The sequence below is a fragment of the Macrotis lagotis genome, chromosome 2 (assembly GCF_037893015.1).
Source record: "Macrotis lagotis isolate mMagLag1 chromosome 2, bilby.v1.9.chrom.fasta, whole genome shotgun sequence".
Lineage (NCBI taxonomy): Eukaryota > Metazoa > Chordata > Mammalia > Peramelemorphia > Peramelidae > Macrotis > Macrotis lagotis.
Genome location: NC_133659.1, coordinates 274213400 through 274346605, shown reverse-complemented (window position 1 = coordinate 274346605; position 133206 = coordinate 274213400). Strand labels below are relative to the sequence as shown.

At 34.5% G+C, this 133206-nt stretch overlaps 2 protein-coding genes and 1 pseudogene across 4 annotated transcripts; all 3 read left to right on the top strand.

The window, feature by feature from the left end:
* Positions 1 to 15349: 15349 nt before the first annotated feature.
* On the top strand, positions 15350 to 85670 carry LOC141514973 (oxysterol-binding protein-related protein 8-like). 3 transcript variants are annotated; one of them, XM_074226186.1, is made up of 10 exons: positions 15350 to 19427; positions 56535 to 56605; positions 60928 to 61019; positions 62219 to 62421; positions 67045 to 67216; positions 67900 to 68006; positions 69929 to 70166; positions 74345 to 74426; positions 74736 to 74834; positions 77188 to 85670. In XM_074226186.1, exons 7-10 carry the CDS (start codon positions 70150 to 70152, stop codon positions 77230 to 77232), a joined length of 243 nt encoding a protein of 80 aa, XP_074082287.1. In that variant the 5' UTR covers positions 15350 to 19427; positions 56535 to 56605; positions 60928 to 61019; positions 62219 to 62421; positions 67045 to 67216; positions 67900 to 68006; positions 69929 to 70149; the 3' UTR covers positions 77233 to 85670. The 3 variants fall into 3 exon arrangements, 1 of the variants encoding a protein (XP_074082287.1); XR_012476171.1 differs by lacking the exon at positions 15350 to 19427 and adding exons at positions 39543 to 43573; positions 59262 to 59314 and having other exon boundaries at positions 74736 to 85670; XR_012476172.1 differs by lacking the exons at positions 74345 to 74426; positions 74736 to 74834; positions 77188 to 85670 and adding an exon at positions 70900 to 74337 and having other exon boundaries at positions 15355 to 19427.
* LOC141512227 (oxysterol-binding protein-related protein 8-like) lies at positions 85046 to 110170 on the top strand (annotated as a pseudogene).
* A 1079-nt stretch (positions 110171 to 111249) lies between these two features.
* On the top strand, positions 111250 to 132565 carry LOC141514972 (BBSome complex assembly protein BBS10-like). The gene is made up of 2 exons (XM_074226185.1): positions 111250 to 116314; positions 117238 to 132565. Exons 1-2 carry the CDS (start codon positions 116007 to 116009, stop codon positions 117806 to 117808), a joined length of 879 nt encoding a protein of 292 aa, XP_074082286.1. The 5' UTR covers positions 111250 to 116006; the 3' UTR covers positions 117809 to 132565.
* Positions 132566 to 133206: the final 641 nt, after the last annotated feature.

Here is a 133206-nt window from a genome sequence, read left to right as displayed (position 1 = left end):
CATTATATGCAATGGGGAAAGGCTAGAGGCATTTCCAATAAGATCAGGGGTGAAACAAGGATGCCCATTATCACCAATTCTATTCAATATCGTATTAAAAATATTAGCTTAACCAATAAGAGAAGAAAAAGAAATCAAAAGAATTAGAATTTGGAAGAGACAAAATTCTCACTCTTTTGCGGATGACATGATATACCTAAAGAATCCCAAAAATCATCTAAAAATCTACTAGAAATAATTTGCAACTTTAGCAAGGTCACAGGATATAAAATAACACTCATAAATTCTCAACATTTCTCTATATGTCTAGTAAGATGCAGCATAAAAAGCTAGAAAGAGAAATCCCATCTAAAGTAACTTCAGACAATATAAAATACCTGGGAGCTACCTGTCAAGGCAGACTCAGAAACTTTTTGAAAACAATTACAAAGCAATTCGCACACAAATAAAATCAGATTTAAAAAACTGGACAAATATCAACTGCCCATGGATAGGCTGAGCAAATATAGTAAAAATGACAATTCTACCAAAATTGAACTAATTCTTTAGTACATTACCAATCAAAATTCAAAAAATTGCTTTAATGAGTTAGAAAAAATTGTAAATAAGTTCATATTGAGAAACAAAGTCAAGAATCTCCAGGGATTTAATGGAAAACAGTGCAAAAGAAGGTGGCTTAGGCCTACCAGATCTAAAATTATAAGTATCAGTCATCAAAACTGTCTGGTATTGGCTAGAGAGTAGTAGATAAGTTCAATAGACTAGGTACAAAACCTTGAATTGATTATAGTAATCTTCTTTTTGATAAACTAAAAGAGTCCAGCTATTGGAAGAAAAAAACCTCTTTCCTAAAAAATGTTGGGAAAATTGGAAGTTTAGTATGGCAGAAACTTGGATTAGACCAATACCTCACAACCTATACCAGGATAGTATCAAAATGGATACAGGATCTAGACATAAAAAAAACAATATTATAAGCAAGCTAGGAGATCAAGGAGAAATAAGTTCAGATCTATGGAAAGGGAAGCAGTTTATGACCAAGGAAGAGATGGAGAACACCATTAAAAATAAACTAAACTATTTTGAATACATTAAATTAAAAAGATTTTATGCAGACCAAACATTGTTTCCCAATTTACTACATTTCTTTTGATCTTGGTTAACAAATTTTAATGATTAATATTTCTGACAAAGGACTCATTTCTAAAATACATAGAACTGATTCCAATTTTTTTTAAAAGACAAACCATTACCTAATTGACAAATGGTCAAAGAATATGCAAAGGCAATTTACAGATGAGATCAAAGCAATCCATAGTCATATGAAATATTGCTCTAAATCACTATCAAATTAAAATTAATTAGCAAATTAAAATGTCTCTGAGATACCACCTCACACCTCTCAGACTGGCCAATATGAACAGAAAGGACAGTGATCAATGTTGGAAGGGATGTGGGAAATCTGGGACACTAACATCGTGTCATCCAACTCATCCAACCTTTCTGGAGAGCAGTTTGGATTTATACCCAAAAGGCAATAAAAATGTGCATGCCCTTTGATCCAGCAATACCGCTACTGGGACCATACCCTGAAGAGATCATGAAAAAGGGTAAAAACATCAACTGTACAAAAATGTTTGTAGCAGCTCTGTTTGTGGTGGCAAAGAAATGGGAACTGAGGGAATGCCCATCAATTAGGGAAAGGCTTAATAAACTTTGGTATATGTATGTGATGGAACACTACTGTTCAATTAGAAACCAGGAGGGATGGAAATTCAGGGAAAGCTGGAGGGATTTGCATGAACTGGTGCTGAACAAGATGAGCAGAACCAGAAAAACATTGTACACCCTAACAACAATAAGAGAGTGATGATCAACGTTGAAGGACTTGCTCAAACCACAAGGGCAACAATCAGGCACAATTTTGGGCTATCTATGACAGCAATGCCATCTGTATACTGAGAAAGCTTTGTGGAGTTTGAACAAAGACCAAAGACTATTACCTTTAATTTAAAAAAAAAATTATTATGTAATTTTGCTATATATCATACTTTGTTTCTGCCTTAAGGACATGGTTTCTCTCTCATCACATTCAACTTAGATCAGTGTATACCATGGAAACAATGTAAAGACTACCAGACTGGCTTCTGCGGGGTGGGGAGAGGGAAGCAAGATTAGGGGGAAAATTGTAAAATTCAAAATAAATAAACTCTTTCACCCCCCCCCCCAAAGAGTAGTTCAATTTGATAGGTTTGTAAGGAACATGGATGAGAGTAGATTAGATTCTCCTGAGCTGTCAATAGCATCAAAGATCCTGTCTCCAATTTTCTACAGTCTTGCTCACTGCTAATACTATCTGTAATCTGATTCTCAAAGAGTTCCGGTTCCAAAAATCAGAAGACACTGGATATTAAACAGTCAAGCATAAGTTATAGCATGTGGATGACTTTCCTTCACTTTGGCTTTACTATCCTCATTGAAAGTTCCTGTTTTTGCTCTAGGCAGTGCCTTCAGGACAACAGAACATTGGCATAAAAGGCTTCCACCTAAAATAACTTAACTGGCCTGTTTTAATCCTAGGCTCCAGCCTACCCATGTTCACCTGGCTTCAGCTTTCTTTGCTTTCATGTAGAGCCTACAATAAAGCTACTTCCTGAATGATTAAGACTGGGTTCTGTAGACTCCTAAGTCCTCTCACAGAGGCAACTAGATGGTCCATTGGATAGAGCACTGACGTTGGCTTCAGGAGGACTGAAGTTCGAATTTGACCTCAGATACTTGCCACTTCTGTTAGTGACCTTGGTCAAGTCACTTAACCCTAATTGCCTCATATCCAGGATCATCTCCAGTCAGTCTGATCCATATCTGGCCACTGGACCAAGATGGCTCTGAAAGAGAAAGTGAGGCTTAGTACAGCACCCCTCACTAAAATCCAGTTCATGTGTTTGTACAGGTAGCACTTCCCTGATGTCATGGTCTTCTTCAGGAAAAAAAATGAAGCATAAATATTATTTTAAGCCCTCTCATTAGTAAGGGTGGGGATTGGGAATAGAAAGCAAAAATGAAGCCAAGCAACAGGGAACTCTTCTTACTAGAAAAAACAAGTTGTGTTAGACTTGTTTATTGGACTGACAAACACCAGGATCCATGAGCCCCAGTGAGGTGAAGCCATAAACAGCCTGTCTGATGATTTTGCACAGGTCTTTGTCATCTCTGAGAGACCACTGCAGAAACCTACCTCTTATTAGCAGTCTGTTTTGGGGGAGCTGGGGTTGAATGAGATAGAAGAATCTCAGGGAGTCTTGAAAAAAATCTGTTGTTCCCCCCCACCTTTCACTGTATCTCTACTCTCAGCAAATTTATCTTGAACTGAGGAGAATTATGTCCCCCTCTAGGGAGCTACATAGCAGACACATGTTCTGGCTCTCAGATGCATCCAAGATCCTGAGGTTCTAGCTGCCCAAGTTCAGTTCTACAATACTATGTAATGTATTGTGACTCAGATAATACCCCAAGTCCATTTTTACTCTTTATTAGTCGAAAAACATTTATTAAACTCCTGCTATATGGTATGAAGTGCTGGGGATACAAACAGTGACAAAAGAGAACCTCTGCCCTCTTGGTGAAATAGGAGAAGATTGAGGTGGAGCCTCTCTTACTTTACCAACTGCTCACATTGAGTAAAAGTCCTTTTTGAATTTTGACTCTGCTTTGGGTAGAAGTGGTAGCCAAGTCCAGGATGTCTACAGAGAGAAGCATCTTGCCTATATAACGTCTGGGCTGTTGTTCCCTATCTTCTCTTCTACCCTTTCTCTTTTCTTCCCTCTCCCTCAAATCTCCATTTTCCTGCATCTGTAATAAGCCATTTCGGTGGGTTCTTTAGGACTTAAGGAGAGTGTTTTCGGAGTGTGACCTGAAGCAGGCCCTCAGAATCAATCTTGGTCTTGGACCAGAAAGGGTGGGGAGAGGGGGAACCTTTAATGACCAGAGAAATCCAGTAGCACTGGGACTCCTCTCAGAAGACAGAAGAATGTTTCCATTTCATTTGGAGTTGATTGATTGATTGTGAATGAACTTCCCCTTTGTATTCCCCCCAAACCCCACTTCTTCATTCCTTGCCTCTAGCAGCCATGAGGGAATGATAATTGTGGTAGAGAAAATGCTCAAGACTCAGTTCAGAGAAACCTGGCTCTGATGCTTACTAGCTCAATAACCCTAGGCCAGTCACCACTGAGTCTCTGTTTCTCCCTCCATGAAATAGGGATGCTTCTATTTCTATTTCTTCTGAGAATTAAGAGTATCATCCAGAGAGGTAAATATCCAGAGAGATCAGGAATGGGTCTGGTACCTTGCCTGCTGTGAGAGCACCTGACATTTTTGGGCACCAACCTTAGAGCCGCTTTTTCTTTGGAAGTAGCAATTTATTCAAGTTTATTCAAGCCCCATATCTTGAGATTTGTGGCATCCCTTCCCCTGACCCCCCCTACAGGTGGCACAGTTGATAGAGCACTGATTTTGAAGTCAGGCCAGGAGTTCAAATCCAGCTTTAGGTTCTTTACACTATGTGACCCTGGTCAAGTCACTTAACCCTGATGACCTTAAATCCAAGGTTATCTCCAATCATCCTGATTCATATCTAGCCACTGGACCTAGATGGCTCTGAAGGAGAAAGTGAGGTTGATGACTTTGCACAATACCTCCCTCACTCAAATCCAATTCATGTGCTAGTCATATCATCACTTTCCCTGATATCATGTTGTGAGAGGATACCTAAGTGGTGCATCCCAAGTTTCTCTGCACCTAGCATGCTGGTGCTGCTAGATGGGGTGGTGAAGAAAAAACTTCCAGGCAAGAAAGGGAATACTGGATGAGGTATAAGAGCATATGGCAAGTATTAGCCTTTTCTTTCTCTGATCATTTTTACAAGGGTCTCTCCTCCTCATGATGCCCCTTAACAAAAGTAACTTATTTCATTTGGTATGACCACTACCTTCCTTCTCTTTATCTTCTCCTCCTTCTATATATTTCCATAAGTCCCTGAAGCCATTCACAAGTGCCAAGGGGTTGGCATCACTGTTAGCATGGTGACAGAAGACATTATGAATACAGTCTGAGTTATTGCCATTGTATGGCATCCTGAGTCATAGTGATGAATACCTGTGTATAGAGGGTAAAGAGCTCAACCGAGTTATCCAAAATGAGAAGGATGAGGTGGGTGCTGGGATTCTAGAGCATCTGGGGCTTGAGGCTCAGTGTCAGAGTAATGCAGAAAATGAATGAACTTCTGCAGAATTAATCCACAGACTACAGAAGACAATCACCTCAATTCTACAATTGCTTTTGAAAGCCAGAGTATCCTGAATCAAAAGACTTGGATTTCTAATGTGTACTAATAGTCTTGGGTTCTGGCCAGGATTAGTTGGAATGCTCTGCAGTCAAGGGATTTGGAGGTGGAGGGAATCTCCTTCATTCTTGACCAACCTATTGGTTATGAGCTGCAGCAGCAAGTCAAACCTCTGTCTCATGCACCATTTGGGGTAGGGTCCCATGTTAAGGGAAGAATCAGCAAGAACAAGTCTCTGAGTCTTTGGGAAACTCCATACAGCTCAATACAGCTTAGGGAAGATTAATACAGAATGTCATGCTCCAGGATTTTTTGGAACTAAAAGATACCAAAGAAATGCTGATTAGAATATGGTCACAAAAAAGCCCAAGACCCATAGGAAAGAAAGAAAGAGAGAAGATGACCAAAAAGGAGGGTATCGGTTAGACTCCCAAACAAGACTGGGTGTAGGAACAAGAGCAAGAACATTTGTGACTATTGCACTTAGCACATGTGTATTACAGGCATCATTGAAAGCCCTGTGGGGGTGCAATGGCAGGTGGTGGCTGTTACTGGGGATGGTACCAACATTGGATCAATCTTGAAGCAACGAGATGTTGGCTTTGCCATTGTAGGTAACCAGTTTACTCTTTGGCTCAAATTTCATTCTCTAAACTAGAAGTCAAAACAAGTTTCTGGTGTCCTTGCCACTTCATGTCTTCATGTTTCCTCACTCCACCCTTTATGACCCTTCCCTTACTCTCTATTATATTCTGTGTCTTTTGAGGGGAGGGAATGAGGAATGGAGGAAACTGGAAAGCAATTCAGAAAGACTATAAAAAGCTCATAAAAATGTTCTGAATATAATCACTTAGTTGTATGCTTTCATTTTAATAATATGTTAATTTATTTCCATACACATAATACCACTGGCATGCATATATTTATTGTATTTCTCAGTTCATCCTTTTTATAGTTATTTGATGCATTCATGAATAAAGTCATATAAAATAAATTTTATAAAATGATTTACAATACCTTTCAATTTTGAATCCTGTTTTGTAAAAAAAGGAAAATTGTTTTAATAATCTCAATGACTTAAGTCAGTGTTTTAATTATTGATTATTATAAGAGAAAGAATGTACAGCAAAATGGAGATGGCTGACTTCTGCCTTTTGGTCTGGCCACACCTGCATATTGTCCTTCATTTTGGACACCACATATTGGGATCAGAACCCTCAGTAGTATGTCCCTCCTGGACCTTGAAATTCAAAAAGAACAAATCTGAACTTATCATTACCTTTCTTCCATTACCCTAGTCAAAGTCATTAGTCCTTTTCTGTTTCCTATCTACGTTAAAGTCAGGTCAAGTCTCAGTCATATAAATATATGACTTTGATACTTCTCTCTTATCCAAGACAGATATGTATCCAAAACTTGTCAAGTCACAATTTTGTTCTTTCTGCACAAGACCTGTCATCCTCTCCCTTTTCTTCAATTTCAAATGTATGATGCTATTCATGACATTTTTACTGGAGTTTCTGCAATACATTATTAACTGTTCTTATTTCTCATCTCTACTTTCTCTGGTTATTCCAATTCAAAGCTTTCACGAATTTTTGTTTTGGTTTTTGAAAAGACAGTGGAGGTTAAATGACTTGCTAGGGTCAGCTAAGTAATTATTACATCTCTGAGGTATGATTTGAACTCAAGTCTTCCTAGGTCCAGGGTCAGAGCTCTCTATCCACTGCACATTTAACTGCAGTAGTAATCTTAAAACATTCAAGTAGACCATCCTCTAGTTCTAAACAGAGGTGCTACTTTCTCAGTTCAGGGCTATCAGAGCTAGGAAACCTTCCTTCCACAAACACCTTTTTATATGTTTTCTTCCTTTGAATTATACTAGATATTTTTACCTTGACTCCTTTACTGAAAGACATTGGGATGGACATGTTTGTTTGGATGTTGTAACCCTTCACAATAACCTTCAGTAATTTTTGAAAACTAGTTTGATTTTTGCATGCTAGGAAAAAATGGTAGACACTCGATATACATGCAGTATATAATTGATGCTTAATAAATGTTAACATGAATTGAGAAAATATATACATTATTATATTTATGCAACTTCATGCCGAATAGCAAAACAAACAACAAATAGAAAAATGTAACTTGAAATACAGAATTAAAAAAAAACACAAAAATATATTGTTCTGTTATATTTTTTTTTAAAAATTCACTATTTCTCCTATTTGGAAAGAAGGGGACAAATGGAAAATATCTGCCATGTCATCTAAGCCATCTGAACCAAATTCTTCGTGAAAATTACAAAACAAAATGGAGAGGCAGGAAGACAAAAAGAAAATGATACTTTAAAACTTACAAGATTTGTTTCTTTAATTCTTTTTCTAATTATTGGTTTGGAATGAGTATTTCATTTCCAAAGGGGGTTACAAAGAGCTTTGAAAAAAATAATTAAATAAAAAGAAAGTAAAATACAATTTTTCACAAAGTTTTTATGTATTTCATGATTTATGCTGTTCTTATTCCTCTAGTATCATTTTAAAAATTTCAAGTTTTAATTACTATACCTTTGATTCCTATCCATGGCATTCACATTTGCTCCCTTCTTTAGGAAAAATTCTACTATACATTTTGTTTACAACTGTAAGAAAAAGTCATGGATAAACATCCTGTAAATCATTTAACATGATTGAAAATGTATAAACCCTATGAAATTACTTGCTTTCATGGGCAGGGTAAAAAAATGTGGAAAGGAATACTGATACTATCTTTACAAGTTATTAAAAAAAAACTAAAATTTAAATTTAAAAATGATACTAAAACTCATAGCTTAAAAAAAGAATTCTCTACCTTAAGACTAAATCATAGAGCAGGCATTGGTCTAAATCAACTTAAGGAGTTTCCTCATTAGGAATTCCAATGAGAATGAAATCTCCCATGTTCCCTGAAAATTCCAAAGACCAATGAACTTTGACTACAGATTTATTTTAACTTCTTATCAATAAAGAAATGCTTCCAAGAAAAGATGAATTCTAAAATGTGAATTGGAAGCTTATCTGATTACCCATTTTAGCTCATAAAACACATTTAATTCAGTTCAATGACATAAAAAATGAATAAACCCAGAAACACAGAGAAAATATTTAAAAATGCATAAGCACAATATCAGAAGACATTCCAAACGTTTCGCCTTCATATTTGTAAATTCAAACAAAAGGAAATGCATTCAAAGAGGTAAAAGAACTAGTTAGTGGCAGAGTCAGACTGCACTACAACACTGTTCAAATGGAGGATATTTTTACTTATTGGCATTTGTCAATCATTGTGCAAGATGACCATGAAATGACAAAATTAAAGTTACTGTAGCAGAAAAAAAGCAGAGTATCGATTTTCAGAGATCGGGGGAAAAGACATTTGGAATCCAGTATTATGGATAAATTGTGACTTTTCTACCATTAATTTGAATTGAAATAGCAAAATAATCAATAGAAATAACAAGGGAGGGATCAACCCAGAAACATAATAATTTGTCAAAGTGCAAGAAGATAACATTTTGGTTTTTTTAGCAAAATTGAGTTTATTCATAGTTACTGTGTACAAAAGAATGCAAAAAATAATGTCAAGAAAGAAAGATGATGGGGCTGCTAGGTGGCACAGTGGATAGACCACCGGACCTGGAGTCAGGAGTACCTGAGAGCAAATGCGACCTCAGACAATAATTACCTAGATGTGTGGCCTTGGGCCAATCTCTTAACCCCACTGAGTTGCAAAAACTAACAAAAACAAAAACGAAAAGTATATGTATGAATATATGTATATCCCAACAATATAGAATGAAGGGGAAATTCTCCAAAAATAGCAAGAAAGTGAGATGTTGTTTCAGGGAATTGAAAATGACAAAAATGGCCCAGGACCAGTGTTCCAGCATACTCACTGTTCATGATAAGGTTCTGGTTCCCTTTGACACTATGATTTATATGAAAATTCTCAAAAAAAAACTCAAGGGGAAAAATGATTCTTATTTTATAATTGCTCTAAACTTTTCCCCAAAACAATGAAGATTTGAGGCTTATGGAAACAGCTTACTCCTCAAGTTCGAAAAAACTGAGAGATCACCAGTTTTGAGCTCTAATAATGGGTTAGGTGATAACATTACTGAGACACTTTGATATCAATAAATTTTACCAATTTTTTGATGAATAGAAAATAATGTGTAACAAATAAATGTCTTATGGCATAAGATGAGTGTTTGAAGAAAAATATTTTAAAATAAGCAATAACGAATCTATTTTTTAAAATAAGAAATAATTATAATGAATTTTTGTCCGAATTGTTTTAATCATCTAAAAATTCTAACACTAATATATTTATGAATAACCTAGGATTTTGCCTTGAATAGAAAATGCTAATGTGGTTACTAAATTATTATTGTATTATCACTATATTACTATATCATATCAATGCCTACATTCTGATGTCTTCCTTGAACATATTTATGAATAGTTCAATTTAAATTGGATTCAGTGTTCTAGATTGAGAGCCTTGATAGATACTGCATCTGTAGTGAGATTCCATAATTGTTTTGGTAACACTATATCGAAGAATAGAACTTCAAAGGCTTTTTTGTCCATAAATGCTTGCAATCAATTTCATGTTATGTAGCTAGAGATATACTGTTTTATGAATGAATAAAATGAGGGAATGAGAGGTTTAGTTGTCACCCAACTGGCTATAGGAATTTAAAATATTTTAATGGAAAATGACATTTCTAGGCAGTAGTTAAGATATTCAATTTAATTACTGCTTTTCCTACCCTTGGGAGTTCTCATTTCTTCTATGGAAGGGGTCCAATAGCTCACCTCTTTCTGATATATAGTGTACTATACAGTAGTTAAAAGGCCATGTTAATTCAGACATTTTCACTGTTACTATGAGCAAGCCATCTAAGCTTTATGCTCCTCACTTTCACTTTTGGCTAAAGCAGATAATGGTAACACCAAATGTCTTGAGACAGTTTTTAGCACAATATTTCAAAACAATGAAATAACAAGACTAATTAACTAACCAAAATAAACTAAGTCCTATTCCTTTAAAATATAAAATGTAAAAAAATTATTATATAGGAATTTAAAGACTTTTCTATCCTGAATTTTTTTTAAATTGAGGGATTTCCTTGGAATTTTCTTTGGGATTGTCAATCCTACCTTCTTTGTTCATGGTGGGTCTAACCAAAGTAGATTCAGAGGCTATGTTTCATTGAATACATTTTGCCCATAGTTTATGAAATTCAACTAGGTGGCTATGACTATGTATAAAATAAAATAAGGCATAGTGAGATTAAAATAAAAATGATATGCAACAAAATTTTGTAATCTCAAACCTTAAATGATTACATTAACACATTTTTTTATTTGATAAAGTATGTAGGTTATAACTAATCATTCAATCTAGATGTAATACACTTGCATTCAGAGTCACACTATAGAATTGTAGCTTTAGAAGTGAAAAGGTCTATGAAATTATCAATTCCTATCTCTATATAGAGATTGTCTATATCTTCCTGTAACTCCTTCAACTTTTCTAAGAATTTGGATGATATACCATTGGGTGCATACATATTTATTATTGAAATTATTTTATTGTTTATGGTACCTTTTAGGGGGATGTAGTTTTCTTCCTTATCTCTTTTAATATCTATTTTTTGCAGCTGCTTTGTCTGAGATAATGATTGCTATTGCTGCTTTTTCACTTCAGCTGAAGCAAAATATATTTTGCTCCAACCTTTTACCTTTACTCTCTATGTATCTCTCTGCTTCAGATGAGTTTCTTGTAAGCAGCAAATTGTAAGATTCTGGTTTTTAACCCACTATGCTATCCACTTACATTTTTAGGGAGAGTTCATCCCATTCACATTCAAAGTTATAATTACTAACTCTTTATTGCCTTCCATATTATCTTCCCTCTAATTGCATTTTCCCCTGAAAGGTTTGCAAAATGCTTTGTATGCTTTATTGTTTGATCACTTACTAATAATTTCAAAATGTCTTTAGGATTTTCTCCTAATTTGTGGTGAAGTATAGTGGTAAATTTGGGTAAATATCTCAATATGATCAAATATCAGAATTTTACTAAAATAGTAGTATGAAAATCAATAATTACTTAATTGTTCACTTTATCTGTAGTTGTTAAATTATGAAATTATTTTCCTTCACTAAAATAATCAAGGTATAGAGCATCCTTCAACACAATGGTTTTCACCTATTTATTGGTGAAAATGAAACGAAAATCTTTGAATCCTCTCATAACCCAACTGATGACCCATTTTTAGAAAGTCCTCACCTTTATTTGTCATATTATCAAATTTAATATTTCCAGTGATTGCCTTGCAAACAAACTGCTGCTTTATATGATATTTGTCATTTTAAAATCAAAGACTTTGCAATAGCTTTTCAAAATATCTCTTCCTTTAAGGTGATATTTTATGATCTCTAGGCTTACAGGAGTAGAATATCAGAGGAATCTCAGAGGGTTTATGTTACCCAGGGAAAATGAACTCTAAAAGGTTTTCCAGCATTTGGTTTCTAAAAACACCACTTTTTTCTTTAACATCACTCAAAATTTTTCTCCATGTGTACACACACACACACACACACAAACACTCATATTGTGCATGTATATACATATACATATGTATATATACACACACACAAGCATACATATAGATATGCTAAAAATTATAGCAAAGAATTATGGCACATAGAAAATTGTGTATGCATATACATAAATATATACATATATACATGCATACATATAGATATACTATAAAATTTAGAGCAATGAATTATGGTACATAGAAAATTAAGTTGAAAAACTAACAAAATTTAAAAATTTCTATCATACTAGATAAGATTAAGCATGATAGAAAATAAATAAAAAAAGATACGTAAATGAAGAGAAAAGAATGAAAAATTTCATGAAAACAAAATCTAGCATTTGATATTTCTGGAATTAATTCAAAGTAATATGAATTGAAACTAGTCAGATTGATAAACATGTTCAAATAATTATGAAGAGTATAACTAGATAATATCCCACAGTTTGTCAATTCAACTCTTATAGTTGTTACATTGTTCCTATAATAATTTTCAAACATTAACATTTCAAACGATTTATTCCATTGCAGGGTTTATTTTACCTTGGGCATATTATTAGAATAATGTCAGAATGTTTACAATGTAAGTTAATTTCATATTCCTGCTGAAAATTCAAATTTATAACTTAATTGGGACAAAACTAATTTCAATTTCATTTCAAATAGTTAAATGTCTATCAAATATATTTAAACGTAATTCAAAACTTGTCTCTTTCTGCTTTCTCATTTCCATATTTATACATTTGAAATCTTAAGTCCTTTAATTCATTGATTCACTTTGGATTGCTCTCTTCAAACATAAAACTTTGTTTTTCGTCATTGGCATGAAATTTAGAGAGCAGATCCTTCAACCGTACAAGGACAAAAACTTTGTTTAATGATGCCTTGATTCCAGACGTCTTCAAGTTGTTGTTAAAGCAATCTTTTCATTCTGCATTTGGATTTATCTTTTCTGGATGGATGCACACTGCCTATATGAGAAAATCATAGATGAAACCAGTTGTTAAATCTTTAAATTGCTGTCTTCAACAAAGAAGAGGATAACTATATAATATCCCACAATATCTCATTGTCTATCTTCTTTCTTCCTTGTATTGAAGTTTTCCCCTAAGACCAGCTTTATATTTATCTAAAATAAGTAAGATATGGGCAGAAAGGTGGAGAGAACAAGGGTCCCTAAATCAGGAGGACCTGAGGTCAAAACTATTCTCACACTTAATAATTACCAACTTGTATGATCATGGACAGATTCCTTAACCCAATGCCTTTTAACAAGCCAAAAATGAATAAAAATCTATAAACACACTGTAATTAAACCTTTCTTATTTTTACATTCATGAATTCTTCCTCTTTTGTTGTGGGGCTAGAGGCAATGGGCTTATGTTTCTGACTTTTGATTTGAAGTCAGGTAGTCCTGAATACAGAGTTGGTGATCTAGACACTGAGCTACATAGCTATCCCATCTGCAAATGTTATTTCATCAACTCAGACCTGCTCCAGTTAAGCTTCTTCTCTGAGTACACCTAAATATATATTTGAAAATATTATTTTATCTATATGAAATGGCAGTGGATCATTGATGCATATCAAATCTTCAGTCTTAAAACTGTTGTTCAAAGTCAACTCAATATCTTAATCGTAGAAAATACTTGATGCTTCCTGTTTTACAACCTGTATTAAAACCTAAACCTCACTCTTTACATTCCTTTTGAATACCCTTACTTCCTTCAGCCTACCCTCTCTCCAGGAAGGATTTTCTTCCTCCTCCATGCCAACTAAACTTTCAACCTAACATTAAACTCTTTAATGAAGTCTTTTCTCATTCACCAGAGATTACTTGGTCATTTCCCTTTGTTTTCATCTCAGGTACTGAGTAAATCTCATGCAGGAATTTGCTAACTACTGGACATAAAATCATCTCATTGATCCCTAGGCCTATCCCATAGCTAAAAGGTAAACTACTCAGGCAGTATGGAAACAGGATGGATACTACATCTTTGTAGAAAGTCTTTTACTTTAATGGAACATATCTAAATACCTAGAAGATCAAATTGTATTTTGGTATTCATTGAATGATTGATTGAATGGATAAATGACATGTTGAATGAATTACATGTTGTATAGGGTGGGACATGCCTGGCAAGAGAATGAGAATATATAGATGCAATTCTCTTTTTCCATAGATTAATTACGAGTTCAGAAGCAAGTTGCCTAACTTCTCTGGGGATGAGTTTCTCATGTTTTAAATCAATAGTTGGAATAGATTGTTTTAAGGGCCCTTTCATCTCTAAAATTTTCCTTCTAATTCAACCTTGGCAACTACCATGACTAGTAAATAAATCACAAATGCAATTTTAAAAGCAGCAATGCATTTAATAGTTTGAAAAGAACAATAGAACATAACCAATTTCATAAGAGATGGTTTTTGAATCTTTTCCTCCTTCCAATCCACATGCTGATATCATAGAAATAAAATATAGGAAAAAAGATCATATTAACTGATGATAGGCTACTGAGAAGAGGAAAAATTGTACAAATATGCTGATTCATCACAGCTCCAGCAAAAATAACCCCCACAAAATTCCAGGAGACAAGAAGAGATTGAGAGGACCTTTTGGATTTAGGAATCATGGACAAATAAATATATTATGAAAGTGAGGGGCTAAGTGGCAATTTTATACAAGGCTATATAACAATTGTCTTATTATTGTATGCTTAACATTTTGGGAAAAGAGGAACAAAACTGTTTATATTCAACATACTTCATAAATGAGGTACCTGAAATATATACGTTTATCCTTAAACATGAAGGCGAGCATTACAATTCATACCTCACTGTTCATGACTGAAAGGTGATGGGATGGGAGTTTGGAGGGAATTAAGTAGTTTAAAAATTTGCATATATCTGTGGAAAAAGACTGAAAAATATTCATATCATGAAATTGGAAATATAAAATACCAATTGAAAAAATAATCTTAAGTGTCATTTTACAAAAAAGAAAATTCTGTAAGCAGCATCTTCAACTTGAGGGATTCCATGTCATAGATTTGGGATCAGTATAGCAATTTGCAAGTACTAATTCCAATATATTGGTAGTGGAAGACACTGAACTGCCTCAGGGTATTCAGTAAGAATAGAAACTGTAAAACAAGTGCCATTCTGAATCAATAGAAATTTCCCCATTCAGAATTATCTGCAATCATGACATCATGAGCCATGTCTAAATAATAACTTTCCCTGTCCAGTAGCACCCTGCTCAAATGGACTCTGAGAATGAGGCCCAATGGAACTGCTTGGAGCTGCATCACTTGGTGTGATTTCTCTAAGACCAATTTTAATTAAAACTTTTTTAGGTAGTGAGAGGCAGGGTGGCCAAGAAACCAGAGCCCTGGCAGTAGGATCAGCCAGTCTAGAATTGAACCCTTACCTGACCCCCAATTACCTCTTCCGTCATCTATTACAACTGTTTCCTCTCTGTTCTAGTGTACCTTTTACATATATATATGTATATACATATATATATATATGTATATACATATATATATGTATGTATCTGCCAAAATAATCTCCTTAATACTCCTGTCTTTAAAGACTATCAGTGGCTCCCTAGTACCTGAAAAAGGTAAGAGATAACAAACTTACATAATAAGAAAACAGGTCCCCCCCCCCAAATTGAAGGTAATAGTCTTTGGTCTTTGTTCATACTCCACAATTTTTTCTGTGGATATTGATGGTATTCTCCATTGCAGATACCCCCAAATTGTCCCTGGTTGTTGTACTGATGGAATGAACAAGTCCATCAAGGTTGATCATCATCTCCTCGTTGCTGTTAGGGTGTACAGTGTTTTTCTGGTTCTGCTCATCTCACTCAGCTTCAGTTCATGCAAATCCCTCCAGGCTTCTCTGAATTCCCATCCCTCCTGGTTTCTAATAGAACAGTAGTGTTCCATGACATACATATACCACAGTTTGTTAAAGCTGTTCCCCAATTGAAGGACATTCCCCAGTTGAATAGAGGAAAAAATTTTGTTTATTCTTATTTTGTACAAATGATGTTTTTATACATTACTAAAATATTCTTGTTTAAGATTAAACACATACCTCCCCCAAAATATAAACCCTCATGAGCAATAAAGGAAAGAGAAAAAAATTAAAATTAAAAAAAAAATAATAATAATAGGTGTAGCCAGGTGGCGCAGTGGATGGAGCACTGACCCTGGAGCCAGGAGCACCCAAGCCCAAATCCGGCCCCAGACACCCAGCAATCACCCAGCTATGTGACCCTGGTTAAGCCACCCCAGCCCCATTGTCCTGCCAAAACCAAAGGAAAAAAAAAGACCCAAAATAATAATAATAATAATAATAATAATAATAATAATAATAATAATAATAATAATAATAATAATAATGGTGGCCAGGTGGTAGACAGAGTACCAGCAGTGTGTGACCTGAGCACATTGTTTATTAAACTTTCTTTTTATTTATCTGTAAAATGAATGAATCACCTCCACGGTCCCTTTAGATCCTAAATTTCTCTTAGAAATGTGTGGATGAAACTTGAAAATTGCATTGTATTGTATTCATTTCCGAAATAATAATGATGAAGTATTCACATTTCTTATTTTAGTGAAAAGGATAGATTCAAAAATATATTAAATTCTTTGTATAAGTCATAAAGACAACTTGTGTAATTGATATAATGGATAGAGAGAGCTGGTGTAAAAGTCACTTCAAGTCCTACTCTGACACATGTATGTGTCTGGCTGTCTGACACTGGACAGGTCCCTTTACTTCAACATGTAGCCAGCAGACTGACTCACTTTCTAGTTGGGAAAGAGTTAACAAAATAAATTTAAAAAATAGAAAAAGGTTAATATGTGATTATCTCAAGTAACTGTGGCAACAGGAATCCTCATGAAACTTGATGGTTCAGTGGCCTCTGTTTCTATTTGACAGTTCTGTTTTAGACAGTTCTAGAGTCTAAATTGCAGAGAGGGTACTGCTCAGCATTGATAGAGAGAATTCCCTCATCAAGGAGTTTCTCTTAGGTCTAGTCACTCTCCTTGTTTTCTCTGCAAGGAACTGTACATTGAGGTTGATAGAAAGAGGAATAGTACCCATTCCTGACTTCACGGAATAATAATAGTAATGATGATGATGATAGCAAATAATTACCATTTATTTAATACTTCAAAGTTTGCAAAGTACATTATGTATATTATCTCATTTTAGCCTTGCAGAGACCTTGGGCAAAAGGTGTTAATCTTATACTCATTTATAGATGAGGAACTGAGACAACAGAGGCTTATTAACTCACCCAATATTGTTAAGGAGTATCTAAGGCTGGATTTGAACTCATCTTCCTGACAGATGCTCTACATACTGTATCACCTAACTGCCTAATATAACTGGGAAATAATTCATAGTATTAACAGTGTTTTATTAAAGGCAGAAGTGTAGTAGCACATATCACATATACTGTTCTGTTTAAAGTCTTTATCTTACTATATAAAAGGCCCTACTTTTGAATATAAAAGATTAAGATTTACTCTGTAGATCAGGGATTCTTAACCTGGAATCTGTGAATTTAAAAAAAAAATTGATAACTATATTTTTTAGGCTTCACACAGGCTGCCTCAGGGCTCCATGACACCAAAAAAAAGGTAAAAACCTTGTTCTAGGGACTATATATATCTGTAGTCAGTAGTGGTTAGTTATATTCTTATCTTAAGAATTACGATAGCCTATGAAAAACCATATAAAATCTTTTTTAATCTTAGATTCCACTTAAATTAAGGAGAGATACTATACTTAATCAAGATTTTAGGCTTGCTGTGGGCTTTCATTAGTCCTAATTGGCTCTAGTCTCAAAAAAATGGTACAAGATATAGTATATTCTACTCTATTTTAGATGAATGTAGAAATTTAGGGAATATTTAGTGGAGACCAGAAGAGGGCACTGTAGTGTCATACTTCAGTCCTTGAGTCACTTTGTATGTAGACCATACATACTCTGGCCTTCAGAGTCCTTTATTGCTCAGCCCCCTCCTGCCTCTCCAGTCTTCTAACACCTTACTCCCCGAGACCGACTTTGACTCCTCTCTCTGCTGGAGACCTTCTCTCTGGATGTCCCCCATTCCTGCAATGCTCTTCCTCCATGCCAGCTACTGACCTTGACTTCCTTTAAGTCCTACTTAAAATCTCATCTTCTATGAGCAGCCTTCCCTTTTAATTCCTCTGCAGAAAGTCTGCTTGGGATGTGTTGTTGACTATTTCTCTTTCCCAAGGCAGGAGCTGAATTCTGTCTCTTCCTATTTTCCCAGTTGTTAGCACAAGGCCCAGCCCATAGGAAGCACTACTTAATCAGTGTTTAATGATTGATTAACACTTTACTAGATTTCAGTTTAGGCACAAAGTGACAAAACTAAAAACACAGTAAATAATTTACACAATAAAATGATTGGTGTCTGCCTTCATTCTGTTTACTCTATAATTGCCTGGTTTATGTTCAGGACTGTTGTTTTAGTGCCTCTTTATTTTCTCCCTTATGACTGGGCAGCTTCTGGAAGGACTGAAGTGGAAGGAATGGAAGAGTAGGATTTCTAATCTTTTGAATAGCTTTCCCTTGCATTGCCACCTCTACTATATTTGACCCTCTTACTTCAGGGTCATCAGTAGGAGAAATATTCAGTAACATTCAGTCTCCCAGTGTGGTTAGAGAATGGGAGAGGCTGCATGACATGGATTTTTCAGTTAAATGAGGGTAAACACCTGTCTTAAGTAAAGTTATTTCAGGAGTTCTGCCTCTTAAACTCTAGAGATTAGAATGGTCAAATAGTAACACTGATTCATTTCTCCCTTTTATATTTTTAGAAATGTGATACTTTAACCTCATTTTTTCGAATTGCTGTCTACCAGACAAATGTCATATGATTTTTCTATGGAATGTTAAATATTTATCACTTAACAATGCTTTTGAAAATCTTTTATTCAGACTCTAGTAACACCAGTTCTTAATTCTGCTAAGGTGAGCTTTTGAATGTCTATTGGGCAACTAAAATAAATAGACAATTTCATTAATAATTGTTTATATACATTTTTTAATATCATTCATAGCATTCTAATGTTAATTCTTAACTAGTCAGATAGTTTACCATTTAGAGTATTTAACCCCATTGGCAATGTGAATCTTTAAGTTAAAAACAAATAAGCAAAAAATGGAGTGACCATCTACTATAGTAATTATAAAGTTATCTGGTTAATATTGATTTTCTTTTCTTTCTTTAGCTTTGATAACAAACAGTGATGATTCACACTTTCTGACCTCAGCAAAGATGAATCAGCGACAGGGAAAGAAGAAGCCTTCCTATCTCTGACCAAAGATATGCTTTAGCCATCACTAGGTCCTGGAAGTGGTCACAGCCAGGGTGAGAGATTTTATTTATTGTATAGTGATGTGTAGTTTTTGTGTTTTGGACCCTTCTTTACCTTATTTATTTTAATAGTACAGTGAAAGTGAACTCTATGAATTTTGTCTTTTAATTTTTGCTTTTCCCTCTTTCTCTTTCCTCACATAAATGACTTGTGTATCTTTTGGTCAGTTTTATAAGGCTGATATTCCTTTGACTCAGAAGCATTTAGCTTAATATGTTGAACTCTTGCACTGTGTTGAAAAGCAAATGCTCTTGCTCATGAAAGTTTTAAATAAGTAGAGATGGTATTTAGAATTTGTCCCATATCTAAATAATAGATAAATTTTGAACTCTAGTCATTTTGCTCATAGAGTCAACTCTTGATGATCTCTCAAAATTAGATTTCATTTTCGTTTATTTTCTTTTTAAAATGAAACTTGTGTTTTCTATTTCACTTAAATGAAAAATTAGTTCTTTACTTAGAATTTTATGCTGGAAGTAATTTTTAAATTAGTTTTATGGAGAAGAGATATGTGAAGTCTTTGTTACTCCATCGAATGATTACTGTATGATCTTATAGAAGAAGAATGATTTTAATAGATATTTGAAAAGTTAATTATTTGTAGAGGAAACATCATCTACTAGTACGTTCAAGGGCCTGTTTTGGAGACATTAAGACTTCACTTCAGTTTTAGCCAGTGATACATACTGGTTATGTCAGTCAAGCAAAATTTTCCTATGCCTCAACTCTAAGATTGTAAGTTCTAGAATGGTTGCTACTCTGCAATGGTAGAAGAAGTTTCCTCATCAAAATCATAATTCTGGACACAAAGATTCATAAATACTCCAATACAAGGCATAATAATGTCTGGGGAAAAAACGTGAAGATATAAATTCATATTTTTAGTCTTGTTTCTTGTCATTAGTGCCTCTCAGTGTATTTTTTTCTTTATTTGTGCTTCTTTAAAGCCAAAGGCACTTTAAAAAATTGATTATACATCGTTAATACCAGTGTTTTATGAAACTTCACATTTTACAATTTCTTATAGAAACAGGAACTCATACTCTATAAAAGGACATTCTTAAGTGTCCCTGAGAGTAGTCACAGATAGACTGTCACAAGGGCTTTGTTGCTGTGATCATTCTGCCATCAACAAGACCCTTGGAGAAAAAAGATGAGAAAGTAATCATTTCTTTTGTTAAGGGTCCTTTCAGATATCAGCACAAGGAGACGTAGTTCTGACCAGAATCCATCCTCCTAAAAGCCTGAGTCAGCCAGTCCATCTTGGGCCTGGACCCCCTTCCTCAGACCCATCCTTACTAGGTATCTGTGACCGATCCAAACTAACCAGTTCTTTTTGTGACCAAGATGTGTTACTGATGTTTATTCACAAGAGTGCTTTAGTATTCTTACATTCTACTCCCAGCTATGTCTGCTTTAGTCCAGTGACTTCTGTGACTTTTAGCCAGTGACTTCTGGCTGTTTCTTAACTCTAGACAGAAATGCTCTCCCTCCCCCACTCTGACTCTTGACTTCTAGGGCTCCTTTCAAGATGCCTCTCAACCTTCTTATTTCTCATGCCTTCCCTCTATTAGTCATTACTCTTGATCCTGTGTGTAACTTGTTTGTAGATTGGGAGCTCTTTGTGAGCCAGGACTTTGGCCTCCTTGTGTATGCCCAGCCTTTATTACAATATGTAGTACATGGTAGGTGTTTAACAAATATTTATTGACTGATTCAACAAGTCAGTCAGTAGGGACAAGTCTTTTAGACAGGGTCCTGGAAGTGGTTATAGCCAGGATGATAGATTTTATTTATTGTATAGTGTTGTGTAGTTTTTTATATTTTGGACTCTTCTTTACCTTATTTATTTTAATAGTACAGTGAAAGTGAACTCTGTGAATTTTGTCTTCTTTTAATTTTTGCTTTTCCTTCTTTCTCTTTCCTCACGTAAACGACTTGTGTGCCTTTTAGTCAGTTTTATAAGTCTGACAGAAAGCCCATCTTGGTCATAGACAAAGGCTTATTGTTTTGTCCTTCTTTCTCAAAGAAGACCATGACTTCAGGGAGGTGATACCATAGCATGCATTTGAATTAGATTTGAGTAAGGAGGTGAGAGCAAAATCACCAGCTTCACTTTTTTCTCCAGAGTCACTTAGGTCCAGATGTGGATCAGGATGATTAGAAAGAGCTGTGGTTGTGTGGCAGTCAGGGTTAAGTGACTTGCCTAGGGTCAAACAGCTAGTAAGTATCTGAGATTAAATTTGAACTCAGATCTTCCTTAATGTAGGCCAGCACTCTACCTACTCTGCTGCACTATCTAACTGCACATAAACAAAGTCTTACCTACTTGTAAGCTGGTCAGATGGGAGGCATTGCCTCTCATCAGTTATGAACAGTGAGAAAAGCATTTTCCTGTTCACCTATTTGAGTCTCCTGCAAGTCAAGACATCACCCTCCTATGTCACTGGTCTCTTTTAGAATGAAGGAAAAACAAGACAGGTGGATAGAGAGAGCATTTGAATGTATATTCCTTGGTTGGCATTGTTTGTTCTGAGAGCTGGAAATCCAAATACCTCCAGGAAAAGCAGCCCCTGCCTTCCAGTAGCTAGCATGCCGATGGAGGGAGGGCCAACTAAAAAGAGATGGGGCTCCTAAGTAACATGGTTTGTATAATCTCTTTTTTGGGGGGCAATGCAGAGTTTACAAGACAGTGGGGTAAAGTGACTTGCCTAAGGTTACACAGCTACGTATTAAGTGTCTTGAGGTCAAATTTGAACTCACATCCTCCTGACTCCAGGACTGGTCCTCTATCCACTGCAGCACCTAGCTCCCCCTTAATCTTTTAAAGTTTTAAGCATTTACTTTGAAAAATAGCAGTATCTTGCTTGCCTTTTTTTTTAAATAAAGTGATGATTTCCTTTGTGAGGGGTTATTCTTTGGTGTAGTGTAGACAATACAAAGTATTATATCACAAATAAGATCTAGTATGAAAAAGATTATGGACAAAAGATATGCTCTTTTTGAATGTTACTAAATGTAACCGTCATAGTTACAGTGTTAATTTGTTGTTCAGCCATTCACTGGCATATAACTCCTTTTGCACCCATTCGGGCACATGATACTGGGGTGGTTTGCCATGTCCTGCTCCAACTCATTTTCCACATGAGTAGACAGAGTTGGACAGGGTTAAGTGACTTGTCCTGGGTCACACAGATTTGAATTCACTTTATTCACTATCCCATTAACTTTATTACCTTGTTACAAATTGAATTGTTGGCTTAGATTTGGTAGGAGAGATTCTTGTTGGAAAATCCAGCCTTTGTGTTGCAATTCATAGTCTCATAATATAAGTCCTTGCTTCTAGCCTTACGTCTTTCACATTCAATCCTCCCTTGTAAAGAAGAGTTCTGATTGAAGGCCAAGATGGCAAAGTACAGGCTGCAACCCAGTTAAACTCTTTCCCTTAATAAGCAACTTGACAATAACCACATTAAATTTTGGAGTGTCAGAGCCAACAACAAATCAGAGTGAGATATTTTTCCAGACTAAGAAAACTTAGGCGATCTGGAAAAGAGATCCATGACTCCAAGGTGGAGACATACCTGAAATGTTTACAGATGTGCAGCATCAGCAGAAACTTTGGGAGCTCTTAGCTCAGAGATGGGAAGAGGGTTAGATCACTGGGGACATACTGCTGGCACTAGGTGCAACTCGCACTGATTGGCAACTCTGGTGCAGTTCAGGGCAGAGAGGAGTGCTGGGAGTTGACCATGAGAGAGCTGGGGCCTTGCTCACAGGGCTAAGCGAGTGCCAGTGCTTCCAGCAGCAGGGGGACACAGGCCTTCTTGTTTTGGTCCAGGGCCACAAGTGGCACTTAGGATTCCAGGGGTTCAAAAGCCCTTCCTAGTTAAAGGTCAGAGGACAAACTAGGAAAGGTGGGAATCATACTTCTGCCCAGATCATATTACCTTGGAAGATCTCAAAACTTGAATAGCTCCAGAGCTTTCTCTGAAAAGCATGAAAAGAATGAAAAAGTCTGAAACTTAATATGGTGCCTCCCTAACCCCAGGTGGGTAGAGATCAACTTTAACCCAAATGACTCTGAAAGAAAAATTGATAAGTGACTTAGCACAGTCCATCCTCCTTAAATGCAGTTCACTTGCCATGCCATGCATAATCTTGCTGATGTCATGTCTGTCTTGGAGAATGAAGGACACACCAACATGTTCAAAGTCAAAAAATAGACTGGAAAAATGATCAAAAAACAACAAAAAATCTTGACCACAAAAAAAAAGCATTAGAGTGTCAGGGTGTACAACACTTACTCAGAAGAAAACAATAAGTGAAAAGCAGTTTCAAGCAAAGCCACAAAGAAAATTTGTAATTGAACCCTAACTCAAGGAGAATACCTGGAAGAATTAAGGAAAGGGATGGGTAGTAGAGGAAAAATTGGGAAAATAAATGAGAGTGAGGCAAAAAAAATAAAAAAGAATTAACACGTTGGTAAAAGAGACACACATACAAAAACATGAAGAAAATAACACTTTAAAAAACATGATTTGCTTAATAGTAAAAGAAGCTTAAAAATTTGTCAAAGAAAAGAAATCCTTAAAAAAAACAGTTGTCCAAATTGAAAAAAGGGGTGCAAAAGTTCACTAAGGAAAATAATTCCTTAAAAAATTAGAATTGGGTAAGTGGAAGCTAATGAGTCCATGAGTCATCAAAAAACAATTTAAAAAATCAATGGAAAAAAATTTTAAAAATGTGAAATATCTCAAAGGAAAAATAACTGACCTGGAAAATTGATTGAGGAGAGAGAATTTAAGACTTGGACTTCTAGAAAACTATGCTCCAAAAAGAACTTGGATATCATATTTCAAAAACAGAAATGGGAATAATCTACCAATTACCTCCTGAAAGGAGATCCTCAAATGAAAACTCACAGAATTATGGTAGTCAAATTCCACAATTCCCAGTTCAAGGAGAAATTGTTGCAAGCAACCAGAAAGAAACAATTCAGATATCATGAAACCACAGTTAGGAACACACAAGATTTAACAGCTTTCACATTAAAGGACTGGAGAACTTGAAGTATGATATTTCGGAAGGTAAAAAGGATCCAGGATTACAATCAAGAAATAGCCTACAAAGTTGAATATAACTTTTGAAAGGGAATAAAAATTTTAAAAATAAATTTTGAAGGGAAAAATGAATAATTAATGAAATAATTTCAAGCATTCCTTATGACAATATTAACACTGAATAGAAAAAGTCTCCTTTTCAGATATAAGACTCAAGAGAAGTATAAAAAAAGGTAAACGTGAAAGAGAAATCATAAGGGATTCAATGATTGTTAAGCTGTTGACATTCCTATGTGGGAAGATAGTTCATATTAACTACTAAGGACTTTATCATTATTTGAGCAAATAAAAGAGGTTCACATAGAGGACATGCTTGTGACTTGATTGTGTTGGAATGATCTCCAAAGAGGTGTGCGCTGGAAGATGGGAGAACAGACATATAGAAAGGGAGAACTTTATTGTGTAAAAAAAAGGCTGGCATAAGGAAGAACCTGTACAATGGGGAAGGGAAAAAGAGGTTAGGAGACAATGCTTGAGATTTACTCTCATCAGAATTGGTTCAAACAGGATCAAGAATGTGTGTATGTACAAATCTATCCTACCCAATAGGAGGGGAAAGAGAGAGAGAGAGATAGAGAGGGAGAGGGAGAGGGAGAAGAAAGATGGATTAAGGGAGGTTGTGGTGAGAAACAAAATAGACCTTTGAGACACTGGATAAAAATAGAGAAGAATAAACAGAAGAAATGTAATGGAGAAAAATAGACAATAATCATAAATGGGAATGTGAATGGTATGAGCTCACCTTTGGGGGAATAGCAGAATGAAATAGAAACCAGGTTTCAACAATATGTTGTTTACAAGAAACTCATTTGAAACAGAAAGCTACATACAATATAAAACTAAAGGACTGTAGCAGAATTGAATATGCTTCAGCTGATATAAATAAGTCATGGGTAACAATCATGATCTCAGACTAAGGAAAAATAAAAACAGACCTTATTAATAGAGATAATCAGGGAAACAACATTTTGCTAAAACTTGCTGTAGGCAAATTATATAAAAAATTTTACAGCAAGTTTCTCAAATATATAAAGAATTGGGTCAAATTTATATAAGGAACAAAGGATAAGAACAGGCACGTTTCAGAAGAAGAAATCAAAGGTTATCTAATTGTCATTTGAAAAATGTGCTCTCATTATTGATTACAGAAATGCAACTATCTTACATTTATTGGAAATGACTAACTCTGGAAGAAGATGAAAGGAAATAGGTACACTAAAGAACTACTGGTAGAGTGATGAACAGGTCTAATGATTTTGAAAAACAATTTAGAACTGTTTCCAAAGGGCTATAAAACTCTGCATATTGTAAAGACTTACCATAGTGCCTAGCCCAGAGAAGGCACTCTAGAAATATTATTATTATTATTATTATTATTATTATTATTATTGCTATGGTATAGTCTAGGTTTATTTTCTCAAATAAATTTTGAGAACTATTGCATCTCCAGTGACCCATTAACATTGTTCTTTTAACATTCCACTAACAACACATTCGAGAGAAAAATCTCATTTGGTTAAAATACACAGCTTGTCCAGTACTTGAGCATCCTCTAGTGGCTCCTTCAGGACAGCCCTGCAGTCTATATGGAATTTTCAGTTATAGTGTTTTTTAAAAAGTAGTGTTTTTAGATGTTACCTAATTTTGAAACTGTTCATAAATTAAATAATTTTAAATGCAGTAGGTTTTTAACTACTTTAGCTTTTTAAAAGTTTAATAATACTTCTATTATTTATTAGATTTCAATTTTAGGTTAATTTTGATAAAGCACACTGATGTCAATTTTTTTGTCAGTTTTCTTGGATCTATAAAAAATTTAAATTTTTGAGGTGGCTAAGAATTGGAAATCAGGGGGATACTCATAATGTGAATTGATACAAAGAGAAGTGAGAAGAACTGAAAGATCATTTTGCACAGTAGCAGCAATGTGGTCATAATGATCAACTGTGAAAGACTTGGTTGCTTTGATCAATACGATGATCCAAGACAATTTCCGAGGACTCATGGTGAAGTACTTTTTTCCCTTAGGAATTCGAGTGATTCCTTTCATTTAAGAAATGCTTCTGTTTTGTTAATACAGTGATATGCTTTAGTAGTAGAAACTGAAGTGATTAGCAGGTGATGGAGTAACATTGGTAACTCCGGTTATAACTAATGAACATCTTGCAACTAAATAGAAAATTTTGTCTCATAATTTTAAAAATTTAAAAGTGTATTTTAAAATATTCTTTGGGGTTTTGAATTGTTGTTAGAAATTTGTGGCTTTAATCGAAAACTGTTTATCTCTTTTTTATTTTTATTTATTTTTGGTTTGTTTTTTTTTTTTTTTTGCAAATCAGTGAGGTTAAGTGACATGCCCCAGGTCACCCAGCCAGTAAGTATGTATAAGTTACTGATGATGGATTTAAACTCAGGTGAACCTGACTCTAGGGTGGGTATTCTATTCACTGTGCCACCTAGCTGCTCTTGTTTATCTCTTTAATATGTGAAAATGGTTGATAACTAAAAAAATTATAGTATTAAATTGCCTTCTGTTTAATTAACAAAATCATTCTATGTATTATTTTTAAATCTTTTTCTCATTAGAAACAGGAGTATGTCTAAGTACAAACAGAAGACTAGTCTATTAATAAGGTTAAGTTTTTATAACAGATGTAGGTATTAATTTAATAAATTGATTCATCCTCAGATAATTTGTTGGAACAGATATAAGCAGTAATCTTCATTACTGAAAGTTTTCTACGGCTTTTGTTGTTTCATTGTTTCAGTTGTGGTCTGACTCTTCATGACCCTATTTGGGATTTTCTTAGCAAAGATGGGGGAGTTATTTGCTATTTTCTTCTCCTTTTCTATAGATAACTTTTTTTTTTAGGTTTTTGCAAGGCAGATGGGGTTTAAGTGGCTTGCCCAAGGCCACACAGCTAGGTAATTATTAAGTGCCTGAGACCGGATTTGAACCCAGGTACTCCTCCTGACTCCAGGGCCGGTGCTTTATCCACTACACCATGTAGCTGCCCCTCCATTTACTTTCTCCTCTTCCTATTTGATTTTCAAATCATTTTCTCAAAGCTCCCCATATTGTTAATATACTAAGTTGAACATATCCCCATGTTGTTAATACACTGTTCCATTATTCTTTACCATAAATTCTTTTATTAAGACCACTCAAGCAAAATAATTTTAAGGACAATTTCAATTTTTTTTTTTTTTTAGATTTTTGCAAGGCAAATTGGGTTAAGTGGCTTGCCCAAGGCCACACAGCTAGGTAATTATTAAGTGTCTGGGGCCAGATTTGAGCCCAGGTACTCCTGACTCCCAAGGCCGGTGCTTTATCCACTACACCACCTAGCCGCTCCTCTATAGATAACTTTTGAAAAAAATGATAGCGTTTAGGTATAAATAAGGATGCCTAGAAAAATGCTAATGTATATTAACTTCCTGCCTCCCTGTTCATTCCATATTTTGCTTGCTCCTTTTCATTTTTTTTCATTGCTTACTTTTGAGTATTCTCAAATTCCAAACATTGATTCCCTGCCAGGCAATGGGGTTAAGTGACTTGCCCAAGGTCATACAATTAGGTAATTAAGTGTCCAAGGCTGGATTTGAACTCGGGTCTTCCTGACTCCAGGTGGTGCTCTATCCACCATACCACCTAGCTGCCTGCCCCCGTGGTGAATTAATACTCTGATATATACTTTGTGTTTTTTTTTTAAAGATTTTATTTATTTTGAATTTTGCAATTTTCCCCCTAGTCTTACCCTCCCAGAAGACAATTTACCAATTTTTTTTTTTTAGTTTTTTTTGCAAGGCAATGGGGTTAAGTGGCTTGCCCAAGGCCACACGGCTAGGTAATTATTAAGTGTCCGAGACTGGATTTGAACCCAGGTACTCATGACTCCAGGGCCAGTGCTTTATCCACTGCGCCACCTAGCTGCCCCAATTTGCCAATCTTTACATTGTTCCCATGGTATACATTGATCCACATTGAATGTGATGAGAGAGAAATCTGATATCCACTTTGATAGTCTGAGATCTACATTTTTAGACCTGACTTCTCTGCTACAAGTTGGCTTCCTAGCTTTCATTTGTCAAATCCTCATTCTAGCTTAAATTCAACTTGTTCAGAATTTGAATCTGCCATCCATCTTTCGACTAGTTCTCTAGCCTAGTCTTCCAGTATTTTATTTTCTCAGTCACTCAGTTATAAACCTTAAAACAATCTTTTTTAGTCCTGTTTTTCATCTGTTAAATTTAGTCAATCACCAGGATTTCTCTCTATAACCATTTTAAATTCTCTCACATTTATCATTTCATATACTCATCCAGTATCTTATTTTTCTATGCTTATATCGAATTGTTAACCTGTTTCCTAGATTTCAGTCCTTTCTGCTTTGTTGCTGTACTTTTCAAAAGCATCATGGAATCTTAATAGTTAAAAATCTCTTTTGGGACTGTCTAGTCGAAACCATATCTGAACATAAATTCCCTTTATATCATCTTTGACAAGTAGCAATCTGTGCTTGAAGATGCTTGAGGAACTCTCATTAGGATAGTCTATCATGAGCAGAGGTATAGCATTCCACTTTTTAATTGACAAGCTAGTTCCATTCCTAGTTCCTTCAAGCATTACTTATATTTTATGATCTCAAAACCCTTTGTTGTCCTGGTCACCTGCCTCTGGATGTTCTCCAGCATTCTTAAATATAAGGCGGAGAATTTACTCTAGATGTCTAACCAGGCAGAATACAGTGTGGTTTTTAATCTCTGTAACCTGAACATCATGATTTAAAAAAAAAAAAAGAACTTTAAGATTGAATTAGTGTTTTGGGCTACCCTCTATCACACTGTTGACCATTTGGTCCTCTCAGTAATTTATAACTTTCCCCTTAGCTATTACTCTAAAGCTACATCTTACTCATTTTGTACTTGTAAAGTTGATTTTTGTTCTTCTACATTCCCTAATTCAAGTTTATATTTACCTATTCGTTTTTTTTCTTATTAGACTAGCCAGCACTATTGACTTTCAAGATTTTTTGCTTTCTCCTAACATTCAAATTAGCTCTCCCTTCTAGGGTTTTGGCTTTTCTTTAATCTGTCATCTCTTAATTTAATAACACCCTATCAACATACTTATTGTTGTTACTCATAAATAGGACCAATTCTATTTTGTAATTTTCCTGCTCAGAATTTTCCAGTGGCTTTCCCTTGACAATGTAAATCCCAGTCCTCCTCTAAGTTTCATCATTGCTCTCCATTTCTTACTCATTTCCAGGGTTTTGCCTGTAATCATACTGTTAGCTCACCCCAGATTATGTTTCTGCCTTTTAAATACTATTCATTCCTACAATTAACTCTTTTGTTGTGAGACCACCTAAAAACCTCCAAAAACATCAAAACAGGAATTTGATGTTATTTCTAGTGTGATTTATGTTTAAGTGCTGTAACGCTGAATTATTTAAATGTAAGTTTCTTTAGAATTTGTGTTTAAATCTTTAGAATATGGGATCCTTCTTAATAAACTTGAGAAATTAGAATTTTTCTATTATTCAGCCTAGGCAAATTTATTCAGAACCATAAACCAAATTAGAATAAATCTTTATAGTTTTAAACTAAATTTCTGAAAACCTAAGATGTTCTTTCAATATAATAGGTATATTTTAGGTATGGCTGACTAGTAAGAAAGGAGAGAGAAAAGCCTAAGCATATTAAAAATGAAGTTTTAAAAATATACATTTTGAAGTATAAAATTATCTTTCTGCTTGTTTTCAGAACTAATTTGAAATAGGTAATTCTTGTTTCTAGCTTTCATATGGGAACTTGATTGGATTTTTCTAATCTGTAAATACTTTATTTGTTTTTTAAATAATTTTTGGGCAAGGTTTTGAGTTTTACATTTTTTCTTTCTCCCCCCCCCCACCCCAAGCAGAAAGCAATTTGATATAGGCTGAGAAAACATATCTAATAGTATAGAACCCAGGACAGATTTAGTGTTACACTAAAAGCCTCCTTCCCCTTTGACAGCTATCCAATCAGTTCTTGATACATGTATTATTGTCTAGTCCATATTTCTTTATCTTCTCTACAAAATAGTATAAAACATTTTGCCATAAAAGAAAAAGGTAAAGTAATATCTACAACATTTCTATTACCTACTAGTTTAGTAATCATGTCAAAATAAGGAAATGAACTTAGTATGGCAATGTTTGTTTCTGATAAAACTAGACAGATCATTGCTTCCTTTTAAAAAATATTTCGCAGTATTCCTTTAATGTTTGTGTTGAAAATTTTCCCAGGAAATCAGGTTAAGTTGACTGGTCTATGGTTTGAAGTTTCTATTCATTTCCCTTTTTTGAAAACTGAGACAACACTAGTCCTTCTTTAGTCTTATATTATTTTTCCCATTTCCTATGATATGGATTTTTTTCAAAGATAGATCTGTTCATACTTTCATGGTAATAGAGTAGGACATAATAGATAATGTATTGAATTTGAGGTACTGGGAAGATCTGGCTTTCTGATCATGACCAAGTCATTTGTACTCTCATAGTTATAATTTTCTAAAAAAAAAATGTGGCTAATAATAGCACTTACATCTCATGGTTCTTGTTGGGATCAAATAAGACAATGTTTTTAAGGTTCTGCACAAACTTCATATTGCTATATGTATCAGCTATTATTTTTATTATTATTTCCAAAAACAGTAATTCACTTTTTCTTTGGCAATTTTTGAAAAAAGAAATGGAGAGTTATAGTTTCCCATAATTTCAGTTTGGCTTATTAGACTCATAGGATTCAATGCTAGGTGAGGAGTTTGAAGGCTAAAGAAACGAAGTGATTGATATGAGTTCTCATGGTTAATAGGGAGCCAAGTCAGGATTTGAACTCAATTCCTTTCCAAATTCAGTGTTTCTTCCAACAAAGCAAACAGATTTGGTTTAGAGATTATAGATTTTGCACCTATTTGTCATTTGGAAGAATACCAACAGTAATAATTATTGTAACTCCAATTTGTATAATTGTATAATTCTTTTATTTTTCAGTACTTAAATTTTATATACACTCTCATATTTGATCCTCACAATAATGCTGGGAAATAGATTCTAGTGTGATGCCTGTTTTCTGAGTTTGTTGCTTACTCAGAGGTACATAGTTGATAGATATTTGAGACTGGATTTGAATCTAATCACTTTTTCTTGATTCTAGTTCTTATGCTCTGTTTATCACATGTGCTGCCTCTTAGAAGGATGCAATTAAGCAAATACTGCCATTCTCAAAATGAGAAAGTGTTTCTGATATAAACTGTCAGCTGTGGGTGATGTGCATTCTTACAAGTATGCCTTCCTTTCTACATAATAACAAAGTTGTAGATATTAATATTTTTCATACGACTGTAACAGACATAAATGTGATGATGGATTCATATTTTTGTACCCATAATTTCAACTAGTGGATGAACTTGGCCTGGTTGGATAGATAGCACTGATACTTTGACTTCCTTCCTCAGATATTAAGTACAGTGGTTTATCTATGGTTCAACAGAACTGGATGGTCCAATTAAAAATAAATAATAAATAATGACCTTAAATAATGTTTGACTAAATGGTGAATGAGAAAACATTGGATAAATCAGGAGCCCAGGGTAAGATCACTAAAGTGTTCTATGTGCACCCTGCCTCCTTTTACCCTTAGTTCCACTTCTGTATACCAAACCTCATGTCCTTTTTAAATGCAAATTATTGTAGCTATAGATAATAATATTTTTCTATTTTAGTTTGTGTATATTTTATTTCCAAATTAGAGGAAAACTCTCATTTCATATTCTAACCTGGCAGAGTGAAGAGTATTGTATATTCAGTCAAGACATCCTACATTCAAGTCCAGCTATGTGACCGTGGGCAAATTACCTGATTTCTGAGTCTCAGTTTGTTCATATGTAAAATGGGAATAATAGTACTTCCTTTCTACTATTGTATACTACCTTTCTACATTTGTGAAGTGATATAATGCATCTGAAGAGTTTTGCTAGCCTTAAGATCCTTTATAAATGGAAACTATCTTAACCTCTTTTGAATCAGCACATTTGTATTCATCTCTATATAAACTTCTGATGTCCAAAACTGTATCTTAACACAGAGTGACCACGTAATAAATGAGAGACAGGGAACCAACAGAAAAAATATATTATCTGAGTGTGACTGATGATGACTGAATCATGATGTTTCATGGAAGGAATTATAATATCAATTACTTTTTTTTGTAAACCATACATATGTTTTGTTAATACTTAGGAATTTTCATCGTTCCTGTGTTATGTCCTCCAGGTGGTCTTTCTGAACATTTTTTGATAATGGATTCCACATAACTGTTCATCCTTAAAAATTTTGTTTAATTTTACTCCAGAATATGATCTCCTTTTGCCATTCTTACCTTTTTTTAAGAGAGTATCAATCATATAATCTTATTGGATATATAAGATCAATGAAAAAGATTGAAGTGTAGGATTAGTCACTTATATACATATTTTGCTTTTACTGGATAGATTCCTATTTTTCATTCTTTAAGCTCTAAATATGGTTTAATATTTTCTTGACTATTATTACTATCTTAACTAAGATGTTATTCATTTTACCTCTTAGTTAGCTGAGTCTAGCATATTTTGAATGTTTTGCCAAGAGAAGACAAATAACTTGTTGACTTCTCCCTTCTTTCCCCACCCATCCTTGAAACAATACCTCTTAAGAAGTCTGTGGATAGATTTAGGAGATCATGGACATGGATGGGGGGGAAATATTTCTTTTCAAATATAATTGTTTTCCTTTCTGATCCAGTGCATTTTATACACTTAAAAGCATTATCTGAAAAAAGGCTAGATAGACTTGCCTAGACTACTTACAGGATTTGTTGCTACAAAAATAATTCAGAATCTTTGGATTAAATTACTGCTTAGCTCTTAGAGAGTGTTGAATACACATTATGTTTGTCATCATTGTCAAAATATTGTAGATAATACTTCTGCTGTCCTTTATTTTTCTTTTGATAGGAGAAAATTGTAGTGCATTGCTTTTATTTAGAATGTAAGTTTTTTTCCTAAGTACTGCTTTTTGGCTATGTGTGGGTTAAGATAGCACAAAATATTCTTTTTATCCAACTTTCACAACTCAGTAATATGATCCTTTAATTGTTTTTAAAATGAAGCTGAGCTATATTTTCATATATTATCCCTTGTGAATAATAATTAGATCTTATCTCAGGTAGTTGTACTTTTCTTCCTGTCTGCATAAAAACGATTATTTGTGTTTCTTGTCTTCATCATCCTCCTACCCCTCCCCCATTCATTGATATTCATTGACACTCTCGATGAAATTGTAAAAAGGATTGTTTGGGATCTGTTTGCAAAGTAGAAAAAAAATTTCAAAATTAAAGGTGAATATCATTGAAACAAAGCCTACAAGACTGAAGGTGTTATGCCAGATCCCTAGAGTGACGTTAAATGTTGTTCACAGAAGGTGAAACATACAGAGCACATTCATTAGCTTCAACATTAGACAAAACCAAAACAAGAAATCACTTTTGTCCATGAACCGAAGTAATTCTTTTGTCTTAGGTAAGATACACACAAAATCAATCAGACTGAATTTTTTAAAAATTAGTTGTGAATAATACTACTGGCATATAAATAAGTATTAAACTTTTATTCCTTAAAAATTTGCTTTTTTTGTGTATGATAAACTTAAATATGGCATTTATTTTTAAAGTTTTTTCTTTCATATGTATTAAAATAGATTTTAAAATGTTCCTTTTTAAAGTTTAAATTTTCAATACATTAATGTTTTTAAAATTACTTGTCACAATTATTTTAATTTTTAAATTGTTAATTCCTTTCATTAACTTTCAAAATTCTCATTGAACAGCAAAAGAAAATTACCTGATAAAACTTAAGAATCAATAATGAAACCAACAAACCATATTTAGTCTGTACTATAACTTGGTACCTTGGAGATTAGTAGTCTTGGTTGTAATGAGCATGAGAATTAATTGGTCAAGGTGTCATTTATGTATATAAGACATATGTATTAAAATATGTCTTATCTATTGTAAAGCTATAAACTTTATCTAACTTATGTTTTCTGTCATTTTATTTTAACCCTAAATTTTAAGTTTTACACTTTTTGCCTTAACTTATTAATAAAATAACAAAAAATACAGAGTAATATAAAAGCAGGTATATGATGGGGGTAAAGGAAAGATACAAATTTAGGAAAGCCCTTTTACTTAAGCGGGAGCAAAAGATAGTTCATACAGTGAAATACAGATATATAAACCAACCAAAGGGCTCCCATTGTTTGTTCATAAAAGGAGGTTATCTCCAAGACTTTTTGGGCAGGGAATTTCTAGTAGGTAATAGCTTGAATAAAATTTAGTTTTTTAAGCAATTGAAATTGAGATCCCTATCAAGTAAACATGAATGTTAATGGTAATTTGAAAAGGATCAGGACCCCAAGATGTTAGAATTAGAAATAGATCATGAAATTTATCAGTTCAGAAGCATGAGGTAGCTGGACTTCTTTACCTCCCCTGCTCCCCCCACTCTCATTTCCCTCTTGTTATTAGCAGTAAAAACAAAGTCCTTACACTGTATACTTCATAAACAGGGAAAACCTCTAGTTTAGAAGCATTCATACATTCTCAGGATCCATAGGATAAAAGTCACTCCTACCTTTATCTATCCTTATTTTCTAAGTTCTTTCTGTGCTCAAAGCATTTTGCTGGACACTTAGATACAGAAATAAGCAATAATCACCATGCTCAGAAAATATATTGTACTGGATACAAATTGTGATCACAATAACTAATTTAAAAATAATACTTAAGGAGAGAGTATGAATAATTCTAGGAAAGGGAAGACTGTCAAGAAAGACCTAGTTGTAGAAGGTGATAACTGAGTTCTGCTTTAAAGTAAGCTGAGAATTCTAAGTATGCGGAGAAGGAGGGAGTGCATTTCAGCTGTGAAAGAAAAAAAAAGGAGATAACCAGGGAACTGGAAGTTTGCTGATGATTGACAGAAATAGGAGGCCTTCCAGTTGCCAATAAATCCTTATAGTATTCTTTTCTCAAGAGTTCCTTATCTTTTTGCTTATCTTTTTCCTCAAAGTCTCTTATTCCATTCCTTACTTCCTAAATTTTCATTTCCCAGGACTTTAGAGTGGGATAGACTGGCCATGGTACTGAAAACTTGAACACATGCACTAATTTTAGCCATTAGAGTTTAAGCTTCCTCCTCAAGTAAATTTGAAAAGTTTAAAAATTTACATTCCTATGGAATCAGGAGACCAGTGTTTAAATCCCACCTTTAATAGCTCTGGGCTTAAGTTTGTTTTTTTTTTTTTTTTCTATTAATTGAAGGGGTTGGCTTTACGACCTTGAGGTCTCTTCCATTCCAGTTCTAGATTTATGATCTTGTTTTATTGGTTTTTGTAACATTTCCTACACATTTCCAAACATGTCATCCTTTCTTATTCAGCAAGCTATTTCTAATGAGAAAAAACAATAGAAAAAATATGTATATATGTAATATTACACCCTCATTGTAGTTCTCTTACAGAGAAGATGCATTTTTATTTTCCTTTAAAGGGTCAAGTTTATCATAATTATGAATCAACATTCATTCATTTTTTTTTGTTCGTTTCAGTTTACGCTATTGTAATTATTCTTCTTATATTGTTTTCTTGATTTTGCTATTTCAATTCTTCAATTCATAAAAGCCTTATTTATTTGTCTTTATTGACTCATGTGTGATTTTTCATTTTGTAAATTAAAACTTTGATTTATGGACAATTTCTGTCTATTTTATAGGACATTGTAGTCAGTTTCCAAATGGCTAATATGTCCTAATTTTTGTGTTTCTATCTTGCTAGAGAAGTCAAGTCAAAGCATCTACCACTAGTGACTAGGAAATAGTAGGAAAAGGGACTCTACCCCCTTGTCTGTATTGCCTTGGGAAATAATACCTAGCTAGGATTCTGAGTTAATTCTCTTTTGAGATGTTTAGATTGAATTTAATTCAATCTGACTTTGCTCTAAAATAGTCATCTGGATTTTGGTTATATTAGCTGTCAAAAAATTCTTGGATCTTGAAGTTAAATGTCAATAATGTTTGAAAATGCTTTACAAATTTTAAAAAGTGTTCTGTAAATGTAAAGTGTTCCACAAAGGTAACTTCTGGTATTGTGTTTTTGTTTGTGTGTGTATGTGTGTTGGGAGGGGACTTAAAATATAGAAGAATACTTAACTCTTTTCTTTAAATATTATTTAGTAAAATATTTTTTGATATGCTTGAAAATTGTTGACTTTTGTTTTTTGTTATGAAAAGCATTTATATTGATCACATTTAATGTTGGTAATGTGTAACTTATAACTCTAGGATAATAAGATTGTGTTTTACAACTATCATACTGTATTATCGTCAGTGAGACTTAAATAATACTTCAGCTTAAGCAGCTTCCATGCCTCTCCTCTTTTCAAAGGGATGGGAGTGGATGAAGAACCATTTTGTACAGATTTCTATTGTGGAGCAAAGGTCACTCTCTTCCTTCTTAATTTCTATGTTCTTTTATAAATTATTTAATAGACTTGTTTACTTAGCCTGCACTGCCAGAGATAGAGAATGGTTTTCTTATTTTATGAGCTATGTGCATTGTAAGGAGACTTGTTTTGTTGTTGCTGGGTCAATGTAATACCTCCCACCTCCTTTTAGTGAAGAATATTTTATAAAGAGGTATTTATCTTAAAGCCCTGTGCTTAGTCATTGCTGTATAAATACTTGATTATCAGTTTTGTGATTGATTTAATCATCTTTGTAGTTTGACTTTCTTCCTTCTCAAAATTGTATACTTAAATGATTTTTAACCTTTTTTTCAGTGCTAGATTGTATGTCTAGAATGTGGACTCTCTTATGTCTGCATCTCATTTAACACATTTGTTATGGAAGCTGCAGTGTTGTTAAGAGGACTGGCCAGAGTGTGTATTACTTTATAATCAATTCTGACTCTTTCAGTTGCTACATAAAAGCAAGAGTAATATGTTGGTGGAAGACACACCCACCCACACACAAGACCTTTCTTACCCTCAAGGAACTATCTGTAGTCTAAAATACTTATAATATCTAAAAATAATCTTAGTTTTTTAAAAAGGAACTCCTAATTTTATCAAATCAGTATGTGTATGTGTGTATGTTTCCATCTGTGAGTGTGCACATATGTACCTGAGAGTGTTTACTGTTTTGATTTCCAGTTTGATTTTTCTGAATATGTTAGTTCTGTTTTTTTGTTCTTTCTACCCCTTCCTCTATGTTTGTAAATCGCTTTTCTCCTGTGTCCTGCTTGTATCAAATAAGTTCCTCCCCTTCTGTCATATCTTTACTAATATATGCCTGTACCCCTTGCTTTTGTTTTCTTTTTTTAAAACCAACAAAACCAGAGCAAAGGAAGCCATACCTTGGCCGTCCTTGTGACTTGAAAGTAGGATCCCACCTGTTTTCGATTCCCCATTTAGTCTTCATTTTACTCCAAGCTTTACTCCTGACTCTCCAGATTTGCTTTCATAGGTGCTGAAAACTTTGGCCCCCTCCAAGCTCACATCATTTGAATTTCTCACCCTGGAAGGACCCTCTTCCCTGGTTGGCTGGTTCTGCCCAGAGCCAGTTAAAAGTTTTATAGTCTTATGACTAGATGGTGCAAGAAGATTAGACTGGCTGTGGTACTTGCAGTCTGGTTTAGAGGCAACTGGGCCTCATAGGAGTTTGTTCTTCTAGTACAGATGAAAGCTGATGAGGTCCTGAATTAGAGGACAAGTCCAGAGAACGGAAGCTCCTTGAGGTCTGAAGGACCTTGCTCAGTATCTGCAAGCAGGGACAGGATTTGGGAAATGCTCCCTGATTAAGAATGGTAATAAGAAGGCCCATGATGGTGGCAGGAGTGTTGATGGGATGAGGATAGTTAGCATTAAGATATTCTGTAAGATTTGTCAATCAATCAATCTATTGAACCTCAGAGAACACAAAAAAGGCAATAGACAGACCCTGCTCCTTAATGAGGGAGATAACATGGAAACCACTATGGAAAATGTAGATTAGCTAGAGGCACTGAAAATAAACGGGAAATGGGGAAAAACTTGTAAAGCACTTAACATTTAGTATCTAATTTGGTTCTTAAAATAGCCCTCTGAGGTAGGTGCTATTATAATGTCCATTTTATAGATGAAGAAACTGAGGCTGAAGAGGTTAAGTGATCTGTCCAGTGATCTGACACATCAAGTTTGTGTCTGAAGCTGGATTTGAACTCTTATCTTCCTGATAAAATACTCATACTAAAAGTAAGATATTAACTTCTGACAGTGGGTGAGTGACCTTGAGAAATTCACTAACCTTGGTTCTCATCTGTAAAAATGAGGGATTTGAATTGTATTCTAGGTTCTATATTCTATATTCTACTTCTAGCTCTATATTTCTGAAATATGGTGCTTTGACTTGACAGGCTGATACAGAAAGAAGCTTTGCTTACATACTACCTGCTTAGATTTGAAACAACATTAGTTGCCATGGTGTACTTACTATGCTACAGAAAAAAATTACATTGTGACTTTGTCATTTATGTATATTGTACAAAATTTTCTTTAATGTTGAAAATCTACCTCTTAGATTTGGGAAACGGTTTGGACTTAGGATCTTTATAAATATCTTACTTCCAAATATATCATATTTTGAGCATAACAGGAAATCAGAATCTTAATCTGGAAGCTTTTCCTAGAATTATAAAGGGATGTTCAAAAAATGTTTAAGTTCTACATTTAGGAAAGAAAATCTTAAGTTAGAAAAATTACCAGGTATGCTTTTTGAGTAAACTTTTTTGAGTAAGCTTTATGTATACATATATATATATATATATATATATATATATATATATATACATATTTGTCATTAAGTATTGCTCTGTGGCAAAATAGAACCTTGAAATTTCTTCATTCCCTTTGCTTTCTGAAAAGCCAGCAGCATTTTGAAGGGAACGTTTGTTTCCTCCTCATGTTAAGATATAAGCATTTAGGGGCGGCTAGGAGGCACAGTGGATAAAGCACCGGCCTTGGAGTCAGGAGTACCTGGGTTCAAATCCGGTCTCAGACACTTAATAATTACCTAGCTGTGTGGCCTTGGGCAAGCTACTTGACCCCATCTGCCTTGCAAAAAAAAAAAAAACCTAAAAAAAAGATATAAGCATTTGACCCATTCTTATGGCTCAGATTTTTTACATTTTTTTTTCTTGTCTCCTGAATTTGTATTGCAGTGATTCTACCCAACCTTTTCCTTTTCTTTGAGGATACTTGAAAGTTCTCTATTCTGTATAGATCCTTTTTATACCCTCTAGGATTACATTCAGTTTTGCAAAATGAATTATTTCTTCATTCTAAGCCTTCTTAAATCTGTATTTTGGAATATTTTAAGATTTTTTTGGTAACTTATGCTAATTGCAATGCAGTCTTGTGGTTCCTTGGAACTTGGATTGTTTCTTTCTGTTTCTTTGTCTTATTCTTTTTGTGACCTTGAAATTCTAGATTTCGTTTTTGATTTTTCTAGACTTTCTCTCAGGAAGTGACTGCTGGATTCTCAATTTCTACTTTATGATTTTTTTTCCTCTTTTAAAAAAATATTCAGTTTAAACTTAGATACAAAATGAGAAAAAAGTATTTCTATGTACATTACAGAACATAGAGGATTCAATATAAAATCATCAATTTATATTTCAGCCTATTAACTTTTTAAAAAATTATGCAATAATATTACCCATTTTTTGCAGTTATCAGCTTTTCTGTGCTTTTTTCTAAATTTTCTTTTGTTCTCTATTATATTCTTTTTAAATTTTATGCATCTTTCTCCATCTTGCCCCAGAGCTACAATTAAATAACAAATACATACACATGTACCTATATACACACATCTATACACATACACATATATATAGATGTGTGTATATAGATTGATGTGTATACACCTATACATAAAATATACATATATATATATATATACACACATATATGTGTGTGTGTGTGTGTGTGTGTGTGTGTGTGTGTTAAACTATTCTGGACATACTTTCAATTTATAAGTTCTTTCTCTGGAGGTGGGTAACATCTTCCTTCATCAGTACTGTTTTTCTTAAGCTCATCATTTCTTATAAGCAATAGTTTTCTATCACAGTCATATTTTACAATATGTTAAGTGAATTGCCAATTGAAGGACATCCAATATTTAACAAATCTGATATTTGTAAGATATCCCAAAACTATTTTACTTGACATTTGTCTTAACAACAATGATTTAGAGCAGGGCTCTCCAAAATGCGGCCCCATGTAGGTTTACTAAATACTTTAGAAAACAAAGCTTAGCTACTGCAGAGCTCTCACTAAAATGGCAAATCAAAATATATTGTCTATTTTTTCAATAAAAACTTTTAAAAGTAAAGTTGAACAGCCCTGATTTAGAGCATTTTTTAATGTAACTATATAGGTGGGTTTTTTTTTGCAAGGCAATAGGGTTAAGTGACTTGCCCAGTGTCACACAGCTAGGTAATTATTAAGTGTCTGAGGTTTGATTTGAACTCAGGTCCTCCTGACTCCAGGGCTGGTGCTCTTATCCACTGTGCCACCTAGCTGCCCCTATACATTTTTGATTTCATCATTGAAAAATTACCTGCATATCCTTTGACCATTTGTCATTTGAGGAATGACATATTCTAATGAATTTGACAAAAATCTTTATATATTTGAGAAATGAGTCCTTTATCTGAGACTGTCTATGAAAATCTCAGTTTTATACTTCTTTTCTGATCTTGGCTTACTTTGGTTTTATTTGTATAAGAACTTTTTAATGTAATATAATCACAACATCCATTTTATACCTCACATACCCTCTAGTTTTAATAGATTTGGGGTAGTTTTCTATCTATCCATAACCTGTTTTCTAAGTTAGTTCTTTTGATGGTAGAGACTTTGTGTCTTATTCTATTTTTTGCCAACCTCTTGACTTTACTATTCACTGTCTCATGGAGTTACTGACATATAATTCCTCCATTCTGTTTTTTTAGTGTATCTCTCATTGGCCTTATATTTTCTGCCCATTATGCTTTAAACCATTGTGAAATTATCATTGTTTTGTAGTAGGTATTGTTTTTGTCTGCTGTTAGGTAGAAGACTGTCTGACTTCTCTCCTTATGCAGGGCCAGAAATAAGTTATGATATCAACCCCCCAAGGTACCAACTAAAGAAGCTGTTTAGAATTTTTTATCTTTATTATCTTCCTGCTTTTTGTAAGTCAGAAGTTATTAGATTTCTATAGTAAGAGTGAATTCCATCTTTCTCCCAGTCTTCCTCCTATCCCTCTCATCTCTATCCCACTCCCTTCAATGTATAGCATTTTGGCTGTCATTAATGCTTTGTTTCAGCAGTTCTTGACTTAATATTTTGTCAAGTGTATTTCAATATTGCTTTCTTTTGCAGTCCTATACATTTTATATTAAAAATATAAAAACATTGTTTTGAGGAGCTTCATAGACTTCACCAAACTGCCAAAGGGGACCATAGTGCTAAAAAGTTTTATGGGAATTCTGTTGTCTTTTAAGAAAAATGAGATAGCAGTAAAGTTTATGCACAGCAGGGAAGGACTCTTCATTTCAAGGGAGGACTAGAAAAATCTTGACAAGTGATAGCTGCTGAATGCTGCTGTCCAGCTCTCTGGGTGCTAATTATCAGGTGGGAGGACTTGTAATCAGATCCAACAAAAGAGTGTAAATAGGTGCAGAATATTTGTCTAAAACTAAGGTTAGCTAAGGTATAATTATCAGATTTTGGATAGGTAGTTTCTTTGACAGTTAAAGTTATTTGGGAAGCTGTCAAAATAGGTTTTGCCTTAGATTGCTAGTAAACATCAATTTTCTATTTGCTTTACTAGCAGAATAAATGATAAGGCATCCCATTAACTGGTTCAAAATATAATATAATTTTGTAGTTTTATTAGGAAAGCAGCTCTAAAAAAGCAAATATAGAGAGAGTTTTAAATAAAAAGGCAGTGGTAGTTGATTTTATGCTAAATGTTTTGATACATTGAAGAATTATAGTTTATATCTCAGTAAAATCTGTTTCTAGGGAGCCTTTCTTATGAAGTGCAAGCTTATAGTAAGGTCATTTTAATCTCTAATTGATTCATTAGTATTAACATTTGATGGTGTCTTTGGAACATGGTACTTGAGAGAATAGCTTTCCTTATGAATTTTTAATTATGGTTGAAACAAAAGGTGGACTAGATATACCTCTAAAAGTATCTGTTAAAATACAATGTTCTGTTTTAATATTTGCTTTAGAAGTGTACAAAGCTTCATAGGGAAAGAATAGGGAGATGTGGGTAAAAGTGGAGGGATTTAAAACATAATGGCTGTGAAGTAAGCCTTCAGTTCTTCAAATGAGAAGAGAAATTGATTTCATTACTGTATTCTGAATCCCCAAGTAATGACTGCTGTTTTGTGTTTCTAAGGCAGCAAGCAGCAATTCAATTGAAAGTGTGATCAAATGTGAAATAGAAGGGAGAAGCCTTTCCAGTTTATCAGTTCATTTGAAAAAAGCAGCAGCATGGCTTAATGCCTTTTTCCATCCATCTCTCTATTCTTCTCTCTGTTTATTGCTGATTTGACAGTCTTCTGGTCCTTCTCCTTTGCTGTTGTGTATTTGTCCTTTGTTTGTACTACACTAGAACATAAAAGGCTGCCGTTGCTACCCCCTGCTGTTCTAACTAGCCTCCAGTGTGAGCATATATCTTAAACAGAGCTTCTAAGCCATGAAAGAGAAGAGTCCACAGCTACGTAGGTTTACTTCCTGTACTGGGGTTTCGTCTCTTATATTTCCTCCACAAATTGATGGCCGAAAGCTTGTCCGGAATGCTTCATTTGGAGGATACAATGAACTTTCCCCTGCATTGCCAGGTTTGTTTTATCTTGAATTTTTTGTCTTATTAGGCAGATTCTTGGTACTTAAATAGCCAAGTATTTTGACTTTATAAATAGCTTTCCTTTTTAGAAAAATTTGTAGTGAAGGATTCTGTTTCAGAAACAGAAATAAAACTTTTTTCATTTATTCTTTCTCTATCATTTCTGAAATTTGTCAGGAGAGTTTGAAAACTTTGAATTCAGTGTATCAGAGGTTTTGAGTGCTTAAAACAACATAGTTTTTCTTAAATATAAACATAAATGTAATGGCCCTTAACTGGTAAAATTAAAACATTCTATGGATTCTAAAATTGCATCAAAGGATTTTGGAAAGTAGTTATATTCAATCTACTTATTCAACTTGCAATTATAAAAAAACTTGCATTCTAAACAGTCTTTAAATAATATCTGAGCATCAGCTAGAATGAACAGTGTTGTCATTATTACCTTAAGCTTTGAAATTATTTTCCCTTGACTATTTTCTAAATATTGAATAGCATGTGAACCTCTTATCTCCATTAAGAGTAGAAACTAGTATTTTTAGAATGAACACTAACAGTTTTCAGGATTTAAGATACAAAGAGAAATTGATCTTTGTTATTGAAGAAGTTTCTATTGCCATTAACTGTTACAACAATTAGGGTTTTTGTTTCTCCTTGTATATAATGTTTAAGAACAGAATCATGAATAGATTTTTCTTTTACATACTGCCAATAATTGCATTTATTTCTTAAAAAATTTGTATCATTATGAAGTAAAATTTACATATGCTTTAATATTCATCTGAAAAATATAAGAATTCAAATTTGTCGTTTTTATGTTTTTGTTTGTTTTATTGAAATATAAGTTGTGTATTTGTTTTGATTTTGATTTTATATGATATTCTTGAGCCTTGCTGATATACACACCCATATAATGTGCATATCCTTAATTATTTTAACCTTGTGAAAGTCTCGTGTAGTTTATTTACAGAGATAATTATTTTCAAATTGTGACTTTTACTTGACAGGCAAGAAAGTAATTAGACCTTCGAAGCTGAGTATGTATATTACACAAAACTTTAGACAGATGAAATAAACTGGCCTCAATATCTGGGTAGTATAGTACACCTACTGACATGTTTTTCAGCCTCTGGTTTTTATTTATTTATTAGTCCGCTAAATGTCCCAGTGAACTTATATTTGCTTTTTTACTTAAACATATCTGAAATAGTAAATTTCACAGTGCCTTTCTTACCTTAAAGTAACCTTGAAAAATTTAGCGTTTTTGTATTTCTCAAAGTACTTAATGTAATAATTTAATTAGTAATCATTAATAATAATCTTTAATATCTATGGGCTTTTACAAAGAAAGCTTAGTTCTATGACTGTTTCCCTTTTTCTTGAACAACAAGCTTAGCCTTCATGCTATGCTTCTACTGTGAATGAGATTTGTCAACATAAAAAGACAGTAGCTCCCAGTAGTCACAAAATGTGAAATTTAGTTAAAATGGATTTTTTTTTCCTTAGTAGTTTTGCAATAACTCTTTTTTGTCCAGTCTTCCTTCTCCACAGGTATGACTAGGAGAGCTTTTTAAGTAAAGGTCCAAAGACTGGATGACATGAATATAATCACAGTGTAAAACTAGAAAAGGTGGGAAATACTGGCATTTTCTTAGTTTAAGATATAGTAACAGTTATATAGGATCAAATGGTTTTAATAGAAATGTAAGTGAGTAGTGTTTTGTTTTTGCTTTTAATCAGTGCTTGTACTAGAAGGAAAAAAATAATGGAGAATGTTTTCCCTCTCTTTGTTCTTAATGGAAAGAAAGGACATTTAGCATAGTTTTTTTTAATCCACCGAGAAGCAGTGAAATCAAATTAAGCCTTTTTAAAAAAAAATACATGTTGCATTTCCCTTACCTTCCCACAACTTTTAAAAAATCTTAAATCTTAAGCCAAAAGTCACCTGTGAGTTCCCTTAGATAGTGGTAGTTGTGCTGAAGTGGAAAGTTGAGACTTTGTAGTCTCAAGGCCTGGGGCTAAGTTTGTCTCCTGTTTATTGGGCAAATCACTCAGCTTTACAAAACCTCATTTGTCAAAGGGGTGGTAATGATTAAATGTGGTAATGATTAAATGAGGTAATACATAGAAAATGCTTTATATATTTCAAGCACTCCAGATCTGTCAGCACTTGGTATATTTTCAGTGTTAAAAAGACTTCTTAAATTATTCCCATAAAACTAGAATGGAAGAGGATTTATAGGTAGATACAGTAAACAGGAAGAATGACACATGGCAGTCTGGTATTAAGGAGATAGAAAAATGAAAAGGCATGAAAAGTTAAATGGATTCATTTTCTTAAGGCAAAAGAGTATATAATATGTTTTGTTTACATTATCACCTTTGAAAGGGTGTTTTTATATCAAGTGTTATGACCAGTTTTGGTTTTTTGGTCAGTAGAAGATTAACTTTGTCATTGTAGTTGAAAATCTTATTTAAATGTGTTGGTATGCTTGCCAGCCTTATTCAGTAGGAAATACTTGATGTCAATGAAAAGAGGAAAATAAGGAATTAATAGATAGAAAATTTAAAATCCCATAACAGACTAATTCCACTTAGTGGCAGGGATGGTAGTTGGCTTCCAGATCTCATTCCTTAGCAATATAGTGGGATAGGAATGAGTATAGATGTTAGAATTAGGAGAATCTGGTTTTGATTTTTTTCTTTGCCTTGTTTACTGCCTTTTTTGACCCTTTGAGTGGTCTTGTTACTTTTCTGGTCTTCAGATTTTCACTTGGTTAAACTAGATAGTGTCTGAGATCTTCCCAACTCCATCCTAAAGATAAATTTTGGATTATTGAATGTTTTATAGTGCCATTATCTTCTGAAAGTTGTTTATTATTTACTATATTTCTTAGATATAAGAGATTGATTTGAATGAGTATGGTCCTAAGATGTAACTGAAACATATGACTGAATGTGATCACCTGTTTTCTTGTAAATTGGTTCTTTCTTTTTAAAAATGGCATGTTTGAATAAATTTTGATTACTTGACAGTTTGAGTTATTTTAATTATGGTTAGTTGAGGCTTTATTACCTCATTTATTTCAAGTAACTAGGATTCCCCAAATCCTAGTTAAATGAATAGTGCAAAATCCCTATTTTTTTTTTGCATTGTTAGTAGGGTAATCTTAATTTTATCCCAGTAATGCTGATCTAGGCAGAGTCTGGATATATGCACATAAATGGAAATAAAAAAAATGTATACCCCTGCTTTCTTTCAAGAAGCAGCTTAAATTTCATCTTCAGCATGAAGCCTTTCTTAATTTCCCCAGGTACTTAGACTTGTGTCCTTCATCAGCCTTTCATCTATTCTTTATCTTTTAATTAACTATTTATTTACATTTTGTCCTTCCTCTGCCCTTAGAATTAAAAACTAGATTGTAAAATCCTTAAAAGTGGGCAATGGTCTGTTTTTGTATTTCTTTGCATCTCTGATACTTCATATTTCAAGTGCTTGTTGACTGAAATAAAGCCTATTGTTGACTAATTTTAAATGCTTAGGGAGATTAGAAATGTGAAGGTGAAATAGGGACAAGTCTTGAATGCTATAGACATAAATTTAATAGTTTTTTGGCCAAAAATAGGGAAGAAGTGGGTCGAACAGAACCAGAGATGGCAGGGGGAATTGGCTAATGAGAAAAGTAAGCCAGATAAGTGCTTTGTACATAGTAAGCACTTAATCTTGAAGACATTGAGAGTATAGTTTAATGAAAGTATCATTAAATATTTGATGATGGTGGGGTGACTACAATTTGTTCATTATGTTCAAACTTTAGTCAGGAATTAATATTTTATTCAAAGGGAGAACTTTTGTTGGATTCTGAGTTAGAAAACTAGCATCAAACCAATAAGGAGAAATTCTTACTGTAAGATTTTTGTAGAATAGATTTAAGGTCTAGGGTTTGTGCCTGAATTTGAAGGTAGTTTGAGGACAAGGTCCTGAACTAAGACTGGTGGTGAGGTATTGAAGACTTTACATTGGGGTAGTTTAGGCTGCAGCTCAAGAACACTGGAGTCATGGGGAGATTAGATTGAAACGTGGGATTGTTCTCAGAGAGCATTTCATTAATAGTGCTGCTGTCCACTGACACAAGTAGTATATGATGTGTCTAAATCTAAACTAACCAAGGTTTTCATTCCATGTTCAGTAATCATTCCTTCTGATTTCTGATGATTTGCTTTTTGTGGAATAGGAAAAGTTAGAAAACCACAGAATCAACTTGGTGTTTTCATAACTCAGAGCTTTTGTTTCCATTTATGAAGTTCTTGATTTACAAGGAGGAAAAGTTTCCTTCACATTTATCAAAAATCAAAAACCCCCAAACCACTCTTCCTTTTCCCCCCTGTTATTTGAAAGATCAAAGATTTACATGTTTGAATAACTTTGTTATTACACCCTTTGTCCAATGCACTGATTAATCCAAAGTAATTTCAGGTAAATTTTGTTTAATTCTCAGTGTTGTAATTTATATAGTTAAAAGATTGACTGTAAATAAAACATTATATAAACATTAACTTTTTTGATTTATCCATATCATTTTTATTATAACTATCATGATACAAAAATAAAAGTAACAAATTTCTAAAAGAGGCAAATTCTTTTGGTTTGGAGACAACACAGACTTAATTTTATTTTTACAAAACAATAGTTCTTTAGAAATCTGTTCAGCTACAAAATAAATCAATGTCTGACTCCAGAGCTTTATATTAGTTCATTTTATATTGTATCTCTATTATATTTGATGATAGTAAGAGATCAAATTATACCTCGTTATCATCTAAATCAAATATCCATGCATTTTGACTAGCTATATCAGTGTAATTTGTAAATCTAGTCTTTACTTTTTCTTTTTGTTCTGGTCTATAGAAAAACTTAAATTAGTATCATAAGAGTCTGTACTACTCACTGATAACAACCTGCATCTCTGATAAACATTTTTATAGATCTTGTGTACCAATAGGAAGAGAATAGGACTTGGAGTCAAGAAACTTGAGTTTGTTTGTTTCTTTTCTGTGAATTAATAAGCATTTGACCACAGGAAAATTATGAGCCTCAGTTTTATCATCTACAAAATGGGGACAATGATACCCTTTTTGTCTGTTGTACAGGGTAATATGAAGTGAGATAATGCATAAAAATATTTTAGAAAGTCTAGAGTAGTTTTATGTACTCCACTGTCTACCTGTTAATTTATGTGAATATTTTTTATTTCATTGGGATTTTCAAGGAGCAGTTTTTAAATACTTTAATTAGAGGATTTTAATCAGGGTTTTGATGTAGAGAATTTATTGCCTAAGCTCAAAATTCTTGTTACAAAACAGTCTTTATGTGATTGAAACACCTTTTTTGTATAATTAATGATTATTGGTCCATTAAATAAAGTCTTTTTTTTTGGTTTTTGCAAGACAATGGGGGTAAAGTGACTTGCCCAAGGTCATTATTATAGGTAATTATTAAATGTCTTATGTTGGATTTGAACTCAGGTCCTCCTGACTCCAGGGCTGGTGCCACCTTTGCCCCAAAATAGAATCTTCTGAGTTTTATGTAATATATATATATATATATATATATATATATATATATATATATATATACACACACACACACACACACACACACACACATACACATACATACATATACATATATATGTGTATATAAATATTATATATATATATATATATATATATATATATATATATATATATATATATATATATAATGATTAAAGAAACCCCAAGAAATGACCTGATAAAGCTCCTGTGGCTCACAGCAGGTGCCATAGGATGTAACTTCCTTTTTCAGGTAGGCATGCTTGTGAAAACTTCAGGGATAGAATTGCGGAAGTATCCAATATCAGCCTTTTTAACAGTTCTTTGATTTGGAGTATGTAGGTATAGAAGGTTTATTTTTCTGGATGACCTTATTTCTGGGCTTGAATTTTGAGCTCCAAATCAAAGCATGATCATATTTTAAGTGAATAGCTTCATTGGGTTTTAAAATGATTAGAAATTTGAATGCTTTGAGAGACTCTTTAGTCTCTATTTTTCCAGTCTTCTTTTTTTCAAGGCAATGTGGTTAAGTGGCTTGTCCAAGGCCACACGGCTAGGTAATTATTAAGTGTCTGAGGTCAGATTTGAACCCAGGTACTCCTGACTCCCAGGCCGGTGCTCTATTCACTGCACCACCTAGCCGCCCCTAGTCTCTATTTTTGAATAGAAAATCTTTTAATTTATGCCTGTACAGAATATCTTTGAAGCACCTTACCATTGATAATTAATGTATTGAAATTCTCATCACAATACATTTATTGTAATAAACTGTGAATATTCCTAATCTGAATATCTAAGAATTTCTTATAATTATTTCACTTAATGGTCTAGTCTTAGACTGATTTAGAGTAAAGTTTTATCTTCCTAGAAATTCTATCTTTAAGATTCTATTTTTTTCATTTATCAAAGAACAAGATTCAGCAGTTAAAATGAAATAATTTTTCTTTTTCATGCAGGAAAAGAGGAATTACTCCTTCTCTCCCTTTCCCTTTCATGATATAGAATTGCTCCTTCTCTCCCTTTCCCCATCATGATATAAAAGTTATTTAATAAAGTCTAGGGTATAACATAAGAAGGAAAGTGATATTTCAGCAAATGAAAACCAAGTTTTATATAGAACATGTTTTCTTATTTACCTACTAGAAATTACTTTAAAATGTCTACTACTATTTTGTGGTATTATTCCATTAGTTAATTGTTCCTAAATCCATGGAATTTTCTTTGCAAAGATACTAGAGTAGTTTGCCATTTCCTTCTCCAATGTCCCCCCATTTTCAGATGAGAACTGAGGTAAATAGGGATTAAGTGACTTGCCCAGGAGATCATACAGCTGATAAGTGTTTGAGGACAGATTTGAATGCAGATCTTCCTGACTCAACCTGGTGCTCTATCCACTGTATCACCTAGCTGCCCACGACTACTACTTCTTGGGTTTTTTGTTTTTTAAATAAACTGCTTGTGATTAGTTTTGCATGTGCTCTCTATCTAGGTAGACCCAGAGAAAATAAATAGAAAAAGGAGTCAGTATTATTTTTACTTAAAAAAACCCCCAAAACAACAAAACTAACAAACTTCTGTAAAACATGTTCCTTTTTATTCTTGCTAAGTAGATCTTGACCTTAATGCTGCTCTAATTACAGTTTTGTGGCATTATTTATTTGCCTGTTGTTTTTAGCACATGTTATTTGTTTATTATATATTCCCATTTGTCCAATCTGCTGATGATTTGCTTTCTTTTGGATCTTAAAAAAATCATCATTTCTAGCTAGCTTTCCCAAGATATACTAGTAATCCTAGAAATATTTTGATTTAATGGTTTATTTCTTAAACTGAGTCAAAATAATTACTTTAATCTCTATAAATATAATGTGGGAATTTCCATGTTGGAACTCAACTCCAAAATTTTCAGAGAGAAAGAGTGGAGAACAAAGCAGTTGATCAAAATTCACCCACATATCAGATTTATAATATATATACATATATATACATACATATATATATATATATATATATATATATATATATATATATATATATATATATATAGTCTTCCACAAACATACCCACTACTGCTCAAGCTGGAAGGTTTCAGCATGTTCTAGAAGTTTTAATGTTGATTTTAAGCTTTAATCACTTAAAATACATGCTAAACTTTTGGGATACTCTCTATTATATGTTATTTAGGACCAATTTTGTTCATTATAATTACATAGCATTTGGATTTTTGTTGTTGTTTTTTGTTTGTTCTTTTATATTTATTTTGTTTTAAGATTATATAATATGTAATTTTCCTGCTTCTGCTTACTTCACTTTTAATAAATTCATGTAAATTGTCCCATTTCTCAGAATTGTCTTGCAATGCAATGAATATGAGCCTTTTTGTTAATATCTTCTTAAAAGGTATATGGAAGTATTATCTTAGTATTGGAATGTTTGGATATGGACATTTTAATAATTTTCTTTTCCTAATTCTAGGTCAGCTGGGTGATGCAGGATAGAGCACCTGCCCTAAGTCAGACTTTGACATTTACTAGCTCTGTGATCTCGGGCAAGTCATTTAACTTTGACTGATCCAGGGCCATTGCCAGTTGTACTGATTTATATCTGGCCATTGGACCCAGATGACTCTGGAGGAGAAAGTGAGACTGCTATCTTAGGATAGTACTCCCTTACTCAAATCCAATTCAATGCTTGTCATGGTATCACCTCCTTGTTGTCATGGTCATCTTTGAGAATGAAGGATAAACATTATCATTACATAATTCTGAATCTCTTTCAAGAATGGTATACAAGTTCCCATGATCTGTCAATAATGCAATGGCCTCTTTTCCACAATTTTTTCAGTATTGAATGCCAATCTTTTGTCATCTTTATCACTTGGTGTTTTAATTTCTCCTTTTCTTTTTAGAAGTAATTTGTAGCATTCTCTTTTTTGTGGGGCAGTGATGGTAAAATGACTTGTTCAGGGTCACACAGCAAGTAAGTATCAATATGAATTTGAACTCAGGTCTTCCTGACTCTAAGTCTGGTACTCTATCCACTGTGCTACATAGGTGCCCTCAATTTGTAGCATTCTTTCACATAATTGTTAATAGTTTGTAAGTCCCTTTTGATCATGTCTCTTCAGAGAATGATTTTATAAAGACCTTTCTAATATAGATGCTCTTCCAATAATATTGCTTGCTAGTAATGGAATACACAACCTTTTAGAGAAAGTAAACTCATAAACCACACAGAGAGAGACATGGAAGGACACTGATACAACATATCCAGCTATAATTTATGAATGTGACTTTATAGACTATTAATTGTATACAGTGAGTGGAATAAGAGCTCATCCAAAAGCTGTATAATTGGAAAAGGAGCTGGGCTTTTTATATATCAAGCATAAGGAAGGAAAGGTGAACTATATAGTGAATATGTTGATATTCTTACAAGAAGATGCTGACACATTAGGTGTATCCACTTTGGAGGATTTCCAAGGATCAGAGAGGGAAAGCAGGGATGGATTGTAAACTGCATTATTAGAGATAAATTATAGACTTAAAATATACTTCCCTAATCTTCTATTCAAAGAATCTCCATTACACTGTGCTCAACAAAGGGTTGCCCTTATTCTGCTTGTAGATCATGATTTAGAGCAACACATTCCATTCTTGAGTACTTGTGATTGTTATTATTAGGAAGATTTTCTTACCATCAGTCTGCCTCTTTTCAACTTCCACTCATTGCTCCTGTTTCTACCCTCTGGGGCCAAACAGAATAAGTCTTTTCTCTGTGACAGTCTGTTACATATTTGAATATGGTTCTGGTCCCTGTGCATTTTCTCTTCGTGAATCCTTAATTTCTTTAAACAGTCCTCATATGACTTGTACTCAAAGTTCTTTATCAACTGGATTATCCTTTTAGATAAAGTACTTCTTAAACTTTGGTGTCTTGAAATAAAATCAATACTCAAAATGTACTTTGACCAGGAAAGAGGACAGCATGACCGCAACATCTATTCTTGGAAGCTGTCTCAATACAGATCAGAATCAGAATAGCTTTTTGGATTTAAGATTAAGTTTATAATCCACCAAAATTTCCAGATCCTTTTTTTCTGAAAAATTTCTGTTTAATCTTTCCTTTCCCATTCATCCTGTCCTCACAAATTTGATGTTTTGAATCCAAGTATAAAATGTTACATTTGTGCCTTTGAAATTTCATCTTAGATTTCCTTCCAGGGGTCTAACTTGCTAGGATCTCTTCCTCCGTATTCCCTGTCCCTTTCAGCTTCATGCAGTTTAGATCAATATCTACCAAAGGAAAATGTCATGAATAAAAAAAGTTCTTAAGTTATTAAGCTCTCATATGTTTAATTTTTCCCCAATACACCTGGCTCCTTGTGTGTGTGTGTATAAAACACAAACATTAGAATTTGTATCATATCTGTTTCTAATTAGAAGAGAATTAGAACTTGCATGATTTATAGCATACTTTAGTAGATTCATGATCTCACTGATATATGTGCATTCCCTTATTTGGTACAGATTTCAAACTGTGCTCTCTTCTTCTGTGTGATTCTTGTCTAGAGCCTTCCATGTTTGTCTCATAGAGGATCTACATAGTACTTGAAGCATCTTGGCTGTTCATCTGCTGGTGCTGACTCTTGTTTGTCTTAAAACATTCTTTAATTGCATCTTGGTGTTAGGCTGTCAGCATCATAAATCCTTAAAATTTTTAACATCATGCTGCAGACTACTTTTGTGCATAACATTGTTCATTGTTTTGTTCTTATATGCATCATGTTGGTTGTGTGTGACATCTTAAAAGTTGGAAAAGTTGTACGAATGTAATAAATTCCAGACCAGACATGAAAATTACCCAAGGGACTCAGCTCTCTTTAATTGCAGAATTTGGTTTTTTTGAGGGCTGTTAATTTTTGAATCTTCAAACAACATTAACAACAACAACAACAAAATCCTAAGAATTTCATGGATGCTTTAGTCTTTGGTGAACTGACCCTGAAGCATTCTTTCATTTTTTTTTGTGCCTTTGGACCTTTTGGACATAGATAAAAGTAAATTAGGATAGGTAGCCATGAATGGCTTGCAGTCATTTGACAGGGTATTCAAATTGATAAGTTCATGGATGTGTGGGAATATATTAGATTTTATCTTAATAAATGATTTTTGTTAAGTGATTGAGATTCTTTTTATTTGGAAGAGATGTTTTGTAATGGAATTTTTACCCCAATTATTTATTTTAAATTCTGTTCCTCCCCTAACTGAAACAGTAAGCAATCAGACATAGGTTACATGTATTCAATTATGTAAAACATTTCCATATTAGTAATTTTGTACAAGAATACTAGAATAAAAAAATGAAAGAAAGTAAAAATAGCATGCTTCAGTTTTTATTCAATCAATATCAGTTCTTTCTCTGAAGGCAAATAGTATGCTTCTTCATTAGTCCTTTGAGATTTTTTTTTAAGATTTTTGCAAGGCAGTGGGGTTAAGTGGCTTGCCTAAGGCCACACAGCTATATTATTAAGTGTCTGAAGCTGGATTTGAACTCAGGTTCTCCTGACTCCAGGACCGGTGGGTGCTCTATCCACTGCGCCACCTAGCCACCCCAGTCCTTTGAGATTGTCCCAGGTCATTTTGTTGCGAAGAATAGCTAAGCCACAGTAGTTCTTGATTGAATAATATTGCTGTTACTGTATATATTCTCCTGGTTCTGTTTACTTTGTTATACTCAGTTCATATAATTTTTTTCAGTTTTTCTGAAATCATCCTGCTTCTCATTTCTTATAGCACAATAATATTACATTGCTCCATATACCACAGCTTCTTTGACCATTTCCCAGTTAATGGACATCACTTCAATTTCCAATTCTTAGCCACCACAAAAAGAGCTACTGTAAATATTTTTTTATAAATAGATCCTTTCCCCTTTTTTGGGATATAGACCTAGAATTAGAATTGCTGGATCAAAGGGTATACACAGTTTTATAGCCCTTTGGGCATGCTTCCAAATTGCTCTCCAGAATGGTTTGGTATAGTTCACAACAATGCATTGTGCCTGCCCCAGTTTTCTCACATCCCAACTTCCATTATTTTCTTTTTCTTTTTTTTGGCATTCTGATAGGTATGAAGTGTGGTAACCTACAGTTGTTTTAATTCACATTTTTCTGATCATTGATGATTTAGAGCATTTTTTTCAGTAACTATACCTTTGTTTCCTTTGTCTAAAAAACTACCTTTTCATATACTTTAACCATTTATCAGTTGTGGAAGGACTTGTACTTTTATAAATTTGAATCAGTTGTATATATATATGTATATATATATATATATATATATATATATATATATATATATATATATATTTGAGAAATGAGACCTTGTCCAGATTCCCCCCCGTTTTATTTTTGCTTTCCTTATGCTTTTGATTGCATTAGTTTTGTTTGCACAAAATTTTTAAAATTTTATATAGTCAAAATTATATAATTTTATATTTATATTTATAGTGCTCTCTGTATCTTCTTGGGTTCTAAATTCTTCCTTTATCCATAAATCTGACAGGTAAACTACCCCATGCTTAATTTTCTTTATAGTATCACCCTTTATGAATCATGTCTCATTTTGACCGTATCTTGCTTCACAATGTGGTCTATATCTAATTTCTACTATCCTGTTTTATAGTTTTCCCCAGCAGTTTTGGTCAAATAAATTTTTGTTCCAAAAGCTTGAATTTTGGGGTTTATTATATACTAGGTTATATACTATTATATACTAGGTTACTAGCATCATTTACTGTAATGTAAACTATTTACTATATAATCTAAACTATTCCACTGATCCACTATTCAATTTCTTAGCCAGTACCAGATTGTGTCAATAATTATCACTTTAAAATATATTGGGAAATCAAGACTACTTTCTTTTGAATTTTTGTTTTCTTTGATTTCCTTGATGTCCTTGAGCTTGTTTTTCCAGATGACATTTATTATTTTTTCTAGCTCTCTAAAATAATTTTGATGTTTGATTGTATGACACTGAATCATTTAATTAATTTAGGTAGAATTGAATTGTGTAACTGACTTCTGTATATTCAGTGATTTTATGAGGATGACTAATTTTAAAAATACACAAACACCTAATATCTAAATATACTGAAAACAGTGTCATGTGGAATTATTTAAAGTATGAGAAGCAGCTTAGTATAGTAAACAGATAGAGGTCTGCTTGTAAAATCAGGAAACCTTATGGCCACATTCAAATAATTTAAGTTTTTTGTGCTTTTGGTAGCTCTCTAAGAGTATAAGTTACAAAAATAAAAATAAATTAATGTAATAATAATACTAATTTCTTTTTAAGGTTTTGAAAGAGGAAAGGATGATCTATCTCAAAACAGAGAAGAAACTTCACATTCTATGTCAAAAAGCAAGGTAAGTTTTCTATTGTTCCTAAAAGTTTTGTTATAATTATTCTGCATATGCAAGATGACAGCAGTAATATCTATATTAGTGGCTAATTGATATTATATACATATGTATCGGTTGACATAATTTGGTTTGTGACACGTGCACATTCATGTGTATATGTGTGGGTACACACAGTGTATGTATGTGCAGGGCATACACACATGTCTGTATATATAACATGAACTGTGTGCATGTGTATATATGTGTGCACACGTGTATGCAATGTGCACATGGCTGTGCATTGTGCATGTGTGTGTGTGTGTGTGTGTGTGTGTGTGTTTTCCCTTTCCTAGTTCAATTTATGGTGCATATACAGATACATTGTGAATGAACTCCATGCCAGAAAGAGAGACTATTCCAGTGTAACTAGCTTTAAAGTTAATTCAGTTCCGTAGCCAATCCAAGGAAACTACTCTTATCTACCTGGTAAGAGATTGCCAACTGTACAGTGCCTCTAGGTAAGGTGATCTGGACATTCTCCAATGCCATTACATAAGCATTTTTTATCTCTCATTTCTCATGTGTTTCTCTCCTCTCCATCAAACAATTTTTTCTTAAGAAATATGAGGATGAAAGCTTTCATAACAAGTCCAACAAAACTTATCCCTATCTTGGCCATGTCCAAAAATATATATATCTCATTCTGCACTTGAAGTCTATCACCAGTTCAACAGGAGGTAAAATCAAAATCCTTTTGAATAGATTATCAAGACATTTGGCAAATATATTCTTAGCAGTTTACATTAGGTATACTCTATATTTGTCTTAGAATTTGACCCTTCTACATTATAAGCTGTGGTATAGAAATATAAACATTGTCAGACACCATTTTCTAGGCCTTGTGTCCTTTTCCTTTGAGGCCATGGTGAGCAAGCTTGTTCTCCTGTGATCTTCACCTTCTTACCCGAGATTTCATAATTGTTGATAGTTCTTTTTAATATCCTTCTGGCAACAGTGTACAGCCAAAGTAGATAGTTGTTACCCATTTTGGTTCATGTTGGGCAGTTCTTTGTCTTGATTTCATGCCCTGGAAAGACATCAGCTTGACCATAAACTGCCTCAGTCCTCATGGTCAAGGAATCACCAGCTACTATTAGCCTTCTCTTTTTCCTCTGACTCTTACCAGATTCTTTGCCACACCTTCCTAAATTATTCTACTTCTCTTTCAGTCAGGAAGTACAATCTAGACCAATATCTGGGTCAGAAGATTGTTCATCATTTTTTTCTCAATTGCTCCAAAACAGAGTCAAATTTTTCCTCCCCATATTCAATCTCTACCCTATTTCAGTAGTCCAAACTGCAGTCCTAAAATCATCTTGAGCCCAATTTAAAAATCTGGGGGTTTGAAAGGACTGAAAGCAAGAAGACAGGGCTTCTGCTTTAAAAGGGTTTTTATAATCTAGAAGGGGGGCAGCTGGGTGGTCTGTCCAGCAGATAGAGCTCTTGGGCCTGAAATCTCGTAAAGAAAATAAAATGTCAATAACATCCACGTAAAGGGAATATTTAAGAGTAGAAGATCCTTTCTTACCCATCAGTTATGGAATAATCAATGAGTTATGGTACACAAACACAATGTAATATTCCTGTGCTATAAAGAGTAAAGTCAGGGCGGCTAGGTGGCGTAATGGATAAAGCACCGGCCTTGGAGTCAGGAGTACCTGGGTTCAAATCCGGTCTCAGACACTTAATAATTACCTAGCTGTGTGGCCTTGGGCAAGCCACTTAACCCCGTTTGCCTTGCAAAAAAAAACCCTAAAAAAAAAAGAGTGAAGTCAGTAGTTTCACAGAAACCTCTAAAGTGTGTGTGAACTAATCCACAGTGGAGAGAGAAATATGAACAATTCATACAGCCACAATGACACTATAAAAATGAACAACTTTGGAAGAATTAAAAACAATCTACAATTTGGAAGAATTAAAAACAATGATCACCCAGAAGGCTCTTGTGATAGAGAAGGCAGGAGGTAATGAGGGGAGGCCTCCATGAAGAGCATTGTGAGATAGAATTAACAAGACTGAACAACGGATTGGATATAGGTGGTGATGAGCTAAGAATAAATAACTAAGTTGGTGGTGGTCATGATAATATTAGAGAGATTAGGAAAAGAACAGTGTTGTGGAAAGATACAATGTATAGTGTTTCCTATGTGAATTTGGTCCAAACATGTTAAAAAAAAATTTGGAATTATATTAAGAAAGTAATTATAATGCTCAAGTCCTTTCACCTAGAAATCCCAGTGCTAGTATGTATGTCCCGTGGGAAATAGTTAAATAAGTTGTATTACATTAATGTAATAGAGTATTCCTATCTTATAAGAAACAATGAATATGTTAAATACAGAGAAGTGTGGAAAAACATTGACTGATACAAGCAGTCCAGGAAAACAGTATGCATACTGACTACAACAAAAAGAAATGTTGAAAATGCAGCAACAACACAACAGTTGAAACTAAATGCTATGAAAATTATAAGTATATTGACCCCAAAGAAAAGCCTATGAGGAACTACCTTCTACTTTTCCTTGCAGAGGTAGGGGTGTATAGATATGTCACACTGTATGCAATGGTATATGGTAGTTTTGTTAGTTTTGCTTAATTTTTTGTTTTTCTTTGTTGTTAGCAATGGGATCACAGGACCTGGGGAATGAGGGAAAATTATATTGGAAAATGCTGGTAAGGTAAAAACAGAAGATACCAGTAAAATTTTACTATTTGAATTAAATTTCCTCCATAATTTTCTTTAAGTGCCTTAAAAAGGAAGATAAAAGATGTATAGTTTTCCTTGGAAAATCTTTTAGTTAGTTCAACAGTTATGCCAATTTAATTTTTAAATGTCTAATACTGTTTTAATCAAGAAAAGTTTTTTTTGGTGATAGGACATTTATAAGTACTTTATGATTGCTTTAGTAATGAACATTGCCATTTTTAAACAAATTTTTTTTCTTTTGCTTAAAGGAATATAATCCAGTTTAATACTTATGATGTCCCAAAAGTCATGGTGCAAAAAATCTTTACATATTAGTAGCTTAAAATGTATAGGAGACTTAAATTCTGTTCTAGTTGAGTTTACTGAAATGAGGTGAAACAGAGAGAAAAACCAGACAACTTTTGCAATAATTTAGGCATGAGGTGATGAGGAGAGGCAACTAGGAGAGACATTGTGAGATAGAATCAGTAAGACCTGGTAATAGATTTGATAGATTGAATGAAAGGGAGTGAGCAATGGAAAGTTGTGAACTTGGGTGAATTGAAAGAATAGTTATGGCCCTTGAGGTGGAAGTTAGAAAAGGCAAAGATTGTGAAAAGAAAGGACTCTCTACTCCTTTATCAAAGTACACTTCTTAAAGTGCAGGTCTGACCTTATCATCCCTCCATTCAATAAACTGCTAAGCTCCTGGGAGGCGCCATGTGTCTTCCCTTGAAAGCATATAGATCCTTAATAAAAACTTGCTGGCCACAACCCCTTCAACATTGACTGTTCCTACCTTTTTTGTATATTAGGTTTAAATTCAGTAAAACAGTATGGAAGATATACTTACAAACTTAAACTTAGTAAAACAGAGAAAGAAGTTTGACAAAGACAATAAAAATAATTCTCCTTTTAATTTTTTACAAACCTTCTGTCCTGTCCATTTATCTATACCATTAGCCTACTACTGTAATTTACTACAAGTCAATCTCAGAAATGAGAGTAGACTGAGTTTTAAAAGAAATCTCTGGATGCAAAATTTTTAAAAAATATTTTACTGGCATACTTCTTTAGTTTTACAAATAGTATTTCATCCAGGTTTGCTGTTGGAAAATTTTTTCTGCATTGGTAAATTTATTGCAGCCAAAAGATTAAATAGGAAAATAACCAGAGGAATATGTTAATAATTTCTCTTACAAATTACCTATAATAAGTAAAACCTTGGTGATTTTTTAAATGAATAAATGTAATCATGCCAAGATTTATATTTACTTTGTTCTGAGTTTTAGGTTTAATGGGCAACACTGGCTTTTCCCAGGAAAGCATGCTTAAAACTGTAAACTCATAGAGCATGGGTTTTTAGTCTTACTCCGACTTTCTCTCTTTGAGTGACTTAACTTTTATCGGAGTCAGTTATCTGTCTGTAAAATAAAGATAGTTGTTCAGATCATTTGTAAAATCTCTTCTAAGAGTTCTATATATTTGTGATCCAATTATTCCAGGTGTTTTGAGAATTTTTCCATTCCATATTCTATATATGTGTTATATTCATTTTCATAAAATCATTATATATTTAATGTTATTTCTTTAAAAACAGGTACAAAAGGAAAATTACCAAGAAGAAAAGAAGAGAGCCACAAAAGAATTACTCAATAACCTTCAGTTATTGTTATGGCTGACTGGTTGAAGGTCAGTTTGTTTTGAAGCTAAAATTTTAAGTTGTTTGGTAATTATTGTCTAGAATCCCCAAATCTCCAAAAGATAGTGTAGAAAACCACTCTTAGACTGCTTATTTTCTGATAGAAGAACTTTTAATTACATTCCAGAGGTTTCATGTTCTACTCTTAATAAGAAGCAAGAAACTTTGTTTTCTGATTTGATGTTAGGAATCAAATATTCATAGGAATGAATTGAAAAGTGGTTTGACTTTGTGTTAGATTTGTGGTTAAATTTTGTATTTGTCTTGGTGAGAAATTAGCACTATAATAGTTATAGTGTCCTCTGTGGTTTGAAAAATACTTTACAAATATTAGGTCATTTGAGATAGGTAACTGTGTTTATTATCTACATTTTATAGATGAAGAAACTGAGTATGGAAAAATTTAGTGACTTGTCCATGGCCACAGAGCTAAATAAATGTTTTAGGCAGGCATCATTTGAACTCAGGTCTCAGAATCCTATTTAATCTGACAAATATCTTGAAAGAGAAACCCTTCTACAGTACTATCCATCTGCCTAATAGTCATGAATTGCTTGAAAATGCTCAGTGAGGAGGCCACCCATCACCGCCAAGGCAAACATTTGTGAACAGTTCAAAATTGTTAGTAAATTTTTCCTTTGTATCTTTTCTGAATCTAAGTCTGATGTTTTCCCCACTATTTCATGGTACTCTAGTATATACAGTTGAGAGGTGAAGGCACATCATTTAAAAGTTGTAATCCAGAAGTCAAAGCTGTACTTTGTTTCTGATTCTTCCCTTTCTTCATTTTCTTTACCTCTTTTCTGTCATTGTCTACTTTATATGAAAGTAAATTCAGATAGGAAAAAATAATTATTTAATCCTGTTTCCATTATACTGAACACTCAAGTATGTATATTTGCTGAGTCTAGGGAAATATTTGAATTTAATTTCTGATTTCAAAATTTATCGTGTATAACCCTTGACAGTAAATACCTGTTATTGCTGAGGAACAAGGAAATTGAATTTTGTTGTGGTTTAATTGCAAGAATGAAAATTTAAAACATTTAACATTGTTGCTTGAATTTAAATATAAACTTAACATCTTCTGACTTATTTGCAACTTTCTCACTAAATGAGAAATTTATTTTTCAAAAGATTTTTCTACAGTTTTTAATGTTTTTTACATTTTGAATTTGTTCTTTTGTAGATTCATGGTACACTTAAGAGCTAGACCAAATTTTGGTGTGTGTTGAAACCTGGAGTATTGCTGATTTATAAAACCCCCCAAAACGGTCAGTGGGTGGGAACAGTTCTTCTGAATGCCTGTGAACTTATTGAGCAGCCATCCAAAAAAGATGGCTTTTGTTTCAAACTTTTCCATCCTTTGGAACAGTCCACTGGGCAGTTAAGGTAAGAATAAGGTTGGTACCTGTGTAAATTGCTGAACAGAAATCAAAATTCATTAAAAGATTATTTTCATTTACTCCCATTCATATTGCTCCTTTTTCTTTTGTTTTCGTTGAAAGATTCACTTTGTACTATATTACATATGTGAGTGTGTTGCTGTATAATACTGTTATTTTATTTGTGAATGTGAATTTTAACCAGGTTGTAAAGTGATGGATAAGGATCTTTGGCTATTTCTCTACTTCACTTCTCTGATACCCTCTACTAAGTAGTACCTTCATATAGCATTCATAAACATTGGGCATTCATTAATTCCTTCATCAGAAATTCAATTTATTTACATTATTCAAAGTTTTTGTACCACACCTATGATTTCATTAATATAAGGAATTTTGAATGAGGAAAAATTTTCTACCAATACCAATTCACACCTGCTCTTCAGTTTATAGTTAGTAAGTCACCTGGGTGCTCAGCAGTTCAATGATTTGCATAGGATCACAAGACCCATATGTCTCAGAAGTGGGACTGAAACCTGGGGTGTCCTAATTGACTTTCTTGCCTACCTGTTTTTCTGTCTTGCCTATTAGCAAATTATCTTTATGAAAATTATTGATATTTGGATTAATGTGTCATCATGTTCAGTCTATACTTTATTGTACTTGTAAGACAGTTAAATTTTCTAGTAACTGAAGGGACATAGTTCCTTTCAAGAAGATGAACTGGTTGTCTTATGATTAGGGCTAATTAGTTTTGCATTATTTATTACCTACTTTTTAATCATGCCCATCAACTGTAAAATTTCAACCTGGAACCTTAGGAAATAGATGTCCCAACCATAAATTTGGAAGTTGAAATACGTGGACATTAAATGATTTGCCAAAGTCACATGGGTATTAAATAGTGACACTCGAACTCAGACCATCTTCTCTGATAACAGGTCTAGACCTCACTTTACCTCAGCTGAGGTATTTTTTTTAAAGAAAGAGTTTATTCATTTTGAGTTTTGCAATTTTCCCCCTATTCTTGATTCACTCCCCTTCCCCCCACAGAAGGCAGTCTGTTAGTCTTTACATTGTTTCCATGGTCTACACTGATATAAGTTGAATGTGGTGAGAAAGAAATCATATCCTTAAGGAAGAAAAATAAAGTATAAGAGATAGCAAAATTACATAATAAGAAATGGGTTTTTTAAAATTAAAAGTAATAGTCTTTGGTCTTTGTTTAAACTCCACAATTCTTTCTCTGGATACTGATGGTATTATCCATCACAGATACCCCAAAATTGTCCCTGATTGTTGCATTGATGGACTGAGCAAGTCCATCAAGGTTGATCATCACCCCCCATTTTGCTGTTAGAGTGTACAATGTTTTTCTGGTTCTTCTCATCTCACTCAGCATCAGTTCATGCAAATCCTTCCAGGCTTCCCTGAATTCCCATCCCTTCTGTTTTCTAATAGAACAATAGTGTTCCATGCCATACATATACCACAGTTTGTTAAGTCATTCCCCAGTTGAAGGACAGAGAATATCCATTTTATGACTCTTTTTTTTAATTTAGCATGGTGTGGCAGCAATAGCAGAGAATTCTAATCAGGTAGAGTTAGATTATTGTTCTCATTTTTTAGAGGAATGATTTTTTCAATAAAAATGTATGCTATGACAGCTCTGAGATTTATATGCTATTTTTGATGTAAAGAAAAATTTCGTGTGTGACCTTTGATGTTTTTTTATACACAGCATCTTCTTTTCCCTGCTACCCATTCACTTTTCAAGATTTGTCCTTTCTGCCTCTAAAACATTTCTAGACCTACTGTCTGGATTCAGCCAGTTATCATTTCCTGTCTTATTCTCTTGTAATAGTCTCTTAATTAGTCTCACTGATTCTAGTCCTCTAGATGCCAAGATATATTCCTGGAGCATAGATCTATCTGGCCATGCAATTCCTCCAGTCAAAAGGTAAAAGAGGATAAATTGCAAACCTCTCACGTGGTATTTTAAGCCCTGACTCTTCTCATCAACTTCTCATTTTTCCATCCAAGCCTGACCTACTAAATACTTAAAATTGGGGATTGAATAATCTATTGCCTGAAGGCAGATTGGTTCTGGAGTCAGAAGATCTAGGCTTAAATCTCACCTCTGATACTTAGTGCATGTGTGACTTTACCCATGTCCCCTGGCCTCTCTGGACCTCATTCTCCTTATCTTCTCAAATGAGTAAGTTGAACCAACTTCAGAACACTTCAGTTCAAGTTTATGTTCCTGTGAGGCTATTACTTGGTACTATCTATATCTTGTGTAATTTCTCAGCAAATAAAAGATATTTTGTCCTTTCCTTTTCCTCAGACAGCAAATTATAGGTTCTGTCATGTTTTTAAAAACAAAATTTTCAGTTGTTATAATGAGAGAATCTTTATACCTTCTTCAATCTTGTTTGAGATAAATTTAATTTCTGTCTTTTCTCTCAGTGTAGTTAAAGCATATTTAAAAACCTCTGGAAATTGTCCAGTATTCTTTATCTTATTATTATTGTGGAATACTATGGAACTAGAATTTTGTTTTAAACTCATTATTAGCTAAAATGAACTTGGAAAGAATAAGGTGTGTGCTTTTTAGTTAAGAAATTAGTTAAGTTTAGTTTCAGTTAAAAGGTTAAGTTGTCAGGGTTTTAAAAACAAGAAAGTTGCTCTATTATAAGAGATTTTAATAGGCATTATTAGAGAATTTTTTCCTATTTAATTAAAAAAGCCCCTAAAATTCCAATAAAAAGGATTACTTTCCAGCTTAACAGGTATTTTTGTATAATCATATTAAAATTATAGGAAGGGTTTTTTTTTTTTAATCTAGCACCCTTCACTCATATAAGTAATAATAATCTTATTATATTTCACTTGTTTTGCTTATATTTTAAGGGCCCAAAAGGTGAAATAGTCAGGTCTATAACTCAGCCATTACCTAGCAGTTATTTGATCATTCGAGCTATTTCAAAATCAGATGGTAATTACCTTTTCTTCTTTATTTATTTTCAAACTTATTTTTGTAAGAATTGAGTTTTTATAGAATATACAAAATGTATTAACTATGAATGTTATTAAAAGTACCACAGTTATATTGTTAAACTGTTAGTTCTGTTCATTTTATTTTAGGCTGCTGGTTTCATGCCACTTCATAGAAAAATAAGAAGCAATCTATTTAGGGCAGTGAATTAGCTACTTGAGAGTATCTTTATTTTAAATATCTTTTCACAAAGCTGAATTTCAGAATCAAACTAAACTGATCGAAAATGTGAAAGATAGAATTGAGAAGGAAATTAACTTTTTTAGTTTTTAAACTATATTTGCTTCTTTAAGCTAGTCCTAAGTTGTGCTAGAAAAAGTAATTTAAATATTTTTTTTACATAAAATATGTGGTATTTATTTTAAATATAGTATGGGCATAATAACATTATAGTGCTCAGATAAAATGTATAATATGAAATGTGGCAGTCAAAAGAGCTAATTTCTTCCTATGGTGTAACTACTTTAAAGAATAGATATACCCGAATTATTTAATAGTCTTTCCCAGTATTAGAGTTAAAAGGTAATGGTAAGTAAATATCTGAAAGCTAGATTGTCTTATATTTTAAAAGATGTTATATATTTTAATATAGTAATATATTTATAAAATGTTTTACAATTGATGATGTTGTTTTGTATGTTATTTCCTTTAACATATAACCTATTTTACCTGTAGAGATATATCATGTATAACATGAGGAGTTAGAGGAGGTTATCTTTAAGGTCCCTCCCATTTCAAAATCCCATTTTCTCTATTTTACAGATCCTCAAGGAAACTTGAGGGCTAGTGAGGTCACATATTTTACCTAAGATTACATGGCTGGTAAACTATGGAGCCAGTTCAATCTCAAATTTTCTAACCTTAATCGAAGTTCAGAGTTCTTTCTACTAAGTAATATTGCCTCAAAATAAATCTTCTCTGTCTCCAACATCCTCACAAAATTAGAAACCTTTGATATACCATATTTTAAAATTTCTTATTGGAAAAGTCTAAAAACCACATATATCTATATCTATATCTATCTATCTATCTATCTATATATATATATATATATATATATACATACACACATACATATATAGTATCTGAAAAATACGTTATAAACTTTAAATAAGCTATTTAGGAGCAGGGATTGACCTATGATTTAATTGGAATAGGGAACTTCTAGGGAGAAAACTCTTCTGCCAATGCAAGTTGATATATATACTTATATTTATAACCTTAGGAAATGACTTAGACAACTGAGAACTTAATGACTTATACTTATCTAGGACCATACAGTCAATATATATGCCAGAAGTAAAACTTGAACCCAGTTCTCACTTTTTATCCATTATACCATATAAGCTCTCATTTGGAGATATAAAGCTAATGAATCTGTGCTAGAATAAATAAGGTAAAAATTATATAAACTATATCTTAATATCAAGAAAAAATGTATTTTTTGGTTAACTTTTGACAGTGTCAGTTTCTCAGTGGAAAAAAAGTATATTTTCTTGGTTAATAGTTAAATTTAGGTGAATCCTAGTGTTAGAATTTAAATTACACTAAACAGTCTATATATTTGTTTAGGCAGATGCTGGATGGATGCTTTGAAATTGGCTTTGAAATGTTCCAGTCTTCTTAAACGCACAATGATCAGGGAACGTAAAGAACATGACTTGAGCATGTCATCAAAAAGTACACATGTGACATTTTTTGGCTTGCTTCATGCTAACAATCTCCACAGTGGTAATAACTTCCAGTAAGTAGACACTGTCTTTTAGCTTGGCTAGTGTGAAAGGCAATATTGTGCCATGGGCTTGTTGGGAAATTGACAACTTTACTAATGATCCCAAAATATGGCCTAACCTAGAAGATGCTACTGGAAGATGAACTTTCTTGTCAGTGAGGAAGGCAGAGGCTTGAGCTTACTTCAGCTAGATCTTTGTTGATAACATGTAGAAAACATTTCCTGCTAGATGCCAACAGCTGTTCTGATACTACATAACTCCCCTTTTATAGCAATAAGTTCTTTCTTGAAGGGCAAGAATATTCCACTGTGAATCCTGGGCTAAGTAATCTCTTGTTCTTTCTTTATTTGATTTGACACAATTTTTTTTCTTTTTATCTTTATTGACTGAACTTTGTTTTTTCTGTGTAATTTCACAATCCAGAATTATGTTAGAGAGGTAAAGACAGTCAGAAAACCTCAGTTTGAATCCTAGCTTAGCTACTTTTACCAACTGTGATCTTGGGCAAGTTATCTTCATGGGCCTCAATTCTTTATTTCTAAAATGAGGGTTTGGATTGAATGATTTTAAAGTTCAGGCCCTCCATACAACAGTAAGACTGCTTGTACCATCTAATTTACAGGATTGTTGTGAGGAAGATGTTTTACAAACCTTAAAGCATCTTTATACCCCTTTCTTCTCTGTTTCCTTGTAGGATGAAAGTGACTTTGGACTCTTGAAGACTATGCTTGGAGAGTGGTAGTTCTGAAAATCTGTTCAAAGGAGGACTTCCTTGAGAATAGGTCTGGTGATGGACTGTGTGTAGGTACTATTTAAATGGCTTTGAGATGTATATTTTTAATATCAGGTTTCTTTTCTCTCTACCTTTTGTCTTCACTTGACTGCTTTGCACATTTTTTACTTAAAGGATCTATTATTTCATTAGTGTGGATATTCACTCTATCAAAAGGGATTGTAACCTTCTGTGTTGAGTAGGTTTATCTTCATGAGTTGCTGTGATTAAAACATTTCACTTGATAGTCAACTTTCTGGTGATAGCATTCCAAATCTAGATGACAAAAATACAAGAACTTGCTTGGTCTCATGATAAAAACATTTCTCTTTAGATTTGGATGTGCCAGAATTGACACTCCATGTCACTGCTGACATGGCCTTTTAGAACCCAAGGTTACCTCCTTACAGAGGGAGAAATTTAGAGGAGGAAGACTGGAATAACACTGATATAATTCCTTAAACTTTTAAGAAATCCATTTTTTACAGAATATAGTAAACAGAACACTAAATATCATTTGGAAACAGTTTTCAAAAAGATTTAATAGTATTTTTGATGATATATAATGTCTCTTATGTCATATTGTGCAGTGAATAGAATGCCAAGCTTGGAGGCAGAAAAATTCATCTTCCTAAGTTCAAATATGACTTCAGACATGTGCTAACTGTGTGACCCTGGGCAAGTCACTTTACTCTTTTGGCCTCAGTTTCCTCATCTGTAAAATGAACTCAAAAAGGAAATGGTAAATCATTCTAGTATCTTTGCCAGGAAAATCTCAAATGGGGTCATGAAGAGTCAGAAACAATTGAATTACTGAACACCAGCAGCAAGAAATGATATCATAATACTTGTGTATCGTTGGGCAATTTAAGTTCACTCAGTTTCCTCATCTCTTAAATGAGAAGATTGAACTAATTAGATCCTTCAGATTCTCATTTAGTTGAAAAATAGATAATGCTCTATTTTTTCTCTAAACTTTTTTTCCAACATTAAAGTAGTTCAATTAAGTTAATGCTTTTTTTAAAGGAACATTAACTTGAGTTTTACCATATAATTCATGGGCCATTTGAAGTCTCTCTCATATTAAGACTTAAGCATTAAGTACATTATTTTTCTCTTAAGGCACTCTTCAATTTAGTGATTTGGTTCTCACCATGGAGTGATTTTTATTTCTTCTTAAGTATTGCGAATTCATAACCATAATCATGAAATTTATCTGCCAGGTTTAACCACCATATTATAATCAAATAACTGTTAATTATACTCTCTCTCCCTTGTCCCCAACAAATACACGTCTACTTGATAGCCACTATATAAAGCAAGAGATAGGTGATTCAAACCTGCTGTGGGTTGTGCTGTAAACTATTGAGGTCCTGTCTTTGAAGTGTTCAGTAGAAACTGGAGGATCCTTTATCAGGATAGAGCTCCACTGTATGGCTCAAATTTTCTTTCCAGTTCTTAGATTCTGTGACTCACAGACACAGGTCTCTTTTCAGGAACCTGAGTAGTAAAATTTTGTTTATCTGGGGAGCTGCCAAATATTAAAGCTCTCTAAAAATGTAATAGAATATACTATCAACATAATATAATAGCAGCCAACATTTCTATGACATGTGTTATATTCCAGGAACTATGGGAAGTACTTTATAACTATTACCTCATTTGATACTCATAACAACCTAGTAGGTAGCTGCTATTATTATCTCCATTTTACAGTTGTAGAAACTGAGGCAAACACAGGTTGAGGGACTTGTCCAAGATCAAGTACTGGAGGTCAGATTTGAATTTGGACTTTACTGACTCTAGACCCAGGACTCTGTACCATCTCAAGGGTCATAGATCCTAATTTACCCAATAAGTTATCTGGTAGGTTAAAGAGATGGTAGAGATTTAACTTCATCAAAAAATGAAAATTTTTTTCTTTGTTTTCTTAAATTTTCCCCTACATCAGATTAAATGATAGTGAAATCGAATGACAACATTTTAAGGACCAAGACATGTACTCTGATAAATCTGATAAGGAAAATGATCATGAACATGATGAATCTGACAATGAGGGAATTGGGAAAAGTGAAGAAAGTAATACAGATACATCAGAAAGACAAGATGATTCCTATATTGAGCCTGAGCCCATTGAACTTCTAAAAGAGACTACTTATACAGAGCAGAGCCATGAAGAACTTGGAGAGGTAAGAACCTGAAGTTAAGTTTTTTTTACCATTTGAGGACACCAACTGTCAGTCCTGTCATCTGTTTTTAATCAGAGATATTTGCATGATTTCTGTTTTAGTACAAATGTTCTGTTTTTATTTTACACAGCTAGTAATCTGTGAGAAACTTCAGGAAATAATATACCTAATGTTCTTTAAAAACATGCATTTAGGGGCGGCTAGGTGGTGCAGTGGATAAAGCACCAGCCCTGGAGTCAGGAGTACCTGGGTTCAAATCCGGTCTCAGACACTTAATAATTACCTAGCTGTGTGGCATTGGGCAAGCCACTTAACCCCATTGCCTCGCAAAAACCTAAAAAAAAAAAAACCCAACAAATAAAACATACATTTAAAATTTTTTCACTGACATAAACAGGACTTGGTGATTGTGATATTCAAAGCAAATAACAAAAAAACCCCATAAAAACCTTTTTTTCCTGTTCTTTTTCTTATGTGTGTACACATGTATGTTCATAATAAAGTCAATATGGAATGATTCAATAAATATTTTTGTAATGTCTTTTACATATTGGTTCTTTTAATATCCACTGATATTTGTTTTATATATTTTTAAATAACCATGGTATTTATAAGCTAAAAAGCTTCTATTTTATAAGAATACTTTATCCATTAAACAGGGAAAATATTTTTTTCACATACATACTGTTCAAATATCTTTGTGTATTTCAGTAGTTTTATTTAATTGTTGAAGGCAGGTGAGGCTTCTCAAACAGAAACTGTATCTGAAGAAAACAAAAGTCTAATATGGACATTGCTGAAACAAGTTTGTCCAGGCATAGACCTATCCAGGGTTGTTTTGCCTACCTTTATCTTAGAACCTCGTTCTTTTCTGGATAAACTTTCTGATTACTATTATCATGCAGATTTCCTCTCTGAGTAAGTGAATTCTTATTTCTTAATATTCTTACTTATTAATATTTCAGTTAATTTTCTGAAATGGTATGTTAAATTCTGTTTTTCTAAATAATTTGGTTAGGAGACTACCATCATACTTCTCTTCCACACATTTTGGACATTTTTTTTCTGAATGCAAAGAAAAAGCAGTATAATTAGGAATCTCTGACAAGCAAGATAAGGTGCCCTCAAATCAATTTTTTAGACAGATTCTATTAAATACGGCAGACCTCAGGAGAGATGTGGACACTCTTCTCGGTAAAGATCTTAGGACAGTGGTTGAAAGTGCAGATTAAAGAATTTGGGAGTGTTCTACTCTAATTCTTATTGCTAAGAGGGGTAAAGCTCAGTTGTCTCTACCTTTCTGCTAAAGAATGACAAATGCTGTCAGTGCCTTATTAATAGCAGTGACCTGAGATAAGACCCCTGTCACTCACCCTAAAGATCTATTCTTAAATTAATTTGTGAAAAGATCAATTTGAACAGGTGTATTAATAATTTTTCCCTTTCTACTCTTACTAAAGTAACTGTAAACATTCATATTATAACATGAAATTCCCAAAGTCAAAGATTGGCAGCTTTACAGAATCACAAAATTTGAGAGTTGAGAGAGACCTCAGTGACCATGTAGTCCACTTAAAAAACAAAGGGAATCTCCATGTTAACAAACTCAACTGACCTAAATGGCTATCTAGTCTTGAATATTTTTCAGGCTTGAAACAGGTTATTTCTCTTTGGGACCACATTAATTTTCAGAAATTCTTCCCTGACATCAAATGAAATGAGCCATTTGGCCATTTTTTGCCTCTTGCTCCTGGTTCTGACCTTTGGGCCAACAAAATAAGTCTAATCCTTCCTCTCGACAGCTTTTCAAATAGCTGTATATCTCTCATATCTTCTCCAACTCTTCTTTCCTATGCTAAAACGCCCATTTCCTGCTCTTGAGCCTCCCAGGACGAGGACTCAAAACTACTCACTGTCTGGGTCTTTGCCCCCTGGACACTTTCCACCTTCTCTGTGTCTTTCTAAAGTGGTACCTGGACTGAACATGAGACTCACAGGATATGCTCATTTTCCTTCCTGAATGCTGTGTCTCTCTTAGCACCATCCAAGATCACAGAGGCAGTTTCTGCTGCTGTATCATACTGCTGGGCCATTGAGCTTTTGGACAGCTGACCCTCTCTCTACTGATCTACTCTAGAACAACCGCTCTCAAACCACATCTCCCCTTCTCAAATTTGAGAAAGCCAGTCAAATGCAAGACTTGACCTTCATCCCTGCTGAATTCAATCTTATCAGATTCATCCCAAACTCCAGCTTGTCAAAATAATTTTGGATCCTGACTCTTGGCTGCCTTTCCAGCTGTCTGTCATCAGTTTGATTTAGATAGATGCATTGGATGTTTTAGCATTCATAAAAATTAACTGAAGAGAGCTAATCCTAAATTCCTGGGGTTCTCCCTTGGAATACTCAGTTGTTAAAGGCTTCTAACTCTCCATCCAGTTCTGTCTCCCTGTGATTATATCACTATCTATATTCTCTCTCCCCACAATCTCCACAAGATTGCCAGGACTGACAGATTTTTATCAAAACACTTTCCACAGTATTCCCCTCTTGTGCTAGGTTAATAACACTAAAAATAGAAAAAGGATGAAGTTAGCCTGGCTTGATCTGCTCTTGATGAGACACACTGGCTCTTGATAGCACCATTTCCCAAACTAGGTATTCATCAGTCATCTTATTAATGATCTGTTCTAGCACTTTCTGAGGAAGGGAAGTCTAGAGCGGGTCTAGAGCTTGCAGACTCTTTTCTCTCCCTTTATTTAAAAATCAAGACAACATTTGCTTTTTTTTCATTATTGTGGTGCCTCTCCCAATATCCAGCTTTCTGAGATAAGTCACATCTGTGTGCATCATTCATCTGATCAGGGCAACTGGAATCAGTCAAGCATAAGCAGCTTACTGGTGTCAACTCCAAGTTAGTCATTTTTGTTGTCATTTCTAGTATACCTGTCCTTTGCAGAGAAACTAGAATTCAAATAAGAATTGAGCCTTCTCCTCCCATCAATCATTGTCCCAGCCACCTTAAGCAGTGGTCCTGCCCTTTCTTCCTTCTTTCTCTCCCAATAGAAGTTTTTAATACAGAGGAAGCAATGCATTTTATTTGTCCTTCACTTCTCTTACAGGTCATAACTTTTGCTAATCTTTATCACCACTAACACATGAAGTTTTTACAGTATTATGCTTGCTTCTTATGTTTGTCCTTTGTCATCTGACCTGGCATGCCCTTTTCTGTACATTTCTATCTAAATTGACTGCATCTACATTGTTCTCATCACAGAGTTTCCCTTTTTTCCTCCTCTTTGGAAACATTTCCCTGTGTATCTTCAGAATTTACATCTTGAACTCTCCCATCTGGGGCTGACTTCCGCAGGCACATGAGATTCTTTTGTATTTTTCCTCTGAAAATTTAGGTAGAGGATTATTAAAAAGTTTGTGTATGGACATTCAATATTTCCATTAGATAATCTAATCAAGAAAATAAGCTTTTAGAAATCAATCACCTTTTACTGATTAGTTGATCCTTTGAACTTTTATTTAAAAGAATTAAACTTAGAAGGCAAGAGATTACCAGCGACAGTTACAAGGAGGCATATTTTAGCCTTATAAGAAATATTTATGAATGCTTTGAGCTTTGTACAAATGGAATAGTGCAATTTGTGAGAAAGTGAGTTTCCCCATATTTGGAAAGCAAATGCTCTAAATATGGATAAGTAAAGTGTTTCCTTCTTTCTATTTATCTTAGTTATTGTACTTATTCCTTCTTATCAGGTCTTTGTTTTCCAAGTTGTAACACTGTTTTTGGTAATATACAGTCTTCGAAAATATAACTGAAGTATAAACTATATTGACATTGAATTTCACTACTTGAAAAGGAAATGCAAAATATTTCATTGAGTGACTTTTCTTTAAGTAGTACTTTTTCCTTAAGTAGAACTTTTTTCTTGAATTTGGAATATCATTATTAATAATTTTCAAATTGACAAATGCCTTTCACAGAATTGGTTTAAACTACTTAAATAGTTCTGGAAAATAAACTAAAATAACCACATATCCTAATTGTTTAAATATAATGCACATAATTTTTCATTATATTTTATTTTATATTCCATCACAATTGCTTAAATATATTAAAGAAGAATCTCAATTTAGTTATATGATTTACTGTGATTATCTTGTAGGGCATCACTTGAAGAAAATCCTTATTTTCGCTTGAAAAGAGTAGTGAAATGGTATTTGTCAGGATTCTATAAAAAGCCACAGGTAATTTGCATATCATTGCTTCTTTATTACTCTAGAACCTTCATTTTCTTTTTTAAAGAGGCATCTTTGTTTCCTGTCAATTTATTATTAAACATTTTTGGTTTACCAGAATCTGCCTGTTTCTTAACTTTAAATCTGATTATAGTTTTTTACATCATAAAGTAGTATAACTAATCAATTTTATTTCAAAGATCCTATAACATTGAATGTCTACTGTCATGTGAAATGTTAAACGCTTATCCTCTTTAAAGATGGTATCCATGTGACAAACCTGTCTTAAAGCTTATATTCCACTTTCTCTTTCTTTAGGGATTAAAGAAACCATATAATCTTGTACTTGGTGAGATCTTCCGATGTCCCTGGGTTCATCCAAGGACAAACAGCAAAACTTTTTATATTGCTGAACAGGTATGAGCATCATATCCTACAAAACAAAACCGACTTAGAAGTCAGTGGGCAATTGTTGAAGAAAATTATTAGTGAAAAATAAATTTTTCTAATAACATTCCAACTAAAACTAAAAGTTTTTGTATGTTTGGTAAGTAAATATAGGCTTTTACCTTTTTCAGTTTTAAATGTAATTTTCTTAAAGGCACTACTACCACACCCTTGAAAATTATTTAGTAGACAAATATGTAAATAAAACTTTTCCATTGAAAATAGCAAACTTATGATTTGTCTAGCTTTTAGTGATAACCTTTCAGAGATTCATTTCTCAGTTTAGTTATTCATTACCTTTGTTAAAAATATACCAACTTATATCTCATATGCTATTTTAAAATAAAAGAATATTTTATAATATATATTATTATTTAACGTTCCTCTCTCATGAACCCCAAGAACAGCCTATTAATTAGAATCAAATACAGCTCGATTCCTTATATTTTTCTAGTATTGGCACTTTTGAAAGGTTTTGTAACTGAATATTGTTCTTTGCTTGAAAACACTGTTCCAGTGTTAATGGCTAGATGGCTAAATTTTGTTGCTCATATCCTCAGACACTGACTTTGAAATCCTTGATAATTCACATGACCTTTCTGGGTCTCAGTTTCCCTATCTGTAAAGTGAGGATTGTAATAGCTCCTATTCAGGACATTAACGTATTTCATTGAGTAATTCCTCTCTGGACAAATGAATACAGGTTTCATTAAATAGATTTTTTAAAATATATATATTTTTACTGGGTGAGCTTTCTATTTTAAGAATAATTTTGTACGAGTAAATTACTATTTCCCAATATTTATTTTTTGTATAGGTCAGGATTTTTATTTCTATATTTCCATTCTTATTGCTACAATCATGCCCTCAACACCTTCTGTCTTGACTATTTCATTGGAAAGTACTTCCTGATCTTCATGTCTTCAGTTTCTTAGTCTAGGCTGTGAGCTTCCTGTAGACTTTTATTTCTAAAACAGTACCTTGATCATATCATTCCTTTGAGCAAAAATCTATAATGACTCCTCTTTCATACAAAATCTAAAACTTTAATGTAACACGCATGCTTTGTATATTCTAACCCAAGCTGCTATTCAATATATGACCCCAATTAATTCATTGAACTTTCACTCCCCTGACTGATAAACTTATAGTAACATGAGCATATCTAATTCTTTCTTTCTTTGAAACTTTTTAAATGCCATTTTCTTCTTGCCCTTTCCAAATCTTTTATGCTTATACCAATTCTGTTCATGTTCCCAAACCTGGCTTAGATCCTTTCTTATTTCTAAAACTTTCTCAGATGACTCTAGCTTATTGTCATCTCCCTCCTCTTAACTCCTATTGTTATTGTAGTTAATCATATAGATGTAATGAACTCTACTGTTATAATAAAGCTGTTATCATTTGTTATTACTTAACATTGTATGTCTTTGTCTTGTGGCAGAGGGCCATGTCTTTATATTTTTTTGTATTTCCACTAGCACTTATCAGGGTGTCTTATACATAGCAAGTATTTAATTGAATGTATGTCTGCTTCCACCAAAATAGATCTATATTGTATGTAATTAAAAGATAATGATGTTTATGTTCCCATTTTTTATACAGCCTCACATCTTCATGAAAGTAGTAGCAAGTGCTTTGGAGGTACCATGATGTAGTGAGAGACAGTATGTTAGAGTAAACAGTGAGTGGATTTGGAGTCAGAGGACCTAGTTTAGAATCCTGGTTCTACTACATATGTATGACTTTGAACAAATCACTTTAACCTCCTTAGATCTCAAAATATTATCTTCAAATGAAGGGAATGAACTTGGAAGTTTCTTAATGAACATAAGGTCCCTTCTGCTGAAATCCTATAAACCTGTAACTGAGCAAATGTCATTATCTGGCATTGATTCATTTCAATAAGCAGATGATATACATGATTTTGAAGTAGGGAGTTGGCTTGTAGCAGAAAGAACAAAGTTAGGAGACCTGAGCCTATTTCTGGCTCTTTGTTTTAACTGTACGATCTTGAACTAAGAGTTACTCCACTACTCTAAGTCTTGCATAATTTAGTTCCATAATGACTGTTTCTTGTATTTTGAACTTCTGTGACTAAGCATGTAGCTTCAGCAGTGTTTTCATTGATTTTTCTAGAACCTTTTTAGTATTGTATATGAAGCCTTGAACCACAGGTTTTTTTTTAATACATGGTCTCTTCAGGTTTTTATCTTGTGAATTCTTTTCTTTAGTACACTTTTAGGAGTAAACTAATAAATTTAAGATGCTACAGCAGAGTAATATATGTTTATATTATTATTTTTCCTGTTGTGTTCAATAGGTGTCCCATCACCCACCTATTTCTGCCTTCTATATTAGCAACTGAAAGGATGGGTTTTTCCTTAGTGGTAATATCCTGGCCAAGTCCAAGTTCTATGGTGAGTTTGGATTCGACTTTAGCTAGTCAGAGTTTGGTTATCTTTCATACCTTAAATTCCTAGTGCCTTTGTATAGTTTATGCTTATTTCATCAACCGGATTTACTTGGATAGCAAGTCTATCTTTTGTGCTGATTTTTGTCATCCTGTTATATAAGAGTGATCATTATGTAGTTATAAATTCCGTAAAAACTTTTAGGATAAGTATTGAGCATAGTTCCTCTATCTCCAGTTTTGTCAAGTTGTGGCTTCTGTCTGAATAATGAGCCTTGGTCCAAAGATAGATTAGCTGATCTAGTGAGGTTCCTGACCAGAGATGAATAATTTTAAGTGAAGAAAATGCCTTCCTCCAAGGAAAGAAGTCCCAGTTTCAGAGAAAGGAGTTTGGATGGCCTTTATGGTTGCCTAGATTTCAGGACAAGAAAAGCAGTCCTGTTAAGTTTCTAGCGTGTCCAGAGGAATTGGGTATGTAGGTGATAGCACAAGATGACAGAACAGAGTAGAGAAAGAACAGCTGTTTATCCCTGAGCTAGAGGGTGGTCTTGGCTCATGTCCTCATCCTAGGGACTGACCAGCAGGTAGCTGACAACCACTTGTTGGGTATCCCTTCATGTATGGTTTGGAGTAGATGTTCCCATAAGTTCCTTCTAACTCTCAAATTCTGTGAGTCTCAATAAAAGGGTGAAATTTGGCTAGGTCTTTGTTCATAGACTTCCCATTCTTAAATATCCTATAAAATTTTTTTGCATGTTTTCTTCCAAATTGGCATTTTCTTACAGATCAAAGGTAGAGGGAATAAAAGTTTCATTAAGGTAGCTTAATCATGATATCAGAAAACTTAAGGCCCTGGTAGGTACTCTTTATGGAGGATCTTTACTTATAATAGTTTTTCTGCAAACAGATGTTGTAGACTAGATATTTGGATCTTTGAGTTTTTGAATTAGGGTAAGTTAGTTTAGGGAAAGCTGAAACCTTTGATTTTGCATATTTCATGTAGAATAGTATAAGTTAGATTGTAGAACACACTGAGCAAAAATGGTGCTATGACTTAGTTTGATAAACACAAATGAGAGAATAATAGTTAAGTTCTAGAAGCCACAAATTGAGAATTAGGCCATTGATTCTTATACTCCAGTTAGGGCATGGAATGACAAAAGCAAAGGAAAAATCCCCATAGAGGGCAAGTTAACTGTAGTTAGGAACTACAACATCCAGCTAGCAAAATGCCTTCTCATCTCCTTAAGTAACCTTTATGTCATTGAAAATTTTCTTTTCTAGTCCATTGGTATTTGTAGCAATTCTCTATTTGAAATGAAAAAAGATATCAAAGACAAATAGAAGGGGCAGCTAGGTGGCGCAGTGGATAGAGCACCAGCCCTGGAGTCAGGAGTACCTGAGTTCAAATCCATCTCAGACACTTAATACTTACCTAGCTGTGTGGCCTTGGGCAAGCCACTTAACCCCATTTGTCTTGCAAAAATCTAAAAAAAAAAAAAAAGACAGAGCTTACTTTGTTTAAATGAATCTTTTTCTTAATGTAAGGGATTAGTTGTACATAAGAAATAAATTGGGGCTTTTAAAATCCTTAAACTCCGAACAGATTGACTGGTGGAAAAGAAACATGCTTCATCTTTGGTCAGACTAGAAAGAAAGTCTTTCACAGTAATGAAAAGAATAATAGTCAGTGTTCTAATGAATAATAGTCAGTGTTCTAATATGCCTGGTGCTTTGCTGGTGTCAAGGAAGTTTTCCAAATGCTCTTGCCCATTCAGAGTTTTCAAAGATGTGGCAGTGTTAGACACATATAAGCCAAATATTTAAATTATCATTAGGATTGATGCTCTTATCTAATATTTGTTTAGGAAAAGGATTAATATATATATACACACACATATATTAATATTTAGATTAACATGTTATAGTGGAAAATGAAAAAATTGCAGAGCTGTAATTTAACAGCAACAAACATTTAATATGTACTTTTACTTAGGTTAGGGTGGCTAGGTGGAATAATGGATAGAGCACTGACCTTAAAGTCAGGAGGTTGGGAGTTTGAATCCAGCCTTAGACATTTATAGCTGTGTGACCTTTACCAAGTTACTTAACCCTGATTGCCTCGGTCTGGGGCCTCCTCCCTGATGTAGTAGTCTTCTTCGAGAATGAAGGACAACCATTCTTATTCTTATTAGCACTTGGATATAAAAATGAAACAAGATATGTTCCCTTCCCTTGAGAAAATTCCAGTCTAATGGAGAGGAGTTAGATATATTTACAAATAATTTCTACAAAACAGAATATGGTAAGTGCAAAAAGGGTCATGTCAAATGGGAGGAAAATTATGAGGGAAAAGGAGAACTTTCATGACAAAAGTGACTCCTGAATTGAACTTCAAAAGAAAAGAGATAATTAAGAAGTCTGAAACTGATAGTAGAGGAAAGAGACTCCATTTTAGGGAAAAAAAAGTCAATATGAGCAAAGGCATGGATAGTTGTTAATGTAAGCATGGTAAAAACAACTCATCAGTGAGTAAGTGGTTAATTTATCTAAAATATGGAATATATGAAAGAGAGAGTAGTATGAAACAAGACTAAAGAACTGGATTGGGGTTGACTTGTGAAGGATTTTGATTGCTCAAATGAGAAATTTTTTCATTATATAATGGAAAACTACAATTTTTGAGTATTTGGCATCGTCAGAATGCCACAGTTCTCTAAATGTACCTTTCCTCATCTTTTTTTCAGAAGTTAGGCAGAATCAAATTTGGTTAATACTTAGATGGGATATTTGGACTATATAACAAGCTCTTTCCTGAAAAATAATGTGATATAGTAGGAGTGCTGGATTGGGAGGTAGAGGACTTGGCTTAAATCCCAGTTTTGTAGTTTACAACCTGTATGACCTGGGGCAGGTTGCGTCACCTCTCTGACCTTCAGTTTTTCCTCATCTATAAAAGAAAGGAATTAAATTAAATTACGTTATTGTTCTTTCCATCTCTAAATCCATGAAGTCTCTTAAAAAAGAAAAGAAGCTTATCGAGTTAAAGAAGACAAAGTCTATGAGTGTAGTGTGTGTGTGTGTGTGTGTGTGTGTGTGTGTGTGTGTGTGTGTATGAAAAAAAGCATAAAATCTAGCCTAGGATTTATTTTGATAAATGAAAGCAGATTATAAGGAAATTAAATTAGAAATGATGGGTGTTTTTTTTCTTAGCTATTAGAGAGAAGATTGTATGCAGTAGCATGTAAAATATAATTGGCCTATTATCTTACTGTTGAGTAATTATGGTCACATAACATTAGGTAAACAGAGGCATTTAGAAGGATATGCCCATATTTACATGAAAAAAACAAACATCTTCCCCAAGAACCCCCCCCAACCCAAGAATAAACAAACAAAACAAGTAAATTTGTATATGTTTTTGTGAAAATGAAAACTTGTCTCTCCTTGTTTATCTAAGGACTTCATTGGAATATTCCTAGAAATATCAATTGAGACTGAGGGTTAAATTTTGACAAACATTGAAAGCTGGCAGTTTTTATTTAAGGGTATCTTTGCCTGTGTACAGGCAATATGACAGCAGTTGAATCCTTATGTTCTTGCTGACTTAATATTTTTTATTCCACTTGTAGTATATCACTACAAATATATGCACTAAACTAAATAAATATCTCAAAAAATCATTTCTAACTATCAAATTAGGTACCATAGGAAGACAGGAGAGAGTCCAGCCTACTTAATTGATTATCTTGTAAGAATATTTGGATTTATTTTGTATAATTAAAATGAACAATTTCTTTCAGGGAATTCGCTATCTGCCATACTGGAAGGAGAAGCACATTTAACTTTTGATGATGCCATATGCTAATTGTAAAGCTAAATTTTATAAATGTTCAGAATGAATTTGACCAAAACATCCAGTTAGATACTTTAAATTTCTGGAATTTTATGATATATCTCAAATGAGTACTATTTGTTGAAACTTGAGATTGATGAAATCATTAGTCTGGTCAGCATCATCTTACTTAAAGACATCCTGGAATTTATAAACTCAATTTTGAGTTTACTGCCATTATCTGCTGATCGTTTTAGCATGTAGAACCACAGAAGTTCACCATCCATACGTTTTTCTTTGCATTTAGTCTAACTTTTCAAGAAAAAGATGAACCACTCTGGTTCTTTTATGTAATTTCCTTCCATCAATTCTTACTTCTTCATGTACTTATAGAAACATACTTTTTATACTCATTCATCCACTGGTTTCTGTCCATAACACTGTTTAGTGAAAATGTTCATTCAAAAGTTCTAATATGTCAAATCCAGTGACCTTCAAATCCTCCCTATCTTTTCTGCAGCATTTGATACTGTTCATCACTATCTTCTTTGTGATAGTTTCCTCCCTTAGCTTCAGAGCCCATATTTTCTCCTGATTGTTTGATTGTTTCTTCTTTTTCTTCTTTTCTTGTTTTTCCCTACACCTTTCCTTCAGAAATCCCCCAGAAGTTTTGGCATTATTTCTGTTCTCTTACTATCTACTACTGTAATTTCAGTTATATTTTCTGTATGGATTACTTCAGAATGTACATTCTAGAATCATGTTTCCACCTGGCCACTAAGACATCTCTATCTGGATGATTCCGTAAACATCCCATGTGCAGCATCCAAGCTAGCCTTCTAAAATACCAATGTGATCACACCACTACATACTCAACAAACCTTAATGACTCCACAATGTAAATTAGATAAAGCCCAGATCATGCCTGGCTTTCAGTGTTCCCCACAATCTGACCCCAATCTACTTTTTTCATACTTCTTTGATATAATTGTTCTTCACACAGTTTTTGCTACAGCTGGAGAACTCTCTCAACCACCCTTAAGTTAAAGAACCATTGCTTTGCTGTCTTTGCTAAAACTTTTCATAAGTTTTACCCCACAAGAAATGCTCATCCACCCTCCCCACTTTATATTGCTAATCTTCCTCATTTTAAAAATCCATTGTGGATACTACTGCCTGCCCTTTTCCTCTAGCTAGAGATCTTTTCTTTTATCTCTAATTTCATAGCATTTACCATGTAAACTAGGAACTAACAAGAGGTAGAGTACATCTTCTGAGTAAATTGAAACTGGAAGACCTAAGTTCAAATCCTGCATCACACACAGTGTGACTTTGGGCATACAAGTCCTTCATTTTGTCTCAGTTTTCCCTTGTGTGGAATAAAAAATAGTTGTACCTATTGGAAGGGGTTATGAGACTTATGAATTAACATATGGAAAGGACTTTGCAAACTTTAAAGCACCATACCAATGCTAGCTATTATCATCTTATGCACTGAACATTTTTTGATTTTTATTACATATCATTTTGCTAGATTCTAAACCTCTGAAAGGGACCCCTGTCCCTTTTCCATCATTATCTGAAGTGAAATGGACTTCTTTTTGTAGTAGTGAGTTCTTTAGTTTTTGAGATAGATCAGTTATTGGGGATTGCTGAGAGGATTCATGCATTGACCAAGACCTTTGATTTTATATACTAGACCATGGCCTCTGTGTGTCTACATAAGAATACAAAATACAGATTCCTCTCTGGTCATTTGTCTCTACTACTTCCAACCTTTTCTTTGAAACTATAATTTTTTAGAAAATACTTTGTTTTTGTATAAGAAATGTTAATTGATTAAAAATTATAAACTCTTGCTAAAGGGAATATTTTTACTCAAGCATATGTTGTCCTGCATATTTATAGAAGATTCAGTTAATTTATATTTCAGTTTCAGAGTTTAATTTGTTTGGTAGTTATGATTGTTATATAACTTCTCCAAGACATCCTAGCCAGCAAAAGAAGTTTTCAGTTCAATTAAAAAGTATTAAGCACCTGTGTACAGAGCATTTTACTTAAGGAATACCAGGGCAAGAAAAAACTCAGGAACCCTCATGGAACTTAGAGTCTTAATAGGGGAATATGCACAAACATATGATCTAATTTAGAATGGGATATGGGCAAAAGAAAAATACAGAAAAGAGGGAGGGTTATTTAGTTTCGGTCTGAGGGACTTGGAGAAAGGTTTGTCAGGTTACCTTTAATTGGAATATAAAAGAAGAAAAAGGATTTTTTTAGGTAAAGATGTAGAAGTAACCTTCTTTTGTCTACAAAAGGGAAATGTTTAAGGTGGGAGAAAAGATAGTGTGAAATCTAGAAACTATTAAAAATTACCTCTTCTATTGTTATTCTAATTTAATCTTTTGTTTAAATTAATCTACAAATGAAAATAATTAACATTCCATGTTTCTTTAAATATGATTTAGTTGTGTTGAAAAGTCAACTACTCCCTTGCTTTCAGATAGTAAGAACTGTCATCAGCTTTCTTTTTTAAAGGACTTGTGGAAAGATTGCCTCACTGAAGCTTATTTTTTCCTAGTATTTAATAGTCATAGTTCTCATAGATAAATTAAATTCCTCATACTACAGGAATTGTTTTCTTTGCCTTTGCTTACTCCCTTGGTATTATTGGTCACTCCCTTATTGGTCACCACCTTCTATGTAAGTTGCTTTCATAACAGATAAAGTATTATATCATGTCCTTAGCCTTCTTCTTTCTAAATTGAATAATCTCATTCCTTGGTCTTTCATCAGGATTTTTCAATTATTGATTTCTTTTCCTTTTCTTTGAGACTTGTTCCAAATTTTACATCCTTTCTTTGATTATAAAATTCAGAACCAGACACAGGACTTTACTGCTTTTAACATTGGTTGATTTTTTTTAATGTTTGCTTAACATACTATATAATTGTAAATATGAGTATCTTTATATCCTTGTTGTTTACCTTGGCATCCTTATTCCATATTTACAAAATCACTATATTCTTTCTTGAAGTTGTCCGCTCTCCTTCACCAGACACACACTTTGTTGTATTTCACTGTTTTTTCCTACCAAGTTTCCAAGTTTTCCAAGTTGATGTAAAATTTAGAGTCAGTCTTCCAGATTACAAGCTATCAATCTTGATCCTATAAGACCTGAATTTTCAAGAATGCTTGACACATTGATAATACATTTAATACTGACCCTATGAGGACAGTCTGTTGATTATATATTCTCTCTCTCTCTCTCTCTCTCTCTCTCTCTCTCTCTCTCTCTCTTTCTTTTTTCTTATTAAACAAGTCTGTACCACTCTTTGACTGTGTCATCTCATTCATTTTACAATAGAATAGAAATTTAGAGCTAGAAAAGTACCATAGAGCTGATCTCTTTATTTAAGCATTTATTTTCTCCCTATAAGATCCTAAGCCCCTTCAGGATAAGAACTATGTTTTATTTATCTTAGTATCTCTCCATTAGTCGCATAATAATTCCTTGCACACAGTGAAACAAAAGTGGTACATTTCTCTTATTTTATAGATAAGGAAACTGAGATTCAAATTAAATGCTTTGCCCAAGCTGCTATAGCTAGTTAGTGGAAGCATTAGCATCATAACCAAGGCTTCCTGATTTCAAGCCAGTGCTGCTACCAGCTACCATTGTGGTGCTATGACATGTACCACCTAAGTGCTTTGACTGTACCAGAAATGACCAACTTGAGGGGTCATTCGTGCTGCTTTCATGAACCAATAATGATGAAAATTAACTATTGTCAATTGTATTATTGCTTGACTACAAAGAATAAAACATACTCTGAAAGACTTAAATATGGCTATTTAGTAACCGAAGTTCTAACTAATCAGCAATAGAGAGATGTTTTCATATCAATGATTTGATGATTGAGAGAAGAGAACATGGTTCTTTGTGACACTGGTAAATTGTGACACTAACCCCATTTGATCAGACTAACTATCTTTGATCCAGAGTATAATGTTTCATGGGTGGTCAGGATCAAAAGTCTTGCTGTACTTTTTAATTAGATTCTCTTTGACGTCTTATTGAATTATAATACTTGTCCATTTGTCATTCAATTGTTTTTTTTTTAGTCTTATTCAACTCTTCATGTCCCCATTTGGCATTTTCTTGGCAGACAATAGAGATTTTTTCATTCCCTTCTCAGTGAATGGAGCCCCAGACTTGAAGTCAGGAAGACTCCTCTTCCTGAGTTCAAATGTGATCTCAGACACCTAGTTGCTTATGTGACCCTGATTAAGTCACTTCACCCTATTTGACTTAGTTTCTTCATCTCTAAAATAAGCTGAAGAAAGAAATGGCAAATCACTCCAGTGTCTTTGCTAGGAAAACCCCAAATGGGGTCTCAAGGAGTCAGATACAACTGAAAACAATTGAAGAAAACACCTATTGTGTGATATGGAGGTTGATTCTGTTTTTACTCTAACCTTGTTCTTTACAAATGCATGTTTGTGTGTTTCCACATATTTTGTTCTTTTCAAAAAATGCTCAAATTAAGTTGTTTTGTTTTTTCCTTTAGGAATTTTGTATGGCACAGTGACTTTGGAGCTTGGGGGAACTGTCAACATTACATGTCAGAAAACTGGATATAGTGCAGTACTTGGATTCAAATTAAAGGTCAGAAATTGTTAGGTGGGAACCTCCTGATTTAGGGTAATGCCATGTGAAGCTTGAGCAAAGTTATATAGATAATAGACCAAAGAGGCTTAGAATATAAGACAGGTGGGGTGGAAAACACACATTGTAAACATAGATAAGAATGAAAATAAAATCCAGGTGCATAAGCAGATAGTAATATATTAGAGAGGCTATAAAATGATGTTTAGTTTGATATTTTTACACGCTAGAAATGATACCAGATGATATTCTAAGACTTATTCTCAGCCTAAGAAATTTAAAGAAAAAAAAACCCAAACCAAAAAAACCTACATTCTTTGGAATATAGAATGGTTTAAAATATCTTGATTCACTAAGATTTTGATTTTTAAACACAAATGAAAGATTACCTTTTTTTCATTCTTTTCTAATGCACATTTTCTATGTATATTTAACATAGATTAAAAAGCCAACATTTCATTCATATCTTTGATGGAAGAGTAATTGGCAAGTTCATGAATCCCTCATTTATACTATTTCTGTTATCAGTTGTTCAAAGCTGTATTAAATCAAGAGAGGAAGCTTGGTGTAATGGATAGAGAGTAAGGCAGGAAGACAACTTGGGTTCATGTTCACCTTTAATATGTACTGACATTTTGACCCTGGGGCAATGATTTAACCTAACTTCTCTCTTTCCACAATACACTAGAGTGTGACCTGAACCAAATTAAAATACAATTGGGAAATATTTAGCAAAATAAAAAAATATAATAAAATATTTATTTAGATCTAAAACTAATCAATTTATGGCCTATATATATTATTATGGATCCCATTTCGATTTAAATTTGACACCACTTCTATAGGTAGCTTTATGAGACAGTAAATAACAGAGAAAGCACAAGTTTGCATTGAAATTAAAATTTTTAGTCCCTGTCTTATCTCCCTCCTTTGTTCTATCCCTATCCTTTTCTCTATTCCTTAATAAATCATGTTTTTTGAATTTATGAAGTTTTTGTCTCATACAATAATAGTTCTATTCAATACAGAACCTCTTATTTAACTTTAAAACTAATGATATCCTGATGCTTCCGTTATCTGCACATATACAATGAAATGATGTAGATGACTTCTGGACAAGAATAAAATACAAATAATGGAGCTTTCCTTATTTTTTTATTTCACCATTAAGAAAATAATCAACATAATTATAACTTTTGACAAAAAAAAAGATTCATTCATGCCAAAAATTCTTTTAAAAATAGGAGTGAGAGGATCATTTTTCAAATATTAAAAAGTATATATTTAAATCTAAAAGCTAGCATTATTTGAACTGGGAGAATACTAGAGACTTTCTCAGTAAATACAAAGAACAAAACAAAAACTCTTTTTGTCTACTAATATTTGAATCAGTTCTAGAAATGCTCCTTTGTACTGTAAGATGAAAAGAAGAAACTAAAGGCATAAAAACTGGCAAAAGAAGAACAAAGTTATCCTTATTTACATTTGAAATGATGGTTTACTTAGAAAATGTGAGAGAATCAAAAAAGAAGTTTCTAGACATTTAATGCCTTTAATAACATAGGAGAATAAAAAATGAATCTGCAAAATCATTAGCCTAACTATATAACATTGTCAAAATCCAAGAGGGAATAATAAGAAAAGTACAATTCAAAATAACTAAAAAAATGCTTAAAATATTTGGCAATAATTCTACATCAAGAATTCTATATAAGGGGCATCTAGGTGGCACAGTGAATGGAGCATGGGCCCTGGAATCAGGAGGACCCAAGTTCAAATCTGGCCTCAGACACTTTGTAATTGTCTAGCTGTGACCTTGGGAAAGTCACTTAACCCTGTTGTCTTACCCCCCCCCAAAAGAATTATATATAGTTATATAACACTTTAAAGAAATAAACAATGGTTTTGATGGTTGCATATGGTTAAAATTTAATTTTAATACAATTTAATAAAAATGATATCTAAATTATTTACAGATTTAATGCTATACCAATCATATGATTACATAGGTGCTTTAAAATGTAGTTAAAATTAAAATAACATTCGTTTGAGGAATAAAATCTCTAGAATCTCAAGGGAACTAATGAATGAAAAGTAAGTCAATATTTGAACTAAGAAAATTAGTCATTTAGTTAGCATCTATTAAGTTCTTATTTATTAGAATTGTGACAAATGCTGGAAATACAAATGGAAAGCAGCTTGGCATAAATTTGTTTAAACCAGCATCTCTTAAGTCATATGCTAAAATAAGTTTAACATGGATACATTACTTAGTATAACAAAAAAGTCATTATTTTAAAAATTTCAGAAAGAACTATTTAACAGTCATGATTAGATGAAAAATCGGATAGAGAAGATTAAAAAGTATAAAATAAGTGGTTTCAATTATATGACACTTGAAAGACTTTTATAGTCAATACAAATCAGAGCAAGCAGGAAGAGAAAGGAAATGATTCTCTAGGGGATGTGACTATGCCAAATTAACTTACTCTCTGTTAAATGGAGATATTATTTGTAGTACCCCACCCCACAGGATTGGAGTAAGCTTCACAATGAGAATAAAGCACTTGGTGCTAGGACACACAGTTGATAGTTATTCTTCTTTCAAAAGGTGGTCATTTGAATCTGTTTTGATATCAACTGAATTTAAAAATGTTTAATCTTAAAATAGTTTCTGTTGGAGAAGTCCTTTAGAATCTGAGAGTGGAGCTATGATGTGTATATATATATAAAAACATATGCCTCTATGCATAATAAATACATATGCATTTACATATAACTTACATGTCTAATAATACTTTATATTTGCTGTAAAAAGTTTGAATTGATGAGATAAAAGTTTAAAAGTTAGCCTAGGACTAAGTGCTTTAAGAAAATTAGGGGGCAGCTAGGTGGCACAGTGAATAGAGCACCAGCTCTGGAGTCAGGACAACCTGAGTTCAAATCCAGCCTCAGACACTTAATATTTACCTAGCTATGTGACCTTGGGCAAATCACTTAACCTCACTGCCTTACAAAAACCAAAAAAAGAAAAAAAGAAAATTAAGACACTGAAGTTACCAGGGATCAGAGAAAGGTACATAGAAGAGATGATACAAATACTTTAAAACAATTTTTGACTCTGAACAGGTCATTATCTTTTGCTGCATTTTTTTCCTTCAGGGAAAAAAGTATTCCACGTAGAATGCTTTATTGTTTGCTACTAAAAGTATTTGAATTTATATTATAAGATATGAATGTCTACAAACCAGTTTTGAAACGTTTTGTACATATGGCCATTGTTGTGTGCATTTAGTTTTAATTTTTTCTTTTAAAGCCATTTCTAGGTAGTAGTGACCGTGTTAATCAGATATCAGGGAAGCTTAAACTTGGAAAAGAAGTGTTGGCTACTTTAGAAGGCCATTGGGTGAGTATCAACTTTTACAAACTGACTTATAAAATAATGTTCAGAAAGAAAAGTAATGACATGTCTTAGAAAAATTTTTTAATTCAGTTTTTTTAACTATATATATATAAGTAAGTGTTGTCTTCAATTACTTGAAAGTGATTTGAATTGCATCAATTTTAGACACTGAATTTATTAGAAAAATCTTAGATCATGTGATCTCTAACAATAGGAAAAGGGACTAGACTCTTAAATGAGTTTTAATTTTCAGAATATTCAGTAGTAAGAGAAAAGATCCATAGTGTTCAAATTTTAACCAATCAAATTTGAACGAAGAGATATATAACTAATAGGAAAAAAGTGATCACATCACATTTCTCCTCTGTAGTAGTTGGTAGTCAATAACAAATATAAATCTGTAAAAAAAAAAAGGGCAGCAAGATGGCACTGGTCTTGGAGACAGGAGAACCTGAGTTCAAATGTGGCCTCAGACACTTACTAGCTGAGTGATCTTGGGCAAGTCACTTATCCCTTATTGCCTTGCATCCAGGATCATCTCCAGTTGTCTTGATCTGGCCACTGATCCCAGATGGCTCTGGAGGACAAAGTGAGACTAGTGACTTAGCCCAGCACCCCCTCACTCAAATCTAAATCATGTTCTTAACATGGCATCATCTCTCTGCTGTCATGCTGTCTTTGAGAATGAAGGACAAACATTATAACATTATTAAAACATTAAATCTGTAAAAACAAAGGAGATTTTTTTTAAAAGATAACTTAATTTTTTATTATTTAAACAGGATAGTGAAGTCATTATTAATGATAAAAAGACTGATTCTTTAGAGATCTTCTGGAATCCAACTAATAAAATTAAACAGTGAAGACTAATAAGGCACACTAAAATTTGAAGAACAAGAGCCATTTGAATCAGAGAAGTAAGTATACTTATTTTCAGGTAAGGTTTAGTTTCTTTTGTCTTGACTTGTAATTTCATGGCTGAGGGAAAATTCATGTGAGTAAATTTCAGCTACTGATGTAGATCAATAATTATTTCTCAATTTATAATTTGAATTGCATGACAACCAGAGATTAGGTGATTGACATACAGTCATATAGCCAATATATTAAAAAAAACACAGAGCCAGGCTTAGCACTTTAGAGATTCACTATATCACAAGAAGATAAATATGTATTTTCAGAATTTCAGTTTTCCTCTTCTGCAACTTTTATTTTCCTTTAGTCTCCTGATACTATTTTATGTAATAGAATTCTTTGGGGGACCTTGTAGGAACTATAAATATAAAAAAAGAATATGTTACTCTCATGGCACTTAGCTAACAAGTATTCATTTTTCTTGGAAAGAGAATAACATTTGCATTAGAAAATATGCAGGTTCATATTGCAACTTTTCCACTCCTTGATGTGACCTTGGAAATGTCAATTGTCTGAGGATTATCTTACCAGAATTCAGAGAAATTTGTTGCTAGGCTTATCACAGGGTTATAAATTTTTCAGCCACATAGGTTCTTAAAGAAATTCTATTACTCTCTGGAGTGTTGCAGTCTACAAAACTTGAATAAAACTGCAGATCATGAAATTATCGTTAGAGGAACTATTGATTTTCTTGATATGCTAGTGATTAGTGAATTGACCAGAGAAATTGAATCACATCCATAGCCTCGCTCTCACAAAAGAAACAACAAAAAGTTGCCGCCAAATGTGGTGGTGACTTTTCATGATTTTTCTTAAGATACATCAGAAAGAAAGTAGGGGAATTTATTTTTATCATATTTCCACAGATACAGACTGTTTCATGGGCCAGTTAGTTTTGTTAGTCATGCTGATGATGGATACATAAGTAAGTTGACCCCCATGATGATAACTGTATGCTTTGCAGAGAATGAAGAAGTAAAGAAAAGTCTTTAGAAAACTTTACAAGATCCTAAAATTGAGTATTACATATATCCTGATATTTAATTGTTTCAGTGCCAAAATGAGCACAGGAAATGATGAAAAACTATAATGGAAAATGAAGTTTTGGATAAAAACAGACATACAGAGTCAGAAAGAAGTCATAGATTTATAAACTAATAAAAAAATCCACTCCTGCACATAACTAAGAGATTATGATGGAATACTTCTGTGTAGTAAGAAATGATGAGCTGGTTGATTTTAGAAAAACATAGAAAAACTTTCAAGGAAATAATGAGGAGTGAAAAAGCAAAACCAGGAGAAAATTGTATATAGTAAGAACACTACTGTTGAAGAAAAATTGTGAATGACTAAGCTATTCTGAATATTTTAAATATTCAGTTCAATAGATACAGACATACACACATACACACACACACACACACACACATAAATATCTCTTGTTGGGGGGGATGAGAGGAGGGGGAGATGGTCAGTTTGAAACTTATAATGAAACAACAACAAAAGAATGAACTTTGAGCTATCCATGCATCCTTTTCATTAACTGATTGGAACAGAAATCATAGTAAGTTCTAGCTAGATTAGAAGGAATGAAAAAGATGAAGAGACAGCATTATGTTAAACAAGAACAATAGCTTCAACCTAATCTATTAAAAAGCAGTCAGTTACCCTTTCCTGTCAAAAAAGGAAGAATATTTCCTCTCAATTTCTTTTAAAAAAATTTTATTTACATTTGATGTCTTAGCCCAATTCAGGTACATATTAAGCACTTCCTAAATATTGATTGACTGACTGATGTGAAGCAGTCACCACAGTGAGGAGGCCGAAAGAACTCGGAAACCTCCTCCAACATGAAAGTCCACTTGACTAAGAGGTCATGAGTGCCAAAGAGAAAAACCTGTTTGAAGAATATATAGTTCTCTATAAAACATTTCTGAAGAGGATACCTCAAGTTTTTTTGAGTTGTATTATTTGATTAAACACTACAAAACAGGTGAGGAAAACAAGCCTACCAAAAAAATCAAGGGGAATCTATTTAAGCCATCTGTAAGATATGTTGCCTTTTTAGTTTCTTCTATATCTGTCAGCATTTTTGAAAATAGTAATCTCTTTCATCTTCTGTGATAATAGGACCTCCTCAGATTCTGTCATCTTAGTATGGAGTGTACTATGTAAAGAGGCAGCCAAGGCATTTATTGATGTATAAGTCATATTTATCATATAGTTAAGATTTACAAAGTACTTTCCTCCAAGTACTATATGAGGAATGTACTGCAATTGTTATCATACCCATTTTACAGATGAGGAAATTTAGTGTATAGTTTAGAGAAACTCAAGCTAGCTATAGAGGACCTTAGCTATAACCTCAGAGGTCACCTAGTCCAGCCCCTCATTTTGTACATGAAAGATGCTGAGACCCAAAGTTACACAATCAATAGATAGGAGGGAGAAAATTTGGGTCCAGGTCCTCCATCCCAAAATATAGTACTCTTGCCCTTGTTCCACTAGATCACACTCTAAGTTTAAACATAAGAAAAAGGTTTTTTATACACATACAGGTGTACCTGCACACCCCTACCTTTTTCTGCATTGTTATAGGCATTTATTTTGCATGACTTCAAAAATAATGGAAAATACTTTTGAATTTTTTTATGAAAGCAAATGGAGGATTTAGTTGACACAATTCTCATATTAAGAGAGAAATTCATTCAAGTGTTTTAAAGATGTATGAAAAATACCATGAAAATTTTGAATGATTTCGTTTTTATTCCAGGGTTCTTTCATCTTATTTCATGGCACATCATGATATAATTCTCAAGTTCCATAATAGTAATGAAGAGGCTAAAAATAGTAGAAGTAATAATAGCAGTTAGCATTTATACAGTGCCTACTATGTGCAAGGAATTATACCTGACTCTTTACAGATATTTTCATCTTTGTTTTTACAAGATAGACCTAGAAGATAGGTGTCCTTATTACCTCATTTTGTAGTTGAGACAGTGGAGGCAAATAGAGAGTAAGTGACTTGTCCAGGGACATGTGGCTGTAAATATCTGAGATTAGACTGGAAGTCATAGTTGATTCTAGACCATGCACTCTCCATGGTGCTACCCATCTGCCTTGTCAGCAGCACCTTAAACTTCTGTCACCTCAGGAGTCAACATGTGAATTGTTGTGGTCACTGTTACAGGAGGGGGGCACTCATGTCAGTGAAATCACATGTCCTTAAAATTAAAGAATTCATTCAGGACCCTCAATGTCTTTTGCCAGGATTTGAATTCAGATATCTGACTCCAGTTTATCATTCCATCCTTCTGGACTCAGATACTTAAGGAATAAACCTATGTAAAGGGTGATGTGATTTGGGGAAAATATTTTTATTCATATCCTTTGTTTTTAAATTTCCCTCTTTTGTTGTTCTAGTTTTCAGTTGTCTGACTCTTTGTGATCCCATTTGGGGTTTTCTTGGCAAAGATACTGGAATGGTTTATCATTTCCTTTTTCAACTCCATTGTACAGATGGAAAAATTGCAGCAAATTGGGTTAAATGACTTGCACAGAGCTAGTAAGTGCCTGGGGCCATATTTAAGTTTAGGAAGATGAGTCTCTTTGATTCCAGACCCACAGCTCTCTGCATTGTGCTACTAGCTGCCCTTCACTCCCTCTACCAGAGATTTCTCTCTTTCAATAAAAAAGAAAAAAAATCAGCAAAGCTAGTTACATCTCTCTGTCTCTCTCTCTGTCTCTGTCTCTGTCTCTCTCTCTCTCTCTCTCTCTCTCACACACACACACACACACACACACACACACACACACACACAGTATTGAATGCATTTTTGTTCCATGCTTACAGAGTTTCTGCTACCTTTAATAATGATAAGTAGTTATTAGAGTGATATTCCTTAACAAAGACTTTTTTTCCCAATTACATGTAGAGATAGTTTTCAACATTCTTTTTTTTTTTGTTTTTTGCAAGGCAAATGGGGTTAAGTGGCTTGCCCAAGGCCACACAGCTAGGTAATTACTAAGTGTATGAGACCGGATTTGAACCCAGGTACTCCTGACTCCAAGGCCGGTGCTTTATAAACTGCGCCACCTAGCTGCCCCTCAACATTCATTTTTGTAAAATTTTCTTCCTCCTGTTCCTCCTCCCTCCTCCCCAAGACAGCAGGCAATTGACATAGGGTATTATATATGTGCAGCCATGTTAAGCATATTTCTATATTAGACATGCTGTGAAAGAAGAAAAAGAACAAAAGAGAAAAAGCAAAAAAGTTTTTTTTAAAGTGAAAATAGTATGCTATGATCTGCATTCAAAGTGAATGATTGCCTAAAAAATACATGCTAGTAGATATAATGGAATAATATTCGTGTTTCATCCATTTATATGTCTGTCTGTCTGCCTACTTATCTACCTATTCATTTATTTAATTCTGAACTTAAGAAATAAAACAAGCATTTCCGTAACAAAGAACAACAGAGGATTGCACCTGAAATTGCAGCTCCATTATGAATAGCTTACTATTCCTTTCAAATATACAGAAAAGTTATCATATATCACTCCCCCATAATAGATGACTATCATAAGATTCAAACATCTTCCTTCATAGGATTTTTGTGGTTAATCTGGGTGTTTATGATAGAATAACATGGTTATCCAAAATTGTTCTTTAAAAATACTGCTGTTCTCTTGGTTCTGCTTATATTGCTCTTTGTTTTCTGATGGTCCCTCTGAAATCATTGAACTTATCATTTCTTATACAGAGTAATGTTTCATCATACATATATACCATAGTTTATTTAACCATTCCCCAATTGATAGACATCACTGCAATTTGCAATTCTTTGCTAACAAAAAAGAAAACTACCGTAAATTTGATGGAGAGTAGATAGATCAGTAGGTGGATAGAGTAGAAGGGCCAGAGTAAAGCAGAGGGACACATATGCTGCCCACAACATTCCAAGTGTGACCCAAAGCAGACTTCATTGTAATTAAGTGGAAGATATTTAATAAAATGAATAAAATAAAACAGGTAGCAATACATTTTAAAATTAAGTCATGATGAGAGGGGAGCAGAGCCAAGATGGCAAAGTAACAGCAAGAACTCTGAGATCTCCCCCAGACCACCCCAAATATCATTAAATAATGACTCTAGCCAAATTCTAGACTGGCAGAACTCACAAAAAAGATTAAGTGAAACAATTTTCCAGTCCAAGACAACTTGGAAGATCTGAGGGAAGGGTCTGTTACATTGCAGTTAGAACATGCCCACAGCTCAGACTGGGTGTGCCAGAGCAAATTGGCTCTAGCCATCCAGGAACAGCTGGTCACTGGGATGCCTCTTAACCCAGGGATTGTCAAGGACCACTTTGAAGATGAGCAGAAAAACTGCCAAACAAGAGTGCACATGGAGCCTGGTCCAGCACAGGCCTCAATGCAGACCCAGCTCCAGGGGACCAGTAGCAGACCTCGAGAGCCACCCGGCAAATGCTTCCAGAGCATTCAGCCTATGGACAGTAAGGAGGTCAGGGAAGTTTGCAGAGGTCTCTTTGCTGTTCCTGAGGCAGGACTGTGTTGCTTTGCTCCTGCTCAGATCCAGGTCCCAATCTGGGGGCCCCAGTCTCAGGAAAAGGAGCAGAAGCACAACATAACTCATGGCCTGTAGTGGAGCATGGGGTCCTCAAAGCTCGAGTACAGAGGGGAGAGTTTGTGGTCACTTACAGACCAGAGCACAGACCAAGAGAGCAGTCAGAGCTTCTCATTAGACCTTGGAGGAATTGAAGTTCCTGAAAACAGCTGCAAAAACCCTTGAAAGCTTGGGACAGTACGACCTCTGGAAGCTGAGCCAGCCCCACTGTAACAGAGTTAAAATCAAGATAAGGGCTGGAGAAATGAGCAAACAGAAGAAAAAATAATCCAACCATAGACAATAACTTCGGTCCTAGAGAGGATCAAAATACACACTCAGAATATAACAAAGTCAAAGCTTTTGAATCCAAAGCCTCCAAGAAAAATAGGAACTGGTTTCAGGCTATGGCAGAGCTCAAAAAAACTTTTGAAATTCAAGTAGGGAAGGTAGAGGAAAAATTGGGAAGAGAATGAGAGCGATGTGGGAAAATCATGAAAACTAAATCAGCAGCTTCTTGAAGGAGATACAAAAAAATTCTGAAGAAAATAAAAAACCAGTTTGGGTCAAATAGTTAAAAGCTGTTCAAAAGACTAGTGAGAGGAATGCCTTCAAAAAGCAAAATTAGTCAGATGGAAAAGGAGATAAAAAAGCTCTCTGAAGAAAATAATTCCTTATAATGTAGAATGGAGCTAAGGGAAGCCGATAACTTTGTGAGAAATCAAGAAACAAAACTAGAAGAAAATGTGAAATATCTCATTGAAAAAACAACTGACCTACCTGGAAAACAGATCCAGGAGAAGCTATTTAAGAATTATTGAGCCACCTGAAAGCCATGACCAAAAGAAGAGCCTAGACTTCATTTTTCAAGAAATTCTCTAGGAAAATTGCTCTGACATCTTAGAAGCAGAAAGTAAAAATAGAAATTGAGGAATCCACCATTCCCCCCCTGAAAGGGATCCCAAAATGAAAATCCAGAACTCCCATATCAACAAGAAAGTACTGCAAGCAGCCAGAAAAAAAACAATTCAAATATCATGAATCTACAATCAGGAAAACATAAGATTAAGCAGCTTCCCTATTAAGGGCTCCTATAGAGCTTAGAATATGATATTCTGGAAGGCCAAAAAGCTTGGATTACAACAAAGAATCAACTACTCAATAAAAATTAACATCCTCTTTCAGGGGAAAAGATAGACATTCACTGAAACAGCAAACTTTCAGACTTTCCTGATGAAATGACCAGAGTTGAACAGAAAGTTTGATCTTCAAGTACAGGACTCAGGTGAAGCATAGAGAGGGTAGATGAAAGAGCAAATTATGAGGGATTTAATGATGTTGAATTGCTTATATTCCTGCATGGGAAGAAGATACCGATAACTCACATGAACCTTCTCATTAGGGCAGTTAGAAGGAGGAGCATATATATATATATATATATATATATATATATATATATATATATATATATATATATATATATAGATATATAGATATAGATATAGATATAGATATAGATATATAGATATATAGATATATATATGGCACAAGAGGGAACTGAATATAAAAGTATAATATTGGAGTTAATGGATGAGAAAGGATTGGAAGAAAGGGCAAAAGATAGAATAGGGTAAGTTATTTTGTATAAAAGAGGCAAAAAAGCCATCTCAGCGGAGTGGAAGGGAGGAAGGTGAGGGGGAGTGAGCCTTACTTTTCATCAGAAGTGACTCAGAGAAGGAATAACATACATATTCAATTGAGTATAGAAACCTGTTTTATCCAAGAGGAAAAGAGGAGCAGAAAGAGATGAGAGAAAGGGGACAGAAGGAGGGGAGGGGGAATGTAGGTTATAGGAGAGGAAAGATTGTGGGAGGTGCTAGTCAAATACAACACACTTTTGAGGAGGGATAAGGGTGAAAGGAGAGAGAATATAATAAATGGAGGTGGGGGGAATAGGATAGAGGGAAATGCAGCTAGCAGTAGCAACTGGGAAAAATAGTGAAGCAATTTTTCTGATAGACTTATAATATAACTTAATATATGCTCTCCATCCCAAAGTCAGAGCTAATGGTGTCTGAATACAGACTAAAGCACCCTTTTTTCTCTCTCACTTTATTTTTCTTGGGGTTTCTCTTTCTTTGTGGGGGAGGGGTGTATGTTTACTTTTACAACATGACAATTGTAGTAATGTTTTTTTCATGGCTACACATTTTTAACCCTCACCAAGTAACTTACTTTCTAATGTGGGGTGTGGGGTGGGAAGGAAGTGGGAGACTTTGGAATTCAAGGTTTTGGAAGTAAATGTTGAAACTTGCTTTTGCATGCAGTTGGTGTTAAAAATTTTTAAATTAAATTATTAAAAATAAAATCTAAGTCAATATGCAGCCCATAGGGATCTTTATATAGAGAGATTAGTGGCCTCTGTTTCCATTTGAGTTTGATACCAATGACATAAAAGATTATTTAGGATCTGAAAGTCAGCGAAGGGTGGAAGATTAAAGATTGAGGAGAAAAAAAGGATGAATACTCAAATGAGATCCTAGAAGAAATGGGAGAAGGGAATGGCTGAACAAGTTATGCTAGATGATTGTTTTGGAAATTTATTATACTAGAAGAAATGATGAGCAGGATGCTTTCAGAAAAACCTGGGAAGACTTACCTGGCAAAGTGAAATGAACAGTATCAGGAGAACATTATAAGTAACAGTAGTATTGTATAATGATCAACTGTGAATGTCTTAGTTCTTCGCAGCAATGTAATGATCCAAGACAATTCCAAAGGATTTATAATGGAAAATGCTGTCAATCCTGTGCCTGAAAAAGAACCATTGCAGTCTGAATGCATCTAGAAGCGTATCTTTTTTAAAATTTTCTTTTTCATTTTTTTTATTTTCTTTCTCAGTATGACTAACATGGGAATATATTTTGCTTGACTACACATGTATTACCTGTATTGAAATGCTTGCCTTCTCAGTGGTGCAGGGAGAGGAGGGAGAGAATTTGGAACTCAAATTTTTTTTTAAATGTTAAAAATTATTTTTACATGTAATTGGGGGGAAATAAAATATTAAAAGTATATTTAAATATGTAAAAAAGACAACTAAAGCATAACTTTCTACATGAAGTTTCCCCTTCAACTGTTGCTGCTGTTCTCACACTATATTTATTTTTTCCCTTTATATATAACTTTGTTGTTTCCTCTATTAGAATGTGAGCTCTTGGGGTTTTTTTGTTTGTAAACAAAAGATTGTTTAATTAAATTTGTATTCCATGTAACAAGCACAGTGCCTGGCTATAATACCAATTTAATAAATTAATATGTATTGATTGCTAGGGGGAGTGGGGAAGGGGATGTAAAGATTGGTTTTCAAATTATTTTCTTCTTATATCACCTTACCAGGCTGTGGCAGCAGATTACTCAGGCCATAAATGCCAAAGATCAGACAGAAGCTACTCAGGAGAAATATATTTTAGAAGAAGCTCAAAGAAAGTCTGCCAGAGAACGGAAAGGAAAAAATAAAGAATGGGTTTGCGAGTTGTTTGAACTCGATTCAGTCACAGGAGAATGGCATAGATTCTCTCAGTGAGTAACTTAAAATGCTTTATAAATTATAAATAGAACATTTTAGAGCAGTTTTTGCAGATTAACACATTTCTGCCATTCTTTTTTATAGTAATTTAAAAAATTGAAGCCTGGTGTATTAGAGTGACTGTAATCTTAGCTAAGCATTTAGCTTTTAAGCGGGCTTACATTATAAAAATCAAATGGTGAGTTTGTAGAGTCTATTGTTAAATGTACCTATTAAAGTACAGGTCTGACCTTCCTGCTCAAAACCCTTCAAAGACTTGCCATTTATTCTAGGATAAAATAGTAGTGCCTCTACCAGGTGTGAAGGATGCTTGATAGTCTGGTCTTCATCTGTCCCACCAGCTTTATTTCATAACACTGGGCTTCCAAAAGAGCATTATTCTTCCCAATTGGATAAAATAGATATTAAATTAGATATAAAATAGATATTAAATTAAAATAGATATTAAATAAATATTAAAATTAAGATATAAATATAACAGAAAATCTTGTTTGCTTCCATGACCCCTTCTAATCACTTAAATATCACTTAATCTTCGAACATTAAACTCCACCTGTTGCCTTTGTGTATTTGCACAAGCATTCATCTCATGCCAAGAATGCCCTTTCTGCCTCATTTCTGCATCTCAGAATCTAGAACATCCTTCAGGGCTCAGAGCAGGTGCCACTTCCTCCCTGAAGCTTTCTTCAATCTTCTCAGTTTTTAGCCCTTTTCCCATACCAGTTTTCCTTACCCTTTATTTATTTGTGTATGTTTTATATTTTCCCAGGATTCTTTGAAGGAGGGGACTATTCTATTTGTTTATATAAAACATAGCTAGACCTTTCCTATAGTGTGTGTTTAATTATCAACAATTCATTGTTATTTGCTGTTTTAAGTGAGTAGCCCTTTATAAAGAAAGTTTATTCTTATATGAAAGAAGTCCATTCTGGTGGGGTTTTTTGTTTTGTTTTTGAAAAGAAAACAAAGAAAACTATTCCATTTAAATAGTATTAATAAGCTCATTAAGAGGTGGGAAGCATGTCTTCTTTGTATAGCAGATAGCATTATGTCATGTTAAGGTGGGTGGCTTTTTTTTTTTTTAGGTTTTTGCAAGGCAAATGGGTTTAAGTGGCTTGCCCAAGGCCACACAGCTAGGTAATTATTAAGTGTCTGAGACTGGATTTGAACCCAGGTATTCCTGACTCCAGGGCTGGTACTTTATCCACCACCTAGCCGTCCTTCCACTGTGCCACCTAGCTGCCCTAGGTGGGTGGCTTCTTAAAGAGTTTTTTTTGTGATGAAGATACCCCTAACAAATATTTTTCTTTATTCTTAATAGTACCTGGCCATGGAATCCTCTGAATGATCTGATACAGTTTGAAAAGGATGGTATCATCCAAACTAAAGTCAGACATTGGACACCAATGGTATGTCCTCAAAATGGAATTAAACTTAGCTATTTCTATTAATGCTTTCAATATAGATATGTAGTGATTCAAAAAACTAAAAGACCAAACTTGATAAAAATCATAAATTTAAAATCATTTACCATTTGTTTTGAAAGAGAGAAAGCATGGAGTAGTGACTGGCGAGTTGGCCTTAAACTGGGAGATGTAGATGAAAATCCTGCTTCTGACATGGATTGTGCTATATGACTTTGGGTGATCCATGTTATTTGTCAGTGCTCTGGGCAACTCTTGTAAAGTTGTACGTTGCAGAGGTTCTGAAAGACCTACATGGATGGTAGAGTTTGCTTCATAGGCATTCCTTATACCACTGAAATCACAAGTCCAGTGCCTATCCCTGTCCTTGTTTTGAAAAACATATTAAAATTAAAATATAAGTATAATCTAATCACTTAAATATTTTTCCAAATTTTTTGTGGTAACCATTTTTATATGATGAATCATTGTATATTTTGTTCTGATTCTACTTTTTTTCATTCTGTATAGCTTTGGATAAGACTTTTCATTTTTTCCCTCAATTTTTAAATTTTTTTATGCTGTAGTAATACTCTGTTATGTTGATATATTACCATATATATTCAAACATTTTCCAATTGCACATTTAGGTTGTTTCTTGGTTTTTGTTATTACAAATAAAACTGTTATAAATACTTTTGTATTATAGAATTTTTTCCTTGTAATAAAAAAGCATCTTAAATTTATAACTAAAAGTGAACTTGTAGATCCTTAAGTCCAGCCCCTTCTTTTTATAGATGAAGAAACTGGGGCTGAGAGAGATTAATTACTTAGGGTCACTTAAAAAATGACTTAGGTGACTTATAAAGTTACTTATATTGCTTTTATATTGAGCTATTTATATTACAATTATAATACTCTTGCAGTATTATGAAGGCTAGATTGAAGACTGTGATAGAAGTGGAGGAAGAAAGTGAGGTAGAGGTAAGAAAGGGACAGGATGGTAGAGTATAGAAGAATTAGTAACTGATTGCACATAGGAATTGAGGGAAAGGCTAGGGCACAGGTTTAGTTGTTGACTAGGGTGGTTACAAAACACATTTGGAGGAAGTTATGGATGTTTGAGGAGAGTTAAAAAGGGCATCTCCTAAGTAGGTTTCATGTTACCACGTCTCCTCCATTTTTAATTTTTGTCCTGACATTGAAACCCACCTTTCTAACCTTATCTCATGGGCTAACCCTCATGCATCTAGGCTTTAACCAAACTGAACTGTATGGTTGGCATTTGGTGAATATTTGTTGAATTTGATTATATATGTTTTGTTTTGTAAATAAAATGGAAATAAAAACTTTGACAGAATATTAAAATTGGAAGGCAGCATAGTGGTCATCTAATCTAATCCCTATCTAAGCATGAATTCACTGAGCAACACATCTGATAGGTGGTCATCTAGGTTCTGTAGATCTCTAGTTAGGGGAGAACTCACTGCTTCCTGTGGCAGTTCATTGCTCTTTTGTAGAGCTCAGACTGTTGGTAAGATTTTTCTTTATGTTAAACCTACATTTGCTACTACCTCTGATGATGTCTCAATATCTCTGTTGACTCTGGAATAAATTGTGAATTCTGCATAGTGTTTAAGGGCCCCCCTCCCACATCTTGGCATCATTTTCTCTTTCTAGTCTTATTTCACCTTCACAGTGCTTAATAAGATGGCAAAACTGGACTGTTAACTTTTTACTCAAAGACTATATATAATATCTCCTACCACCAAATATCTTTTTTTGTGTAAGTGATTCCTTGTGTCTGGAACCAACATTTCTCAGCCAATTTACTTTCATAAATTTGTGAATTTTAGGTTAGTGTTCCAAAAATAAAGCATAAACCAAGCAGGCAACTGAAGAAAGTGGTAAAAGGCTATTCCTCGCCAGAACTTGATATCCAGGATTCCTCCAGAAGTGAGGGTAAGACCATTTGTTTTAGTGTGCTCATCATAAAAGCCATAAACCCAGAAAATAATACAATCTAAAACTTAATGATATACCAAATGGAATAAGAGTTTTGAGGGAATGGTGAGAATTCTTGAAATGACTAATAAACTTTGAAGATATGATACTATAGAGTGGAAAATTTGGGAAGAAGTTGCTATAAACACTTCTTGATCTTTCCATTATTGCCCTTTGAAAAAGTAACCATAGTGTATATTTGAATTTATATTCAAATATAATTATGTTAGTAAAAATAAGAAATTTCAACAATAATAATTGACTATTGAAGGTTAAATATAGATCAAATTTTGTCATTTTTCATCCTTACTACACAAGACCAGCATTTGTGAATCTACTTTTAGCGCCTTAGTTTTAAGCTTTCTAGAAATATTTGGTGGTACAAAGAAGGTTCAACCTTCAGGAAGCTTTCAGTCTAGTTGAGAAGATAAATTATTTATGCATGAAAATTTGCTTTTAGGAGTTGAGAGGAGAAACCACGTTGGGATAAGGTAATAAAAGAAATGAGATGAACTGGACCTCAGTGGATGGGCAGAATATGTCTAGGAGAAGAAGGAAGTAAACATTCCATGTAGGTTTATGGTGAGAGGGAAAATAGAAGAAATAGAATGAATGTAATCATGAAAATATAATGGAGAGTGACTATAGCTTAAAATAGAGGATTATTGTAAGGGATCCTAAACTATCTTAACGAGCTTGAACAATGGGCCAAATTTTATAAAATGTTCAACACTTGGGTGTAAAAAATTAACTGTATAAATAATATGGTAGCAATAGCACAGTTGACTCTAATTTAAATGACAGTTCTTAGGAATTGAGTAAGTTCAGTGAGTCTCTCATAGTATCAATGGAGTAATATAAAAGAACAATTCCTAGTCCGGAAAAGAGATATAATGTTCAAAATGTCCAAGAAGAGGATATTGTGTTGTCCTTGACTCTTCTCAGGGCCATGTGAAGTACTGTGCATATTTCTGAGTACCTTCATTTAGGGAGAGCATTGATAAGCTAGAACCTGTAGAGAAGCAGCAAACCGAGAGAGAGAGAGAGAGAGAGAGAGAGAAAAGAAAAGAGAAGAGAAGAGAAGAGAAGAGAAGAGAAGAGAAGAGAAGAGAGAGAGAACTGATGACTGTTAGAGGAAGATTGCTGAAAGAGATTGGAGATAGTTAATTTGGAGAAAAACCAGATTTATCTTCTGTTATGTGGAAAATGGTATGAAGGAAGACTTAGAAATTGGAGGGTAGATATTAGAGAAGGCAGCTTTAAGCTTATATTATAATAAAAACCTTGCTGACCATTAAAGCTGAAGTAAACTGTCTTGAAGTTCCTTTCAGTAGAGATTTTTCACAAAAACTGGATTTTGTAAAAAATAATTCTTGTCTAGATATGAGTTTAATTCAGATGACCCTTTCAGGGCCTTTCCAACTCTTAGATTCTTTGAAGAGAATTGTAGGAGATAAGGAGCTAAGATATACTCAGGTCAGATTAGAAAAAACACAATGTAAAGCTAAGACTTTTAATTGTGTAAAACTATTGAAGGTTTATGAATGGAGTATGACATGAAAGTGTTATTTTATAAAAATAAAGCTTGGAAAATGATATATAGGATAGATTTAATAGAGTGACTGGAAAAACTAGTTTTAAGTCTAGACATGTGATAAGGAGAGGTCTGAAAACAAAATCATAGTAGGGATGAAAAGGAACAGATATGAGAGGTCATTGTGAAAGAAAGAGTCAGTAGAACTTGGTGATTTGTAGACTATTAAATCCAATAAATATGGGGAGTCAAAACTGTTTCAAGTATGGTGAAGTGAAAGATGGCACCATTAACAGAAATAATAAAAGCTCCTCTTGGAAGGCATTGTAGCTCAGTGGAAAGAAGTCTAGATCTAGAGTCAGGGGAACTGGTTTTAAATCACAGCTGTACCCCTAATTACTAAAATCTGGATTAAAATTAACCATAGGGCAGCTTAGGTGACGAAGTGGTTAGAGCACTGACCCTGGAGTCAGGAGGACCTGAGTTCAAATCTGACCTGAGACACTTAATAATTGCCTGGCTGTATGACCTTTGGCAAATCACTTAACCCCATTGCCTTAAATAAATAAAAAACTTTTTAAAAAGTTACTTAACCTATCCAGATCTGTTTCTTTTTCCTTGAAGGGGTTTTTCTAAATAACTTCTTTTCAGCTCTAAATCTATAAGTTTACATTCAATGATAGTGCTGGGGAGGGGAAGTAATATTCTTTCTCCTTTCTTCTTCCCTCTACTTTTCCCCTTTTCCTGCTCCCCAACTGCATCTGCATCTAAAAATATGCCATACTTTGCATTATAACTTAGAAAAATAAATCACATAACCAATATTTTCTAGTTTCAGTTGTGACTTTAAATTTATTTGGCAAAATTTTGTGAGAATTTAGTTTCTATTGTATAATTTCTCAAAAATTAAAGTCAAGGGGCAGCTAGGTGGCGTAGTGGATAAAGCATGGGCCTTGGAGTCAGGAGTACCTGGGTTCAAATCCGGTCTCAGACACCTAATAATTACCTAGCTGTGTGGCCTTGGGTAAGCCACTTAACCCCATTTGCCTTGAAAAAACCTAAAAGGAAAAAAAATTTAAGTCAAGCCAAAAACAATTGGGGGATTGGTATAATTGAAATCCCTTGGTGGAAACAAACACTTCTTTTAAGTATAGAAACACTTCATTGTTTCATCATTTTCCATCCTAAATGTCTTTTTAGCTCAAGTGCTAAAACCAAGTTCAAGAAGAAAGAAGATAGTAGATCTTGCAGATCTACAGAGTTCCATTGATTCTATTAAAAAAAAACACAGGAAGACCTCACAAACCTCTCTAATGCCACCTCAATGAAGAGCTACTTCAGGGCCCTTGTCAGGGCTCTTCCTCCTTGACCTCAGCTGGGAGGCCAGCAGCCTAGGCACCAGGGGTTCCTCCGAGGACACCTGTCCTAAGTCAGAATTGTTTTCTTCCTCTTTAGGTATATTTTCTGTTCTTTTTGCCTGGAAGTCATTCTGTCATTTTTAATATAATATGATAACTCAATGGGGAGGTGTTCCTCAGACTGCTTTGCATTCTTTTTCTAACAGGGAGATCATCAATACTACAAACACATGTAGCTGGTATTTTCCATAGCCATAAAGATAAACATTGAATACTTTATCAAAATCAATTGAATTCAGCAGTTTGTTATAGGTCCTAGTCCTAGAGATCCAAAGAGCAGAGAGAAAATATTCTCTGCCCTCAAGAAACTTGGAATCTGTTGGAGAATTCTATGTTAACTAGAGAATTCATCCTGCTCCCCATCTTCACTTGAAACTTCCTTTTCTTACTAGTCACCCTTAAGACTTCTCCCATGGAAAAGGGCTGAAATAATCTACCTCTGGAAACCTTTAGCCCCCTGGTTGCAATTTCTTTCCCAACTCATTAGCATCACTATAGAGACTCTCCTCTCTCAGCTCTATTTGTCATTCAAGTCAAATCTTCCTCTTCTTCCACATCTTCCTCTTATTTCTTTTCTTTTTTCTTTTTATTAAAGGTTTTATTTGAGTTTTAACAGTTTTTCTCCCAATCTTACTTCCCTTCCCCCTCCCACAGAAAGCAATCTGTCAGTCTTTATTTTGTTTCCATGTTGTACATTGATCCAAATTGAGTGTGATGAGAGAGAAATCACATCCTTAAGGAAGAAACAAAAAGTATGAGATAATAAGATCAGACAATAATATATCTGTTTTTTTTCAAAATTAAAGCAAATAGTCCTTGAACTTTGTTCAAACTCCACTGCTCTTTATCTAAATACAGATGGTATTCTCCATTGCAGACAGCCCAAAATTGTCCCTGATTTGTTGCACTGATGGAAGGAGCAAGTCCATCAAGGTTGATCATTGCCCCCATGTTGCTGTTAGGGTGTACAGTGTTTTTCTGGTTCTGCTCATCTCACTCAGCATCAGTTCATGCAAAACACTCCAGGCTTCCCTGAATTCCCGTCCTTCCTGGTTTCTAATAGAACAGTAGTGTTCCATGACACACATATACCACAGTTCGCTAAGCCATTCCCCAATTGAAGGACATTCACTTGATTTCCAATTCTTTGCCACCACAAACAGGGCTGCTATGAATATTTTCGTACAAGTAATGTTTTTACCCTTTTTCATCATCTCTTCAGGGTATAGACCCAGTAGTGGTATTGCTGGGTCAAAGGGTATGCACATTTTTGTTGCCCTTTGGGCATAGTTCCAAATAGCTCTCCAGAAGGATTGGATGAGTTCACAGCTCCACCAACAGTGTAATAGTGTCCCAGGTTTCCCACAACCCTTCCAACAATGATCATTATCCTTCCTGGTCATATTGTCCAATCTGAGAGGTGTGAGGTGGTACCTCAGAGAAGCTTTAATTTGCATTTCTTTAATGATTAATGATTTAGAGCATTTTTTCATATGGCTATGGATTGCTTTGATCTCCTCATCTGTAAATTGCCTTTGCATATCCTTTGACCATTTGTCAATTGGGGAATGGCTTTTTGTTTTAAAAATATGACTCAGTTCTCTGTATATTTTAGAACTGAGTCCTTTGTCAGAATCATTAGTTGTAAAGATTGTTTCCCAATTTACTACATTTCTTTTGATCTTGGTTACATTGGTTTTATCTCACTTACGTTCTAAGGGAGAGTTCATCCCATTCACATTCAAAGTTATAATTACTAACTCTTTATTGCTCTCCATGCTATCTTCCCTCTGTTTGTATTTTTTCCTTTTTTTCCTTTTATCCGTATTCCCCGATATTCTGTTTCTGAATACTACCACCTTCAGTGTGTTTGCCCTATGTCAACCCCCCTCCTCCTTTCTTTCCCCTCTCCTTTTTCTCCTTCTTCCCTCCCTTCTTTCTGTTAATTCCCCTTTTTCTCCCCCTCCCCATCTCCTTCCTCCCCTGTTCCTCTTTTAATACCTGAAAGGCATGGTAAGTTTCTTAACTTAACTGAGTGTTTATATAAGTTAACTTTAAACCAAATCTGATGAGAGGAAGATTCAGGTGATTCTTAGCTTCTCCCTTCTTCCCCTCTACTACAATAGGTCTTTTGTACCTAGTAATGTAAGGAGATTTACCCCATTCATTCTCCTCCCTCTTCCCCTTCTCCTTACTGGCTCCCTTTTTAAGGAAGTGTTGGTTTTAATCATTCTATCTGAGCCACAGAAAAGTCATGAGTATCCATCACTTCTGGCTAAGTATATTCTCTCTAATGGATTAACTATTCTCAAGAGTTATGAGAACCTTTTTCCCAAGTGGGTAGACAGCCAGTTTCATCCTACTGGATAGCAGTTTTTTTTTCTTTAACTTTCTCCCCCACCTTTTTTTTTAACCTTTTCATGTATCTCTTGAGCCTTCTGTTTGATGTCCAAATTTTCTATTAAGCTCTGGTCTTTTCATCAGGAAATGTTGAAAGTCTCCCATTTTGTTAAATGTCCATCTTTTCTCCTGGAAGAGAAGGCTCAGCTTTGCTGGGTAGTGGATTCTTGGCTGCATTCCAAGCTCCCTTTCTCTTCGGAATGTCTCATTCCAGGCCCTTTGATCCCTTAATGTTGTTGCAGTCAGGTCCTGTGTAATCCTTACTGTGTGTCCTTGGTATCTCAATTGTTTCTTTCTGGCTGCTTGCAGGATTTTCTCTTTTATCAGATAGTTCTAGAATTTGGCCACAACATTCCTTGGTGTTTTTATTTTAGGATCTCTTTCTGGAGGGGGATAAATGTATTCTTTCAATAACAATTTTGCCCTCTGGTTCCAGGATATCAGGGGCAGTTTTCCCATCACTAAATCCTGTAATATTAAGTCCAGGCATTTTTTCTATTCAATGTTTTCAGGAAGACCTATAATTCTCAGGTTGCCCCTTTTTGATAGGTTCTCAAGTTCAGTGGTTTTGCTGGTGAGGTTATTTTCTTCTATTTTTTCAATTTTTTGGTTTTGTTTAACAGGCTTTTGCTGCATGAAGTCATTAGTTTCCACAGATTCCATTTTTTTTAAAGAAGAATTTTCTTCATTTACCTTTTGCATCTCCTTTTCCAATTGGTCAGTTCTATTTTTGAAAGTTTTCCATTTGACCAATTGAAGTTTTGAAAGAATTATTTTCTTTTTGCATTTGTCCAATGATTTATATTTTCCAATGATTTCTTTTCTTGTTATAAGGTGTTAATTGTTTCTCCCAAATCTTCCAATTGATTTTTCAACTCCTTGATTTCTTCAAGGAAATATTTCTGTGCTGGAGATCATATTCTCCTCAGAGGTTCTAGATCTCTCTGAGTTAGGGTCTTTTCCTTCTAGGAATTTTTCTATGGACCCCCCCCTTTTCTGGCCTTTCTTCATTTTACTGAGACCTTATGTTGGCAAGGGGTTGGTCCACAGAGTTTTGGTGTTGAGATCCCTAGAGGCTTTACTCACTGGATTTAGTAACTCCAAGTGGGCTAGCCAGAGGGCTGTGTTGGTTGCTTTCTCTAGAGTGTCTGTGACCTTAATTTGAGGCCCTCTCCCTTAACTTGGAGTAGGTGAAAGAAGCTGTTGAGTATTTTTGTCTTTCATCAGTGGTGGATTTTGCCCTAGGGCATGGTATTTCTCTCCCTGTTCACAGCTGAGGGAGGTCTTCTGCTCACAGCCTGGGGCAGAGGTGGGCTGTAATTGTGTTTGTTCTGGGAAGAGGCTTCAACTGAAATGAAGTACTGAAACTCTCCCTCCAGCTCTGCTGGCAAGCTCCAGACCTTCAGTGCCACAGCCAATGCCTTTGCTCCCTATTTGGCAGATCAGGCTTGCCATACTTTTAGACTTTCAGGCTCATCTGCCCCACTGATCAAGCTAGTAGAGCTCTCAGACTCTCACCCATCCCAAGTCCTATCAGACTGGTTACACTTTAAGGGTCTCAGTATCTCACTCCACTGATCAGGCTAGTCGAGCTCTCAGGATCTGACCTGTGCTCCTCGCAGAATCCGCCCTCTGAGCCTGGCTCACCCATGATCCCGGAGGAAAAATGCTGTGGTAAATGTTGTTCTTCTAGCTTCTCTTTCTGGGTTTTGTGGATTGGATTTCTCTTAAGAGGTTTGTTTCATATTATTTGTGAGGGAAGATCAGGAATTTAGCTCTGTGCCTGTCTTCTTCACCACCATCTTGGCCATGGCCAGAAGTCTCTATGTCTTTGTCTTTAATAGGTATTCTAAAACCTGTGTTAACAAGGCATTTCCCTCCACCCCCCTTTTCTTGCTACTCTGTCACTGCAGAAACAGAAAGGAGCTAGAGTGGACTGAGGGCTATTGGATATTTTCATTCTAAGTATTTTCATAACCAAATAATTCATCACCAAGTGTCATCCTGTTACTGGTGATAAACTTTCTCAATTGAGTGAGGCTAGCTTTCTGAAAGGCTGCCTTGATCATTAGAATTTAACTCTCAGTGTAACATGGAGTATCAGGTTCATGGTGTGTTGTGGGTCATCATCTTCTCAGATCCATAGCTCTGATTCCCCACTGATATTTTATATCATACTAAAAACATTTAATCAGAGTAAAGAGCATTTTCTTAAATGAGATAAATTCCAGGAATTTTGTCACCATAACACAATAACTCTGCTATCGTACCCATACCTAAAGGTTACCATCTAGATATCTTCTGGGAGAGATAGTTAACTACCCAGTTAAACTTTCTGGCACCTCAGTAGTGTAGAAGAGGGTGACAGATTGCCAGTGCTGCAAATTTGAGTCCAAAGCTGCTCTGTTAATATTTAATATTCAATTTCAGGGCAGTGTGCATATGAATACTCAGTAAATAATCAGAACCCAGAATTTCAGGATGTGAAAGATAAATCTATACCATCCTCATCTCTGTTCCCCTATTTCTGTCACCTATTCCTTCGGTATGGCATATCCCAAAAGCCCAGCTTCTGAGGACCGTAATGTAGAATACATACACACACACACACACACACACACACACACACACACACACACACACACACACCTCTCTTAATTTTTTCCCCTTGTCTGTGGAATTGAGTGGCTTTTTTTCTCCCTACTTCCAAATTCTTTTCCTGAGAGAACTATAAATAAGTAAGTATGAAACTAAATTTAATTTGTTTAACAGTCATTGTTGGATAAGAAAGGTAATGAAACATGATAAAGAAGGAAAATATATAGCCACAATTTAGTCTTGTTACTCTAAAACCTTATGATTTTCACAGTGATTTCATATATATATTTATATTTAGCTTTTTTTACTTAGTAATTAAAGAAATTTAAGTTTGACAGTCATTTCCTAAAATACCAGAGTATATATATTTCTTTATTAGGAATTAGATGTATGAATGAGAAAATTTAGGTCTTTCACTCTTTCTACTACTGGTAATGTAACCTTGGCCAAGTCACTTACCTAAGCCAGGTTTTTCAAATTTAAAGTATGAATAATATATATTCTGCCTAGCTTACAGGTTGTTGACTCAGATGAAACATTGTACTTGAAAGTGCTTTGAAAACTTCAAGTAATATATACATATATTAACTATAAATATGTATTGCCTTGTTTTTTGTAGAAATATTATGGCTCTACGAAATCATCTTATTTCAAGTTCAACTGCCACAGACTATTTCCTACAACCGAGAGACTACTTCATCATTTTCCTGCTGATTTTGCTACAGCTCATAATAAACTTCATGTTTAAGTAGAATCCCTTATATAATTGATTCAACTAAATGGAATGATTAGATTTAGCCTGGGACCATTTTTCAAGTTGGTTTGAACTTTATTCAAACAATTCAATATTTCTCTAAAGAACCTTAGAGCTAAGTTTTGACCTCTCATGCCTTGTGTCCTTAACTGGAACAAGAATTGTCCTATCTGGTTAACGTGAAAATTGCGTAAGTGCCAGAACATTTCTTGTTTTTATCCATGTGTGTGCATATGTGCTGGTGTGCAGTACATATCCATATAGGTCCTGTAGGTATTTTTAGTTCCTGAGGATAGTCACATAGTCTATTGTAATGTTCAAATCTGTAGTCATGAGGTCTTGTTAACAAACATACTGTTAAGTTTGAAAAGCTATATACAGTGATCAGTTTTCTTCATAAAACAGGCACAAAACTTTATTGATGAAAACTTACAATATGGGGGAAAATAGAGAAATAGTTCTAGCTAAAGAACTTGCTGTACTGTACACAGATCACTTCCAAAGGGCCTAATTTTTTACCCTCTTTTCTATTAAAATAGTGACACTGGATCAGAAACCAAATTCACATGAAGGATTTTTCATTTTATTTTTTTCTGTGAGGACCCTTAGCATATGTTTAAGTAAATTTTTATATGGACATGTTTATGTATGTACACATAGAAAAGTCCCTGTGTCTAGTAATTTTGCATCTTTCTTGTCATGTTTTATGATGCCCCCTTGAGCACATCTTAGAAAATATCTGTAAATTTATCTCTTTAAGCAAGACCTAACAATATTAATGGCCTGCCAGCACTTCCACCATTAAGAATCTAAATTTCAGAAAGACAAGAGAACTTAATTTCATTATAGTAAATTGGAAGAAAACTGCTTTGGGTATTAAATTAATCTTTGCTATCTGAATTTTTTTATAATGTGTTTCCTAGAATTCAGCAATGACTGCTGTCTGTGACTTTACATACAGCCTACAGAATTTAAAAGGCTTAAACAGATGAGATAATTCAGGTTATATCACCAGTAATTGACTTGTTTTAGGAATAATTCTTGAACTTTTATTTATACCTTACTTTGTTTAATAACACAGAAAACTGTATAATTACCTTTAAAGTTTTTTACTTCAAAAGCCAAAAGGAGATAGAAAATGAGAGATAATGGCCTGTATATATTTCTGTAAATTGTTTCTTTTTTTTTAAATCACTTTTAAGATGCATAGCAGTGTTAAATACACGAGAAGATTACTCTTAGTAATTTAAAACCCACGTCAATCACAGTGCTGTAGGATCCTGTTATATGTTTTAAGCTTCATGATACAGTTTAGTTCTTTAATTTAAAGGGTTGAACTTTTTTTGGATTTTTACAAGTTTTTTATAGTACTCAAAAGCAGTTTTTGTGAGTTACTTAAATATATAACATTTAAATATTTTTTATAGTCTTGAAAATACAATTCTGAGATTTATCGGTAATAAGGGCAGAGGAGGAGCAAGTCAAATTTTGACTTTGACAGAATAAAAACTACAAGTCAGAAAGAGCAGAGTAAGAGATGTATGATGAATTATGAAAACTGAATAGATATATTTTACAGATCTGAGTGTCCTAAGTAGAATGCTTAGGTAGTATGAATCTTGCATGCATATGAATCCAATTTCTCATGCATAATTAGCAAAAAGAAATGAACCCATTTAATCAGTTGGAAATAATCATATAGGTAAAGATAAAAAGGTTACCTGTATCAAACATTTCCATATTAGTAACCACAGTATTGCAACTTGTACTTTGTATTTTCTCCACTGCCAGCCTCTTTCTATATATCTGTTGGTGTGTATAGAATGCTATTTTATAAACAGTTTAAAAAATTATTTAAATTAGTATTACTATACAAATACTACTTTACTGTCACATTTCAGTTTAAAATTGAAACATTTTTGTAGTTGAGCTGATGGTGGTGTGTAGTTGGTTGCTAGATCTATCTCTTTTTAGTCTTATGTTTGTATATTATTGTTAAGATATAGATATGTTGGAAAAATATTCCTGACTAATCTAAAAGGTGATTGTTTGCTTCATTTCTTCCTTAATCCCAGTTTTATGACTGGCATAATACGATCTCATAATAGGTTTAATTCCTGACCCAGGAGGCAGAAAATATTTCATGAATCTTAGAAAAGGAAAAATTAAAATTTTTCATGACTCTTTTATTATATGCTTAAAAGCACATATCCAACCCAATATTTCTTAATATTTTTAGTCACATGAAGTTCCTTTCTGTGAGCTGAACACGACACTCAGGAATTGGTGGCTTAATATAAACCAATGCTCATAATAGGCTTGGTATAGGAATCCTTTAAAACACATGTTTAATGTTGTATTTAGCCATAACATGTTGTTGACATTGAATGTCCTTTACTTAAGAGTAACCTGTTTTCCTTCTACACATTGATTCATAAAAAAACTGATTGCATAGTCTGCAGTTGTCTGAGGCTGGTGCCTCCTTTTGTAAGGTCAAGGATTAAACTCCTTAAGACCTGTTTTATTTCATTACTTTCTTTTTTCCGAATAGAAATTTAAAGATGTTATGTTTTTGTTTTTAAATGTTAACCTTTTTCTTTTTTTGTGAGATGCATTTGGCCTATCAAAAGAGAGTATACAAGTCGTGTGAAATGTTAAGTAGTTACAGCAACAGAAAATTTTTCTTATATTTCACATGTCAGTACTTCTTTGCAGCACTTATAAAGGTACAGTATAGTTCTATTCACATTAGCACAAATAGCCATCTGCATTCCATTGAATTTTGCCTTTTAAAATATAGCACTTATTTAATATTTATGCTTTTGTGCCTCTAGGAAATCGTTTTTGCCAATTGTATTTACTGAGAGAAATCTGAATTCAAAGTATTTGTTAACAATTGAGTGATTTTTTTTCCTCAAAAGGGTCATTGTCACTTTATTTTCTTTTATAAATATATTTAAATAGTAATGCTGTATTTTTATAAGGGTTTGTCTAATTACTGTCCTTAAAGTATATCCTCCATTCTTCAGACATCACAGAAATAGATTTGTCAGATTATTTCTGAGTATTGTAAATAAACAGTGCCTTTTTGATACATTAACACTGTTTGGGGATGTATAAGAACTTGTCAATTTGTGCCATATATACATAAAAAACAACTTTTGTGGGAGGCAGTTACTTTTAACTTTTTGAAAACTATCTTGCTTTAGTCAAATATCTAAGAAATGTATACAATTTCATTTTTTTCTAGTTTTTAGTATTTCTAGTGAGTGGTAAACATCTGTGCTGTTTGTTTTCTATACAGTGAAGGTATAATGCATTGTGGTGTTATTGAAGAGCCATTAAATGACATCATAGATTATTTTGAATTTATTATGTTAAATATACAAAAAAATTAAACTTAATATTTAGATCTAAGTTGACATTTTAAACCATTGTAAAAAACACATAGAAACTAATACATTTACATTCAACTTTTACTTAAATGGGAAAATGATCATTTAAAATGCATAGCCTGCCAGTAATATGTACTTTTATTTCATTTTGTTCTCTTTTGTTACTTTTAACATATATTGCTTGTTTTTTGTACTGTTACATTTTAAAATTGAAAATGGACTGTTAAAAGTTGTATAGGACCAGTGTCTCATTAATCTGATTAATATATATATATGTTTATATGAATGTAAATATATATATATATATCAGAGCCACAAAGAAACCCATGACAAAATGAATGTGAATGTTCTTCCTAAAATATTTATTTAGAAAAATTATTTCATGTTTCTGCATCTATCATGTAAAATTATTTTAGTGTCACATTATTGAGAGTTATTTGACGAAAAACGCGATGTAACATTCAAGATAAGGAGCCACAAAAATCCGGTTGGAGTTTTCACTCTCGGGCATGCGCAGCGTGAACCCAAGCTCCACAGCCTGTTCCTGACCACTTGTAACTTGGGGCACTACCACGGGTCGATAGTTCTGGATGATTCCTAGAATAAAGCCATGTTCTCTGCAGCCTCTGCCTGTGAGTGTCGGGGTCTCCGAGCCCCTGGAGGGGCGCAGGGGGCGCTTCGGGCCCACCCTCCCGAGCCACTCTAAGCAAGGCCCGAGGCTTTGGCCGGGAGGCCCCGGGGAAGGAGAGGAAGGACACCTGCGGCCCGAGATGGAGGCCCCGGCCCGGACCCCACTTCCGGGGGGAAGGAGGGAGGGCCGAGAGCCGGAGGAAGCCCGGGGGTAGGGGAGGCGGGGCGAGGAAGGGGCGGAGATCACGTGTGGCGCCACGTGACCGCAGGGGCGGGGACAAAGCTTGTTCATGGCGGGTTTCACAATGTTTACTTGGTTTTACAACACTGATTTTCACTATCTCAACTACTTAACATTTTAAAGAAAAAAATTAATAAATTGAAAAAAGTCTAAAACTACATGCAGCCTTGGAGGTATAAAGCGGCAGTAAATGAGCATGCGCGTGCTCTAGGGGCTGCTAACTCTCCCGAATCCCCATTGGAGGGAGGGCCACCGCGAGTGCATGCTCCAGAAAGGAGAGGGCTCCGCTCTACCCGCCCAAGTCCTTCCGGCTCATGGCGGAAGTCCGCATCACGTGCTTGGGGGCCGGCTTCCGCCGAAAGGCGCCTGGCTCGCGAGAAGACAGAGGTCAATCCCTCGCCGCACCCGCTCCAGGAACTGCCACGGCGAGGGTGGCGAGCATGGCGCTCGGCGGGCTTGGGGTCGCGCTGCAGGCGGCCGAGGCCCTGGAGAATGTCGTGAGCGGCTGCGTCGGGCCCGAGGGGCGGCAGGTGCTGTGCACCAAGCCCACCGGCGACGTGCTGTTGAGCCGCGACGGGGGCCGCATCCTGGGGGCGCTGAACGTGGCGCACCCCCTGGCCAGGTAGGGCCGCGCCGCCCGGTCCCCGCGGGGCTTCCATCGGCCTGGAGGAGCCTTTTGTAGGAGGGAGTGTCAGGATGGGAGATTCCGGGATGAAATCCGGCCCCTTTGTGGCTTGGTGACCCCGGGGAGTGAGCAGTTACATGTATGAGCCTTCACATGGGATGCATGTGTGCATCATGTGTGTTCTACATAGCTGTGTTTGTACATCGACGTATAGAACATAGGTCACGATAAATAAATAATGAACCCCAGCTGTAAGGAAAGCCTAGAGGCTCCTTGAAGCCGGGATTGTTTGTCAGCGGAGAGCTGGGGGGATGAGGAGGCGTGGAGGCAATGCTCGTGGAGTGACTGAAGCACAGAGACCATCGAAACAGCACCGGCCCTGGAGTCAGGAGCACCGGAGTTCAAATCCGGCCTCAGACATTTATGATTACCTAGCCGGTTGGCCTTGGGCCACTTAATCCCATTTGCCTTGCAAAAATCTAAAAAAATAAAAAAGCAGCACCTGCCCTCCAGGAAATGAATATATATGTACATATATTCCAAATAGATGAGGTCTTGTACAGAAGATAGAGTTTAAACCCAGGCTCTAAAAGAAACGTAGGGATTTTTCAGAAGTGAGAAGAAACTACATGGCTATTTTCAAATAACAGCTAGGATTAGACCTCTACATGCTGCAAAATTTGTTTTTATTGATTCACATGATGTTTTGCTGCCCCAAAGCCCCTCTTCCAATAATATTAAAACAACATTTTTCCCAACCAAATACTGTCTCCCTTTCCAATGAGTTTTTATTACTTTGAGTAATATTATAACAAAGGGTTCATTTTGTTTTGAAAATTTAAAGCTAAATGTTTTCATTTCTATTACGGACATATAAACCATATGGATCTTGATTGCTTTATTTTTTCTTTTTCAAACAGAATGATAGTGAACTGTGTTTCCATGAATTGGAATGTGACTGGAGATGGTGCTAAAACATGCGTTATCCTTCTTTGTGATTTACTCCGAGGACTTAAGGCAGTCACTGATGAAGAAAGGACTTCTTTTGGGGGAAGTATTCAAAGGCAAGAAAGATACTGGAAAAATTGTTGCCAGTGGAAATACATTTCCCAAACAATTTTGAAATCCCAAGCACACACGTTAGACTCCATTCTGGCTCAATATGTGAGTAAACACTTTTTGTCTATCTTTTCTACTTCTGGAAAAGAGAAAAAGTGTTGTAGGAGCTCACTACAGTCACTATTAGATGCATATTTTTGTGGAAGAGTGGGAAGAAATAATCAGAAATTTATTTCACAGTTAACGTGTGATTATTTTTATAAATATTTGAGCCATGCAGATGGTAGGGATGAAATGATTGATTTAGTAGATGAATATTTTCTGGAATTGTGCACTGGTGTCACAGGACTTCCAGTTTCAAGTTCAAGGATTATATCAGGGTTTATTATTCATAGAGATTTTTCTGTTTACTGTCCAGCAGGTGTGATATGAGAATAATCATTGTAACCGAATCCATTCAACCTGCACTTTCTACTGCTCATTCTGAGTTTATTGTAAAAGCAGAAGCACAATTTCAGGCATCTCACCTTTGGATTACAGAAAGGACAAAAACTATAATGAAAGATTTGTAGAGTAAGGGTATAAAATTGCATGTGTCTAATGTAAAGCAGCAGGATGCAGTTATTTATTATGCAAAACTGAATGGCATATCAGTGGTAGAGTGTCTAGCATCAGAAGAAATTTCTCTCCTTTGTAGAATCATTGCTCTGTCACCTTTTATGCCATCATGGAGCACTTCACAGTGTCACATTTCTGACACTGCAGTAGTGAAATTTTGTCAGCCCATTATGCTAAAGTCTAAAAGGTATGTTCATCTTGGCTTACTTTGCACACACTCTTTTATACCTCACTGTTTGATTCTTTGTGGACCTGTCCAAGGTCTTACTGACCAGCATATTCATGCTTTCCATGGAGCATGTAAAGTACCTAGACAAGTCTTTAAGGCACTTTATCTCAGTTACAAAACACAAGGAAACAAGCCAAATGAGACCTCAACTTCTGATACTTCTAGAGATAAGAAACAAAATCACCATTTGATAGAAGTTTATAGAACTTTGTTTGAAAGACAGTGTCAGAACTTAGTTGTAAATAGTAAAGACAATCCACCAAGAACACAATCTCATTTAATAGACTCTTCAGATTTGGTACTCTCAAGTATAGAATCGGAGAATGATATTCCAAGTACAACTCTAACACACACACATAAAATAAAAGGAGACTTTGAATCCCTAATATGTACGTATCCCAACAAAACTGGGATTAATAATGCCAAAGAACCGCTCGTGGCTATCCGGTGTAGTTATAACAATCATTCCCTGACAGAAATTTCTGATGAACATTTAAGTGTCACTGAACAGACTTGCAAAATGAGCAGTACAACCATAGGCATGACATCAAAGGAAGCATTTCAGAGCACTTCAAAAAGTTACTGTACCTCCTTTATACAGGCTGGTTCTGTTCTACCAGTAGGTTGTCACTTTGAGATCCTATTACATTATTATCTTCTTAACTATTCTAGACAGTGCCAAAAACCAGAAGTAACTATGATTAGTTCATTAATAGCTAATGCATTGCTAAGTGTTCCAAATACCCTTTATATGGCTAAGAGAGGAAATAAAAGCTTTTGTCATGTGTACTTAAGAACTATGCATGCTCTACAAGCTAAGCAGTGGATGGTGGGAGGTCAAATGGGCCTTGAATCAGTAGCTTGTAAATACTAATTACTAACATCAGTGCTTTCCTGGTTGTCAAAGCTCTTAACTATTGATTTAATCATCAGGATTAATAAACAACCACAAAAGACTGGTGATGATGAGACAGAAGAGGATGTGTAAAGATAGCAGTTTTGTTCTCAGTGGGTTTTTTTTTAATCTGCCTCCTTCTATAAAGGACAGATGGAGAACTGTCCCTCAGTCTAATTCTTCTAGGCTCTCCAAGATGAAATCATAAGATTATTAGTCATTTTGTGGGCAGCTAGGTGGTGCAGTGGATTAGAGCACCAACCCTGGAGTCAGGAGTACCTGAGCTCAAATCCGGCCTTGGGACACTTAATAATAACCTAGCTGTGGGTCTTGGGCAAGCCACTTAACCCCATTTGCCTTGCAAAAACCTTAAAAAAATGTCATTTTGTGCCTAGAATGGTGAAAAATGAAACTTAAAGGCTTTAAAAGCCTTACACATTTGTTTGGTCCCAAACTAGGAATATTGTTCCATGTGAACTATATCTGTTTCTTTTTCTCCTATGTCTAATCTTATAACTGTGTTAGGGGGAGAAGGGTATAAGAGGTTTTGTTAATCTCTTCATTTCCCTCTTTTCCATTTCCTTTCTATCTTTGTATATTAACTGTTCATAGTGTAGGTCAGAAAAAAATATTTTTATTTGCTGTATTATAAAATTCCACACTATAAATTTCCCAACAAATATCAGGTTTTTTTAAAATACCCTGCCCTTAATTATATAGTTCTATTATATTTGTTCTATAACCATATTAATAAAGAACAAGTTCACATAATTTTATTATGGTTCTATTTATATTTCTTCAAATATTGTCCATCTATTATTTCACAACCATAAACTTATTGATTGGCCTGGGTCATTGATGGAGGAAAAAATAACTTAGAAAATTACTTTTTTTTTTTTCTTGGAAACTAATGGCTCAAGGCAGCTAGCTGGTGCAGTGGATAATCTGGAGTTCTGGAATCAGTACACCTGAGTTCAGATCCATACTCAGATGCTTACTGATTGTATGAACCAGGGTATGTCACTTGACCTTGGTTGCTTCCAAAAAAACAACAACAGGAAACTAATGACTTTAATCTAAACATCAATTAACCTTGGCTTTAGAAGTATGATTGTAATTCATTTATTTTCTAATTGTTTTGCTCACTGTGTTCTTATCTATTGAGTAGTAAACTCATTGAATCAAATAATTTTAGAATGTATGGTATAAATAGATATATGAACACTGAAAGAATAGTAATATTTTCAAATATCCTCATTTACATTTATTTTCATTCTAGGTAGTTCCCAAGTTATTAGCCAATTTCTATAGACATTATTTGGGATGTTCTATATTTCCCCTTGAAACATTGTAAATAGTACTTCTATTTCTAGTGCAGAGAATGCTACCCCTAATATTAAGCCTATTGTGGGTTTAATAAGTATGTTATAGTTGTAAATAAATGTTCTAAGTTATTTCCTTGCCATGACCCTGGATATAAGTAATATCTCTATTTTGAAAAAAAAAAATTGGTTAGATTGTGACTTAGGGTCATATATCCAGTCACAATCAGAATTTGGATTCATGACAAGACCCATGAGGTAGGTATACATACTTTCTTTAACACCTTTATTTTTATTTTTTGTCTTTTACTCAAGGGCATCCCATGTAGAAGATCTCTGTTTTAACACTGGTCATTTCTCCTGATCCACCCCCATACTTGCTAGGCCCCTCTTTACTACTAACTCTTGCTTTAATCTGCAGCTCCAATACCACCTTCTTTGCTGTGAGGTAGGTAAGGGGAACTTTGTAGGATGTTAAGTGGAATGTCAAATTTACACAGGTATGAGGAAAATTGGGTCCTAGGTCCTCTGACTCCAAAGATTTTTTCCATTATACTATAGTACTTCTGGGGTCATTGATGCCCCTAATAAAACAGACTCCTTGAGACTGTGACATTTTTCATTTTGACATTTTCATTTAGCATAGTACCTGATTCATAGTAAGAATTTAGTAAATGATTTTTTAATTACTTGGGTCCCTTTTCATTGCTGGAGCTAAAGCTTGCCTTTCAGCCCCACCTTTTATTTTCTTGTTCTATCATTTGTTGGTTATGTTTGTCTCTTTGGAGCCTGTCTGGGATTTTTTTTCTGACAAAAGATACTGGAGTAGTTTGCCTTTTCCTTCACTAGCTCATTTTACAGGTGAGAAAACAGGAACAAACAGGGTGAAGCGATTTTCCTAGGGTCACAGAGCTTCTAAGAGACTCCAGGTTCAGAGCTCTAATGTTCTCTGGTGCCACCAGCTGCCCCTTTTTTTCAGCTACTACTTCCTTTTTGATTTGGCCCCGGAAGAAAGTATGCTTCAAGTTATAAGATGCTTAAGAATTGAAAGAGAATTCAGAAATCATCTAATCCAACTCTTCCCCCACAAAGCATCAATCCATTCTACAGCATCCTGGATAAATGGTCATAGCTATTTATGATCTTTAGACTACTGCCTGTGTTCTGTGATTGCAAGGCAGTGCAGTGGATAGAGCACCAGATCTGGAGATGGGAAGATATAGCTTCAGACACTCAATAATTGTGTTGCCTTGGACTAGTCTCTTAACCTCTCAATGTTTAAGTTCTCTCATCTGTAAAAATGGATATAAAAATGAATATAACATAATTATATACACAAGTATAAATATGTAATATATATCTTATATGTATTGCACATATATATACCACATACAAATATATATTGTATATAAATACTAAAACCTCCCAGGATTTTTGTGAGGATAAAATAAGGTAATGTTATACAGTACTATATAAGCATTACCTATTATCATTACTAGGATGCTTTTCTGTATGAGTCAAAAATTGGACTTGGAGATCATACTAGCTGTGTGAATCCTGAGCAAGTCACTAATCCTCTGTCTCAGTTTTCTCATCTATAAAAGAGGGATTATGAGAGAACCTTCCTCCTGACATCATGAGAATCAAATGGGAAAATTGTAAAGCAGTCCTGTCCCTGTCTATAATTTCCACCCATTGGTCCTAATTCTGACTTCTGTTATCAAACAAATTAAAATCTTTGAATATTTGAAGGCAATGATAATGTCACCAATCTATTTTTTTGCAAGACTCCTTCAACCAAGCCTCATATGGTATAATTTTAGTCTTCACACCACCCTAAATTATCTTCTCTGGATGCATGTGCCACTGGTTGAAGCAATTCATTAGTTTGGGGACCTAGATTTCCTTTGGCCATTCCCAGATCTAGTATTTTGCAATCTGTTTTCTAGGCCTCTGAAACCCCAACCTTGATAAGAATTGGTCATTTCTGTCACTGTTATGAAAACTTAGGTTTAGGCAGGAGAGCAGTATTCTCTCTAGCACACAGCTTACGAAAGTATAAATTCTGGACATATTTTTCGTAATGTCAGACAGTCCTGCCTTGAAGGTGATTAGATAGACCTTACCTGTCACAAGTGGACTTGAGCATCACCATCAGCTTCCAAAGCCCAGGAGGCGCCTGTGAACTGGTCAAGGTGTGTTTATGTCAAACAAACCTGTCCTCACTCAATCAAGAACCTGGGTCCTGTGCTTTTCCTCATCTCCTCTCCTGCTCCAAGTTTGTGTCAGCAAATTCTAACACTGACAAGACTGCCTGGTTCCCCGAAGACAGGAATTGTAGGAATGATCCGATGTTACCCTTGATCCTCTTCTGCCATTTATAAATGTTGGGTAGTAGTCTTCCACAGCCTTCACTGAAATGTAGCCATGGATTGAGGCCTTCTGCCTCTGAAACAGTGATGTTGCCAAGGAATACAACTGCCTTTGAGAAATGCAGCCACCATATTACTCCTATGGCAGGATTGGAGGAGGGCCTAGCTACTCCAAAAAAGGTGGGATGCCCTAAGCGGCAACAAGTCTGATAAAAATCGTGTTTATGAGAATTTCATCTATTAGCTGCCTAGTTCCCTTCCTCACCTCTGCTGGTCTGTTCTCTTGGCTTTCTTCAGGCCTTAGCTAAAAACCACAGCTTCAGCAGAAGGTTTCTTCTGGTGAGTGGCACTTCAGAGCCAGCACTTCCCCTTGCGCTTAAATCCATCTAAATTATTCGGGGTATGTCCCCCATTAGCCTAGGAGCTCCTCTAGGGAAGGGATTGTTTTCATTTTATTCCCCAGAATTTATTACAATCTCACCCACCAACAGATTGCCAGACTATTGTACATGCCAGCATGTCTCTGAGTGACTTATACTCAGCAAAGCCTCATGGTGGGCATAGGTAGTCCAATATATTTCCTTTGGATGTGATGGAACCTGAGATGGTATTGAGGTCAGAACTTCATTATTTTCCTGACAAGTTCATAAAAGTTCTTACAAAGCCCTAAATGTGTTGGCACTTCTAGACTTTAGATATGAAGACAAAGACAAAACCAGCTTTGCCTCTGGTTCCCCACATGGAGGAAAACCACACATACATACTTGCCTTCCGTTAAGGGTTAACTCCAGCTCTTGCCTGCTTCTAACGTTTCTAAATGATGTGATAAAACATTGATTAATTTATTGGGGTCTCCTAGAAAGAAGATCATTTTTCAGGAAGAGATACCATAAAACAATAAAACATACAATGCCTGGACAGAATTGGGATATCTTTGAAAAACAGTAAATTCTTGTGTTTTGTCCCTGAAGAAACCCTTTCAAGATGATTTTTTTCAGGGCAATGGCCAGCACTTCCAGTTTATGACCCTGTACCTATTTTACCCCTGCTTTGCAAGGCAAATGGGATTAAGTGGCTTGCCCAAGGCCACACAACTAGATAATTATTAAGTGTCTGAAGTCAGATTTGAACTCAGGTACTCCTGACTCGGGGACTGGTGCTCTATCCACTTGAGTCACCTAGCTGCCCTGCTTTTCATTTTTTTTCTTCAATAAGATAAATAGTGGAATGACCTGGGAGTGAACCAGAATAAATTGCCTGTAATAACTGACAATTTCCAAATTGTGCTTTATAAATGTACCATAAGAAACTTTGAATATGAAGAATCTAGAAAAACATGAATAAAGTGAAATAATAAGTCAATATGCAATGCCTACAGCAATATATGTGGAGAGAGCAGAAAAATCCTTTTCTAAGCCAGGATCCACAAAAGTAGACCTGATCACTCAGGAATAGAATGGAAGGAATTAAACACTTGTAGTAAACCCAGTTGATAAAAAGTTTACTTAGCAGTAGCTTGAAACAAATATTCAGCAAGGATGCAGCATTGATTGAATTGGGAGCTCTCTCCTCCAAAGTTAGGATGGTTAGAAAGTATCAGACTTGGCCATTGACTCCTCACATGTTGGTTTTTGTACTTGGGCAACCCTGAAGTTTGGAGCAGCTGGGTGAGAGCTAGATGGAGCTTTGGGCCGAGTTCAAATGTGATGTCAGATACTTTTAGCTTTGTGATCCTGGGTAAGTCACTTAACTCTGCCTCAGTATCCTCATCTGTAAAAGGAGCTAGAGAAGGAAAACAGACCATTCCAGTATCTTTGCCCCCAAAACTTCAATTGAGTCACGAAGAATGGGACAAAACTAAAAAAAAAAAACCCGTACAAATAGCTTTTCTTAAACATGCAGCATTGCTTTTCCAAGCTAAAGACTGACTTCAGTATCCCATTGATACACTCAGCAAGTATCTGGTCCAGCAGCTGATCCATTGCATAGAGTCACTCACTGCCTTTAGGGCTAATTAATGTTTAAACAGGTCCAGAAATTCTTTTAAATTTCCTTAAATCAATCAGCAGGGGCAGTGTTTCTCTATTAATGGGACCTCAGTTAATGGAAAATAAACCATCAGCTATTTCTTTACAGGCTAAACTTAAGGACTGCATTGGGAAAGTGACTGACTATTGTCCCCCAAATCTTTCCTCTACTAATTCCTCCATGGTACTCTTAGTTACTCTCTTCAATCTTTCATGTCACTCCAGAATAAATGGTATTGAAATATATTGAAACATATTTTAGTTTCATCCCTTCTGGAAATTTGTAAGCTTTTAGAGGACAGGAATCAAGTCTAATTTTTGTATCCTCAATGACCTGTACTAAGTATTACAGGTAATAGGTGATAAACTTTTATAGGATAAATGGAAATGAAAATTAGATTATTTTCTATGAATTTCTCAAGGATTACTGAAGAAAATCTTCATACTTTTCTTAAGTGTGACCCCCATCTCCTCCAGGGAGTAAGTCAGATCACTTGCCTGATCCTGTTCAGTAATAAGGACCAAGGACTTTCTAAAATTCACTCTCAATAGGTATGTGCACCGCCCAACACTAGAGTTTACTCCAAGGGGGCTGCCAAGCTCCATCTGGACTCAGAAATCAAATTGCCCTCTTAGGGTTAGGGTTTGGGGTTAGGGTTAGCTTTAGGGTTATGGTTAGGGTTGGCAACATTCATCCAATCAAATCATGTTTTTTCCCACATTCTGTTCCAGAAAATTTCATCTGATACTCTTCCAGTCACTTTTAGAGTTATGATTATTTATATAATTGTATAATCATATTAGAAGTGAATAAAAACAAATACATCAAAGCATCATCCAGTGGGTATTTCCTCATAGTCTTGAAAATCAAGTCAAATCCCACTTTCCCCTTAAAATTTTTTTTTTTATTTATTTAAGACATTGGGGTTAAGTGACTTGCCCAGGGTCACATAACTAGGCCAAATCCCACTTTCAACACACAGTTTGGAACTCACTTCTTCCTCCAAGTTCTTCCAAGCTTCTCCAGTGGGATGGTCAAGGAGGTGGTCAATATGGGATTTTCCTAGTCATGGCAAAATCTCCCATAGAACGCTCACTTGTTCTCTCTCTCTCTCTCTCTCTCTCTCTCTCTCTCTCTCTCTCTAGCTTGAGCTCTGCCAGCATTCTGGATTAGATACTGATTTCTTCATCCTAGTGACCCATCCATGTGCCTTGATCCTCTGCCCACCTTTCATACTGGGAAATGTGAGGGAAGTGATTTTCTTACAGATGTAGCTGACCTAGTTTTTCAACCCTATTTAAATGGCTTGAGGAAAAGAGTACGCAAGGATTCCTTTGAGAGTCTCCATTTCCTCAAATCTTCCCTCATTTTCATTTTCCCTTTTTAAGCCACCTACTCTTTTTTTGGTCATTTACCCATCTCTCAAGCTTTGTGGTTATTGTCCACAAGGCATGCTTTGTGATCAAGGCATGCCTAATGAACATTATAGCTCACGTTTATATGGTATGTTGAACTTTCTGAGTGTTTTGCATAGATTATCTCATATGATTTTTTAAGGTAAATTTTGAGTTTCAAATTCTACCCCTTCCTCCCTCCCTCCTCTGAGGCAGACTGCCTGTTTCATCATGAGTCCTTTGGGATTGTCTTAGATCATTGCTAAGAAGAGTTAAGTCATTCACAGCTGATCATTATACAATCTTGCTATTTACCATGGACAATGTTCTCCTGGTTTTGCTCACTTTATTATCAGTTCATGGTTGTATTATCTTGCTTGTCATCTCTTACAACACCATTTCATTTGATGCTCACAATAACCCTGTGAAATGGTTGTTATTTTACAGATAAAAAAAAAAGTGAGGCAGAGAAAAGTTAAGTGGCTCAGGATCACAGAGCTTATAAAGCTAAATTTGTAATTTTTGACTGGAATTCACCATCCTATTCACATCACCACCTAGAAGCCTCTATTATATCAGGTATATGTAGACCATTTGGATGCAGCCTGAAGGTTAACAAAATCATCAATAACAAACCTAGCAACTTTAGTGTTAGGACAGTCCTAAGTTCAAATCCCACTTCTATCCTATGACCATGAGCAAGCCATATAACTATAGCTTTCAAAAGTAGAAAGGGGTCTTAGAAACCATCTGGTTCCAACTGTCTCATTTTACAGAGGAGTTTAAATGATCTACCCAAAGTCATGTAAGTAGTAAAAACAAAAAAAAATACTCACAGTAGTAAGTGGTATCACTGGTTTTTCTGAGTGTTTTTTTTTTTTTTTGCAAGGCAATGGGGTTAAGTAACTTACCCCAGGTCACACAGTCAGGCAATTATTAAGTGTCTGAGACCAGATTTTAACTCGGGTCCTTCTGACTTCAGGGATAGTGCTCTATCCACAGCAGCATCACTGGTTTTCAAAGCCAGGTCTTCTGATTTCAAACCCAGCCCTCTCTCCTCTGCCCCATTTTACCCCATTCTTTGGGGCTCACTTAGCCCATCCATACAAATATTGCTATTGTATTATGAAGATCAAGTGAGATATCACACATGTGGAACATGGCTGAATTGGGCCACACTCATTTAGGGTGTTACATTTTATCTCCCTCTATGTTCTCTGAAAAGATTTTTGGTTGTTTCTTTTTTAGCTATTGACTCCCCACACCCTATTTGCCAAGTGCCAATGACTAACATCTGAGTTTCAGTTAACATCAGATTGGTTTTTACAAGAAATATTTACTTAAAAGATAATAGGAAGACATTTCCCTCTGACACCTTGAGGGAAGAATCCCTTCTACATGCCCATTCTGGGTTGAATCAATAGCTCCATAGCATTGGTTCCATTGAGTAAAGTTCCAAAATTGCTCCATCTGGACTCCCTGGGATTTTCTCCTCTGGGTCAACCTGCAACACCCAACCTGAATTCCCGAAGCTACAGGAGATCCCACTCCCTTAACATGGAATAGAAAAGAACAAATGAAAAGGTCAAAGACCCAAGTCATTCCAAGGCTTGAACTCCTCTTCCTGTCAGTGGTCATCTTCTCCAAGGAGGGTGTAGTTGTAGGAAACTCCTCTCACTACCAGTCAATATTTAACTCATGAGCTCCTTCCCTTTCAAATTCACCAGGCTGCCTTCAAAACTAGTAATATCCATCTGAGGGTTTATGTTTGATCATCTGGACTTAGGCAAAGAAATCTCAAGCAGAGGATGAAGCCAAGACCTTGAGATCCCACCTCAGATTAATATGGATGAACACATGATCTTACTGGAATTTGAGAAAATAACATTTCTGCTAGACTAGAAGATGGCCATTCCTCTGCCATATTCCTCCACCCCTCATGGGAAGTCCCAGAAAGACTTCCAAGCATATGCTCAAAAGTAAAATAAAAGAGAGTAGAATATATTTCTCCTTTTAAACTGATGTAACACCCACCCTTCTCCCCAACTCACACCTATGCATACCAGCTTTAAGAATGGGGTGGAGGCAGCTAGGTAGTGCAATGGACAGAGCACCAGCACTGGAGTCAGGAGTATCTGAGTTCAAATTGGGCCTCAGACAATAATTACCTAGCTGTGTGGCCTTGGGCAAGCCACTTAACCCCATTGCCTTGCAAAAACCTAAAAAAAAAAAGAATTATGGGGTGGAAGGAGAAACCAAGGGCCACCCATTGTTTAATGTTCCAAAGAGCCAGGACCTTCAGTGCTGTTCCAAGATACACTGGGTATTTTCTTCTCCCTAGGTTTTCTTGACCCTGCAATTTCTTGGTTTTCTTCCTACTTAGCTGCTCTTTTACAATCCCTTTTGTTGGTTTATCCCTATCAAGCCTCCAAACTGTATATGTACTTCAAGGATATCTCCTGGGTCCTTTTCCCTTATGGTACTATATTCTCTCTCTCAATGACCTTATCAACAAGCTTGGACTTAATTATCATCTCTGCTGATGAATCACAGATCTATATATCCTACTCTAGTCTTTCTTTTGAGTTCCAGTAATGTTTTGCCAATTTTTTATTAAGAATTTCAAATCCTAGGTTCCAACACAACATATACAAAATTCATTATCTTTTGCCTAAAACTTTACCCTTTATTCAAACTTCCCTAATTCTGTCAAGGGTACTGTCATCCTACTCGACCCAGATTTACAACCTGAGAGTGAGTCATTCTCATCACCATAGATGCTTTTTGTTTTTAAATCGCATTCATTTTTCCTCCCTCCCTTGCCTACTGAATCTTTCTTTGCAACAAAGATTTAAAATAAAGAAAAAAAATCAGTTCAACAAAACCAACTAGTAGACCAAGTCTGCCAAAGGTTTTTGCATCCCCATATCCACCTCTGCAAAGGGAGGAAATTTCATTTTCTCAATGTCACAGACAACTTGCTTGTTGTAATTATACAGTTTTCATCTCTCTTGGATTTCTCATTTTATTCATCTAAGTGACTTCTAAAATGGCGCTCAAATCTCCCAAAACCTCTATTCCCACCAGACAGACTAAACTTCCACAACCAACCAGCTGTCCATTCTTGCTAGCCCTATCTTCACATCTCTTACATCTCTCTCCTTATCTTGCTCAACCACAACCCTTTTCACTTCTTTCCTAGATGATGGCAATAGTTTCCTAATTGATCTCCCAGCATCTGTTCTTTCCCTGTTCCAATCTATCCTTCCCACAAGCATTAAAGCAACTTTTCTAAGGCACAGGTAAAAATGCCTTAGGGTTCAAATCTTTTTCAATAAGGTCCATTTTTTTTTTCTGTAACTTTTTGACATTGGGCAATTCATTCAGTTTCCCTGGATCTCAATTTTCTCATTTATATAATGAGAGAATTGAAATAGATAGCATTCCAGATCCTATTACCTCAAAGACCAAATATGAACTCCTCTGCTAAGGATTTAAACCTTTTTACAACCTGGTCCTAATCTACCTTTTCAGTTTTACCATATATAGTCCCCGTTTATGCACATTATAGTTCAACCCAACTGTCTTAATGTTTGTCCCTCATCTCTATTTTACTTACCTCCATCTCTTAGAATTCCCAGTTTTTTCTAATGCTTCATGAAAACATTACCTTCTACTTTGGATACACAGCCCCCAATTAATCTTGTATTTATTTCATGTATGGTGTACACACACACACACACACACACACACACACACACACGTGAATAGCTTGTAAATTCCTGGAGGGCAGGACTTGTATGACTTTTGAAGTCATAGACCTAGCAATTAGAATAGTAGTTGGTACATAGTAAGCTTGTTAATTGAAAAATAGTACTTTTTCTTAGAGGGTGACTGAATGAGCTATCATCTAAAATCTTATTTATTATAAATAAATGTTTATATACTATTGAATTAACTATTCACTATTATTAACTGTGACTAATAAATAAACTCAGAATTTAGCAGCAGTGTTTTATGTGAGGACAAGATGATACTTTTAATTTCATAAAAAGTACAATTTTATTTCTTCTCTGCCTTCTTAGGAGAGAACTCATCACTAGAGTAATAAAAAGAGGGAATATGATTGTCTTTCTGATTTTAATTTATTTTTGTTATTTACTATGTGAGTCTCTGCTCATAAGTGTTAGGGACTGTTGTGTGTGGGAATATTGTAAATCTTCATCACCTGGTGCCCTTGAGCACCAGAACATTGTTTTACTAAGTGCCAGGGGAGTGAGAGTGGATTAGAGACTGGAAAGGATATTTAAGCACTTGTATTTTGGTAAATAAATAGAGACCTTGGAGTACAAAGAGAGAACTTGTCTTCCTTGTGTCCTGCCCCTTCAACGCACACCTGGGGAAAGATGAGGGAGTCCAGAAGGGGACTCAAGACATAAGATGAATTCAAAGTGCATTACTAGGGTTGTCCAGTTTTTCCTACCACCATATCTCAGTAATAAACTTTTCTACTTAATCAGTTTTAGTCTCAAATTTGTACTTAGGAGACTACTGACTTGCAGTCCTTTATATGTAGAAGGGAGACTAACCAACCACCCTATATCATCCCATATATACTCCTATGTATAGTTTTAAAGAAAAATTGGTATTTTTACTAATATCTCCACTCCAAAGGAAAAAAAAAAGAAAGAAGGAAAATTAGAACAGCTTAGGGGAGGATGAATGATTGTTAATATTTCCAGACAATTCCTAGAGGAAGAAAACTTTTTTTTAAAACATAAGACTTTAAAAAAAATTATTTACTTCTCTTCCTTGGTTTTAGCTGAAGGCGACTAGGTGATACAGTAGATAGAGCCTGAAGTCAGGAAGACCTGAGTTGGAATCAGATCTCAGATACATACTTGTTATGTGTGACCTCCTCAACTGTAAAATGAGGATAATGCAAAACTCACAGGGTTGCTCTAACAATTTTATATGAATCACTGTAATAGTTGATCAAGATTTGGGAGGAGAGAAGCTTAAAACTTAATATTAGAAACCTCTGCTGACTGAAGAGCAATAGGAAATTGTGGATGTAGATTTTGAGGTTACAACAAATGGCAGGGAGAAAAGATGATGTCATTCATGAAAGATTATCCAAAAAGATAGTCTTCAGATGAAAGAAAGAAAGAAAGAAAGAAAGAAAGAAAGAAAGAAAGAAAGAAAGAAAGAAAGAAAGATATAGGATGGATTTCCATTTTTCAGTTCTGATATAAAGATTTGAAGAATCTTTCACATGGAAGGGGGAAACTTGGGATTTCATAAGGCAAATACAGTTTACTTCTGGAGAGTTATCATCATCATCTTCATTATTATTTATGATTTTGTTTTTAAAATCACATTCATTCCCCCCTCCTTTACATAGTGGGCCCTCCATTGTAACAATAATTTAAAATAAAATTTAAAAATAAATTCAACAAAACCAACCAACCTATATACTAAATCTACCAATAGTCTATGCATGCCTATGCTCATGTCAGCAAAAGGAGGGAAGTACATTTTCTCAACTTTTATTACAGGACAAATTTGCTTGTTATATTACACAATCTTCCACTCTTATGAATCTCTCATCACATTCTTCCTGGTGAATTCTAAAAACACATTCCTGTTATTCAGGTCTCCCTACCTGGCTACTTCACCAAATGACCTAGTCTCTTGAAAAGACTGAGGCTATATAGCTTACATTTTTCTCAGATCCTCTGATCTAAACATCAAAACTGGGTCCACACCATTCTCACCACCTTCTCTCACTCTTAGAGGATATGATATCCTTCCTCTTCCCCAAAGCTAGCCTATCAGATTACATCTTTTGCCTTGTTTCTTGACAAAGTGTTGCAGGTTGCTCTCTGATGCCAAGCCACAACTTTAAAACAAAACAAACCAAATGAGTATTCTTCTGGCCATGCTATATGGCAATCCTTTATAATCAAGCAATCCCAAATTCAAGGGGGGAAAAGCTGTCAGAAGCAGGAAGTCAAGTGACTTTAAAGAAAAATATTTTGGTTTATTGTTGTTTCTATGTTTAAGATTATAAAATAAGAAAGGAAACTAAATGTCATCCAGTCCCATATTCTCTTTTTATATGTAACCATTGGCTCAAAGGACAAATTGTATGATATCCTTTCTTCTTTGATGAAGACTTATTACTCAATACCTTTCAATTGAGTGAAGGGCAATTGGAATTGGCACAAGCAAGAAAGAAAAGATCTTGGGATCTTTTAGCTTCTAGCTTATATAGAGAAGATGCACAATGACAACCTCTTTTCAGAGAGAGAGAGAGAGAGATAGACTCTAGGAGGAAGCCAATGTCAATGGAATCATTCTCCATTACATCCCTATCCTTAGCTTGTTAAACTAAGCTTCAGAGAATTTCCTTTTTGATGACACTTGGGATTCTCTCTCTTAGTTGAGCTGAGTTACCTTGATCCTAAGGAGAAATCTCAATAAATCTCTCTTGTCTGATTTATATTCTCATATACATACATATGTATGTATATGAGAATACATACCATCTTTGACTTCTGTTTTGGTTACAATTTGGGTAATTGAATTTATTTACTCTTTGTTTATTTTGTCAGAAAAAAACCCTGCATTTAGTTTCTTTTTCTGATTCTCATATGAATTGGGGAAGGGTATTTCCACACTAGAAATCCCCCAGGCTACTAAGATCATGGACCTAGATAAAATAAATAAATAAAAATCTACTGTTATTATTATACAAAGTCATTTATTAATAAATAGATCTTCATTATAATTAATTTATTTGTGTTTAACATTCATAAATTCTATGGTTATTCCAGTATTGTGAAGAGATTTTATTATGTCCACATACAACCAAGACTAACAAAGAATCTTGAGGGTGGAGTACCATTTGGTTAAAATGTCATTTACTGATAAAATGAAAAAAAGGATTTCTAGAAAACGATGGCTCAG

Bases quoted from the DNA above. Each gene is read 5' to 3' on its own strand.
- LOC141514973 (XM_074226186.1), top strand. The intron at 74,427-74,735 runs GTAATTTGCATA...CTCTTTCTTTAG, and splicing joins GATTCTATAAAAAGCCACAG to GGATTAAAGAAACCATATAA. The intron at 74,835-77,187 runs GTATGAGCATCA...TGTGTTCAATAG, and splicing joins CTTTTTATATTGCTGAACAG to GTGTCCCATCACCCACCTAT.
- LOC141514972 (XM_074226185.1), top strand. From the start codon at position 116,007: ATGGCGGAAGTCCGCATCACGTGCTTGGGGGCCGGCTTCCGCCGAAAG. The intron at 116,315-117,237 runs GTAGGGCCGCGC...TTTTTCAAACAG, and splicing joins GTGGCGCACCCCCTGGCCAG to AATGATAGTGAACTGTGTTT.